The sequence below is a fragment of the Kogia breviceps genome, chromosome 3 (genome assembly GCF_026419965.1).
Source record: "Kogia breviceps isolate mKogBre1 chromosome 3, mKogBre1 haplotype 1, whole genome shotgun sequence".
Taxonomy (NCBI): Eukaryota; Metazoa; Chordata; class Mammalia; order Artiodactyla; family Physeteridae; genus Kogia; species Kogia breviceps.
This window is the reverse complement of record NC_081312.1, coordinates 111,962,707-112,106,885: the sequence shown is the minus strand read 5'-3', so window position 1 is coordinate 112,106,885 and position 144,179 is coordinate 111,962,707. Positions and strand designations below refer to the sequence as shown.

Genomic DNA, 144,179 nt, shown 5'->3' with positions numbered 1-144,179 from the left:
CATCTTCAATAAGTGGTGCTGGAAAAACTGGAGAGCTACATGTAAAAGAATGAAATTAGAACACTCCCTAGCACCATACACATAAATAAACTCAAAATGGGTTAAAGACCTAAATGTAAGGCCAAACACTATAAAACTCTTAGAGGAAAACATAGGTAGAACAAGCTATGACATAAATTGCAGCAAGATCCTTTTTGACCCACCTCCTAGAGAAATGGAAATAAAAACAAAAATAAACGAATGGGACCTAATGAAACTTAAAAGCTTTTGCACAGCAAAGGAAACCATAAACAAGACAACCCTCAGAATGGGAGAAAATATTTGCAAATGAAGCAACTGACAAACGGTTTATCTCCAAAATATACAAGCAGCTCATGCAGCTCAATATCAAAAAACAAACAACCCAATCCAAAAATGGACAGAAAACCTAAATAGACATTTCTCCAAAGAAACATACAGATTGCCAATAAACACATGAAAAGTTGCTCAACATCACTAATCATTTGAGAAATGCAAATCAAAACTACAATGAGGCATCACCTCACACCAGTCAAAATGGCCATCATCAAAAAAATCTACAAACAATAAATGCTGGAGAGGGTGTGGAGAAAAGGGAACTCTCTTGCAGTGCTGGTGGGAATGTAAGTTGATACAGCCACTATGGAGAACAGTATGGAGGTTCCTTTAAAAACTACAAATAGAACTACCATATGACCCAGCAATCCCACTACTGGGCATATACCCTGAGAAAACCATAATTCAAAATAGTCATGTACCACAACGTTCATTGCAGCACTATCTACAATAACCAGGACATGGAAGTAACCTAAGTGTCCATTGACAGAGGAATGGATAAAGAAGATGTGGCACATATATACAATGGAATATTACTCAGCCATAAAAAGAAATGAAATTGAGTTATTTGTAGTGAGGTGAATGGACCTAGAGTCTGTCATACAGTGTGAAGTAAGTCAGAAAGAGAAAAACAAATACCATATGCTAACACAGATATATGGAATCTAAAACAAAACAAAACAAAATGGTCTTTCTGAACCTAGCGACAGGACAGGAATAAAGACACAGATGTAGAGAATGGGCTTGAGGACACAGGGAGGGGGAAGTGTAAGCTGGGACGAAGTGAGAGAGTATCATTGACATATATACACTACCAAATGTAAAATAGATAGCTAATGGGAAGCAGCTGCAACGCACAGGGAGATAGCTCGGGGCTTTGTGACCACCTAGAGGGGTAGGGTAAGGAGGGTGGTAGGGAGTCTCAACAGGGAGGGTACATGGGGATATATGTATACATATAGCTGATTCATGTTGTTGTACAGCAGAAATTAACACAACATTGTAAAGCAATTATACTCCAGTAAAGATGTTTAAAAAAAAAACAAAAAAATCATGTGGGTCATGACACTTGGTGGGAAGAGCACAGGGCTGCAGGACACAGGGGTGTCTAGAAGCAACTGACGTTGACTGGGTGGTCAGCAGACTGGAGGAAGTGGAATAAACCCAGCATGTTTACTGGAAAATTTGGGATTTTACTTGGAGCAGACGCCCCAGATCCAAGGAGGACTATCCAAGGAGGCCAAGACTTAGCCAGGCCAGACTCCCTACTTTCAGGGTGTCCAAGTGTGGGCCTGCTCTCCTGGGTAGGTCAAGGCTGCCCAAGGAAGGCCCAGGAGACACATAGAAAAAGCTATAGAAAGTTTTAGGGGAGACAGCAGATGAAGGCAACAGAGCCCTGCAGGAAGGGAGTGGGTGAGGCCTTGGGGTCAAATAGGCCTGAGTTGTAATCCTGGCTCACTCAGCACAAGTTAACTCAACCTCTGTGACCCTCAGTTTTTTATCTGTAAAATGAATGGGTGGAGACTTGGTCCAGACTTGTCTCCAGGATTGAATGAGATAACGTAGGTAAAATGCCTGGCATAGTGCCTGCTCCCTGCAATGAAGTGTGAAATGTGTTTCACACCTTATCACACAGTAAAGACAGCCCAGGATTGGAGCCAGCAGACACTGGCATGACCTGCAGCCCAACTCCTAACCCCTCCTGGTTTTGGGAACCTCGGTTTCCCTGTCTGTAAAATAAGGAGATACATGATCTAACCTCTGTGGTGGATCAGAGCATCCCCCAGACAGGGCCTGCCTCCCACAGTGTGCTGAGTCTGGGGCTGGATAGGGCCCCACAGTTGCAGAGAAAACCTGCAACCCCACTGATGGTCTTTTTGTTGACAAGAAAGCCATTATTGCAGAAATAGCACTTTCCTGCCCAACGGTGTGAGAGCAGAGGCCACCCCAAGACATGGTTTTAGCAGAGTGCCTCTAGCCTGAATTTCTCAAGGGTCCTGATGTCTCAACTCCCAGAACCAATGTTTATCAGTGAACTCAACAGCCAGCAGCAGCAGTGATGGTTAGGTGACCGAGGGAAGCAGTCTGGCAACCGCAGGAAGTAACATTTCTGAAAAGCCCTCAGCCCTGGGGGGCGTCCATGTCAGCCTCCATGGGGGCTTGGCTTCTGCTATGCCTGCAACACTTCGAGATCAGTGCTCTAGAGAGACCTGGAATCCTGGAGTCAGGTGGGGAGGACCTCCGATAGACTCACCCTCTCCTTCTAGTTTGCACAAAGCTCACACAGGGGCCCTCTCCTCTCCATATGCTCTCTCTACTCCCAGAGCATCTCACATGAAAAGCCTCATCTCTTTGGAGGGCCGGAGGGAGAGTGGCAGGTTGTGCTCTTGCAAAGCCCCTCCCACTCCCACACTCAGTGACCTGCCCTGCCCTGCCCCAGCAGGGCCCTAGAGCTGCACAAACACATCATAGGCTTACCAAATGAGGTTCTGGCTCCTTGCAAAGGGGAGGAGAGGTGTCCCTCAGTCTCACTCCAACCCAGGATGGAGAAGAGCCCCATTGTGGGAATAGGTGGCTGGGACACACCTCTTCCCCTACCCAACCCCCAAATGCCTGTTATCTCATTGCTAGAATGAAAGCTGGAAGGTTGGGGCCCTGGGGTCTGGTGGCCAGGAATGCGGGGCTCCACTGGGGAAGGAAAAAGAGGACAGACACCAGGGAGTGGGTCTGGGGGAACAGCCAAGGCCAACGGCCATAGGCTTGAGGACTGCCAACCAGGCACGAATCCTGAAACAGCTTTGTGGCCAAGGAAGCTGGGCCAAGGGCCTCTGCCGGCCTGCTGTGTACTGGGCCCCCAACAAGGCTGGTAACCAAGGTTCCTGTGGGTTGCCCCCCATGGAGGCCATCATGGCAAAGGGAGGCCCCACTGAGCTGAGGTTCTGGAGGTGCTGCCTGCTCAATATTTCCTTCAGGATGCTAAGAATGGGTCCCCCATTGCAGGGTTCCCTAGGGTAAGAGCCAGAGTCACAGACCTGGGCCAAAGGTGCTGAACCCCTACAAGTCCTGCTGTCAGTGAGGGTCATGGGCCATGCCACAGGGGTGGGGGCACTGCACACAAACTCTCTGACCCATTCAAGGCCAGGTAGTCTTCCCGTGGGGCAGTCAGAGACTCTGCACCTCTGAACACGTGGTCCCCCAGCCCTCTGCTCAGAATCTCAGACAGCTGTCTTCTACTTTCCAGAGGGACATAAGAAGCCCACAAAAGCTAGCCACCCTGGTAGCTGCACAGGATCCCAGGCTCTGAGCTTCCACCATCTCCTGAGTCCCAGGCCTTCAAGTTCATCCAGGTCAGCCTTTTACAAACTTTCACTGAAAACACTTTTTCCTTAAACAAAATCTGACCTGCACATTGAATCAATCAAACATTCAGAAAGGCAAGAGTAGACTTGGTGCCCCAAGCCCTGCCCATCCTGTTCTGAGACCTTCACCCTCAGCAGAGTCCCAGAGGTCTGAGGAAGGGAAGGAAATCCTCTGATTTAGTTTTAGTCCAGAGTACAGGTGCCTGGCCGTACAAGTGAGGAAACTGAGTTCACGGAGGCAGAGTATGTAGTGAGGCTGCTCAGCAGAGAGGCAGACGTGGGCTGTCCCCCCACTGTCTACCCCCACTCTCCGGCTCACCCACTTCTGCAGCCTGCAGACTGCACTCTCCCTGGCTCCTACTGGAACCTTGATGCATCCCATGTTTCTGGTCTGACAGCCAGTAAAACTCAGCCTTCCTTCTTGTAATCGCCAATTCATTTCCCGTTGGAGGAGCTGACTTTGAACTTGCAGAGAACAAAGACCCCTTTGTGAGTTGCTTTTGGGAAGGGAGATGGGGGAGAATTGCATAAATAATATGAGAAGCAGCAATCCCAATTATACTTTGTAACCTCTCTGGTGAATATGAAATAAAAACCACTTTATTTGGAAAGCTACAGTGGAGCCAACTTTCTCCAGCCTGGACATGGAGGCCCAGGGCCCAGAGCTGGCCAGCGGGGCAGTCGCTATACTATCGAGGGCAGCCAGGCCAGCTTGTCCCTGCTCAGCCCAGGCATCATACAACATGGCATTAATATATATTTTTTCCAGCTGCAGGAAGTCCAGCTTGTGCAGGAGGAAAGTCATTTCTTTACCATTTGGAGCTGGAAAGAAAATGGCTTTATCCCCTCCTTTCCCCGCTGCTCTCAACCATGCGTGTCTTCCCAAGTTTCCCTGCAGTCTCTTCCTGCCAACACTCCAGGCAGGGACAGAGTGAGAAGGTCTAGCCCTGGGGCCCCTGCAGGGGCCTGGGTCGGGGCTGCATCTGTCTCCCAGCCACTCCCGCCCTCCCCCTGCACAGGGAAGGCCGGGCTGCCAGCTCCTTGCCTGCAGTTTCTTCACACACTCCATATTCTGTCAGCCGCTTGACCTGTGCCCACATGCTCTCTTCTCTCTCAAACAAACCCCTGTCCTTCCCTCAAGTTCAAGGCACATGCCACCTCCTCTGGGAAGCCCTCTCTGAGTTAGTTGCTCCCCTAATCAAACTTCTCCTAATACTCAGCACAGGGCAGCATGGATTTGTCTCAAGTCTGCCCCCTAAGTTGGCTGAGGCCCTAACGGAGGAAGTAATTTATCCTGGTGCCCCCAGCACCAGTCCCAGGGCCTGACACAGCCGTAGCCTGTGAATGGATGGATGAGCATGTCCATGTGCCTCTTAATCCATAATGGTACTTAGAGTGGTTAAGATGCTTTCAGCTGGAAACCACCTTATGTAAGAAAAATGAGGGGGTGGTGCTAGTGGGAAGTGAGGTTCATGTAACTGAGATGTCTGGGTGGATGGCTTCAGGCAGAGCTTGATTCAGGGTCTTTGTCTTCATCTCTCCATCTCTGCCTTATCACAGGCAGGTCTTCCCATTATGAGAGGAGATAGAAATATACATCCCAACTTAGCAACCTCCTAGAAGGACAGACCCTTTGTCCTCATGGCTTGGCAAAATAAATGCTCTGTTCCCATCAAGCACAGGGGATCTGAAGACAGCCTCTTTCCTCAGAAAGTAAAAGCTCTGGCAACTCCTGTAAAGCAGAGATTTGAAGGTTCAGGTTCAGGAGACATGGGATACTGTACCCCACAGCTCACTGTGTTGCCCAGGATGACGCTGGGCATTTAAAGACTAGTAGAATATTTTACATCTCTTTTATTAATAATTGACACACCATTTACTTCCAAAAGAGACCTGAGACCACAGTGTAACTTTGGCCTTACTTTGGCCTTCCAAACGGCTTTCGTGTAGCCATAGTTTCCACTGAGACCAGGAGAAGTGGAGTGACTGGTTGAGGGCCACCAACAAGTGGGACCTCCTGACTGAGCTGCACCATCCCCTGATCAGGAGACACCTCCTAAAGTCCAAGAGCAGCTTTGCTTTCAGTGCTCCCGGATGAAACCAGAGCACGTGGAATGAAAGCACGGCTGTGCTCTGCCAGGCTTTCTGCCCATGACTGTGCTCTCCAGCGCACTCCCTACTGGGGTCACAGACTCCGGTCTTCTGGTGAGGCAAGTCCTAGTGCCCCAGGCACGTGGAGAGAAGCTCGTGGTTATTACTGTTGCTGTTGTTTTCAGCTTGCTCATAAAATTATATCTATATCCATACACACATGTATATATGCATATACATATATATGAGAGATCCATGAAAGTGGGCTAGAATCTAATGCAGAGGATCCATTTCATCTTGTGGAATCCATACATGGATGCATTTCACAAATTAGGAAATCGTTCCCAGAGAGGTTAATTGACAAACCCAAAGACAATCAGCTAGTAAATGGAGAGGCTGTGAATAGAAGGCCCGAGAGGAAAGGGTCTCACACTTCCTAGCAGCCCCTTTCAGTCTGAGAAGAGGCTGGACATGGCAACCAAGAACAGAGACCAAGGAAGTTCCATCCCTTGGTGTGGGGCTCATCCCTGAAAGTCAGCATCCTAACCTGTCAGTCATTCTTGGGTTAGGGCTGGGAAGTCCTTCTCTGTCTGTCAGTCCTTTCTTAGAGCCTGGAACCCTGCTGTCCCGACCTTCATTCTCAGAGGCCCAGGGGCTGGTCAGGGGCACTGAGGACCTAGCAGGACCTCCAAGGCTGGTAGCAGCCAGTGGCACCGCTCACCCACTCCTAGGGGTCCAGGCCAGGCAATGCCCATGGGGGACCTGCAGAGCAGGCTTGGGTGCTGCTCTTCCCTGGGACAAAAGACAGGGGTGTCATTCTGACTTCACCCACTCACATGTGGCTTCAGGTTAGAGGTCACAAGATTTTCCTGTCTCCTTCATTCTGGGCAAAGGATTTCCTGGCCTCTCTTCTGCTCCAAGCCCAGGACTCCCCATTCAACTTGGGCACCGATCCCTGCTCCAGTGCTGCCCCCACACCTCCCTGACCAGCACCCTATGCCTTTGGGGCTCTGCTTAGCAACCAGGACACAGGCCCTGACTTCACCCCAGTGTTCCATCCTGTGGATTGGGTCAGGTTGGGTGAATACTTTCATGTCCTCAGTATGTGGGGTCCCAAATGACACCACCGTGTGACATGCACCAAACAGGCCTCATAGGTCAAGTAAAGACAGTGGGTAGACCCTGCAACCCCAGTGGGCTCTGAAGCAGTCACACTCTTAGAGCAAGGGGGATTCACATCAGCAAAACTGTATCACCTTCCTCACAAGGTTAAGGCTGTTCATTGGAATCTCTTTCTTCTTGTTTTATTTGTAATTTGTGAATGGTCTTGCTGGTATGGTTCTGTAACAGCTATAAACATAGGGGGTTATGCCTACTTTCGTGTTTATGTACTTAAGTAACATTATAATGAAAATAAATTGTCAATACTACGGTATCAAGACAATTTTTCCCTCCAAAATGGGTATTTAAGAAACACTGTGATAAAATAATCAATCCTCTCTGAGGTGGTAAATAGCCAATAAATGACTTAAGGAAGAGGTATCCCAGAAGAGGGTAAAAAACTCAGAGACAGTCTGGATTTGACCCCACATTCCTTTATGAGCTCAGACATGGGGAAAGGGTCTTAGAGTCTCTGAGCCAGTTTTCACATCTGAAAGGCAGAAGCCCAGTAATGGTTAGTAGGTCTCTCTCCTCTGGGCATCATCCTTCCCAAGATGGGCCTCCTGTACTCAGACTCCCATGCAGAAGAACCTTCAGCCAAGAAAATCCCTTTTCCAGTGGGAATGCCAGGCCACTGACATGCAGGATAGGAAAGGGTTTGGCTGAGACCTGAGGGGCAGTGGCCTCTAAGACCTAGCAGGGCAGCTGCCCTCCACTGTGGGGCAAGGATCCCACTACCCGGCTTTCTCAAATCCAAACCAAAAGGTAAACTCAGCCTCGCCCACTCCCTCCAACACTAGCAGGAAAAGGAGCTGCGGCCCCTCACCCCTGGGGCTAGCTTGGAACAAGCAGGAAGGCTCAGCAGGTGTGTCTCCTAGAGCAGCCGGGACTTCCTGACCTGAGCTGAGGACAGGGAGGTCAGCAATGCCCACCTGAGACACAGGCCTCCAGTCTTGGCCAACAGCCTGCCAGCCTCTGAAGGGCCCAGCTTGAGGCAGGTGAGCTGGGCCGGGTCCCGGAGGCCAGGGTAGATGGGCTTCAGTCTTCTCAGTGAGGACCTGTGGTCACCCACCAGCCTGGCTCCCTTCAGGGCCCCTCAGTTCACTGGCCTCGCTGCTCACCCTGGACATTTGGAACCCTGTGTCCAGGGTCCATGCTGCAGGGGCTGGTAAGCTTGACTGACAAGGCCAGGATCTGATTATTTTTACTTTTCATAGTTGCCCCCACCAAAATGAAGCCCTCTGTTTAACCAGTGTCCACTAAAAATAAATATTTAAACACCACCTTTGTGCAACTGAGCCAGGTCATGCCTCAGAGACACACCATCTCCCTCAGTTGCCCAGGCCCAATGACACCCTCATGCCTCCAGTACTGGCCCAATAGGAAGACAAACTCTGTGATGTCCATACACATCCATATTCCCCAGTGTCTGGGAGAGCAGTAACTGGTTAAAGAAGGTCAGAAGGAGACCAATAAAGGGAGCCCCTCTCCAGAGCATTCTCCCCACACTGGGATGTGAGCAGCCCCCAAGAAACACCCTGACCTTCCACAGTGTCCTGTGGAAGTGTCCTTGTTTCAGGCATGCAGGTCCCACCCAGACACCAGATACTACCACCCTGGCTGCAGCTCAAGGCCAGAAACCACACATGGCAGGTGGTCCTGGGGCAGGGACTGCTGGGCCCTCCAGGTGGGAGAGAACAAGCCTGGAGAGAAGAAAGTCCCCACCCCGCCAGTGACCTTCTGATTTTTCCCAGCCCTGAGGTGTTCCAATGCAGCTTTACTGATAGGAGGTCAGGCAGTAGGGGTGGGAAGGTCCCATTTTAGCATCTGGAGTAATAGAGAGAGAGAATCAGGAGAGAAACAGAGAGACAGAAGGGAGATGAAGAAAAACACAGAGAGGAGAAAGAGAGACAGAGGTAGAAAGAGATGAGAGAGAGGAGAACTCTCTGATTTCTCTCAAATGGGATGAGGGTAGCCGGGGAGCAGAGCAAGGTAACCCACTGGGCCCCGGAGCTGCCCTCCTGCAGGATGGGCTCCCGCCGCCCCCTGGCCCATGAGGGAACAGAGCTACCAAAGCCCCACTTCCCTTGGTTGACCGTGCTCAGTAGGGCTTGCTGGGGGACCTTCTCTCCAAATGAAGTTGGACCTAGATGGTGGGATGGAAAGAAGCTTCTGCTTGCCAGGTACCTGTAACCTTGGGTTACACCATGAAATAGGTTTTCAGTAGGTCCGTGTTGTAAATAGCACAAATTATTTCCACTGTATTCTTGTGGATTAAATCACTATCACTTTGTGAATACATTGAAAATACATCTCAATACTTGCAATCATGTTCTGTCTGTCTCCTATTTCTTTTCTTTTCTTTTTCTCATATATTTAAACGCTCAAAAAATAAAGTGGCCAGGAATTGCCCACCTGAGGTCACCTCGTGGGTTAGTATAGCTCTGTAAGTGCTCAGGCTCAGAGCATGACAGGGTTCCTGTGGACCCTGGTACAGGCCTCAGGACCAAGAGCAGCCTCGGGGGCAAGTCCTGCACCCCTCAATGCTCAGACCCTCACATCCTCTTGCCCCTTAGGAGTCACTGCAACTAAGACCCTGAAAACCTGGGTGACCTGGGGGAACCAGCTGGCTATGGCACTTGGGAGGGCCACCTACCTGGGGCTGAGCAGCCAGGAAGAAATGGGCTCAGCCCACCTGTGAGGACTGGCCCAGGTTCCCGAGGCAGCAACAACTTTAGGCAGCAGGTGTTTGTAGTGGTGAGACTTAGTGGGGATGTGGAATCCCTAAGGCTTGTCCCTGTCCCTGACTTAGCTGGGTGTTATTACTGAAGGGGTTTCTTTTTTTGTCTTCTCCCACCCTCTAGAAACACCTTGAAAGAATCACAGTGATGAAAAATAATAGTTCACCTTGTTTTCATCCCATAATATAACATATTGACATATTTTATCCCACCTGACGTTCACAACAGCCCCACCTTCTCTCCCATCACACTTTTCTCTGTGCTGTTCTTCAAACACACCAAACACTTTTCTGCCCCAGGCCTTTTCACATGCTCTTCTTCCTGCTTTGAATATTCTTCCCCATGCTGCATCCCTTCACTTCATTCAGGTCTCTATCAAATCTTCCCTCCTCTATAAAGACTTACTTCACAATCTTGTGTAATCCATGTGTAATCCACGAGAAGTTTCTTTTTCTTAAGAGACACACACTGGTGGGTTTAGAGATTGTTGTGAATTTTAAATGGCAGATTTTTAAAGATTCTGTGCAGTTCTTCCATCAAAAGTTATAATCTATTTCCTCACCCTTCTGCTCTGGGCCAACTTGTGACTTGCTTTGACCAACACAGTGTGGTACAGTGATGCCATCTGACTCAAAGCTAGAACTCAAGAGACCTTGCAGCTTCCGCTCTCATTCCTTTGGAACACAGGTGCCTGAGAGGAAACCCAAGCCAGTCTGCTAGAGAGACATATGGAGGAGAACCAAGGTGCCAGACCAACAGCCCCACCAGAGGTAGTGAGACCACCTGGTGGCTTGTTAGGAATATATAACTAAAACAAGAGGGAAGAGTCAAGTTTTGCAACTTAAATTTTTTGAAATAAGAAATTATTTTTAAATTTTTCAACATAAGAAAGGAAGGACAAACAGAAATAAAATATCAGATAGCTACATCTCTGGTCAATTGATTTTCACCAAGGGTGCCAAGAGAAGTCGATAGGGGAAAGGATAGTCTTTTCAAAAAAATGATGTTGGAACAACTGAATATGCACCAACAGAAGAATGAAATTGGACCCTTAACTCCCACCATATAAAAAAATTAACTCAAAATGGATCAAAGACCCAAATGTGAAAGATATAACTGAAATATTCTTAGAAGCAACATAGGCATAAATCTTCTTGATCTTGCATTAGGCAGTGATTTCTTAGATATGATACCATCAGCAATAAAATAAAAAATAATTGGTCATCATAAAAATTAAACACCTTAGTGTTTCAAAAGAAAGCAAAAAGACAGCACAAAGAATGGGAAAAATATTTGCAGATCATATGTCTGATAAGAGATTCACTTCTAGAATATATAAAGAATTCTAAAAACTCAGTAATAATGCAAATAACTTGATTTTTAAATGGGCAAAGTATTTAATAGACATTTCTCCAAAGAAGATAACCTATGAGCATTTGTATGAAAAGATGTACAAAAAGATGCTAAACATGATTAGTCATTAGGGAAATGCAAATCAAAACCACAATGAGGGGCTTCCCTGGTTGCGCAGTGGTTAAGAGTCCGCCTGCTGGTGCACGAACGCAGGGTTCGTGCCCTGGGTCCAGGAAGATCCCACATGCTGCGGAGCGGCTGGGCCCGTGAGCCATGGCCGCTGAGCCTGTGCGTCCGGAGCCTGTGCTCCACAACGGGAGAGGCCACAACAGTGAGAGGCCCGCGTATCACAAAAAAAAAAAACCACAATGAGATTCCACTTCATAAACAGTAGAATTATTATAATAATTTTTTTAAAGGCAGACAATAAGTATTGACAATGATGTGAAGAAATGGGAACACTTACACATTGCTGGTGGGAATGTAAAAATATTCAACCACTTTGGAATACTGTTTGGTGGTTCCTCGGTAAGTTAAACATAAAGTTACCATATGATCCAGAAATCCCACTCCTAAGTATATATCCAAGAATTAAAAACATATGTTCATACAAAATCTTGTGCATGAATCTTTATAGCAGCATTATTCATAATAGCCATAATAGCCAAAAGGTAGAAACAACCCAAATATCCACCAATTAATGAATGGATAAACAAAGTGTGGTATATCCATAGGTGGAAAATTATTCAGCCATAAAAAGGAGGAAAGTACTGTTAAATGCTACAACATGGATCGATCTTGAATATATTTTGGTAAGTGAAAGAAGTCAGACACAAAAAGTCACATATTATATGATTCTATTTATATAAAATGCCCCAAATAGGCAAAACCATAGACACAGAGATTAATGGTTTTCAGGGACTTGGGAGAGTGAGGAAATGAGAAGTGACTGTTAATGATATGCAGTTTATTTTTCCAGTAATAAAAATGTTCTAGAATTAGATAACGGTGATGGTTATACAAACTTGTCAATATACTATCACTGAATTTTATACTGCAAAATGCTGACCTTGGGCTTCCCTGGTGGTGCAGTGGTTAAGAATCTGCCTGCCAATGCAGGGTACACGGCTTTGAGCCCTGGCCTGGGAAGATCCCACATCCTGCGGAGCAACTAAGCCCATGTGCCACAATTACTGAACCTGTGCTCTAGAGCCCGTGAGCCACAACTACTGAAGCCCACGCACTTAGAGCCCATGCTCTGCAATAAGAGAAGCCACCACAATGAGAAGCCTGTGCACCACAATGAAGAGTAGCCCCCACTCACAGCAAATAGAGAAAGCCTGTGTGCAGCAACAAAGACACAATGCAGCCAAAAATAAATAAATAAATAAATTTATTTTTTTTAAATGGTGAACTTTATGGTATGTGAATAAAAAACCCCAAATGTCTGAACAAGATAAAACTTAGGCAACTACTAAAATTTCTGTAATATTTAATTTTCTTAATTTGTTCTTTGGTTTTATTTCTTCCTTCCCAAACTGTATACATTTTATTTCCTTTTCTTGTCTTATTGCATTAGCTAGAACTTCCAATATGATGTTGAAAAAGTGTGGTGAACACACCTACAGTCAATTAATCTTCGACAAAGGATGCAAGAATATACAATGGGAAAAAGACAGTCTCTTCAGCAAAGGGTGTTGGGAATGTTGGACAGCCACATGTAAATCAATGAAGTTAGAACACACCCTTGCACCATACACAAAAATAAACTCAAAATGGATTAAAGACTTAAATGTAAGACATGACACCATAAAACTCCTAGAAGAGAACATAGGCAAAACATTCTCTGACATAAATTGTACCAATGTTTTCTTAGGTCAGTCTCCCAAGGCAATAGAAACAAAAGCAAAAATAAACAAAACTGAGGTCTAATCAAGTTACAAGTTTTTGCAACAGCAAAGGAAACCATAAACAAAACTAAAAGTCAACCTACAGACTGGGAGAAAGTGTTTGCAAATGATGTGACCAACAAGCGCTTAACTTCCAAAGTATACAAACAGCTCTTGCAACTCAACGACAAAAAAAACAACCTGATTAAAAAATGGGCAGAAGAACTAAATAGACATTCTCCAAAGAAGACATACAGATGGGCAACAGGCACATGAAAAGATACTCAACATCACTAATTATTAGAGAAATGCAAATCAAAACTACAATGAGATATCACCTCACACCAGTCAGAATGGCCATCATTAAGAAGTCTACAAATAACAAATGCTGGAGAGGATGTGAAGAAAAGAAAATCCTCCTATGCTATTGGTGGGAATGTAAGTTGGTGCAGTCTCTGTGGGAGAAAAGCATGGAGATTCCTCAAAAAGCTAAAAATAGAGTTGCCGTATGATCTAGCAATCCCACTCCTGGGCATATACCTGGACAAAAATATGATTTAAAAAGATACATGCACCCCAATGTTCATAGCAGTAGTATTCACAATAGCCAAGGCATGGAAGCAACCTAAATGTCCACAGACAGATGAATAGATAAAGAAGATGTGTTACATATATACAATGGAATACTACTCAACCATAAAAAAGAAAAAAATAATGCCATTTGTGGCAACATGGATGGACCTAGAGATTATCATACTAAGTGAAATAAGTCAGAAAGAGAAAGACGAATACCATATGATGTAACTTATATGTGAAATCTAAAATATGACACAAATGAACTTTTATGAAACAGAAACAGACTCACAGACAGAGAACAGACTTGTGGTTGCCAAGTGGGACCGGGTTGTGAGAGGGATGTAGTGCAAATTTGGGGTTAGCAGATGCAAACTATTATATATTGATAAAATGGATAAACAACAAGGTCCTGCTATATAGCATAGGGAACTATATTCAATATTCTGTGATAAACCATAATGGAAAAGAATATTAAAAAATGAAGAATGTGTGTGTGTATATATATATATACATCTGAATCACTGTACAGCAGAAATAACACAACATTGTAAATCAACTATATTTCAATAACATTTTTTTTCAAAAAGGAAAAGTGTGGTGAGAGGGGACTTCCTTGCCTCATTCCTGATCTTGGTGGGAAAGATTCTAGTTTCTCACCATTAAGTATAATGTTACTGTGGAGGTTTTGTAGATTTGTTTTTATCAAGTTGAGGAAGTTCCCTTCTATTCATGTTTACTGAGAGTTTTTATCATGAATGGAAATTTTATCAAATGCTTTTTCTGCACTTACTGATATGATCAAGTAATTTTCCTTTTTAACCTGTTAACATGATTACGTTAATTGATTTTTTTTTATATTGAACCAGCCTTGCATACTTGGGATAAATCCCACTTGGTCATGCTGTATAATTCTTTTTATACATTGTTGGGTTTAACTTGCTAATATTTTGTTGAAGATTTTTGTATCTCTATTCATGAGACATATTGGTCTGTAGTTTTCTTTCTTGTGTTTGATGGGCTTGGTTTTAGGGTAATGCTGGCCTCATAGAATGAACTAGGAAGTATTCCCTCTGCTTCCATCCTCTGAAAGAGATTATAGAGAATTGATGTAATTTCTTCCTTACATGTTTGGTTGACTTCACCAGTGAACTCAGGTCAATTGCTTTCTGTTTTAGAAGATTATTAATTATTGATTCATTTTCTCTAATAGGTATGCCTATGCCTATTCAGCTTATCTATTTCTTGTGTGAGTTTTGGCAAATTATGTCTTTCAAGAAATTGGTCCATTTCATCTAAGTTATCAAATTTACAGGCATAGAGTTGTTCAAAGTATTCCTTTATTACCCTTTTAATGCCCATAGGACTTGTAGTGATGTCCACTCCTTCATTTATTAGTAGTCCCCTCTCTTTTTTTCTTAATTAACCTGGCTAGACACATCAATTTTATTGATCTTTTCGAAGACCCAGATTTTGATTCCATTTAATTTTTCCATTAATTTCCTGTTTTCAATTTCATTGATTTCTGCTCTAGTTCTTATTATCTCTTTTCTTCTGATTAGATTTAGTTTACTCTTCCTAGTTTCTTAAGATGAAAACTTAGACTATTGATTTTAGATCTTTCTTCTTTTCTTGTATAAGAATTCAATGCTATAAATTTCCCTCTGAGCACTGCTTTTGCTGTATCCTGCAAATTTTGATAAGTTCTGTTTTCATTTTCATTTAGTTCAAAATAATTTTTAAATTTCTCTTGAGATTTCTTCTCTGACCCATGTGATATTTAGGAGTATATCATTTAATCTTCAAATATTTTAGGAGTTTCCAGTTATTTTTCAGTTATTGATTTCTAGCTTAATTCAATTGTAGTCTAAGGGCAGACATTGCCTGATTTCTACTCTCAAATGTGTTAAGATGTGTTTTATTGCCCAGAATGTGGTCTGTCTTGGTGAATGTTCCATGTGAACTTGAGAAGAATGTGTATTCTGTTATTGTTTAACAAAGTGAGCATACAGACATTGATTATATTCAGTTGATTGATGGTTGATTATATTCAGTTGGTTTCTGAGTTCAACTATGTCCTTCCTGATTTTCTGCCTGCTGGATCTGTCCATATCTGATAGAGGGATGTTCCAACTACCATAGTGGAATCATCTATTTCTCCTTGCAGTGCTATAGTTTTTGTCTCACATGGTTTGATGCTCTGTGGTTAGGAGCATACACATTAAGAATTGTTTTCTTGGAGAACTGATCCCTTTATTATTATGTAATGCCCTTCTTTCTTCCTAATAATTTTCCTTCATTTGAAGTTTACTCTGTCTCTAATTAATATAACTACTCCTGCTATCTTTTTATAAAAAACATCTTTATTTGAGTATAACTGTTTTACAATAGTGTGTTAGTTTATCCTTTACAACAAAGTGAATCAGTTATACATATACATATGTTCCCATAACTCTTCCCTCTTGCGTCACCCTCCCTCCCACCCTCCCTATCCCACCCCTCTAGGTGGTCACAAAGCACAGAGGTGAACTCCCTGTGCTATGCGGCAGCTTCCCACTAGCTATCTCATTTACTTTTGGTAGTGTGTATATGTCCCTGCCACTCTCTCACATCGTCACAGCTTACCCTTCCCCCTCCCCATATCCTCAAGTCCATGGTCTAGTAGGTCTGTGTTTGATTAGTGTTAACATGGTGTATTTTTTCCATTCATTTACTTTTAACCTATAAGAGTTTTTAATTTAAAGTGGGCTTCTTTAGACAACATAAAGTTGGGTCTTATTTTTTGATCCACTCTTACAATCTCTGTCTTTTAATTGGTACATTTAGACCATTGACATTCAAGGTGATTATTGATAAAGTTGGATAAATATCTACTATATTTGTTACATTTTCTGTTTGTAGTCCTTATTCTTTGATTGTATTTTTGTCTGCCTTTTGTGGTTTTAACTCTTTATCTGCTTTTTGTGGTTTTAACTGAATATTTTATATGATTTTATTTTATTTATCAGCTATACTTGTTTTCTTCTTTTTTTTGCTTTTTAAAGTGGTTACCCTAAATTTGCAATATACATTTACAGCTATTCCAAGTCCATTTTAAAATAACACTATACCACTTCACAGGTAGTCAGTACCTCCTAATAACAATCTTTGTTCCTTTTTCCTGCCCTTTGTATCATTGTTAATGTTCATTGAACTTATGTATAAGCTTACATAAATAAATAAATATATTTTTATAATTTAAATGTTTTAATTTAAAAATTTATAATTTTTATATTTATAATAAAATATATAACATACCCAAGTATACATAATCGAACACATTGTTGGTATTATTATCTTGAACAAACTGTTATCTGTTAAATCAATTAAAAATAAGAAAAATAAAATTTTTTATTTTACCTTCACTTACTCCTTCTTCAATATTCTTCCCTGCTTTATGTAGCTCTGAGTTTCTAATTTATATAAGTTTTCTTCTCTTAAAGAAATTCTTAGACATTTCTTACAAGGTTGGTCTACTGGCAACAAATTCTCTCAAATTTTGTTTATCTAAGAAAGTCAAACATTCTCCTTCACTCCTTATTTGTCCTTCAGTTTTGAAGGATCATTATGCAGAGTACAGAATTCTAGGCTGTAGAATATTTTCCCCTTAATACTTTAAATATTTCACTCACTCTCTTCTTACTTACATGGTTTCTGAGGAGAAGTTGGATATAATTCTTATCTTTGTTCCTCTATAAGTATTATGGGGTTTTTTTTTTCCCTCTGACTTCTTTTAGAATTTTATTCTTTATCTTTGATTTTCTGTAGTTTGAAAATGATATGCCATAGGTGTAGTTTTTTTGTTTGGTTAGTTGGGTTTTTTGGCATTTATCCTGCTTGGTGTTCTCTGAACTTCCTGGATCTGTAGTTTGATGTCTAACATTCATTTGGGGAAATTCTCAATCATTATTATTTCAAATATTTCTTCCTTTCCTTTCTCTCTGGCTTCTCCTTCTGGTATTCTCATCACATGTCTGGTACATCTTATGTAGCTGTCCCACAGTGTTTGGATATCCTGTTTTCATTTTTTTTAAGTCTTTGTTCTCTTTGCTTTTCAGGTTTCAAGGTTTCTATTGATATATTCTCGAGTTCAGAGATTCTTCTCTCAGTCATGCAGTCTACTGGTAAGCCCATCAAAGGCAGTCTGCTATAGTGTTTTTTATCTCCAGCACTTCCTTTTGGTCTTTCCTTAGTATTTCCATCCCTCTGCTTACATTGCTCATTTATTTTTGCCTACTGTCTATGTTATCCATTAGAGCTCTTAGCATATTATTCATAGTTGTTTTAAATTCCTTGTCTGATTATTCCAACACCTCTGTCATGTCTGGTTCTGATGTTTGCTCTGTCTCTCCAAATTGTATTTTTTGTCTTTTAGTATGCCTTGTAATTTTCCTTGATAGCTGGGCATGATGTATTGGGTAAAAGGAACTGCTGTAAACAAGCCTTAGTAACGTGGTGGTGAGGTGTGGGGGGAGGGGAAGTGTTCTAAGTCCTATGATCAGGTCTTGGCTTTTTAGTGAGCCTGTGCCTCTGGACTGTGAACTTCACAAGTGTTTCTCAGTTTTTTTCCCCCCTTTTGGTGGGACAGGATAGCTGAAGTGGCCTGGAGTTGGGTATTTCCCTTTCCCTGGGTCAGTTAGGCTCTGATAATACCCCCAGCAGGCTAGGCTCTGGTTAACTAGTTTCCCCTGAGGGCGGGTTTTGTTAAGAAGAACACAATACTCTGGGCATATTTCAAAATGGTTCCTTTCCCCCTCCCCCTGTCAGAAGTATGAGGGTTTTTTTTTCCTCTGATACTTACTGTGGGAACCTGGTCAACTCCTGGAGGGTCAATCTCAGTACCATGGGGGCCCCTCTATGATGGGTCTGCTGGAGTTATTAATTCTCAGACTTGTCCACACTGGGCCTCCAGCAGTTCATCAGTTACAGATCAGATTTTCTACCCTGGCACTGGACATGGTGTTTTCTGGCCGTGAGTCTCTGCCCTGGAAAGCTGTGGCTCCATGTGTTCTCCTCTGTCTCTCCAATCTTGGGGGCAGCAGTTGGCCTTATGTCTTCCCCTCTCTTACAAACCCAAGAAAAGTTGTTGACTTTTCAGTTTGCTCAGCTTTTTACTTGTTAGGACAGAGTGACAACTTTCAAACTCCTGACTTGTGGAACCCTATTAGTTTTCAATTAATAATTTTAAAAGACTATGTTCCAATATTAAAGATATTATTTGAACTTAGTAAAATATTTTGTATATGAACTAAAAATTGCACTCACCTTGCAGTTTGTGCTGTTATACTACTTTAAATTAAAAAGAGAAAAAAACTTCACTGGTCACATAGAATGGCAGAATTGAAGTAAATCAAATTCTGGATCTTCATCTTTCCAATCACTGTACTATTCTCATTTTGTTAAATCTTCAGTTTAAATGAAGGAATTCACAGTACCCCAGGGTTAGAGACATGAGTCATGCCCCAAATGGCTTCTGATCTCTGACAACTTACTTTGGACAGCACATTTCTGGGCCAACTATATACACGGGAACCCTCCAAATTAACTTTCATGTGGAATACAAAGTTTATTAAAGGATAAGAAATAAAATGCTAATAAAATCCTAATCTGTAACATATATATAGTATATATATATATACTCACAGTAACCCTAGCAACTGTTTAGAATTTAGACCAACAAAATATTTTCCCAAGAAGAGTAGACTATTTTATCACACAAAGTGATTAAAAAAAATTACAAAACAACAGTCTGACTTGGCATATTTCACTATTGTTCATTTCTCTACAGACTGCACCCTTTTATTGCCCAAACCCAGGAAGACGGCTCCCAACACCCTGTCCTTGGTTCACCACCTATACTTTCTGTTCCCCTAATTCTTTGTAGTTTTAATCTTAGTCAGTTCTCAGGAGAATCTTATGAGGTTAGAGATTATAATGCTTATTTTACAAATGAGGAAAGTGGCCCAGAGAGGTGAGTGGCTTGTCCAAGGTCTAGTCGGAGGGGACAGAACTTAAAAGCCAGGTCTGCTAGACCCTAGTTCTCAGCTACTTTGGTTCAGGGCCCAGCTCCCCACCCATGGGACCCCATCCAAACTAGCCTCTCTTAATAGCGCCATGGGTCGACCCCCTACCACCTTCCTGTTGACAGGTTCACCCCAGCCATGCTCCCAGGAAACTGTCTTCAGCCCAGTGTCTACTGTCAACCTAGAAAAAACCTGGAAATTCATTCACACTAAGGTGCCCAGAGCTGATACTAGTCCCTTTCTCAGGAGGTATTTGTATCACGTCTCCTCACTAGACTGCCAGGATCAACTGTACATACCTCCCTCTTTCTCCACATCACCTCAGGAGTAGTTTGCTCCCCAAAGACGAATCCTGCCTGAGGATGAATCAAGAGAGAGACCCCAAAGTCAAGTCAGCTTCAAAGTGCATTTAGAGTAACAATTAAATTACTCATTCTTTGACTTGTGTCTGGTTATAAGAAGCTAAAAAAAATCTAGCTTGTCCCCAAGTGGTACTGCATCCAACAGCTTAGCCTCTGTCTCAGGAGTGCAAACAGCCTCAGCAGGGCTTGGGAGAAGATGCTGTGAGAGGGCAGAATCTCACAAACTCTAGAAGTGGGTCTTGTCCTTCTCAGTGTATTCAGATGCTTCCCTCCAGAGTTACTGGATTTACCAAGCTTAATAAGGGTCAGTGTAATCATTTTTGTCCTCCAGGACCTCACAGCTCATTAAAATCCTTCTGCACAGACAGATTAGGGAACAGCCCTGAGAAAAATGTATATCTGCTTTAAGAAAAAAATGGTTCAGATTCCAATTTATATCAGCCAGGATTTAGTTACAGGAAACAGAAACCACTGTGACAATTTTAAGCAAAAAGGGGTTTAGACAGGAAATTAGGAGCTTTCGATTTTACTGAGAGGACTAGAGGAGAAGACGTGGACAAGGCCTATTGGATTGACGCCCAGGACAATGTCTGGTGACCAGCTGCCTCAGCCCCACCAGCCAGGTGGAGGTCAGGGGATCACTGCTGCTGCTGCTACACCTGCCTCTCAACTACACAAATAAACTGAATGGATGCTGGAATGCCACTGCAGGAGAAAAAATTACCACAACTTTGCTTGCCTGCAGGAACAGCCAAATGCAGCAGGAGGATGCTCTTGACCTCAAATCATAGTGACATGCAACTAACTGGCAGAACTGGGCATGTGCTGGAGCCAGCTCACCCCAGCTCCACATTCAGTGACATCATGTAAATAGCCTGAAATTGACCATGGTGTGAGTACTTATACCAGGGAAATCAGTAGACACTACAAGCCAGGGTTCACTGCTTTTTTCAGTTGGAGACCTGGTTGTTAAATATTTACCAGCACACCACTGGGCAGAACCTAGTTCACGTCTAGAACTCTAGCTGCAAGGGAAGCAGGAAATTTATTTGTTCACCTTCCAGCCTTTGAAGGAACACTAAAAGGAAAGTGAAAAGGGTGCTAGATGCCAAACCACCAAATATTACACATACTTCTGGGAATGTATCCTACAGTAAATTTACATTTGTGTGAAGTGATGTATGACTGATGATGTTGCAGGGTTATTAGTAATTGTGTTGAAGCAAAATTTCTTAACACAAATTTCTCTTGAGCTTATGTTGAAGTTTATTAACTCTCCAGCAAGGGAACTGGCAAGGTGACAAAATAGTATATTGGTTCAAAGACGGTTTGGAAGTTATTGATGTGTATCTACAGCAGGGAAAGAATGCTTGCATAAGCAGCTCATTTAAAAAAGAGGTCAGTAATAAGGTCAAGATTACAGTTTCATTTACCATGATCATTAAAACATCATTTCTGTTTCTGTCGCAACAAATGAATTTTTAGGCACAAAAATCTCTTGGAGACAATTTCTGGAGAGGCCAACTGTTCAGCAGAAATAACAAGAAACACATCCAAGACACGCTATATCTGTGGCTATTAATTAGACATACAAAGTTACACTGTTTGATGTCCCAGCAGAGCTAGACAAAGGCCAGTGAGCCCCAAAGCAGCAAGTGTGTCAAGTGAAGGTCAGACCAGAGAGCCAAGCAACCAGGTCCTGCTTTGTCTCCATGGCCAGAATGAGACTCTGGTTGAACAGTGCTAAATCCTTGATCTCCAAATCCTTGGCTTTGTTTTTTATTTAACAATAGACAAAAATGGAAATGAGGTGTTAAATACTGAATTGTGTTCCCCCCAAAATTCGTATGTTAAAATTATAACCCCCATGGTGACTGTATGAGGAGTTGGGGCCTTTAAGGAAGTAACAGTTAAATGAGGTCATAAGGGTGAGACCCTTATCATAGGACTAGCGTCCTTTTAAGAAGAGAAAGACAAACTCATTCTATGAGGCCACCATCACCCTGATACCAAAACCAGACAAAGATGTCATAAAGAAAGAAATTTACAGGCCAATATCACTGATGAACATAGATGCAAAAATCCTCAACAAAATACTAGCAAACAGAATCCAACAGCACATTAAAAGGATCATACATTATGATCAAGTGAGGTTTATCCCAGGAATGCAAGGATTCTTCAATATATGCAAAAGAATCAACGTGATACACCATATTAACAAACTGAAGGAGAAAAACCATATGATCATCTCAATAGATGCAGAGAAAGCTTTCGAAAAAATTCAACACCAATTTATGATAAAAACCCTGCAGAAAGTAGGCATAGAGGGAACTTTCCTCAACATAATAAAGGCCATATATTACAAACCCACAGCCAACATCGTTCTCAATGGTGAAAAACTGAAACCATTTCCACAAAGATCAGGAACAAGACAAGGTTGCCCACTCTCAGAACTATTATTCAACATAATTTTGGAAGTCCTAGCCATGGCAATCAGAGAAGAAAAAGAAATAAAAGGAATCCAAATTGGAAAAGAAGAAGTAAAGGTGTCACTGTTTGCAGATGACATGATACCAGACATAGAGAATCCTAAAGATGCTACCAGAAAACTACTAGAGTTAATCAATGAATGTGGTAAAGTAGCAGGATACAAAATTAATGCACAGAAATCTCTTGCATTCCTATACACTAATGATGAAATACCTGAAAGTGAAATTAAGAAAACACTCCCATTTACCATTGCAACAAAAAGAATAAAATATCTAGGAATAAACCTACCTAAGGAGACAAAAGACCTGTATGCAGAAAATTATAAGACATTGATGAAAGAAATTAAAGATGATACAAATAGATGGAGAGATATACCATTTTCTTGGATTGGAAGAATCAACATTGTGAAAATGACTATACAACCCAAAGCAATCTACAGATTCAATGCAATCCCTATCAAACTACCTCTGGCATTTTTCACAGAACTAGAACAAAAAATTTCACAATTTGTATGGAAACACAAAAGACCCCAAATAGCCAAAGCAATCTTGAGAAAGAAAAATGGAGCTGGAGGAATCAGGCTCTCTGACTTCAGACTATACTACAAAGCTACAGTAATCAAGACAGTATGGTACTGGCACAAAAACAGAAATATAGATCAATGGAACAGGATAGAAAGCCCAGAGATAAACCCACACACATATAGTCACCTTACCTTTGATAAAGGAGGCAAGAATATACAGTGGAGAAAAGACAACCTCTTCAATAAGTGGTGCTGAAAAAACTGGACAGCTACATGTAAAAGAATGAAATTAGAACACTCCCTAACACCATACACAAAAATAAACTCAAAGTGGATTAAATACCTAAATGTAAGGCCACACACCATCAAACTCTTAGAGGAAAACATAGGCAGAACACTCTATGACATAAATCACAGCAAGATCCTTTTTCACCCACCTCCTAGAGAAATAGCAATAAAAACAAAAATAAACAAATGGGACCTAATGGAACTTAAAAGCTTTTGCACAGCAAAGGAAACCATAAACAAGATGAAAAGACAACCCTCAGAATGGGAGAAAATATTTGCAAATGAAGCAACTGACAAAGGATTAATGTCCAAAATTTACACGTAACTCATGCAGCTCAATATCAAAAAAACAAGCAACCCAATCCAAAAATGGGCAGAAGAACTAAATAGACATTTATCCAAAGAAGATATACAGATTGCCAACAAACACATGAAAAAATGCTCAACATCATTAATCATTAGAGAATTGCAAATCAAAACTACAATGAGATATCCTCTCACACCGGTCAGAATGGCCATCATCAAAAAATCTAGAAACAATTAATGCTGGAGAGGGTGTGGAGAAAAGGGAACCCTCTTGCAGTGTTGGTGGAATGTAAATTGATACAGCCACTATGGAGAACAGTATGGACGTTCCTTAAAAACTAAAAATAGAACTACCATACAACCCAGCAACTCACTACTGGGCATATACCCTGAGAAAACCATAATTCAAAATAGTCATGTACCACAATGTTCATTGTCGCTCTATTTACAATAACCAGGACATGGAAGCAACCTAAGTGTCCATCAACAGATGAATGGATAAAGGAGATGTGGTACATATATACAATGGAATATTACTCAGCCATAAAAAGGAATGAAACTGAGTTATTTGTAGTGAGGTGGATGGACCTAGAGACTGTCATGCAGAGTGAAGTAAGTCAGAAAGAGAAAAACAAATACCATATGCTAACACAGATATATGGAATCTTTTAAAAAAAAGAAAGAAAGAAAGAAAATGGTCAGAAGAACCTAGGGGCAAGACAGGAATAAAGATACAGACCTACTAGAGCATGGACTTGAGGATACAGGGAGGGGGAAGGGTAAGCTGGGACAAAGTGAGAGAGTGGCATGGACATATATACACTACCAAAAGTAAAATAGATAGCTAGTGGGAAGGAGCCACATAGCACAGGGAGATCAGCTCGGTTCTTTGTGACCACCTAGAGGGGTGGGATAGGGAGGGTGGGAGGGAGGGAGATGCAAGAGGGAAGAGATATGGGGACATATGTATATGTATAATTGATTCACTTTGTTATAAAGCAGAAACTGACACACCATTGTAAAGCAATTATACTCTAATAAAGATGTTTAAAAAAGAGAGAGAAAGAGATGTAGAGCTTGCTTACTCTCTCTGCCATGTGAAGAAGACCCAGCAAGAAGGCAGCTGTCTGTAAGCCAGGAAGAGAGCTCTCATAAGAAACCAACCCTGAGGGCACCTTGATCTCAGGCTTTTAGCCTCCAGAACTGTGAGAAAATAAGTGTCTGCTGTTTAAGCCGCCCAGTCTGTGGCATTTTGTTATGACAGCCTGAGCTGACTGCACAAGCTACATGTCCCTTAATAGTGTTAACTGGTTAAATAAATTATAGTATAACTATTCAGGGCCACATCAAATACCACATGAGAGGTACCCCGGAGTTATTTAAACAGCAATGCAGACTCCTACAACGAAATGCAGTGCAAATCATTAAAACGAAAGAGGTAGCTCAAATAAGCACAAAGTATAATACACCTCCATTGTATGTTAAATGAAAAAAAAAGGAAGGTACAGTTCTCTATATATAGTATGCTGCTCTTCAGGCTAAAAATTATCAAGGGAATCTTTATAGATGTATTTGCTCAACTAAATAAAGCTATCTCTAGAAAGATACCCAAGAAAATGGTAGTCTCCAGAGAAGAGTAGCTGGAAGCAGGGGTGGGGAAGATTTTTACCATATGCCTTTTTGCACATTCTGAATTTTGTACCAGTGTGTGACTAGTGGCAATTCAAAAATGTTTAATTGGACTTCCCTGGTGGTGCAGTGGTTGAGAGCCTGCCTGCCGATGCAGGGGACACGGGTTCGTGCCCCGGTCTGGGAGGATCCCACATGCTGCGGAGCAGCTGGGCCCGTAAGCCATGGCCGCTGAGCCTGAGCGTCCAGAGCCTGTGCTCCGCAACAGGAGAGGCCACAGCAGTGAGAGGCCCGTGTAGTGCAAAAAAAAAAAAAAAAAGTTTAATTTAAAAAAAAATGTTTGCAGGAATAATACTACACTGTTCATGGGAATGTGGTGCTTGGCCCTGGAAGAGCAAGGATTGGGCTGGAGGAATCAGAACACCGCCTTAAGTGCCTGCTTTCCTGCAGGAGCTAATCCTGGACTTCAGGGCACACAGAGGGTTGGGGCCCTGGTCTGACCTTGGGCAAGTCACTCACCCCTGTGACCTCAGTGTCTTCATAAAAGACCGCCCTTCCTGGGAGACAGACATCACCTATGCTTGTCTACATAAACCAGGTGTGAGGTGAGTTCTTTTCCTATGTGGGGCAGGGGTTCATTCAGGGATTCATTGCTATGTAGCCCAGATCAGACCCCAAATCAGATACATCTGTTAAACCCTGACCCCAGGCATCCACAAGAAGGCCACTTCCATGCTCAATGTGGAGGAGGACAATCGGGCCAGTGGTACCAGTGGTCAATAAGAATGGTGGCAAATGTGGGCTCTGGAACCCCTGCCTGGCCTGCATCCTGGCCCATCTCTCATTACCCTGCCCATGTCTAACCTTGACCTGAGAGACAGGCCTGGTCCACTCTGAGTGGTGCTGTGGTGTGGGGAAATGGCCTGTGGTGTGAGTGGCATGGGCTACACAGAGAGACTTTTAAATGCTGCCCAGGGCTATTTCCTCAGGTCGAGCCCTGGCCGGGAGAGGCAATCACAGCTGCTTCCTGTGATTAAAACAGGGAAAACTAAAGACTTGTTCAAAGGAATAGATGGCTTAACAACGATGGGTAGGCAGGTTCTCTTTGAAGTGTGTATGTAGATGCCCTTGGCTGGCCCTCTTGGGCCCAGTTATGGAAGCAGGCCAGGCCAGCCTGCCCCTGCATGTCCCTCCCCAGCACCAGGGCAAGCCGTGGTTGGCCAGCAGCAATTCTTCATTTATTCGTGAAACGGTCTCCATTTGCTCTTGAAAAAGTCTCTATGCTCATTGACATTTGTCTCCCTGACCTCTGACCCTCCTTTCCCCAGCCCCATTTTTGCATTAGGGTTCAGAGCTTGGCAGGACCCCAGCATCCCAGGGCCTGGGTCTGACCCGGCCACAGCTGCTGGCCACCTCTGACAGCCCCCCTTTCTGCCAGGGCCCCTCAGCTGTGTGTTTCTAATTCCCTGATGCTCAGGCTGAGAGGTGGATGGGGGCAGCTCATGCTGGGCAAACTGTAGGATCCCAGGCAGCCTTGCTGGGCATGGGGAGGGGCTGCCCACTCAGGCCTGGCCTGCCCTGGGACCTCCAGATGCCAAGGTGTCAGAGACGCACAAAGAGCAGGGAGTTGCCAGGCTGAAAGAGGACGCTCTAGCCTGGATGTTTCTGGGCTCTGGCCTTGAAGGTCCCAACAGAATTTTTCCTCAGAGATGGACTTTATTGGGGTTCCTTTAAGCAAATCAAGATGACAAGGTAATTTCCCAGGAGGCTGGGAGGTAGAACCAGGCCCAGGGGCTCAGCATTTAACCTGGGCTCCTTTGTGAGTGTAATTCTTTCTTTCCTTGCTCTCACCTGTGGCCTCCTCGATCTGCTGTATCTGTACAAAAGATGGTTATTGACTGGCACAGCCTGACAGGTGATCAAATGGCAAGCTGTGCCCTTCAGGTTGAATTATTTCTTAATCGATTTATTGAGGTAAAGTCACCTGTTCACCTCTTCCAGGAAGAGCTCACTCTCACTCTCATTCCTCTGAACCCCTAGGGCCAACATCTCCTGAACAGTGACTGTGGGCAATGATTGTGGGGGCAGAGACCAAGGCCTGGGCATCTGGGGAGTAGGGAGCAACTGTCTTGGCTGGCAGCAGGCAGAGCGAATAGGAATGCTCTCAGGAGAGAGGACATGGAGCGGGAAGGGCTACACTGCCTGGATGACCTGAGTTCATTCTGGGCCATTGGAGAGACGTTGAAGGTCAAGAGCAAGAGGTGATGTGATCAGGGATCTGGGCAGCAATGCAAGGGCTGGGCGAAGGGATCAAGGTGTGGAAGGAATGTGAGTTCAGGAGAAGCTGCTCTTGGCCATTGTACCTTAGACCAGTCCCCAGGGCTCTCTGAGCCTCATTTTTCTCCTCTGTGAGATGAGCTGATAATAACAAGCCTGCCTGCCACTGAGGAGAGCTGGGGGTCAAGTGGCCCAGGGGTATGATGTGCTGTGTAAACCAGGTCATCACAATTGCACTAGTGGGTGTGGAAGGGGACACAGCAGCACCGAGGCAGTTCCATGGCTTCCTGAATGGGAATGTGATGGGGCCTGATCAGGACAGACATCTGACATCCTGGTGTCTTCATATGCCTCCCCCCACCTGCCACGCCAGACGGCCAGACCTCCCTTTTTATGTTTCTAATTTGACAAGTAACATAGGAGCACAGACCAAAACAGGCAAGCACACACACACACAACCACCACCACCACCACTACCACACCACCAGCCCCTGCTCCTTCCCCACCAGCAGTAGCTGAGTAGGCTTCATCCTTCCTGTTCTTCTGTGCTTAGCATACAAATGCTTAGCACCCAGAGTGGGGTGTGTATTTGTACGTGTGTGTGAATGGTTTCTTAGCACATGTGCTTATCCAACTTGTTTTTGTCACTTAGCACCAGGACTTGGGGGGACCTCACTAGCACCGGCCATCAGAAAGTCTTCCGTGGGCAGTGCTGAATGTCACAGAACCACCAGCTGCTAAGCGGTGTTTGGGTTATCTTGGACCTCATTCAAGACAAAGAAATGCTGGGGAACAATAGAGACAGATTCCTGAAGTGTGTTTATTTCATAAGCTCTCCAGAATTGACAGGGATGTTGTTCCAGGTGAGGAGACCAAGAGGCCCAGAGGCCGCCCCAAGGCCAGCCCCACACCAGACCCCGAGGACAGAGTCAGACTGCCAGGGACCTCGGTGCCCTCGAGAGAAGTGTCTCTGCTCAGAGGAAGGTGTCGGATCTGGTCCCAATGACCTGGATTTCTCCTGCCTCGCCCCCCACCCCCGGCCACATGAGTGACCAGACACACTGCCCTCCACTCCTGAGACCAAGAGAGGGGCCTGGAAGGCTGGGGCAGAAAGAGTGCTAGATCTCTCCCAAAAGGGCTTTTTTAACTCTTGCAATTGCCAAGTTATCCGAAGGGTGATGTTTCATGTCCTGTGAATATCCCAGTCCCCAGGAACCTGGGGTTTTATCCTCCATGATGGTCCTGGCCTGAATCAGTCCCTCACTGAGGGCTGCAGATCAGTGGCTTCTGATTCTCTCCTTCTTTCCACATTGACATTCTTCTGTGAAGAAGAACTTCCCTCACCCCCTGGGAAGAACAAGTACTTCTAATAAGGTGTCATGCTTACCTACAATGGTGGGAAATGGGCTTCTCTCTCTCCTTCTCTTTCTTTCTTCCTTTCTTTCCTTTTTTTTCATTCTTTGTCTTTTTCTTTTCTTTTTTTGATGATCACAATGAGCCATGGATTTGTATGTATTGTTCTTTGTGCTCAATTAAAGTCATTATGCTCTTTAATGCCCCAGTTGTCCCAGAAATCTTTGAGCACTTCTTTCTTTCTGGCACAAGATGTCCCAAGCCCACCTTATTCTGTTCCTGCCCCAGATCTAGGACCAGTCATTCTCACAGAAAGCCGTGGGTCCTTGGCATGGGAATGGGATGTAGAACCCAGGATCTGACTCTCAGGGTGTTTTCTGCCACAGAGGTGAGCCACTACATTGTGCAGAAGAAAGATCTGACACCGGAGAGTGGCTAGGGATCAGCCAGGTCCCCTAGGCACCTGTGGCAGAATGGAGACTGAACTCCAAGACTCCCAGCTCTTTTCTCAGGCTCTTTGGAGTGGGGGAGGTTTCCACGTAGGTGATTTCTAGGTGTATGTCCTGAGGCCCATGGTTTGCCCAAAGGGAGGCCTTGTCAGTGTCCTTCGCTGCCCACTCACTAGTGATGTCTAAAATTCCACCATTCATTCCTATATGTCAAGATTTAGATCTCTTAGATAGTTAAGAACTAGTTTCCTGAGGAGTTCACTTTAAGGGTTCAGATGTTCCCAAGACAGATTCCACTAACAGACATAGCCTTGAAGTGCCTGGACCCTGAGGTTGGAGGGAGGGTCCACCCTGAATGGGGAAGGACCTACACAGACTTTGGGGACTGTCTAGGTCTGGGCATTACCTCACAAATGTGTGTCACAATCTGGCAGCCCCAGCCCCCTGCATACCCACTGCTCTAGGGAAAAAACACATCACTCCCTGCACCCTCCCAGACCTCCAGGGGGCTTCTGCAGCTACATACAGAACCCCAGCTTTTACGGCCACAACACATTGAACTCATGATGGTCAATGAAGAAATCCATGTGTTCCCCTTTCTCTTGTAACCCTCATAGCCTCCAGGGCCTAACAAGGGACAAACGGAAATGTTATTCTTTGATAGAGTTGAAAGGGAGCGAGTGAAAACATCAAGCCAACCAAGAATGGCAGTAGGTGGAGTGTGCACGGGGGTGGGGGGGGGCCTGGCTCAGGCTGGCTTCTGTTTTGAGGGGTAGAAGCCCTAAAAGACATCGAAGGGACTCCTGCCTTTGAGCCAGGCTCACCCCACTGCTCCCTCTGCCCTTCCCACCTGTCCCCCATGGGATCCAAATATCTTTTGGCCAAGAAGTTTCTACCTCATTAACAAAAGAAGGAAAAGGGTTGTTTTCAATACACAGGGAGCTATTTCTGTTTGTGGCAGAATAGTACTTCAACATATTGAGGTATTTCTGTTTGGATTTTTTTGTACTTTTTGCAATCCCATCACTTAGTCCATTCAGACAGGGGGTTATTTTAGAATGGCTGACCTCAGGGTGGGGTCACCCAGCAGGGAACAGAACACACATGTGCAGGATTTTGACTTCCAATGCAGGCTGCTGAGACTCGGGAAAGAGAAGGATGGTAGGAGCCAAGGCTTCACATTGCAAGAGCCAGGTTCTTCAAAAGAGAAAGTTTTGGTTTTGTGTTTTGGTTTTGGTCCTCAAAGGCCCAGAGGACAATAGACAGCAGGCTAAAAAAAAAGGATGTGTGCAGAACCAGTGCTCCACTCGAGGGAATGGAGGGTGTCCAGGATGGTGAGCGGTGGGGAGAGGGGGTGGGCGTGGCCTCAGCCCTGGCCAAGACCATGTAAGCATGGAAGAACACCAGAGCCTGATGGAGTCCAGGAGAGGACAGAGAGTTATGTAAGCCTCTTTCACTAGGGTTTCTCACCATGGCAGGTGAGATAGTTATGCTTAAACGTGGTGCCCAGGCCACCTCCAGCTTTCCCCTCCTCTGTCCCTGGGGTGTTCTTGGTTCTCAGGACTAAAGATGAAGCTTTAGCTATCATATCCATGCTTCATTCAGCAGGATGGAGGAAGAGGGAAGGAGGGCAAAGGCCATCCCGCAGACCTGTCTTCAGAACAAATAACAGCTGGCCCAGCCTGCCAGAGCAGTGCTGCTCCAAACTGTCATCCAATGCTCCTCTGTGGCTGTTGAAATATAAATTTAAATTAATAAAATTATTATTTGGTGCTTAACATCACTAATCATCAGGAAAATGCAAGTCAAAACCCCAAAGAGATATCATCTCACACCTATTAGAATGGCTATCATCAAAAAAGAAAAAGATAACAAGTGATGATGAAGATGTGGAGAAAAGGGGCCCCTGTAAACTGTTGGTGGGAATGTGAATTGGTGCAACCACTGTGGAGAACAGTATGGAGGTTCCTCAAAAAGTTAAAAATAGAGCTACCATATGTTCCAACAATTCCACTTCTGAGTATGTATCTTAGTGTGTGTATATGTGTGTGTGTGTGTGTGTGTGTGTGTATGTATACTGACTTGAAAAGTTATCTGCACACCCCGCCATGTTCACTTCAGCATTATTTACAATGGCCAAGACATGGAAACAACGTGTGTTCACTGATGAATGAATATATTTTTTTCAAATGTGGTATATATATACAACAGATATTATGGAAATCTTGTCATTTGCAACAATATTGATGGAACATAAGGGCATTATGCTAAGTGAAATACATCAGAGAAAGACAAATATCATATGATCTTATATGTGGAATCTAAAAAACAAAACAAAACAAAATATTAAACTCATAGGACAGACCAGATTGGTACTTGCCAGAGGAGAGTGGATTGGGTGTGGGCAAAAAGGATGAAGGTGGGCAAAAATGATGAAGGCAGTCAAAAGGTACAAACCCCCAGCTATAAAATTAATAAGTCCTGGGGCTGTAAGGTACAGAGTGGTGACTATAGTTCATAATACTGTGCTGTATATATTTGAAAGTCGCTAAGAGAATAGATCTTAGAAGTTCTCATCTCAAGAAAACAAAATTTGTAACTATGTGTGGTAAAGGATGTTAACTACACTTATTGTGGTGATCGTTTCACAATATATACAAATATAGAATCATTACTCTGTACACCCAAAGTTAACAGTTATGTGTCAATTATATCTCAATAAAAATAAATAACAAAAAATAAATAAAAGCCAGCTCCTCTGTCACACTAGCATTTTAACATTTTAAGTGTTTGATAGCCATATTGGAGCTAGTGCCTACCATACTGGACAGCACAGACATAGAACAGTCATGGAAGAAAGTTCTCTTGGCAACACTGCCCAGAGGGGTGAAGGACTAGAGTTTACAAACTTCCACTTGTGGGTACCTTTCAGTGCTCCTGCTTCTTCTTCCCTCACCACAATCCCTACCTCTGGTGACCAGTGCCACATACTGGCCCCATCACACCGACCAGTGCCTGGTGCCAGGGCCCAAAGGCCAGCCAAGTCAAGTGGTCTCAGTATGGGAGGGGAGACCAAAAGGGACAAGAAGGAAGATGAGGAACTTAGGGCAAGGAGGACTGGGGTGCTGTCAGCCTATGTGGCAGCTGACTGGGAAAATGGAGGCAAAACTCCTCCCTCAACTTTCTCATCCATCCATTCACCATCCATCCACCCACCCACGCACTCATCCACCTATCCATCCATCCATCCATCTACCCATCTATCCATCTATTCTGCACTCCTGCTTTCCAGGAATTGTGGGTACAAAACAAATGAGCCACAATCTCCCACCTCAATAGGAAAACAACTAACATAGTAATAACAATAATATCAGCAACAGCAGCAGCAATACCAATCAGCATAGCGGTGTGATAGATGCGCTGACAAATGTGGAGGGATGCCTGCTAGAGACACTGTTAACGGTAAATACTGACTAAATACTGAGGAGCTGTCCAAGGCTCCTCCCCCTCTAAGGAGCCCGTGCTTCCCAAAGTGGGCTAAGGCTGTCATTCCACATGCCGGGACCTACCCAAACTCCTTGAGGGAGGATTATGGGGTGTTGAGCGACAGCCCCCCCGGGACCTGTTATGGCCAGGCAACTCAGCCAAGGTGGGGTCCAGGCCAGTTCCCCACCTGCCAGCCCTGTGGCCCCACATTCCTAGGCTGCCAAGTCTCTGCTCCTACAAGATGAACAAACCCAGGAACCCCCAAAATGTGACCTTGCCTGCAGAGGATCTTGGCTGAAGCTGCCTTTGCGACTTTGGCTTCCTTTCAGAGGAGTTGGAAAATGTGCTCTCAGAGCCTGGCCATGGTCCCAGCTCTTCTGCCCTGGAGCTGTGTGGCTGCTCAGAGCTTTGGAGGCCCTGTCTGTAACACACAGACCCATTCATCTTGCAGAGTTGTATGAGGATTGGAGACAATGTGAATAAAGGCCTAGCTGGGGGCTGGCATACAGCTGGTGCTTAATAAATGTTACACATGGTTACAAGGTGAGGAGGGTTCCCTTCCCACTCTCACAAACTCTAATGCTCTAAACTAGAGATTTCAGGCACACAGCATTATTCCTATAAGTTCACAAGCCTGAACAAAACCATCCTGTGCATGGGCTCTGGTTTGTACTCAAAGGGAAAAGGCAACAGGCCATAAATCAAAACACCTTTATCTGTCTGGGGAATCTGCTCCCCCGTACACTTCACCTGAGTCTTTGGAGAATTTTCACCACATATGTCAAAATACTGGCCAGCCAGGAGGTCTGAGGCCTCCAGGGAACTACCTTTTACAAGCATTCACAGGGCCACAGAGCCTGGATTCATGGCAGGTGGTCAACAGGGCGTTGCATACCTGAGGGGGAGCTGGTTGGCTGCATTTCACTGCTGGTTATGAAAAAGTTCAAGATCAGATCAATTAGTTGTAAATGCAGCTTTAGAGCTGAGTGGGCCATGGATTTACAAAACTATTTCTCCCCCACAGGAACATATCCTACAGGCAATATTTACCTGAGTGTTCAAGAGAGATGAAGCAACAAAGATTTCTGGAACACGAGGTATTGGGGTGTTTGAGAGAGAGACAGATAAGTCAGTCAAACAACATTTATTTATTTAGTGCCTACTCTTCAGGTACTCTGCTAGTCAGTGAATAAGACAAAGTGGTCCCTGCCTTCATGGGCCTGGTATTCAGGTTGAGGAGCAGATAAGGAAATAGTCAAACAAAATGATTACAAGTGTTCAAGTGCTGTGAAGAAAATAAAGGACTGAGATAATAATAACAATGGATGATCAGAGGCCTCCTTGATAGCATGACATTTAAACTGAGATCATAAGGATGGAGAATGAGCCAGTCATGGGGAGAGTGCAAGGAAAAACATTACAGACAGTTAGTAGTATGCGCAAATGCCCTGGGGCAGGAAAGAGGTTGCCATGCTCAACCCCCTGAAAGACTGAAGCAAAGTCAGAGAGATAGGAACAGAATGACACGGACCACATAAGCCATAATAGAGAGTATGAATTTTATTTTTTTAGTTAAATGAAGAGCTATTGGAAATTGCCCCAGAGGAGCTATGTGCTTAAGAAATACCACTCTTCTGTTGCTGCATGGAGAACAGACTAGAAGAAACTAAAAGTGGAGGCAGAGAGATCTATTAGCAGGCCTTGTAGCAATCCAGGTGAAAACTGATGATTACTTGAATGAGAGTAATGGTAGTAGGATAGGGAAAAGTGGGGAGAATTCAAAATATATTTTGGATATAGAACCCGCTGCAACTTGCTGCTAGGTTGGATTTCAGGTTGGAAGGAAAGAAGGAGAATCAAGGGTATCTCATGTATTCCTGGCTTTAAATTGCTGGTACCAGATGCTGAGATTAGTACACTGATTGAGGGGGGGTAGATATATTAAAAAGGGAAATCAGGAGTTCTGTGTTGGACCTATGATGTTTGAGATGCCTGTGGAACAACCAAATACAAGTGATCTAAGGGCATTAGGAACTCAGAGGAGATCTGACGTAGAGATAGAAATGTGAGGCCATCAATTCACAGATGAAATCACCTAGGTGGAACAGGACCCCTCAGACTTAGAAGCTTGGAGGAGGAGGAAGAGTAAGCTGAGAAGACACAGAAGGGGCACAGGAGGAGGAGGAGGAAACCTAGGAGAAAGTGAGGCTGTGGAAAGCAAGAGAGAAGTGTTTTAAGAAGGAGGTCAACATGTCATCTGCTGAAAAGTTAGATGAGCACCAAGACCTGCCTGGGGATGGCTGGGGAGGCCACTGGGGACTGACCAGAGCAGATGCATTGTAGCTGTAGGATAGGAGGCAGTGGGTGTGGAATGAAAAATGAAGGAGAGATGAGAAAGTGGAAATAGCAGGTGGGGTTACACCTGTCATGTTTGCTGGCTTCCCCACAGCTTGAGAACTCTCTGGCTCTATTTAGGGGCCCTTCCCACCTTGAGAGTCCCGTGTCCCTGAATAGAATGGAGAAAACTCTCTTCCTGGTCTCCTTTGCACCCAGGGCTCAGGCATGTGACCTGAGATACTCCAATCAGATTCAACCTCATGATACATCAAAATCCCTTCCCAGCTTCCTTTGCAGCCAAGGCACAGGCATGTGATCTGGCTCCACCAATCAGATTCAATCTCATGAGATGTCAACCTCTTTTTTTTTTTCCCCAGCTTCTTTTGCAGCCAGGGCTTAGGTATGTGACCTGACACCACCAATCAGATTTGCCTCATAAGGCATCTATCCAGGGGGAAGCTTCAGAGGGTAGGAGTGGTCGAGCTCCAAGCACTAGAGGGACACTGGTGGTGGCAGCAGTGCAATGGCAGTGAGGTCAAGCTCCAGGCAACAGATCCACTGTAACATCTGGTGCTCCACAGGGCAATGGCAGTGGTTTCCTCTCTGGCTAGTCCTGTGATGTTATAGTGTGGGAAGTTGATCCTTGGGACTTAGTTTCCAGTTTGCTACTTCAGCCTTCCCCAAAATTCCTTTTAATAAACTCGTCTTTTGTTTAAACTTCTTGACACAACTTCTGTTGCACAAATGAAGAATTGTGCCTGATTTAGTACGATAGAAAAAACAGAAAGAGCAGAACAGGAAACAAGGAAGAGCCGGAGTGCCCTGAAATCCCTGGATGCTGGACCAGCCCAGGACTACCTCAGACTTCCAGTTGTATGAGACCAATAAATCCCTCCCCATTATTCAGATTTTCTTGCAGCCAAGTGCACTCCTAACTGAGCCAAAATCTGGTGGCTGGCAGTGGAGCACTGCAGGAATGGGCTGAGGGAGGAGGAAGGGGCAGATAATGAGAACCCCAACTTTGCAGAATAGCCATGCAGTGGCAAAACATTTGGCCAAATGGTCCCCTGCTGCATGGTGGGACACAGATCATACACCAACTGAGGCTGTAGAGTTAGGGAAATGTTAGGAAAACTCCAGAGCAGAGCTGTTATTGGCTACTTTGGGCAATGTTCTACAAGAGAGGAATGGATTGAGACCACAGACAGCCAGAGGTCAGGCAGTGATAGGAGGGAATGTGACGGTTCTGAGAGAAGCTCCCTCTCTCAGTGGCCTGCAAGCTGAATGGAGTGAAATTTCCAGAAAGTTCCAGAAAAGTCTTGCAGGATTTTGCACACACACACACACACACACACACACACACACACACACACACACACAGAGTTTCTTTATCCCAGACTGAAATTCTTGCTTTCAAATGACAGCCATAGTAGGAGATAAAATTGGGACACAAGGTCTTTCTCCAGAATCTTCTCTTGAGAATTCCATCTAACAGAGAGGCCCCCAGGAAAGAGTGTATGAAGGGGCATCTCCCATGAGGCCATTGTTTTGAATGCAGTAACAAATCAGTTAGGATGAGGGCAAGTAGGTAAATCATTGGAATTGTGTAAGACAGGCTAGGGGAGATCTCTGGCTATGGTTCCTCTCAAACAGTACGACCCCCACCCCCACACACACACACAAAAGACCAAAAGCCTACCAAGTTTCTGAGTAAAATTATTACCTGGAATAATTCAGTGGGTAACTGCCAATCCCCAACCCTTAGGACCCCAAATTGACTCCAACCGGAAGCTGTGTGGCCCCAGGGATGGCATGCCCCCTACAGCCTGCTTCATGTGTGGCCATGGAGAGTAATGGACAGGGAGGACCCCTGAGGAGGGCAGAACCAAGTCCACAGGGGGAAATGGCTACAGCAGATGCTCCCAGGAACAGAGCAGAGAGCCAGATGGCCACCCAATGAACAGGGTGTCCTCATAGGGCAGAACCTTTGCTGCATATACCAGTGACTGCTGCCTATGTTGGAGCAGATAACTTGTCTTATAGTTTAAAGGTCATAGGACCACAAGGAAAGTTATGGAGAAGACTGGCCTGGGTGTAGAGATATGAGACTTCCGCTGTCTGCTGTGGGAGACAGTGACATTTCCTGCATGTGGGGGAAGGGTGGGATGAGTGCTGGACAGCAGAGAGGCAGACTGTGCACAGTTACTGACTGCTGCCTGTTCAGTATCCACCCCTCCTTTCTTCTTTACTAACAGAGGCCTGGTTTGGGAGGGGGTATATAAGTGCCCTCCTAAAGTGTTCATCTTCTCAGTCACGTGGGAACAGTGCCATCAGTGATATTCATTCTCCCAATCTATTTAAGTGGAGTCAAAAAATAAAACTGAAATCTAAATCAGCATTAAGTTTTTATGGTATTAAAAAATATTTCAGTCTTGCTTTGGCCAGTTGGCTGACTTTCCAATAGAATAGGGAGGTCAGGAAGAGTATGTTCTCACATGGGCCTTTTTGGGATTCAGAGGTGAATATGGAAGGAGAATCTGATGACTGAATGGGGGCATGTGCCCCAGGCTTACAGACTGGCTAGTCCCCAAGGGCCATCCAATGGAAGGATGGAACCGAGAGCAGGACATCAGGCAGCTAAACCACAGGTCCTTCTGGTTGTCAGGAAAGTGTTGGGAAAGCCTGATTTTCTCCCATAGTTTCACAACTTCTTAGAGGCCATCCACAGAGTGTGGCCTTGTGTGGTGAAGCCTTACATTGCATACATTTGTCTCTTCCTAGAGCTCTGTGTGGCAGGAAGCATAGACTCATCACTGAGTGTAGATGCTGGCCCTGCACCCAGGACAGTTAGGGGACCTTTGGAGACCATATAAAATGGAGCCAGGAGCCCACATTTCCTAGGTATCTACCAAGGCTATGGTGCTGTACACATACAGAGATGTGATCTCATTTTAATCCTCACAGCCCCCCCTGTGAGGTAGGGATTATACCCCCATTTTACAGATAAAGTAACTGAGGATAAGAGAAATTGGGTAATTAGCCAAAGTTGCCTAGTTGGAAGCCACAGTGCTGGAATACAGCCCAGGTCAGTGCTTAGAGTTGTAGCTCTGCCCCCAGATCCAGTTGCTGGCAGTTTCTTTAGGTGTGTGAGCATTTGTTATCCTGCAACACTGAAGAGCCATACAGAGCAGTGAGTAAACTCACAGGCTCCACAGCCAGACAGCCTTGGTTTGGTTCCCAATTCCCCTACTCACTGGCTGTGTGACCCGGGGCAAGTTTCCTAAACTCTCTGTGCTTCAGTTTCTGCATCTGTAAAATGGGAATAATGAGAGCAGCATCTACCACATAGTTAGACCGTGTAAAACCCTTAGAATAGTAGCTGGCACATGAGAAGCCCCGAGTAAGTATCAGCTATCATTATTTTATTGTTGTTGTTAATGATTACACTGGCATGGGTGAAGGAGCTTGTGAAACTGCATGGCTGAGATAGTAATGGGAGAAGGAGCCCTGAATTCCACCGATGCTGAAAGCCCCAAAAGTCCACTTCAGCAGTGGCAGGTGTGGAGGATGGGCTCCAACTCCCTGGCACTGCCCCCACCAAGAAGTGGTTTTGGTTTGGTCTGAGTGTTCAGACTCAGGTCTCCTTGGATTTCTCTTCCCACAGAGCTTCCCACCCTACTATCCAAGTAAACATGCCCATGGTCATGTCCTGGGCAGGCCCCTTCCAAGGCCTTGGCCTCCCTCAGGGGTGGTCAGAAGAGTGGGCTTGCATTCCCAACAGGCACCTGTGGAAAGGTCAGACACTTCTGCTGGAGGATGCATGCAAGTCTGTGGCCCAGCCAGTGTGGGGACACTTGCCTATCATTTCTGAGCCATGCGTCCATGTCTGTCCCTGGGAAGGCCCAGTGACCAGAGGGAAAAGCTTTGGCTGGAGGCCAGGGGCATCCCTGCACCACTTATCTGCTCTCTGGGCATTAATGCTGCCTGGACCCTTCTACTGGTTCCCAGGGGGCCCTACTTTGCCTGAACTGAGCCCAGCACCGCTCTAACCCTCAAGGCCCAGCCACCCTACCTGGGGCCGCTGGGCTGAGGGCCCAGACCCTCTCAGGGTACTCTGGGCCTGGCCAAAATCACCCAGGCCTTTACCTTCTTAAGAGGGCAAAGCAAGAGCACTGGGTAAGCAAGTCTGCCTGACTCTGTTTGACAATCCGCTCAGATGTGTCACTCCCCACCTAAAGTGCAAGCTTTGAAAAGGTGAGAATGGAGTCTCTACAAACAAAGCCTGTCACCCCTCACCAGGTTCCCCAGACTGGAACCCTACACACCAGGCACTTAAACTGGCAGCAAACAGTCCCCAAATACCCTTATCAGTCCAGATAGCCATAAAGCTTCCTGAATGCTGCAACGTGATCACACAAAAATAGAGCTGCTGATTAGAACCTTACAGAAACAGAGAGTCCTCCAAAGTACTGGAGGAACATTCTGGTGAGCTTTTCCTGCCCCATTTTACCTTTGAAAAATTGCAAGAAATTTATTTTGGGTTTTACAATAACATCTTTGAAAAGAAATCTACCACTATCTTTAAAAAGCAATAAAAATATCCATCCTCTTTTACCCAGAAATCTCATTTCTGAGAATGTAGCTTAGGGAAATAATTGAAAGGAAGAAAAAAGAAATAATGATCAAAGCTTCCCACTACAGGTTTGACTAAAACACCTAAGCTGACTCTGGAAATGGCCTCATGTCTGTCCAACACCAGAAGGATGGCTATGTTCGTGCACATCTATCAACTCAATGGTGTCCTGTACAGCTGTTTAAAATTATGTCTGTTTCACAAGAACAAACATATAAGTGACAAAGGAATAGTAACTGCACCAACTGACATGTGCCTGCATGTGACACAGAAGAAGGTGTGTGGGGGGCGTTGAGACTGTGGATGACCCTTCCTTCCTCCTTCCTTCCTTCCTTTCTTTTCTTTCACCCTCTCTTCCTTCCTTTAACTGAGGCTATGGGGTTTACTCTTCAAGATACAAGGATGAGAGCCCCCAGGAGAGAGGACGAAGTGCCCTCAGACTGCTTCCCAGCTTTCCTTGATGAATCCAAATCTTTGTTCTTCCTCTCAGGCCCTGTGGAATCCAAATAGCAACAAAATAGCATCATTATCACCATTATCATTGTCATCAAACGGAGAGTCACGCTAAACACCCTCCCTGATGAATCCACATTTTCCCTGAAGTCCCTGCCTTGACACTCCAGCTCCAGAGAGATCTGCTCTGGAAGGCGCCAGGTGGCAGTCCCTTCATAGATGCGTCCTGGAGCCCTAATGTCCTGAGGACAAGTCATACGCAAGCATTCCAGCCAGTCCTGCTATGGGGAAGCACGTTAGGTGGAATAATAAAGTTCCAGGCCTGAAGGAGGAGCTGATGACAGTGTGTGAGGGTGGTTAGCAGGCTGGACCTGAGGGATCCCGGGCAGCATCAGAGCCCAGGTGTCTTTGGGCTCACTCTGGCCTTGGGAGGCCAAACTTGTGTGGACAAATCCTTAAGAGGAGCAGACTGGGCTAGAACCTGGGCACCAGGTTACCAAAGCATCTGTCTGCTGTCGTGTAGAGCAGGGATGGAGACCTCAGCCTAAGAAGGCTTCTCAAGCAAGAAACAAAAAAGTACCAACCATATGGGAAAAATTGATTCATTAGACCATTATGTTGCATTATGAATCATTTTCAAAAGACATAATACGGAAAGTAAATACAAGTCACACAGGGACAGTATTTGCAACATTTGTAACCAACAAAGAGTTAGTATTCAAAGTATGAAAGAACGCCTCCAATCTGACATGGAAAAGATAAGCAGTCCAATGGAAAAAATGAGCGAGAGACACACAGAGGCATTTGTAAACAAGAAATCTCAAATTACAAAGAAAGGAAATGTTGCTTAACCTCAAATGCACAAGAAAGCCAAGGTAAAAATGTGTAGCCATGGGAAACCTTTGCTTATGCGAGTGTGATTCGGTACAACCGCTCTGGGGGCATCTAATGAGGGATCTGGCAGCACCTAATGAGGGGATATGTACCTGCCCTATAACAGAGCAAATCCACTGTTTGTTAGGTGTAAGTCAGAGAGGAAACTCGTGCACAGGCAGTCTAGGGGCCAGGCAATAGTCACACCCCATCCTCCAAAACACAGAACCCTGGCAACAGTGCAAATAACCCTCAAACATAGACTACTTACTATTTAAATATGGTCTATTCATTTATAAACCACATAAATCTCAAAATCATTGTTTTGAGCAAAAATTGGGAGAGTCACAGAATTTAAAAAGAATATCTTTGATCTTATTTCTAGAAAGTACAAAAATAAGGAAAACCATCAAATACATTAATTTGAGATGCACACATATGAAAGTGCTAATGTTACCGAACCAAGCTCAGGTCTGCTCACCTGTGTGCAGTAAAGATAATCTACTGACACCTGGTTGTAGCAAAGGAAAAGCACAGTGTTTATTGCAGGCACCAAGCAATGAGTCCAGGCAGCTAGTGCTCAAATGGCCTGAACCCTCCAAAGGCTTTCAGGGAAAGGTTTCTAAAGACAGGCTGAGGGAGGGGGGTTGTGGGGTATGTGATCAGCTCGTGGACATTCTCCTGATTGGTTGGTGGTGAGGGAATTGGGAGTCAACATCATCAACCTTCTGGTTCCAACCACTCTGGGGTCTAACGTGCTATGGGCAGCATACAGTTAACTTCTTCCACCAGGTGGGGGTTCCAGTATCTGCAAAACAGCTAAAAGGACCTGGCTCAGAATATTCTCTATAGCCCTTGAGGAGGAACTAAAGTTCCTTGACTTTGTTTAATGGCTAAACTATCAAATATTATTATCTTGTCTTGCTTGACTGTTTTCATTTCTTCTGTATTTTCTCACTACTCTGATTAAATTTATTCTTTGACTAAAGTTTTTCTACAGACAAAAGTCAGGTGGAAGACACTGTTGGGGGGGTTCTGTTCTGGGAAGGCCCCATAGGGTCCTGCTCAGTTACACTAAGAGCTTAAGACTTTAATTTTACTACTGCTATTTAAGATGTACTTAAAATGACATTTGTACAATATGATTCATTGCACTGTTGTTTGTAACAGCAAAAGATTGAAAAAACTCGTGTCCATCAGTAGGGACTGGTTCAATAGATTAAGGTTCACCAAGTGTCACTGTGCAAAAAAACACCTAAAGCAGACTGTCTGTATAACCAGATCACTGTGATATATTGCTAAGTGGAAGAAATAAAGCCAAGGTGTAGGACAGGCTGTGGGCATGCCTTCCTTTTGTGTAGAAAATGAAAAAAAAAAATAAGAAAACATTTTTGTTTGTTTGTCTTTTCCTGCTCTTGCTCACAAAAACCAGGTGACCATCTGTCCCTGTCCTAGTTTGTGCCTGCTGTCCTGGCATAATTTAATCACACCTTTCCCTGTTGGTAAGGCCCTGGTTGGACCAAGAAGTTACCTGTGTCACCCTAATCCAAATTCGTTTCTTCTTTTTCCTGAAAACAAAGCTAGACTACATTTCTCAGTCTCTCCCACCATTAGCTATGGCCGTGAGAGTGAGTTCCAGGAAGTGGAAGTTGTCATGACTTTCAGGCCTGGCCTGTAAAACTGCCATGTGAGATCCTTTCCCTTCCAGCTAGCTAGGTGTCAATGTCAAAGGCAACCTCAGAAACCCTGAGCTGATGCTAGAGCAGCCCCTGGCAGCCTGGATCCCTGAGTGACCATGTGGAGAACAGCTGCCCCCCCCTCCTCTCCCTGCCTCTTTTTCCCTGCTTTGGTGAGTAGAAAGAAACTTCCATGGGTTTTAGTCATTAGGCATTTGAGGGTTTATTTGTTACAGCAGTCATCCTAACTAAGGCAATTAATTTCTTATTAAAAAGTAAAATAAGTGTACAAATATACATTACATGCTTCTTTATTTGGAGGATATATTTTACAGGGAAAAGTATTTAAAATAGAGATCTTTAACCTACAGGATTACTATGAAGATTAAAAAAATAATGTATATAAAGACTTCCTCAGTGACTAAACCAGAGTTGGTGCTCTAAAATGTGTAGCATCCATTAATTATCTATTTACCAATTGTTAAATTGAGGCCATTGTCAGGGCTGAACACCAAGGCTGTTCCCTCTCTCTTTTCTGGATGAAGAGGCCCCACCCTCCTTGTGGCACCTCCAGCAGGTATCCGAGCTTACTTAGCTCTGCAGGAAGCATTGGCAAACCTCTCCTGGTCAGGACTGGAAGGTCAGTGAGGGCCTTCTCTGTTCCTAGGAGCACAACTGCCCCTCACGTCCATCCATCCAGGCCCTGGGTGGGAAGAGGAAGACTCTGGGCAATTAACTCCATACTCCTTCACTTTTTATCTTCTTTTAATTGGGAATTGGGAAAACATATTAAGGCTCAAGGAAGCACATTAAGATGTCCCACTCACCAGAAATAATCTGGGGGCTTCCTGGTGAGGTGAAGCACTGAGGAGCAGAGCCAAGCTCAAAGTGTGTGTGTGTGTGTGTGTGTGTGTGTGTGTGTGTGTGTGTGTGTGTATGAAACTATACATAAACAAAATTTATCATCATTTTCAAGTGCACAGTTCAGTGGAATAAGTACATTCACATTATTGTACAACCATTACCACCCTTCATCTCCAGAACTTTTTCATCTTCCTAAAGTGAAACTCTATACCTATTCTATTAAACAGTAACTCCCCATTCTCCCCTCTCCCCAGGCCCTGGCAACCACCATTCTAATTTCTGTCTGTATAAATTTGACTTCACTCATGTAAGTGGGATCATACAAGATTTGTCCTTTTCGTGACTGGCTTATTTCACTCAGTATAATGTCCTCAATGTTCACCCCTGTTGTACCATGTGTCAGAATATCCTTCCTTTTTAAGGCTGAATAATATTACATTGTATGGATAGACCACATTTGTTTATCCATTTGCCCAAATGCCGAGGTCTCATCTGAGTGTTCTGTGAACTCTCCTCCCCTCTAATACTTACTGGGACCTGGAGGGCCATTTTCCCCTCTCAGTTCACAACAAAGTCTCAAAGAAGGTGCAAGAGCAGATTCAGATTATGGGCCTGTGGGGCCAGGAAGGCAGAGACTCTGATACCAGGAGAAGGGAGAGGCGAAGGTCAGCTAGAATTATTGGGGGACAGGATGGAGGTGGACAGGGCATTCTTCTGTGACCTGGGCCTGCTGCCCAACAGTCCTGGACACTTAGGGGCCCGGGGCTAAGAAAAAGACCCTGTCCCTAACAAGGGTACAGGAGCTGAACCAGGGAATGTCTCAGGAATCTTCCTAAGAAAGACAGTGGTGGACACGTGACCTCTCTTCAATTTGCACAGATCTACGGCCGAAACCATCCTACCAGCTGTGGGTTGGTTAATTGAAAAAGACAGTTAATGTGGGCAGTCATGAAGTAAAACCACTCACAATTTAAAGCCTCTAACCAAAAACATAATAACTACACTTTTTTAAACATATAAATTTATTTATTTATTTATTTATGGCTGCATTGGGTTTTCGTTGCTGCTCACAGGCTTTCTCCCGCAGCAAGCGGGAGTTACTCTGTTGCGGTGTGTGGGTTTCTCACTGCGGTGGCTTTTCTTGTTGGGGAGCACGGGCTCTAGGCTCGTGGGCTTCAGTAGTTGCAGCAACAGGCTTAGTAGTTGTGGCTCATAGGTTTAGTTGCTTGGCAGCATGTGGGATCTTCCCAGACCATTGCTCAAACCCATGTTCCCTGCCCTGGCAGGTGGATTCTTAACCACTGTGCCACCAGGGAAGTCCGGCTTCGCCACTTTTGAGTATTTCTCACCAGCTGTGAGCAACTCACACAGCAGAAGCAGGACTCTAAGAGTACAACTGGGGAAATGAACTTGGTGTGAGCATAAAACAAGCCTTCCAAACAGCACTAGCAAAAATAATGCAAGGCACACGTGATCTATGGACATAATAATGTATAGCACAGAACTTGCTCCACAATACCTGGGTTCAAGAAACATTTCTTTATTTTTCAAATAAAAATTTCTAAACAACAACAACAAAAGTTGTCTTTGAGCAAGTCGCCCCAGAACACATTCCAGAGGTGCAAGCCCAGCACCAGACACCAGCCTCTACCCCAGTCCCTCCGAGGTCCAGCTCTGGGCCCCAGGACTGAACCATAAGACCAGAGGCTCCCTGTGGGGACGGCCCAGCCATTTCCAACACCTGGGGGCAGTTTCTCCTTCCTGGTCTGGTGGGTGGGAAACCCTCTAGGGAGAACACAGCTGCAAAAAGAAAAAGCCACATGCTCAAAACCCACAACAAGGAGACACATGGTCATGTTTTCAGCAATTACTCACCTTTCACACCCTCCCTCCTTAAGTCCCTGCAGACTCTGTGTTCCTCTGTTCCTAGGCTGGGGCTGAACTTCTGCCCAAGGCTGCTCCAAGGTGTGGGTAGGGGAGGTGGGGATGCTGGATGTTTCCCTCGCAAGCTCACACCAGCCACCACAAGGATTATTTTTCTCATAAGACTCACCCTGTTACACAAGGTACAGACAGTGATTGTATAATGAGAAGGTCAAGGCACAGGGCTGGCAGAGGGTTGGAAATCAGAACACTTGGAAAGCTGTCTCCCCACTCACTGACTACCAGAAATCCCTAGAGGAAACAGCCCTTCCGGCCAGGCATAAAAGAGGCAGAGGAGTGGGTAGATGGATGCATGGAGGGACAGATAAAAGAACTGGGAAGTGGGGGTGGGGTTACATTAGTCAGAACTTCTTCTGTTACCAGTGACAGAAACTGAATTCAGGCCAGCTTAGGCAAAAGCAAATCTATTGGCTTATGTACCTGAAAAATCCACTGGGGGATCTACTTTTAGATATGGATGGATCCAGGGACTCAAACAATAATATCATTCCCTCTTCACTTTCCTTGTCTTGACTCATTTTACATTTGTGTGTTGACTTTTTCTTTCTCCCTGCAGATGGGCTATGCTGTCAAGGAAGAAGCCAGTAGCCCAGGCTTTTATCATCCCAGCTTGGCAAGCCAACCAGAAAGAGACATTCTCTAATAGCCACATAGATTGGCTTGGATAGCATGTCCGCCCCTGAGCCAATCCCTGATACCATGGTGATGGGAGCACTAGGATTGGGCAGGCCTGGGTCATGTGCAGTCAATGTGTCCAGGACAAGGTGGGGACACTATGACCCATAGTCCCACCAGAACTATTTTGATAGAAGATAGAGGAGGGTGGTCCTTGCGTAGTTAAGAAAAAGCCTTTCTGCTACAGCTGTGTACATTGTTGGAAGGGTATAAATAAAGGCCAGAACATGGGAACATAGAGCTAGAAAAAATCATTGTGGGAGAAGCAGAAAATGAGATGGAAGGTGGGTCAGGACCCCCTCACAGAGGGCCCTTGAAACCCCATGAAGGGCTCATCTTCTCAATCCATTTTGCCATCTATCAAAACCACCTGCGGATACAACTCAACAAAAAAACAACCTAATTTAAAAATGAGCAAAGGACTTGAACAGACATTCGAAGAAGTTATGTGAATGGCCAATAAGCACATGAAAAGTTGCTCAGCATCACTCATTAGAGAAATACAAATCAAAACCACAATTACCTCACACCCATTAGGATGGCTACTACTGGAAAAAAAAATGAAAATAACAATTGTTGGTGAGGATATGGAGAAACTGGAACCCTTGTGCACTGTTGGTAGGAATGTAAAATGGCACAGTCACTGTGGAAAACAATATGGCAGCTCCTAAAAAAATTAAAAATAGAATTACCAAATGATCCAGCAATTCCATTTCTGGGTATATACCCAAAAGAACTGCAGGCAAGGTCTCAAAGAGATCTCTGTAAGTTCATAGTAGCATGATTCACAATAGCCAAAATGTGGAAGCAACCCAAGTGTCCACTGACAGATGAACAGATAAACAAAATGTGGCCTATATATATATACAATGGAATATTATTCCATTGAAAAGGAAGGAGATTCTGACACATGCTACAACACGGATGAATCTTGAAGACATTATGTTGAGTGAAGTAAGCCAGACACAAAAGGACAAATAGTATATGATTGCCCTTATATGACATACCTAGAATAGTCAAGTTCAGAGAGACAGAGAGTAGAATGGCGGTTTCCAGGGGCTGGGGAAGGGGGGATAGGGAGTTAGTGTTTAATGGATGCAGAGTTTGAGTTTGAGAAGATGAAGAGCTCTGTGGATGGATGGTGGTGATGGCTGCAAAACAATGTGAGTGTACCTGTCTTAGTTGGCTCGGGCTGCTATAAGAATACCACAGGCTTGGTGGCTTAAACAACAAACATTTATTTTCTCACAGTTCTGGAGGCTGGAAGCCCAAGATCATGATGTCAGCCTGGTCAGGTTCTAATGAGAGCCCTCTTCCTTGCTGCACACTCATATATCCTTTACTCAGAGGGTGCTCATGGAGAGAGAGAGGGATTTCTCTTCCTGTTCTTATAAGGGCACAAATTCCATCATGAGATCTCCACCCTTATGACCTTATCTAAACCTGATCACCTCTCAAAGACCCACCTCTATATATCATCAAACTACAGATTGGGGCTTCAACATATGGACTTGGGTAGGGGAACACAAAAATTCAGTCCATAATAGTACTTAGTGCCACTGTACTGTATACTTAAAAATGGTTAAAATGGTAAATTTTATGTTATATGTATTTTACTATAATATATTTTTTTAAATTATACAAGTAAAAAAAAATCTTGTGTAGTGAGTTAAAGACTCTGGTCCTTGGGCACCACCACGGATGATCTGATTGCTGGAGCTGTGATGGGACCCAGGAAGCACTGATCTTTTATGAGCGACAGGCACATCTGAGGCATACCACAGTTTGAGGAGAACCAATCTAGGTGATAGGGAGCCATGAAAGATTTCAGAGCAGGGTTGTGCAGAATGCAAGTGGAAGGTTAGGTCACAGTGTGCAGAAAGAAGTTCCAGAGCCATCCTGCACTTATAGCTAAGGGGGGAAGTGGGAAGGGAGGGAGAGGAGCAAAGCCGTGAGGAGACAAGATGAATAATCTCCAGAACAGGGTGAATGATCTCCAAAGTACTAAACATACTGAACAGAAAACACTGACCACATGGCCATTTCCAGCCTGGCCAGTAGCCCCTCTCAAAGGAAGGGTAACTTCCACTCCCTGCAGCTCCCTCTCCCAGAGCTGCCTGACCGAGGTGGCTTGCAATGGGACTGTTGGCAGACACAGAAAGAGCAGCTTCTTCCACTGAAAGAAACCAGCCAGCATCTCTGGCTGGTTTCTGTCCCTGTCTCTCGCCAGGGACAGAATCCAAGCTCCGGAGTGACCAGCAGGGACAAAGGCATCTGTGCTGTCCTGGCCAACACCTGCCAGGAGAGAAATGTGAAACCCTCGCTGGGAGCCCAGAGGCTCAGCTTCGACTTGACGCTTTGGCCACAGATGACCGCTTATCGTTCAAGGAGACAATCCCGGCGTGGAGACAGTCTTGAGGCCAACCTCACACTGACCATTTCCATTGCCACTGGAGCAGAGAGACCCTTCTTGTTTGGAGACACTGCAGCAGTTGGAGGAGGATGGCTGAGATGGGGTCTTTGCCAGGCAAGATCAGAAATGCACTGCTTACAGTGAATCTTTCTGCTCTCCCAGGGCTTCTCAAGGCTCAAACCCAGCTCTACCCAGAATAACAGAGAGGTGTGGGAACCCCAAGCCCCAGGCATTGGTACCTTCCTTCCCCTCCAAGGGAAGTCCAGCCAAGTGGCCATGGGATTTCACCAGAGAAAGGTCAAGCGGGAGGGGGACAAGGTGGGGGTCTTCCTCTGTCTCACAAAAGAAGACCCCTTGGTAGTGCAAGGGGCAAATGGGTTTTTTATTTTAGTCCTTAGATCCTGCTGCTAACAAAGTGATCGCTTGGAAGAATATTTTCAGAAGATCACCATCCCTGCACCTGGTGCTGATTTTTGGCCTCAGACGTGCTCCCCTGGGTCACAGCCTCCAGAAGGCCTTTCCCAGCACAGCACATTGTCAAAGTCGCTATGATTTATCCGCACAGAACCTCAGATTTCCTTCCACCCCATACCACCCCCCCCACCAATTATATATGTTTTTTGTGTGTGAAAACTTGAACAATAATGTATGGGTTGAATGATATCCCCTCCCCTAAAATTCATTTGATGGGAGTCCTAACCCCCAGTACCTCAGAAAGTGACCATATTTGGAAATGGGTCACTGCAAGTTTAAGTTAGGATGAGCTCATACTGGAGTAGGGTGGCCGCTAATCCAGTATGACTAATGTCCTTATAAAAGGGGAAATTTGGACACAGAGATACATACACAGAGGGAAGACCACATGAAGACACAGGGAGAAAGCTACCTACAAACCAAGAAGAGAGGCCTGGAACAGATCTTTCCCGCCTAGCCCTCAGAAGTAACTGACCCTTCTGATGCCTTGATCTTGCCTCCAGAGTTGTGAAACAATATATTTCTGTTGTTTAAACCACCCAGCCTATAGTATTTTGCTACGGCAGCCCTAGCATTAAATACAGAAGGGTGTAAAGTATAAAAGGGAAAGCTGACTCTCACAGGCACCTCCCTTCCAATCCCCCTCCAGAGTAACCCCCATGGGTGGTGTGCTGGGACCACAACATTTTTAACTCCATTCACCAGATTTTGTACACCTGGGTTCTACACATTAATTAGTTTCACCAGTGAGAGACATTCATGTGTAATTTGGAAAGTGGGATTGAGGGAGAAGCCAGCCTGTGGCTGTCTGTGGCCCACATCAACATATCACAGTATCTCAAGATGTTTCACAGGTGTGAGAGGTGTGTATGGCAGTGGCAGCTGGGGCAACAATGACCTCTGAATCAAAGCCACATGGTGTGCCCTCCCACAAATCAGCATCTGGCTCCCCTAGCCTTCCAACAGCACAGCAGGCACCTACTGCCCTCTTTTAAATGTCTTTCCTGGAAATGCCTTGAGAGGCTCCCATTTCCCACAATGGATCCTGATAGATAGAAATGATTTGATAAGTCTTATTCCAGACTTTTCTGCAGAGAATTTTATAACATTTATTGATGTCCTAATTAAAACTAGAAAATTAACATCTATTCGTTAAAACTTTGGAACTACTTAAGAGTATAAAAGAGAAAAGAATCACTTTTAACATTTTTGAAGTTTTTCCATTCAATCTTTTCCCTGTGAATATGTCCGTTCCCCTCTAACCTGGACATATAATGTGCATACAGTTTTGTAACTTGCTTTTTCTTTTTTTTTTTTTAATTTTAGCTATTGCATAAAAATGCTTTTAATACAGAAGACATTAACTCATTAGATGAGGCCAAAAAATGAAGCATGGATAAAGTTGAATATCATACAATTCACATAATATCTTACGTTTTAATTTAAAAAAACAAAACCGAAAAAACCTGGTCTCTAAACAGCCAGTGAGGGCCATATCCTCCAGGAAGCTGATTAAGTGAACTATAATTGTTTATTCTCCATGCAATGAACAAAACAATAAAAACAATTTTTAAAACTGAGTCCAATAAAACTCTTAAATACCACAGAATAGGGAGGGTGGAGGAGGACTTCTTATCTCTAATTTCACACTACTAGAGAGGGGGCACCTTAAGGTTTTCAGGACCATACCTGGCATAGAGAAGAAATGAACTAAAAGTCACAAAGATAATAATCTCAGATTTTTATCAGATCGAAGGACCTAGTGAATATCATGGGGCCTTCCTCTTTTCACATTCTTCTATCTCCTAAGTCATCTGAAAGTGAACATGCCTTCTCAGAGTCAGAGGGAATAATAATTTTAAACACCAGATTTTATCACTGTATTCCTCCTTCCTCAGTGATGTAACTTACTTTTTATTCTTATTAATATGTGGACAATTTCCCATGTTTCACAGTTGTCATCAGAAAGATGAGTTTTAATGGAAATATAGGGCCATTTTTTTTAACTCACTTCTCTTGTGAGATAACTACTAAATATAAAAGAGGCCATTAACATATACAGTTTAAATAATAATTATAACATGAACACTCAGGTAAGGAAACAGAACATTTACTATACACCAGAAACCCTTCCCCTACCACTATCCTGACTTTATGATAATTTTTTCCCTGCTTTCTTAGTAGTAGTTTTACTGTTTTTGGATTCATCTCTAGACAACATTATTTAGTTTGGTTATTTTTTAATGGAAACTTACAATGTCTTCTGCTGGCTTCTTTGTTTGTCTGTAGATTCATCTATTGTTGCATGTAACAATAATTTGTTATTTTTCATTGCTATATAGTATTTCTTGTATAAATATATGTTTACCTTTATTTATTCATCCACTTATGTTGTTTGTGGACCTTTGGGTTGTTTCCAATGTTTTAGTATGAACAATGTTATTATGAACATACTTTTGTATGAATTCTAGTGCTCATGCCATGCATTTCTGCTGGGTAAACACTTATGAGTGGAATTGCTCCTAAGACAAACTATATGTGACATCAACCTGATTAGGTAATGATGAACTTGTTTCCAACGTGTCTACACCAGTACACACTTCCGTCAACAGTGGATGAGTTCTCATTTCTCTACAACCTCAGCAACACTAGGGACCATCAGACTTTAACATTTTTACTAGTCAAATGTTATGTGAGCGTATTTCATTGTGGTTTTAATTTTCATGCTCCTGATGACTAATAAAATTGAGTATCCTTTCATGTCGATTGGCCATTTTGATTTCCATCATTGTGGAATTCTTGTTGAGATCTTTTGCCTTTTGCCAAGACAGACAGTCCTTCCCTATGGGCCATCTCTCTCTAGTTCTTATTGGCTTATAGCAATACTTTATATACTCTAAATATAAGTCCTTTGTCAGATGTATGTACTGCAAATATTTTCTCCTGATCTATGGCTTGTCTTTTTGTTCCCTTTATACATTTGATGTGCATGAATTTATTACTCTTTGCCTTTATAGTTAGTACACTTTTGGGGTTTAATTTAAGAAACCCTTCCTGGACTGGTGATGCAATGGTTAAGAATCTGCCTGCCGATGCAGGGGACACAGGTTCGGTCCCTGGTCAGGGAAGATCCCACATGCTGCAGAACAACTAAGCCCGTGTGCCACGACTACTGAGCCTGTGCTCTAGAGCCCATGCACCACAACTACTGAAGCCCATGTGCTGCAACTACTGAAGTCCAGGCACCTAGAGCCCATTCTCTGCAACAAAGAGAAGCCACCACAATGAGAAGCCAGTGCACCACAATGAAGTGTAGCCCCCTCTTGCCACAACTAGAGAGAGCCCACGCACAGCAACAAAGACCCAATGCAGCCAAAAGTTAAAGTTAAAAAAATAATAATAAATTTAAAAGAAAGGTAATATAATTCTATTTTAAAAAAAAGAAACCCTTCCTAACCCCAAGATCAAGAAGGTATTCTATTATGTTCCTTTCTAAAAGTTGTATTGTCTTGTCTTTAATCCACCTGTTTATTTATTTATTTATTGGTATAAGATAGTGATCTAATTCTCCCCACTTGTCCCAGCACCATTATTGAAAAGTCAATCCTCTCCCACAGATCTGTAACATTTGGTATCCACGTATGCACAGACCTGTTTTTGAACTCTCTAGTCTGTCCCATCGGTCTGTTTCTCTGCCTGCCCCAGTCTTTATTTAAAAGTCCCTTATTACAGAACTGTGTGGCAGAATCACCTTTTGAAAACAAATGTTTCTTCAACACCACAACTTCCATGTTGTCCCCTCATTCACCCAGCTTGCCTATTTCTTATTTCCATTTCCTCAAGGATAATTGTTGTAGCAGAACACAGTTAATAAATAGGCAAGTTCTTGACTTTTGAATTTCAAAAAGATACAGATAAGTCAGAGCTTGTATTTTACATAAAATGAGATAAAGATCCCTTGGATGAAGAGGAGGTGCAGAGAGGGCTTGGGGCAGGTTTTCTGTCTCTGGGCCATCTCTCTTGATGCCTCGGGTTATTGGAAATCTAAAAGCAGAAGGAACAGGTGCTCCCAACCTGAGTAGGATTGGGGATATTAACAAAACCCCAGATTTACCTTTGTGCCTGGCAGTGTTGGAGCAGCAAAGCAGAAGAGATCCAGAAGGTGACAAATGTTTCCTGAATGTCAAGGGGCACTACTGAAACTGAGAAAGGGTGCCCCTGTAGAGAGGCTTTGTGATGGAGTAGGAGGAGATGAACGTAACCTGTGGGGCCCGTGGACAGAGTCTTACAGCCAGGACATCTCAGCAGACACCTCCTTCTACATACCAATGCTGAATGAAACAGTGAATCCTTGTTTCCAAGGATGGGGTAAATTGTTCAATACTTCATCATTAAGCATAATGCCAGCACTCAGGTTATTCTGTAAATGGCCTTTATCAGACTGAAGAAGTTCCCTCTATTCCTAGTTTGCTGAGTTGATATCATGGATGAGTGTTGTATTTTATCAAGTACTTTTTCTGCATATATGAGATGATTATATGATTTTCTACTTTATTCTATAATATGATAAATTCTAGTGACTGATCTTTGAACGCTGTAACAGCCCTACATTCCCTACACAACCACCACACTTTGCTAGACTCAGTTTGCTAATAAATATTTTGTAAAGGATCTTTGTGTTGATAAGAGATATTGGTCTTTTCCTGTGATATCTTTGTCAGGTTTTGTACTGGGGTTATGCTGGCCTTAAAAATGAAATTGAGATGTGTTCCCTCCTCCTCCATTTCATAACAGAGTTTCTATGAAATTGATATCATTTCTTCATTAAATATTGATATAATTAACCAGTAAAGCCATCTGGGCCTGGAGTTTTTTTCTCTGGCCAGGTTTTTCTTTACAAATTTAATTTTTTATTATATATAGGGCTATCAGATTATCTGTTTCTCCTTGCATCAATTTTGTTAAGTCGTGTTTTAAAATGTGCCCATTTCATCTTTGTTATTGAAGTCATTGACATAAAGTTATCTTATTACTCTTTTAATAGCTTCAAGATCTGTAGTGATATCCTCTTTTAAAATTCTGATATTCATAATTTGTGTTTTGTCTTTTATTCCCCTTGATCAATCTTTGCAGGGTTTTGCTAATTTCTTTCATATTTAAGAAAATAAAAAGACTTTTTGAACTTTTCAATATGCCATTAAGTCCATCTAGTGAATTCTTCATTTCAGATATTGTTTTCTCAGAATACAAATGAAGTCCTTTTTATTATTTTCAATTCATCCTAAAGATTCCCCATATAGTCACTTCTTGGCTATTTTATAATAGTTATTTCAAATACCTTGCCTGAAAATTTGAACTCCTGACTCATCTCAAGATCTGTTTCTATTGCTTGAATTTTCTCTTGACTATAGGTCAATTTCCCTGTATCTTCACATGTCTACTAATCAAAAATTACTAGTCTGGTGTGGCAGCTAATCATAGATCTTGACAAGAAGCCCCCATGAAAGCGCTAGAATTTAACAGGGCATAGTGCAAAGGGGGTTCAGGATCAGAATGGGGAGCCAGGAGTAAAACTCTGCTCAAAGCACTAAGAAAGGCTTGGCTGAGGAGGAAATTCTGGATATCTGTTTTACAAACTCTGGATTCTGTTATCTTCCTCGGAAAGGTGTTGATTTTTGTGAAATTCCTGACTGTTAAATTCCTGGCTGATCATCTCGATTTTGTGGAGACTTGTTTTTCACACTTATTAGGGGAAGTCTGTTTGGATTTTGCCATTGGTTTTAGGATAAATCTGAGACATAGTCTTTTCTCCTAATATGTAGCCCATTTGGAGTTTCAATGGACATCCCAAGGTGTTTGGGAAGCTCTTCTAACCTAGTAGTATTCTAAACTCCAAGCTCTGACTTCCCTGCAATGGGAAGCAGCTGAAATTTTGGACTAGCTTTTTCAGTTATTTCTTTATTTCTTTCAGTTATTTCTTTCTCCCCCATGCAACCACAGTTCAGGAGTAACTGAAGTAGGAAGGGAATTGATATATAGATTTTGAAGTTCCCCACTCTGTGTCTCCCTGCTTCCTAGGATTTCCCTTTTTCGTTTCCAGTTCAGCTCTAAACTCCAACCTCAGATGCCTCAAGCCAATAATAATGGAACTTTCTTAGTCCTAATCCCCCAGTGCTCTGTGGCCTGGAGAGTGGCCCCCAGGAAAGAGCTAGGTAACTAATATGCATGATTATAATAATATGCAGTTCTCTTTTTCAAGGGTCAAATCTCCCCCAGCATCTGCCTGATTTTGGTCACTCTCCAGTGTTTCAAATAATTTTTTTCTTTCTTTTTTTTTTTTTTTTTTCTACTTTGTCCATTAAAGTTTATTGTCGCTATTTGTGGGAGGGTTAGTCTGATACAAGATACTCCACTGTTACAGGAATTAAACTCTTCTCAATACTGTGTGTTTTTAAAAAAGGGTTTTACTACATCTATATTGAATTGTATGTTTTGGAATCTTAAAAAAATATTCTGCCTTTTAAAAAGGCAGAAAAATTTTAAATGATAAAGTATTTATGAGTTCTGCCATTCTCCTATGGTTATGAAAACATTCTGTTCAGTGGGCTCCCATTTCCTGGTAATCTGCGAGCACTTTAAAATTGAGCACTTAAATCTCCCTGACAAGTAGATGTACCGTTCCCCCACCAACCCCGCCCCAACATGAGTTTTGGAAAAAGGCTGATCTGGTGTGAATTTTGGATTTGCCATTTATTAGCTCTGTGACCTTAGCCATGTCACCTAAGCTCTCTGAGCTTCCATTCCTCCCCTGTAAACTGAGGTCAAGCATACTGATCCCACAGGGATTAAGTAAATGAAGTAACTTATATAAAGTGCCTGGCACTTAGTAACTATTCCATAAATGTTAGTTTCATGATTCTAGAGAGAAAGCATTTCATGTCTCTGAAGTAAGATTCTTGTTCTTACACAGAAAACTATTTGATTGTTTTCAACTAAAAACTGGATGTCCCAGGCTGTCTGTATAGAAATATTTTATCTTAGTTGTTATTTTCCCTTGGCAAATAACCCACCAAGAACCTAGAATAGAAGTAAAAAGAAACTAACATTGGCTGCACACCATGACCTGCCAGGCCTCTGGTGGGTGACAAAGGTGAGTGAGCCTTAGTCAGGGCCAGTCTGGTGTAGTGGCCAGGGACCCAGCAAATGAAGGCAAGAAACCCCCAGTGAGGAGCTGAAACTTACAAGGGCGAGTGGAAAGGTGCCTGGTTGGGGTGAGGAGGCTTGACAAAACTCCATCTAAGTGCCCAGGAAGGCCGGAGTGAAGGAGTAATATGCCATATAATCTGCATATTTGCTCAGGGAGAGAGGAGGTGGGCATTCCAGAGCCAGGATGCTATGTGGACCAAAGCTTGGAGTTTTAAGAGAGATTTCCCATCTCTTAGTGGGGAGGTGTGGTGATGGGGGCAGGGGTTAGAGCTCAGAGTCTGGAAAAGGCAGGTGGAAGTGGGGCCAAGCATAGCCTTTGGGCAGTCAGACCACGACTTCTGGGCTTGAATAGTGTCCTGTCCAAGCATAAGAGTCCAGATAAGGTTTGCTTCTTTAGGAAGAAGAGTGTGAAGACCCAGAAGAGGCTGACCTGGAGGAGCAGGAAATGGGCAGGATATGTCCTGTACTTCAGCTTTGTGGGGAGATGCTGGGGTGGGAGGAGGGGCTGTCCTGGTGACTGTATCCAGGAGGGGTTTGAGAGATTTGATGACTCACTGGATATGAGTCTGGAAGGAGTCTTGAGTAACTGAGATGTCTAGGTGGGGAGGTGGTGTGGGGGTGACACATTAACTGAAACAGTGACAGGAGGCACACCAGGTCCTATGAATTCTCTCATCAGTCTTGGGAGGTAATCATAACTGTGCCCACTTCAGGAGAGGAAGTCGAGCTCTGCTGCAGGTAACTCATCTGAGGTCACACAGCTGGACTGGCACAGGGCCTGTCCCATCGTCTGTGGAGTTGATCCAAACCAGTGCAAACAAGTGCTGTGCTGGTAAATCCAATCCCCCGCCACCCCCCAAAAAAGCCTGATTTGAAGCATTTGCCATTTCCTGTGGTGTAAATATTCCTCCCACCTCGGCCAATTTCAGGCCACCAGCGTGATGTCACTGAACATGGAGTTTGGAAGGGCTGTGCACAAGCCATCATGAGTGGGTACTAGACAGTACTAACCGGTACTAGCCAGCTCACCACTGACACAACCCAGGTCTGCCTGGTACTTGAGGCCCCTTCTCCCTCAACAGTGACAAACCAAACACCTCACAGCTAACTCAGATCTTTGTATTTTCAGTCACTGTTCTTCACCCCGACCTCTCCTGGGTTTATCTCCTCACAGGTTGCAGTTTCAGGATGTCCAGTGTAGTGAATTCTCCTGGAGTTTTATTCCAGCGGCAAATCTCACAGAGGGTCTTTCTGCTGAGTGCGCACAGGAAGCATTCCAACTGGCACACAGCTTGTGTCTAGAGGACATGGAGGAACCAGGCAGCACTCCTGGACCAGCAGGATAGGATATCTGATCACCATTCAGAACTCAACAGAGCGGTTTCCTGTCCCAGGTAGGAATGGTGTTTCTGGTGTCACAATCTGAAAGTGGATTCAATTTGCACAGCAACTGTCTTCAGAGTTGACAACGCTACATCCTCAGGGACAATTCACTTTAAAAGAATCTGCAGCATTTTAGTACCAAACCTATGAAGATCCTCTTGTGTCACATTTTCTCTCCAATCTTGTGGTTTGTGGATATTTTCCTTCTAATTTGGGACTGACTGCTATGCAGGCCAAAGAAAGGAAAACACGCCAAGCAAGGAATTAGGGCAAGTGGAACCCCACTGACTGTGCACCTCTGTGGGTGAAGAAGGGATGGGGATTTAGGTGAAACAACGTGATTCTGCGACGGACTCATATCCCAAAGCAAGTTGGGGGCAGCAAGCTGTTGCAGTAGCCACTCTGAGGGAAAGGGCAGTGTCAAGCCCTCAGCCGGGAGGCACAGGTAATAGCACTGCAAGTCCTGAGCTAACGGGAGGTCCCCAGGGGGTGAAGTGGAGTCACGTGTCCTCCCAGCTTGGGGAGGCAGCCAAGCCCCAGGCCCTGGGCAGGCACAGTGGCCAGGCCGCCCCCTGACTCCCTGCAGAGCCACGGGCCCCTGGCTGGGGCTGGACAGGACTTTCTATCCCTCTGAGCTGGCCAGCACAAGCATCACATCCTCCCGGGTACACGGCTCATGGGGGACTGCGCTGACAATCCGCCTCAGAGAGACTGGGTCTGGTGAGCTTTTGCTGGAAGACACGTCCTTTTGGAAGAAGGAAAGGCCCATGCCCAAATCTAATTTTAAAGGCCTGTGAATCATAACCCAAACTGCTCATTACCCAGGGACTGCGTGGTGACTGACTTGGACCTTCAGCTCCAGCACAGAAGTCGGGAAGGCACGCGTTAACCATGATTCTCCTGACCCCAAGACTCTCTCAGAGACCTCCAGCTCATCGAGGTCTAACATGGGTCTCTAGATGCCCTTTTCTAGCACAAGACGCCCTGTATCTTCCCGTCACAGCTGCTCCTATTGAAAAAGGATCATTCCCAGAGGCCCTAAAGCCCCAGGCTCCAAATACTGCCTTGAAATCTAGTCATGGGCTTTAGCTCCCAGGTAGTGCAGAAGCCAAGTTAACAGTAAATTGTAATTAATATATATTTTATATGATATTATCTAAGATATATAATGAAACCTCAAAACCTGCCTACAACATAGGTAAGGGGTTTCAACTTTGAAGACTGAAACTAATTCCCATTTGTGTTCAAATGTACACTTTTCTCTCTGGAAAATGCACTCGCTTCTGGTTGCATGGAGCCGGGTGTCTCTGGGCATGTCCACACCCTCCCAGACATCCACCGCCTCTCAAAGTCTGGGAAGCGCCCCTCTTATCTTGAGCTGCCACTTCCGTACCTCGCCCTGTGCTTTGATCTCCTGGGACAAATATCTGTGACTTGGGAGTGGAGAAATGTACCTCGTTCCCAAACAGGTCATCTGTCTGCAACTTGCCTCTCCTCAACCCTTGAGTCATCAGTAAATCTTTCTGTCTTTTTTCTCATTTTGCAGTGACTCAAGTTTTGCAGCAACAGAGTTGGGTTTGTGGTTTCCATTTCCACAGGATGATCTAACCAAGACACTGGGTGCAATATTCCCATAGTATTTCTTGAAGGTCATTTAGTTGTTCAGGTTTATTTTTAAAAGGTTTTCTTAGAGTGGCTAGTAGGTACAAAATGCCAATGTTGACCGAGTAAAATACCAAATGACTTAACGTTAGGTCAGAAACGGCCAAACACTAAGGTCCCGAGAAGTGAATGAACAACTTCTGGAAATCTATCCAATGATCCAAAGTATGAAGAGGGCTTTGTGCAAAAGACTTCATCTGTGGGCTTCCCTGGTGGCGCAGTGGTTGAGAGCCCGCCTGCAGATGCAGGGGACACGGGTTCGTGCCCCGGTCTGGGAAGATCCCACGTGCCGCGGAGCGGCTGGGCCCGTGAGCCATGGCCGCTGAGCCTGCGTGTCCGGAGCCTGTGCTTCGCAATGGGAGAGGCCACAACAGTGAGAGGCCCGCATATCACAAAAAAAAAAAAAAAAAAAAAAAGACTTCATCTGTGCTGTTATCCAAGATGGAACAGGACACTCAAGGTGGCCAACAGCAGGGATATTCTCAACTCTAAGAGACACAAGGGCCTTTAAAGACAATTTTAGAGAATTAATGTATTTTAAGTAGGGGAGGGGGAGCAAGATGCCAAATTGTATGTTACACGTACATCAAACTATAAAGACGTTACAAAAACCCCACAGGAAGTTACCAAAGTGGGAACAGGGTGGTGCAAGAGGAAGGTACTGTAGGTCATTCCTTTTCCTTCTCTACTTCCCAATAAATCTGTTTGCATTGTGATGACAATGTTATTTACAATGGAAGAGACAGGCTTCATCTAAAAATCCAAAGTGTTTCCTTCACAATACGAATGTGATCACTTGAATGTGCAGTTTTAGAAACAGTACATTTCTAGTTTGCAGAGGGCATTTTGAGCACATGAATGAGACCTCTCCTTTAGTTATGTAACCGGAAGTGTTTGCCCAAAGAAAGACCTAAACTTAATTCAGAATTAATAAATTTGAAGGTCATTCTGAGGTTAGACTAGAAGTGCTTTCTTTTCTGCAGTGGGAATGTGTACTGAGCTAGGCATGCGGGGGGCTGGGGCCTGACATGGGGTAATGGGCTGAGGCAAATGAGTAAAAGGAAAGAGGAGGTGGCAGCCCAGAGGCATCACTGACTTAACTGTGGTAGACTGTTTAATGGAGAGAAATTCAATACAGATGCATCAGCTTGTTTAAGCAGATTCCAGATATGGCCTAATTTGTACTATTAAAAGATTTAATCAATTTATTATATTTTTTCATTAGAAATCAGCCAGGCATAACGGATAACTCTTACCATTTTAAAGGAAATGTAGTTAGAATATTCATAAAGGAAAAAATTTTGGTTTTGTCTACAATAGTAAAAAAAGAAGACCCTCATAATTGGAATATAATGAATAGTAAATTGAATGCATTAAAAAAATATCTGACAACAGGGCCTTAAGTGGTTTAACTGCACTGATGACAAGCCAGCCCCAAATCTGGTTGGTCCTATGGTTTCCTGTGAACATCTTACACCCATCCCCTCTTCCACACATACATCCCTGTAGAAAAAACAAACAAAACCCTGAAGCATAGCAACACTAACATGTTTTTGTTTTTTTCTACTGAAAGTCACACAAAATGAGTTGCTGTTATTTGATCCATTGCGTTGTAACATTTACAATTTCATTGTGTTTATAACAAGTAAGACTAAGCAGATTTGGTGTGAGCTGCCTTTTCCTTCAAGAAGAACAGGGACATCCTTCAAGGGCTGGGAAAGCACAGTGGGACCCATCGAGGCAGGTACAGCCATGTACAGCCACTTCAACAGACAGATCCCTCACTGGCCCCCAGTCACTGTGGCGATAAGCTCCTTTGCAGCTGAGATTACATGCAGTAATGCAGCCTACCCCCACCCAGGGAGGGCTGGCACCTGCTTCCTTCCATGACAAGGAAGCACAAGGGGAGACCTTGGAAGTCTGGCGCCAGGGCGTAGCCCCTCAGCCACTGGCAAGCCTTCCAGTGGGTAGGCAGCCCCAAAGGTGTGTCATCTTCCTGGAGAACAGGAAGTTTCTGTAAGGCAAGAAAAGCTTCTGTAAATCCACTGTTCTCTTAACCTGACCACTATCCTTGGGAGGTGGTGTGGAGACTGTGGCTCAACTGGCACCCCACAGCACATATCCTACCCCATGGACACACTGAGTAGGGAACGGAGATGACTGCAGATAACACCTGAACCTCCAGGTGACCCTTCAAAGCCCAAGAATTGAGGCAAAACGTGACTGTCATTTAGCCTGGTCACACATCATGATAAATGGTGTGAGCATTAGGGAGTGAAGGTGTGTGTTAGCCACGCCCCTGAGTCCGCTGTCTGCACAGCAAGTTCCTCTTTGCTCCAGCTGTATCAAGCTAAGGCTGGGCTTTGTGAAATAGGTGTGGTCAGAGAGCTGGGCAGGAAGGAGGCAAGGACAGACTCGCCTGTGGAGATCAAGAATTTGACTGGCTGAACTGATGGTGTTTGGAGCAGCGGGACACAGACCAGCTGGGAGGGTCAGAGCTCCTTCTGTGTCTGGGCTCGGGAAGGGCCCCACCAAGAGTTCACCAGCACCACCTAGCCCTTCTGCTCTCAAGACTCTGAAATGGATGGCACTGCCCTCACACCAAGAGGACCATCACATGACCTACATTGAGTGATACGTGGCTTGTCTCCAACCATCAAAGTCCCACACGCTCGGGTCTGTGTCTTCTCACGCTGGCCCAGAGTGTTAGGAAAGCGATGCCACCTTCCAGAAGTGAGGTGCCTGCGCTGTCTGCTCTGCGAGACAAGGCTCTCCAGCCTCCACTTGGGCAGGGCTCCCACACATGCAACCACAATGCCTAGGAAGCCCACCTGGCCTGCTCTCAGAACCCAAGTCCATAAGTCTTTCCTATGGCAACAAAGGCTGGCACAGATCCATGTACCCAAGCAAGCATGTACCCCCTCATCTGTGTAAACGAATTTTTAAAATACTACTGATGCTAGCCTATATACAATTCATCCCACCTTCCACACCAGAACCCCACAAACCTGGTGGTTCTTTGCAGGAAGGGCCTGAGGCCTGGATGGTTGGAGGAAGGAGAGGCCATTCACACCTTTGTGCATTGTGATTCCCACCCCCCATCACCACCTTCACAAATTATCCTTAATTTTTAATTTTTTTTTTTTTTTTTTTGCGGTAGGCGAGCCTCTCACTGCTGTGGCCTCTCCCGTTGTGGAGCACAGGCTCCGGGCGCGCAGGCTCAGCAGCCATGGCTCACGGGCCCAGCGGCTCCGCGGCATGTGGGATATTCCCAGACCGGGGCATGAACCCATGTCCCCTGCATCGGCAGGCGGACTCTCAACCACTGCGCCACCAGGGAAGTTCCTTAATTTTAAATTATTAACAGGAGTTATCTGGCTTGGGGGTTATGGGCCATTTCGTTTTAATACTTTTCTGTAAAGTAATGAAACCTAAGAGAAAGTCTAAAGTAACAAACGAAGCAAAGAGGTCTAACCAGAAAGTGTTCCAAGTTTAAGGGAAGAAGGAATCATCTTAAGTCAGGAGTGTGAGGGCCACAGGGTCACAGGCCATGCAGTTCCAGGTGGGAGCAGTGGGTAGGCAGGACGGAGGGCATTCTGCTGGGAGGAACGCATGGCGGGGAACGGAGCACTGATGGAGGGGCTGGGGTAGCATGGGGCACTGCTGGCCGTTCCAGACATGAAGGCCCAGCATGCTGGATCACCACCTAGAAAAGAGACCCAGGCCTGCAGTCCAATGAGACTGTCCACTGTGTCACATCCACACTGGAAGGGTCTGAAATGACACCAGGGTGGACCATGGGGGAGTTTCAACGGGCTCCTGGAAGATGAGTCCAGGTGGCCAGTGGAGTGAGGTGGTGAGAGAGCTCCAAACAGAGGTAACGCACAGGCAGGAGACAGACTGACGTCCTCATAAATGAAGAGCCCAGTTCGGCTGGCAGCAGTACCCTGAAGGGTGTCCTACAGAATCCACTCTCTGGGCAGCAGGAGGGCACCAGAGCTGCTGATTTGGAGGGGTGTTTTAGGAAGAGGGAGTGGCCAGGTGGAGAATGAGCCCACAGGCCAGTGGGCACAGAATCCAGGCACGGCACTACGAGAGGAAAGGAAGAGAGTGAAGGGGTCCAATGGCATTTCTGGAGATGGAGTCTTGATGAAGGGAGGTCGGCACCTCCATCAACATTAACAGTGATGTCAGGGAAAAGGAACAGACGTGGGCAAGAGTGGATTAGGGAAGGAAATAGCCAGTGTTAACAAAGTGTCACCAAGACATCTGATGGACATTGAAGCTCAATAAAGTAATTGCTCACACCCTGTCCTACAGTTCCTTATTATGGTAAAGAGAGACAATTTAACTGTCTTTGTCATAAGATGTATATTATGTTCTTCCTTACTGAGGAATAAAAATGTCTTTGCTTTTTTCCAAGGAAAAACTAAACACTCCCACAAAGCAAATGGCAATTAGAATGAATGACAGCAATTCGTACTGTGAGCACAGTGTCATTACTGGATCTTCATTGTCATTACATGGTAAATACCTGTCCTGGGAGTGTAATTTACATCCACAAAGCTTGCTACCTTGGCATCAAAGATCTTACTTTTTTGATTCTTGGATTATATGCCAACTGTAGGCAATTTATCCTGTAGCTAGAGCCATCCTAAAACCCTGAGCACATTCGTGCACACAGGATCACGTGGGCACTTGTTGAAATGCAGATTTTAACTGGCCTGGCAGGTGTACTAAGGGGGCCTGGAAGGTACATTTGTACCAAGAAGCCAGATGGGGCTTGGACCTGGTTTGAAGAACTTTGTTCTATAAAACACAAGATTCAGCAAGTTCTTTAAGAAGAACAAACAAAAGATGACAAGTACATTCTAAGGAAAAAATAGAGGAAGAGGCACTTGAAAGTTTCATTTCATTCCTGAACTGCAGTGCATACAAATATTCCCCTCAAATAACTTGAAAAACCTTATGAATCAGTGTTTAAGTTTTTTACTCTCCAAATGTAATACAATTCTTCAGCTAAAACAAGAGTAATGAGACAAAATGGTTCTGAAAAGTACAATAGAAAAATATTGTTCACTGGTTTATTTTTCCAAATGAGCAATAGGCTATTTACAAATAAGCAGATCTCCAATGATGTATAGTAAAATGGCAAATCTATTACTGTTTGAAATCTAAATGAAAAAAAAATTTAAGGCACATTTGTTCTGTGAATTTAAAAGAAACTTTCTGGTTTAATGACAGACTCGTTTCACTTTTGTCCAAAACACGTGAGCACCAAGATTATCAAAGAACACTTAATATTTAGTAAAACAGTCAGGAATGTAAAAATTAAGGAGGAGGAAAAGAGTTTTCAAAAGGAAATCTTTGGAGATCAGTTTACTGCAAATAAAATATACTAAACATTCCTAATACACATAAATACTAATAACTAACAGGTACTTGGGAAATGGCAGAGTTCTAAACAATGGATATTAAATAAATTAAAGGTATTTCAGATACAAAGGATAAAACAAAACAGTAATTAAAGAATGAGACACCCATCTCCATCAACATAACACGGACAGGATGAAGTGAACAAAATCAGATACATTTCCCCCAATGCTTTCATTAGGGTTGTTTTTTTTTTTTTGTCTTTGTTTTAGCTTGCATACATTAGATTTATGACAATAATTCTTATTTGCCGTTCTAAATATTAATATTTTACCCTTTAAAAAAAAGGGTCTGGAGAAGAGAAAATGCCAGACCCTTCTTGAAATGTAATGCCAGGTCCATTAGGCCACACTAATTACAACAAGAACAGCCATCTATCTTTTACTGTGCTTTCCCTGCTCCCCTTGCTTTGAAAAACCTTCAAAAATGAGACAAGACTGGGGGAAACAATCACCTTTGGAAAGCTCTCTTGAAGATGATGATACAGCTACTATCACATTTCCTTATTTGACAACTGCAACATAAAATGGCTTAAAAAAATTGCTGTAAAAAAAGACAAAAGGTAGAATCTGTGCAAAGTTAACAGTTACAACAAAACATTTACCAGAGTTACAGTGTTTTGTTACAATAATACTTTGTAGGAACGTTCATCTTTTCTGCCGTAGGACTATAGCAAACAGTTCTGAAAAAGAAATATTTTTAAAAAAAAAGTTTTGTTCATCAGGTACATTTCAAGTCATAATTAAGCAGGTCTGCTACATAATGTTCAGCAAGAAAATGTGTTCAAAAGGCAAACATGATCACATTTTTGTTCAAAAAACTCAATCTTCAAGGAGTCTTCTGTAAGAAAATCATGTGTAAAATATATCCTTGTATGGACTTCAAAAACTGATCATACAAAAAAATTTTGAAAAATAAATTAGGTAATTAAAAATGTCTTTTCCAGCAAAGCTGGACATTAGGCTGTCCTCACTGAGCCATTATTATTGCTGCTTTTACTGTAATTTGGGTCATTTTTTTCTAGCCACATTTCAGCCAGCTGCTGTGTGGACCCATATGTTGATGCTTTCGACCCCAAGCACATTTTGTACTGTTTGGGATCAAGGTTGGGATCACAAAAGACAGGATGGTGGACGTGGACTACTCCTACTTCTTGGCTCCTAAAAGTCTTCAAACCTGCCTGGACAACCTTGTTGAAAAGGTCGACATCCTCGAGCCCCCAGCCTTGGATAGAAACATCAAAGCCACCTACTTGGACGAGATCTCCCTTATAAATACAAGTAATGCCAAACCCATAGTTTCTCCAGAAGCCAGTTTTTTGAGTAAAGGCAAAATGGTTGTCACTGGGAACCTTCCCACTATAAACAATCTTAGGATCGTACTGGCTAAAGATGATTGGAAAATATATTTGTTGGCCCAGAACTGTATTTGCTCGACATCGCTGAAGAAATTCTGTAGTAAATACAAGGTCAACGTCACAGAAGAAGAGCAAAGATTCATTATTAAATTGGGAAGATCCCACTTCCAGGGCCAGAGCTCTTGAAAATTCTCCAGACACGGGCAAAATCTGCATGTCGGCTTTCGGGTACTTAATGCGGTAATCTCTCATGAGTTCAACTTGCTTGGCCTTGTCGGGGTTGGAGTCAGAATTGAAGAGCAGAACAACGAGCCTGACATTCTGATTCGGAATGAGACATGTCTTCTCAAAGTTCCCCATGAATCTCACAAACATGTCAAAACGTCCAGACAAAGGAATCAATATATTGATCTTTTTCTCTTTGGGTTCTTTGTGCTCATCCTTGGACCCAGGGAGCTGAAAGGGAACAAGCTTCTTCAGGGAATTCGAGAGAAAGGACAAGGATCCGGATTCTTGATTGATTTTTTTGGCCAGTTCCTTTGCATCCAGCTCCTCGTGTTCCACAAACTGTATCTTGCTGAAGGTCTGCTGTAAATACGCATGCCTCCGCACAGGCACCGTCATTTTCTTTCCTTTGTGTTTTTTGTACAGAAGCAGCAAGTCCAGAATGTACTCGGCCCCATACATGGGATTCACTCGGCGATAGCCATACTGTATCTCCTTAAAATCAATAATGCGCCCTCTGGTTTTGGCATTGGCATTGATCATCTCCATGACCTGCATGACAATGTCATCCAAGGCCTCCCTCTGCGCGGAGTCCATCCCTCTTCGAGGGGGTTGGCTGTCAGCAGCCGAATACAAATATTTTCCAGTCAGAAACTCCCACTCCAGAATCTCCTCTCGCTGGCGGGGCTGAAACCTCATGAAGGAAGGAGGAATTCCCAGCTGGAGGTCTTCTTTATGAATCTCCGTGTTGCTATATTTGCTCATCAGGACAATCTCTCGGTGCAGCTGGATGGTGCGGTGTCGAAGCTCAGCAATCTTGCGGCTGAGCATGTAGCTGTGGAGCCTGTACTGGTAGGGTGGGTTTTTGTTAGGGTGCAGTGTGATGGCTCGGTGAATTTTACTGTTATGGAGATCTCTAATGTACCCCTTCTTGTTCTGTTCATAATTCTCATAAAAAAGCTGCTGCATCTGTTAAGAAACAAATAAAAGATTGCTATTAGTATTACATGACTGAGTGTACCTCTATTCTTATATTTCCTTATAGACCTGCATACTCTAAAAAAATATATATATAAATATTAGAAATCTTTCCAAATGAGTCAGAGCATATCTAAGGTCCTAGTAAAGCCCGATCTACAGCAGTCCAATGAGAGCAGAAGAATTATAAACCACTTAAAGAAACAAGACTTCATCAATAACCAGAGTTAGTCAATACAATTCTGTAGGCAAACAGAATTATGAAAAGGTTTTCCCATGAAGTAAAAGTGTAATCCTGAGCTCAAAGCACACCAACTCAGCATACCTGGAAGAGAATGCCACTGCTGGTCCCCACCAAGCCGGTGAAGGGGACCTAAGAGCCGAGGTCCCCCCCCCGAAGATTGGCACCCATAAGGAGCTGCCATCTGAACAGGAATAAACTGCATCAGTGGAGTGAAAAGGAGAACTCCAGGAGGATGACCTGAGCACAGGATTAATGTTGCTTCCAGGGAGCTGAGCAGAAGGAAGGCCATCCAGCCACATGCAGGAAGAGGTCTGCCACTGGGAAGGGCATGCTGTAGGGTCTGCGAGGTTACTGGGAGCACATTTGGAGAATCCTTTAAACATCTCTGTGTTCCTGTGCAGGCAGGAAAGGGCCTGCTTGCTAAGCACCACGTCTCGAGCACCAGCAGAGCCAGCGCATGGGGGCTCAGAGTGTGGAGCTGAAGGGCAGGAAAGGTAAGGGGACTCTTTATCCCACCCCACTCTCCCTCTGTTCTAGGACACTGACTGGGAGAAACAAAAGTTTGAGACCCATCAGCCAAAACTGGGTCTGTTCCCTCAAGTTAGATAGGGAATATACTTAATTCTCCAGTACATTCAAGCAACAGGATGATGAGCTCTACAAAGCCTTCTAGAGTAAAGAATAAAAATTTGCAAAAAAAAAAGTTTAGTAAAAATAACACTTGTGGGACTTCCCTGGCGGTCCAGAGGTTGGGACTTTGCCTTCCAATGCAGGGGGTGTAGGTTTGATCCCTGGTAGGGGAGCTGGGATCCCACATGCCTAGCTGCCAAAAACCCAAAACATAAAACAGAAGCAATATTGTAACAAATTCAATAGACTTTAAAAATGGTCCATGTCGGGCTTCCCTGGTGGCGCAGTGGTTGAGAATCCGCCTGCCAATTCAGGGGACACGGGTTCGTGCCCCGGTCCGGGAAGATCCCACGTGCCACGGAGCGGCTGGGCCCGTGAGCCATGGCCGCTGAGCCGGTGCGTCCAGAGCCTGTGCTCCGCAATGGGAGAGGCCACAACAGTGAGAGGCCCGCATACCACAAAAAAAAAAAAAAAAAAAAAAAAAAAAAAAAAAAAAAAAAAGGTCCATGTCAAAAAAAATCTCAAAAAAAAAAAAAAAAACCAACTTTTGCAGTCGGCATCTGATAAACTAGTCCTATTTTATTTGTGGCTCAACTTTGTTTTTTTGTTCATATTATTAAATACTAACTCTTGATAAGGGCGCATGGATTTGGATCAAGTAGGCCTTTGGACAGTCGTATTTTTGACTTTATTTCCTTAAGCCACTGAAGTTATAATAATAGAAAAATACAGATTAGCATTTTTACACCCCATTTTCTTTTTCTATACAATTACTACAAGCTACCAATAAATGAAGCCAATAAGAGCAAAAAGAAGGGAAATGCTTCTGAAGAGTGGCTTAAAAGAAAAAAAAACACACAAGTAACGCTGCCAGTGCTGAGCAGGGGCTACATGCGCACCCACTCACTCACTCAATTCCCTAGAGCTGTGAGTCTGCTGAACGCTGACCACCTGTGTTTTGTCCTCAGAGGTGCAACTAGCCTGGAACTGCAACACCTCCTCGCAAGTGCCCTCACCATTTCCAACTTTGCTTTCCACATCATCTATAATCAACAAACGAGCTATGTGCATACACGGAATTATCCGCTGAAATGATTTCCAAATGTTACAATTACTTAGATAAGACAGTCAAGTGAAAAAAAAGAAAAGGAAAGAAAAGGAAGCAGAGTGTCTCTAACCTCGGAGAGAACACCACCTTTCTCAAGTGTGCAGCGGGCACCCCCACACACGTGCCAGTGTCTGCTCACTGTTTCTCTCAGCACAAGCGGCACTTAGTTACTCAAATTCTTGACTTAATACATGGACCAAAGAAAAAGCAGTTTGGGATTTTCTGAGCGAGGGCTTGAAGCAACTGATGCCCGAACTCCTCCAACCCTGGATAGACAGGCCACAGAATGATGACCAAGAAAAATGACAAGGTAATCAAATCATAAGGACCATAAGAATTTATCTTTCTTTTAATTTCACTCCTCAGATGGGTCACAAGAAAGAGGTTTAATGAAAATCCTGTTGAAAGTGTTTTCACTGTTCATTTTCTAGCTGGGCTGATTCCTGGGTACAAACTGCATGGCTGCAAGGTGACAAGTGTCATCTGAGGATTCAAAACCATGAAGAAACACTGAGGAAAATTCTTTAGCATTTGCTAAAACAAATGCTGTTGTTTCCTTCCTCTGACCCTCACCCCTGTATGCCCCAACAACTTGAGGCCATTTTTCCAGTTTTAACAAAGTTAGCCTTTACAACATGCATCAAATAGCTGGGCAAGCCACCTGACTCCATGACTCCACCTGAGGACACCACTGTGTGAGGAGAGCCACTCAAAGGTTGGCAACATGCCCACCACAGAGAAGAACTCAGCAACAACCCAATGCTCCATGGTCGGAGACTACTAGAGTCACTACCGTAAGCTATATGATGGAAGGCTTCCTAACAATTTTGGCAGAGATTTTAAATATTTGTTATAATTACATATTACTTCCATTTTGTCTGCTTATAATTTCAAAATTTTTAACAATGAGCATGAAGAACCATGACTTTTTCTGAAAGGTCCCTTTATGTTTCCAAGAATGCAGGCACACTGAGCCATCAGTCTGGCCTTATAAGCTGCTTTCCAAATCTAAGAATACTCTGAAGCAGGTGGTGCTCCTTCCTCTCCCCGTGCTGCCAATCCCATCTCCCCAGTATTTCAGACACCGCTCTGCTCCTGTCCTGCTGGGTGATGTCTCAGTCTCCCAATGGGTCTCCTTGCAGAACTGTTCCTTCCTCAATTCTGCATAGCAGCAAAACCAGTCTTCTTAAGAATATGAGTGGTAGAACCCACATGATTCTCTCTTCCCAAATACTCTTAAAAGAGAATAAAGAATGCAAAAGGAATAAACCCGTAAGGACCAAGAGAATGGGGGAGGAGACACAGACACAGTAGAGAAGAGATGTCCCAAAATTCTAAGAAAATGGAGAGTGAAAGAAGATGAAACCCAACAGACTGCTCTGAAGAGTAAGCCAATTTATTTAATCCTGAGAACCCTGCGGAAAGATACCAGTGTTGCAAGGCGGGTGGAGGCTGGGGCTGAACACAGGGAGATTGGAGGAACTGGAAATATGGAGCAGTTGAGAGCCCCAGAGTTCCTCCCCACATACCACCATGGTGGGTGGTGGGGAGAGGAGAAGGAGGGTGGTGGGAGATGCCCAGCAACTTCAAAAACACGCTCCCAGTTATTCCGGCATTTAGATGATGGGTCTGTTGCCAGAATTCATGTAGGGTTGCCTATCAATTGTTGCAACTAAACCAGGACTGGTGAGTAGTAAATATTGGCGGTTTCTTGACACATTCATCTTTTTTAAAAAAATAATTAATTTGGGACTGTGTTGAGTCTTCACTGCTGCGTGCGGGCCCTCTCTAGCTGCGGCGAGCAGGGACCGATGCTGCTCCCTGCTGCGGTGCGCAGGCTTCCCATTGCGGTGGCTTCTCCCATTGCAAAGCACAGGCTCTAGGCACACGGGCCGCATTCAGCAGTCGCAGCATGCGGGCTCAGTAGTTGTGGCTCACAGGCTCCAGAGCACAGGCTCAGTAGTTGTGGCACGTGGGCTCACTTGCTCTGCAGCACGAGGGATCTTCCCGGACCAGGGCTCAAACCCGTGTCTCCTGCATTGGCAGGCAGATTCTTAACTGCTGTGCCACCAGGGAAGCCCCAACACATTCATCATTTACAGTAGTTATTCCTGAATGTCACTGTCTATAGGTTATTTTCCCTTACTCCTCTGGGTTTACTTCACTGATAAGCACATAAGCCTGAAGTTCAATCTGTCTGCAAATGAAATCTGAACACCTAGAGAGGGATGCGTTCAAGGCTGACAGTAGAGGGGAAATGAAAGTCTAAACAGTAGGACCCCCAGTCCTCTTCTCCCAAATGGCTCTCAGAACACTGGTCCCCCACTTCTCATTCCAAGTAGGAGGCTGGAAGCATCTTTTCTGTATCAACTAAATAGCCCCATAGATATCTAGAGTCCTCCAACAAAAAACATCACCCAAAAGTTGATCACTACAGCAAGGATACTAGTTTAAAAAAATCTTGCCTATAGAGCTTCCAGTTAGTTTTTCAATGTTTCAGCCTTAAATGACAATTGACAGCCAAGGACCATCAGGCAGTTGAACGAGGGTTCCAATGGGAAAGATGGAGACAAAACAAAGAAACAGAAAGCTTGGTGGAAATAGAAACAATGCAGTGACTAGAAGAAAAACTCAACAACAAAAAAACAAGGGCTTCCCTGGTGGCGCAGTGGTTGAGAGTCCACCTGCTGATGCAGGGGACACGGGTTCGTGCCCCAGTCTGGGAAGATCCCACATGCCGCCGAGCGGCTGGGCCCGTGAGCCACGGCCGCTGAGCCTGCGCGTCCGGAGCCTGTGCTCCGCAACGGGAGAGGCCACAACAGTGAGAGGCCCGCATACCGAAAAAAAAAAAAAAATTATAAGGTATTCAAAGAGAAGCTACTGTATCTGTACAACAAAAATGTAATACTATAAAAAAGATAATCAGAAAACAAAAAAAGCTCTTGAAATTAAACATAAAATAGCAAAACAAAAAGAGTAGAGATAGAAGATAAAGTTGAAGAATATTCCAGAAAATAGAAAAACAACAAAAATACACAACAGGAGAGAAGAGTATTCATTCTAGAAAAAGAAAGCACATGGGGAAGAAAATACAAAAAATGGGTCCAAAATTACTCAGGTGCCTGGATTGAACCCTAAGTGCCCAGAATAAAGACTACAAATTGGGAACACTACAGATAAAACTATTAAAAACTTGCATAGAGGAGAAAAAAGGCCATATACAAATAATTCAGAAGCCGAAGTGGCACTAAACACAGACAAAACTAAAGAACAATACCTTTCAAAAGTGGGAGGAGTGAAAATTATTCTCCACATAGAATTCTCTTCCCAACCAAACTATCCATCAAGTAAAAGGGAAGAACAAACAGCTTCAGATATTCAAGGACTCAAATTTTACCTTGCATTCATTCTTTCCCAGGAAGCTATTAGAGGATGTGCCCACCTAGAATGAGGGGTTAAATCTGGAAAGATGACATAGGATCCCAGAAACAAGGGGTACAAAACAGAAGGAAGAAAAGAGAGCCCAGAATGACAGTGCAAGGAAATCCTACAAGAACAGTACTATGGACTGCATGTTTCTGTCTCCCCAAATTCGTGTGTTGAAACTCTAATCCCCAATGTGGCAGTATTAGGAGGTGGGGCCTTTGGGAGGTGACTGAGTTTAGATGAGGCCATGAGTGTGGGCCCCCATGATGAGATCGGGGCCCTTATAACGGGATGAAACACCAGAGCACTGTCTCCCCACCATGAGAGGACACAGCAGGAAAGCAACCATCTGTAAACCAGGCAGAGAGTCCTACCTGAACCCAACCATGCTGACTGACACTTTGATCTTGGACTTCCAGCCTCCTGAGTGTTTAAGCCACTCAATCTACAGTATTTTTGTTCTAGCAGCTATAACAGACTACGACAAAGAGCTTTGCAGCAGGGAACCAGTGCACACGGTAACAGGCACAGATGTTCACTGCTTGCATCTCCAGAATCCAGATCTGTGCCTGACACACTGCAAGATACTCAACAGAGAGCTGATGAATTAATGATTAACAGCAGTCTTAATGCATACCAAGTATCAAGAAACTGGAAGATCTCAGTGCAGAAGAACACGGCTGATGTGGATAGGCATAATACAACATACTTGCATTCCTGTGACCAGGATACATGTCAAAATGTAAAAATCAGCAGCACATTTTGAAAAAGAATGCATACCCTTCCACCAAAGGATACAGCTGTCATTTGTTTTTCACTCCCCAGAACACCAGTATATAAGTGTACGTTTTATTCTTAGCTATCAAAACCCTGCATAAGGGAAGCGAGGTCCATCGGGAGTCTCTATGAGAGCAGGTCTTCCATGCATGACTGATTATTTCTTACAGAGTCGATAGGACAACATGTCCCCAAACATTTTCAGGAATACATTTCTCAAAACATTTTAGAAGCTGTCTGTGGTCATTACTTTCATAGTGACTGAAGTCTAGGTAAGCTTTATCTGAAACACAGAGTGTGTGTGCTAAAGGCATAAATACAGAGAAGAGAAAAATATTGACTGGCAGGCTTCTGAAAGGCTTAAAATCCCCTGGAACCACTGTAGACTGAGAATTTTAAGCTACAGTAAAGTTGTTGTAGGCACCTTCTGGCTAAAGTCTGGCTGAAAGGAATGTTGTGTTACATTCTTTTTCTCTTTTTATGAAGAAGAAATCTGTTGCAAGACAAAAGTGTGTGTGTGTGTGTGTGTGTGTGTGTGTGTGTGTGTGTGCATGTGTGTGTGTGTGTGTTTGGGGGAGGCAGCATTTATTTTATTAAAAATAAGGCCAACTCTATGCCCAGATTAGCTGGTACCCCCCCATGTCACCCCCAAAAGATTTAGTCTACTAATATTGCTATAAAATAAATGTTTTCGACAAAGAAGCCACTCACTGGGCAGACTAGATGGAGTACATACCTGCAATGATCTTTAGAAAAATCTAAATAAATGCCAGTGAAATAGCTCCCTTTCTAAAAGGGCAAATGAGGGTGTAAGTACTTCACAGATGATTAGACAGAATGTAACAGGTGAGGACATGCACTTCCACATAAGGATATTAATGGTAATACTCAGACCCTGCCCGAATCGGCTTCCAGTGGCACCTTTTGGTCCTTTAGCACATTTAGCAATCTCCCTCAACTTCCATACAAAGTCTTATTATAAATGACTTCGGTGTAGAGATAAAGAACCATTTTCTTTTCACCCTCAATGTGGTGCAATAGGAGAGGAAGAGGGGAAATTCAGATTTCAGGGAAACTTTTTTGGAGAAGAGAAATACATGTTACAAATCAACTTCAAAATTAAGAACAGGAATATAAAGTATAACTCAAAGTAAAAATTTCAATGAGATATTAAGGCCAGGTTAGGGAAGAACGATCCAGAAATCATCTGTGATCCTGAAAAGGAGCTGGGCGGCTGGAGGGAAGTACTGGAGAAGCAACCCAGTGCTTAAACTCTGCGCTCTCCCAACTCCACCTGCCCAGACCTCCACGGCCAGCCCCCAGCTGAGTGCACAGCGCCCCACCCACTGTCATCTACCCCCTTAGCACTTTTATCCCAGGTCACACTGTCTACCCGTTCACATGAAGCCATCTTAGTACTCTCGGGTCTCATTTTTGCCTTTGTAGTATTTCTGGCATTTGCATTTGATTTTGGAATCCCTGGCAAAGTTCTCAAGTTATCTTTGTTTTCACCTTGACTAGTTTCTCTGCTGTTATTTGGGTTTTTCCTACCTTTTGTTTTTCTTTGAAGGTATCAGTTGCATTTAAGAAGGCATGCTGTGGGTGGGATGAAATTGAACCATTCTGCTCTTAGGCACTTGAATGAGAAATAGTTGGATCGTTAAGCTGAACATCTATATCTTCTATCCATTGTCCCTCTTTCCCTCATGTTATAGCTAATTCCACTGCTTACTACAATGTTCCCCATTAAGCAGTCTCTAAGAGGAATAATCATATGACTAAGGGAAGTGTTTAGCAATTTTCTAGTAACAGAAATGAAACTACTATTTATCAGGAAGAAAGTTTAGAATATAACAATTTAAAGAATAAAGGTTAAGAAATAAGGCTACATAGAGACATTTGCTGCTTTTATGCTACCAATAAGTTATAAGACTTGGACAAGTCATTTGAATTTGTTGGGTCTGAAGTTTTCTCATTTATAAAATGATGGTATAGAGGTTCCTTCAAGGTGAAGAATTCTAAGATCTTATGTGCTAATTTTAGAACCAGTCTCATATAATTCTAAAGTCATGCCCTGATGTTCTTCAACCCATCCATCCTGATATGGTTGAAGGTGTAACATCAGAATGTTACAGGATTCTACCTTCACCGAATCAAACTGTATTAAAGGGTGACAACACATCCCAATGAACTGTTTCCATCCCATAAAAACAAACCTCCAATTCTGCTACAAATGAAAATAGTTAAGAATATGAGATTCATAACAGTTCATTTTAGTAATTCTAGGGGTAACAAATATGTAATTTTTTGGTAATAAAGAACATGTATTTTGAATAGTACCAAATTTAGAACAAGGACTTTGTTATTAAAAAGTATTTCAATAATCTATTACTTGGCACAGTCTTTGGAAGAATATTATAAAATGCAAAGTTAAAAAGTACTGCAGAAGAAAACACAAATCAATGCACATAGGTTATTTAATAATCACAAGGAATACCTTGTTTAAAACACACTAAAGAAGCCTTTTTAAGATGCATGGAATACCACTGATGGTTTAAAGTTAATTTCCAGTGTCCACAAAACAGTCCTTAATCTGTGTTCTAAAAAGTACCCCCATAATCTTGGATTCCAGCAAAGCCATCCCCCTTACTGTGAGGTGTTTCAGGACTCTTGAGTCAGTCTACAGTAAATCTGAAAGGGGCTAATAAATATCAAGGTCATGCGATTCCCAGGAACTTCTAGCCAGCTGGGAATAACCATTAACTACCCGTGCCTAATCTTCAGTTAACAAATACCTCTAGGGTCTTCATTAGCAAATGTCCTTCTTCTCCTCTGCAATGAAGGCCAACATCCTCATTAAGTTAAGGCTCTTCCCATTAACTGTTTACATTAATGTCACCATAAAGTACATATTTCAGCCATATCAACAGACTATCACTGCTCCAGATGAACAGCTATTTCTAATTCTGATTTATACAGTGTTTTAATTCACAATTAATTTGTGAATTTGTTTTCTTACCCTTTTGTTCTGAGAATTGATTCAAAGAAAATATGGGTTGTCTAAATGTCAGGAGACCATAACTGGTGGTAGTTTCAAAATAACCATATTCACAAGTTTTAAATATTTAAATTAACAATGTCATACACATGCAGGTAGGGTTTCCAGATAATTTACTGTCTGAATCAGAATCTTCTGAGATGAAAGAGGAAATCTGTTAATAATTAGGCCAGATCACTGGTATAAACTGGGCCTGTCCCCAGCTCTCCATACATATGGTTACCCTACATGCCCCTATTAGGTCTCCTCTAATTAGTTTTGTGCAGGCTTTGCCAATTTTCATCCAATTAAGTTCAAGTATTAGGTGCTTAGTATTTTAAAGACTCTATTCAAGAAAGTAAGTTTTTCATGGGAATTAAGCTGGGTCTCTAATGGTAAAAACCAAGAACTCTGTGTGTGTGTGTGTGTGTGTGTGTGTGTGTGTGTCTTGAATAGTTACTGTCAAATTCTGAAATCTAAATACCTTTTAAAGAAGCCTGACACATTTCAAAATAGTTGAGAATTAAGCTTGGCAAAGTAAACAAAAACTGTTGGTAGTAATTTAAGACTTCTACTGATACATAAGACAATATAAGTGATCAAGAGCTGAAATCAATAGAGTTTGCAAGTGAACATTCCATGGTCTGAATAGTCAGCAGGGACAGTGGGACAGCGGAGAGAGTCCTTATCTGCAGTCATTACACTGTATCTAAACTTCCAGCTCAGGTCTTTACTCATGTCTGACCTTGTGGGAGTCACTTAAAGCTTTTCAAGCATCACCTTTTTGTTCCCATAAAGCAGCAAACTTGGCAGGATTATTCAGAATGAATGTATGCAGAACCATCTTTAAATGACCAAAGTTTTATGCAAATGCAGCAGCACCAAATACTTAACTAAACATTCACATTAAAGGCATTGTACCAGGCAAGGAAAACTTCATAAGGCCACATACAAAGAAAGGATAAGTGTGCACGTACACACACACATACACACATGTGTGCGCACACGTTTGCGAGACAGAGTATGGCACTGGGCAGACTGACACAGGACATCAACGAAAGGCTCTCTCTAAAACTGACTCACAGCTGGTACTTGGGTCCAGTCCCCACTGGCCTCCGCTGACACATCACTCACAAGGCTGTTCACTAACTCCAGTCAACATGTGACACACCAGCTCTCTCACTTGACCAAAAGTCTGTATGATAAACTGAGTTAACTAAGCTGTGGTCTAGGGGATCACCAAAAAACAAACCAAAACAAAAATAAAACAGGGGCAACGTGAGAGAAGTGCACCAGGATGGGGAGTCAGGAGAGCAGGACATACAGCCCAGTGAGGTCCGATTTTTAAAGAGAAGCTAGAAATCTGGCTATTTTGTGTACAGCCTCCTAACTTTTAAAAGTCAGCAACCTGAGCTCTACACACCACCAGTCCCTCCCTTCAAGCCTCTTAGATAGCCTCATCCACCAGAGGGCAGACAGCAGAAGCAAGAAGAACTACAATCCTGCAGCCTGTGGAACAAAAACCATATTCACAAAAAGATAGACAAGATGAAAAGGCAGAGGGTTATATACCAGATGAAGGAACAAGATAAAACCCCAGAAAAGCAACTAAATGGAGATAGACAACCTTCCAGAAAAAGAATTCAGAATAATGAGAGTGAAGATGATCCAGGACCTTGGAAAAAGAATGGAGGCAAAGATTGATAAGATGCAAGAAATGTTTAACAAAGACCTAGAAGAATTAAAGAACAAACAGAGATGAACAATACAATAACTGAAATGTAAACTACACTAGAAGGAATCAATAGCAGAATAACTGAGGCAGAAGAATGGATAAGTCACCTGGAAGACAGAATGGTGGAATTCACTGCTGCAGAACAGAATAAAGAATAAAGAATGAAAAGAAATGAAGACAGCCTAAGACACCTCTGGGACAACATTAAACGCAACAACATTTGCATTATAGGGATCCCAGAAGGAGAAGAGAGAGAGAAAGGACCAGAGAAAATATTTGAAGAGATTATAGTCGAAAATTTCCCTAACATGGGAAAGGAAATAGCCACCCAAGTCCAGGAAGTGCAGAGAGTCCCATACAGGATAAACCCAAGGAGAAACAAGCCGAGACACACAATAATCAAATTGGCAAAAATTAAAGACAAAGAAAAATTATTAAAAGCAGCAAGGGAAAAATGACAAATAACATACAAGGGAACTCCCATAAGGTTAACAGCTGATTTCTCAGCAGAAATTCTACAAGCCAGAAGGGAGTGGCTTTAAAGTGATGAAAGGGAAGAACCTACAACCAAGATTACTCTACCCAACAAGGATCTCATTCAGATTTGATGGAGAAATCAAAAGCTTTACAGACAAGCAAAAGCTAAGAGAATTCAGCACCACCACACCAACTCTACAACAAATACTAAAGAAACTTCTCTAAGTGGGAAACACAAAAGGACCTACAAAACCAAACCCTAAACAATTAAGAAAATGGTCACAGGACACAGGACATATCGATAATTACCTTAAACGTGAATGGATTAAATGCTCCAAACAAAAGACACAAGCTTGCTGAATGGATACAAAAACAAGACCCATATATATGCTGTCTACAAGAGACCCACTTCAGACCTAGGGACAAATACAGACTGAAAGTGTGGGGATGGAAAAATATATTCCATGCAAATGGAAATCAAAAGAAAGCTGGAGTAGCTATACTCATATCAGATAAAATAGACTTTAAAATAAAGAATGTTACAAGAGACAAGGATACTACATAATGATCAAGGGATCAATCCAAAAAAAAGATATAACCATTATAATTATATATGCACCCAACATAGGAGCACCTCAATACATAAGGCAACTGCTAACAGCTATAAAAGAGGAAATCGACAGTAACACAATAATAGTGGGGGACTTCCACACCTCACTTACACCAATGGACAGATCATCCAAAATGAAAATAAATAAGGAAACAGAAACTTTACATGACACAGTAGACCAGATAGATTTAATTGATATTTATAGGACATTCCATCCAAAAACAGCAGATCACACTTCTCAAGTGTGCACAGAACATTCTCCAGGATAGATCACATCTTCAGTCACAAATCAAGCCTCAGTAAATTTAAGAAAATTGAAATCATATCAAGCATCTTTTCTGACCAAAATGCTATGAGATTAGAAATGAATTACAGGGAAAAAACCATAAAAAACACAAACACGTGGAGCCTAAACAATACATCACTAAATAACCAAGAGATCACTGAAGAAATCAAAGAGGAAATAAAAAAATACCTATAGACAAATGACAATGAAAGCACGACAATCCAAAAGTTATGGGATGCAGCAAAAGCAGTTTTAAGAGGGATGCTTATAGCTGTACAAGCCTACCTCAAGAAACAAGAAAAATCTCAAATAAACAATCTAAACTTACACCTAAAGGAACTAGAGAAAGAAGAACAAACAAAAAGTAAAGTTAGCAGAAGGAAAGAAATCATAAAGATCAAAACAAAAAAAAATGAAATAGAAACAAGGAAAACAATAGCAAAGATCAATAAAACTAAAAGCTGGTTCTTTGAGAAGATAAACAAGATTGATAAAACATTAGCCAGACTCATCAAGAAAAAGAAGGACAGGACTCAAATCAATAAAATTAGAAACGAAAAAGGAGAAGTTACAACAGACACCGCAGAAATACAAAGCATCCTAAGAGACTACTACAGGCAACTCTATGCCAATAAAATGGACAACCTGGAAGAAATGGACAAATTCTTAGAAAGGTATAACCTTCCAAGATTGAACCAGGAAGAAACAGAAAATATGAACAGACCAATCACAAGTAATGAAATTGAAACTGTGATTAAAAATCTTCCAACAAACAAAAGTGCAGGACCAGATGGCTTCACAGGTGAATTCTAACAAACATTTAGACAAGAGCTAACATCCATCCTTCTCAAACTCTTCCAAAAAATTGCAGAGGAAGGAACACTCCCAAACTCATTCTATGAGGCCACCATCACCCTGATACCAAAACCAGACAAAGACACTACAAAAAAAGAAAATTAGAGACCAATATCACTGATGAATATAGATGCAAAAATCCTCAACAAAATACTAGCAAACAAAATCCAACAACACATTAAAAGGACCATACACCACAATCAAGTGGGATTTATCCCAGGGATGCAAGGATTCTTCAATATACGCAAATCAATCATTGTGATACACCATATTAACAAATTGAAGAACAAAAACCATATGATCATCTCAATAGATGCAGAGAAAGCTTTTGACAAAATTCAACACCCATTTATGATAAAAACTCTCCCAAAAGTGGGCATAGAGGGAACCTACCTCAACATAATAAAGGCCATATATGACAAATCCACAGCAAACATCATTATCAATGGTGAGAAACTGAAAGCATTTCCTCTAAGATCAGGAATGAGACAAGGATGTCCTCTCTCACCACTATTATTCAACATAGTTTTGGAAGTCCTAGCCATGGCAATCAGAGAAGAAAAAGAAATAAAAGGAATACAAATTGGAAAAGAAGAAGTAAAACTGTCACTGTTTGCAGATGACATGATACTCTATATAGATTATCCTAAAGATGCCACCAGAAAACTACTAGAGCTAATCAATGAATTTGGTAAAGTTGCAGGATACAAAATTAATGCACAGAAATCTCTTGCATTTCTATACACTAATGATGAAAAATCTGAAAGAGAAACTATGGAAACACTCCCATTTACCACTGCAACACAAAGAATAAAATACCTAGGAATAAACCTACCTAGGGAAACAAAAGACCTATATGCAGAAAACTATAAGACACTGATGAAAGAAATTAAAGATGATAGCAACAGATGAAGAGATATACCGTGTTCTTGTATTGGAAGAATCAATATTGTGAAAATGACTATACTACCCAAAGCAATCTACAGATTCAATGCAATCCCTATCAAATTACCAATGGCATTTTTTTACAAAACTAGAACAAATCATCTTAAAATTTGTATGGAGACACAAAAGACCCCAAATAGCCAAAGCACTCTTGAGGGAAAAAAACAGAGCTGGGGGAATCACACTTCCTGACTTCAGATTATACTACAAAGATACAGTAATCAAGACAATATGGTACTGGCACAGAAACAGAAACACAGATCAGTGGAACAAGATTGAAAGCCCAGAGATAAACCCACACACATATGGTTAACTAATCTATGACAAAGGAGGCAAAGATATACAGTGGAGAAAAGATATACAGTGGAGAAAAGACAGTCTCTTCAATAAGTGGTGCTGGGAAAACTGGACAGCTACATGTAAAAGAATGAAATTAGAACACTCCCTAACACCATACACAAAAATAAACTCAAAATGGATTTGAGACCTAAATGTAAGACCAGACACTATAAAACTCTTAGAGGAAAACATAGTAAGAACACTCTGACATAAATCACAGCAAGATCTTTTTTGATCCACCTCCTAGAGTAATGGGAATAAAAACAAAAATAAACAAATGGGACCTAATGAAACTTCAAAGCTTTTGCACAGCAAAGGAAACCATAAACAAGATGGAAAGACAAGCCTCAGAATGGGAGAAACTATTTGCAAACAAGTCAACAGACAAAGAATTTATCTACAAAATATATAAACAGCTCATGCAGCTCAATATTAAAGAAACAAACAACCCAATCCAAAAATGGGCAGAAGACCTAAATAGACATTTCTCCAAAGAAGACATACAGATGGCCACGAGGCACATGAAAATCTGCTCAACATCAGTAGTTATTAGAGAAATACAAATCAAAACTACAATGAGGTATCACCTCACACCAGTTAGAATGGGCATCATCAGAAAATCTACAAACAACACATGCTGGAGAGGGTGTGGAGAAAAGGGAACCCTCTTGCACTGTTGGTGGGAATGTAAATTGATACAGCCACTCTGGAGAACAGTATGTAGGTTCCTTGAAAAACTAAAAATAGAACTACCATATAACCCAGCAATCCCACTACTGGGCATATACCCAGAGAAAACCATAATTCAAAAAGACACATGCACCCCAATGTTCCCTGAAGCACTATTTACAATAGCCAGGTCATGGAAGCAACCTAAATGCCCATCGACAGACAAATGGATAAAGAAGTTGTGGTACATATATACAATGGAATATTACTCAGCCATAAAAAGGAACGAAATTGAGTCATTTGTAAAGACATGGATGGATCTACAGACTGTCATACAGAGTGAAGTAAGTCAGAAAGAGAAAAACAAATATCGTATATTAATGCATGTATGTGGAACCTAGAAAAATGGTACAGATGAACTGGTTTGCAAGGCAGAAGTTGAGACACAGATGTAGAGAACAAACATATGGACACCAAGGGGGGAAAGCCGCAGTGGGGTGGGGATGGTGGTGTGCTGAATTGGGCGATTCGGATTGACATGTATACACTGATCTGTATAAAACTGATGACTAATACAAACTTGCAGTATATTTTTTTTAAAAAGTCAGCAACCAGTTTAAACTAGAAAAAGACAGAGAGAGAAACAAAATAAGTCTGTGTGTCAAATATGGCCTACAAGTTCATTTCCTTCTAGGATTTTAAAAAAATCTCTTCCTGATTTGTTATGGAATCTCACTCTATCTAAAGACATTTTGTACCATTTTAACTTACCATATTTATCAAGTAATATCTTACCAAAACCCCCCTAAAGATTCAAGCAGCCTTTAAATGATGAAAGCCTAATCAGTGATGGGAATTGCTGTCACAAGACAAGGTCACCAGGAGAAGGAAGCAAGCAAATTGGGGGATGGGGAGAAGAGCACAACTCAGCTACCCTGCACTCAAGTCTTGTAAAGCACAGCTACCACTTTAGAGCCCAATGGTGTGTATCACAGCTTTGTTTCACACATTAAAGTCAGAATTTCAGCCAGGTACACAGCGCTGAGGAATCTACAGTGGGGGTAGGGGATAAACAGCAGGTTTGGGATGTCCAGTCTTAATGAACTCTGTGGGGTGAAGGCAACCTGTGTAAATCTGAGAAGGGATTCTCACTACACAACTATCACACAAAGCCTTGAGTTCTTGAAGTCTTCTTTCACATAAGATCATAAGAAAACTGCTGGAGAGAAGAATGAGAAGGAAAGGGAGTGTTTCTGTGGGAGAGAGAAACACTATTAAAGCTTTAAATTCCACAGTGTCAAATTTCTAGAGAAGTGATACAAATAAACATTTTCAAAACACAGGCAACCAACAAAGGAGCAAAAAGGCAATACAATGGAGCAAAGATAAGTCTTTTCAAAACATGGTGCTGGAATAGCTGGACAGCCACATGCAAAAAAAAAAAAAAAAAAAAAAAAAAAATCAACCTGGACACAGACTTTAAAACTCTTCATAAAAATTAACTCCAAGTAGATCACAGACCTAAATGTAAAACACAAAACTATAAAACTTCTGGAAAATAATAAGAGAAAACCCAGACGATCTTGGGTATGGAGACAACTTTTTAGGTATAACACCAAAGGCACAATCCATGAAAGAAATAACTGATAAGCTGAACTTCATTAAAATTAAAAACTTCTACTTTATGAAAGACAATGTCAAGAAAATGAGAAGATAAACCACAGAGAGGGAGAAAATATCTCTAAAAGACACATTTAATAAAGGTCTATTAAAATTCAACTATAAGAAAATGAACAACCTGATTTTAAAAAGGGCAAAGACCTTATATACCTCATCAAAGAAGAAATACAGGTGGCAAATAAGCACATGAAAAGATATCCAACATCATATGCCATTAGAGAAATGCAAATTAAAACAATGAGATACCACTACACACATATTAAAATGTCCAAAATACTGGAAACACCAATCATTGGTGAGGATGTAGAGTAATGGCAACTCTCATTTGTTGCTGGTAGGAATGCAAAATGGTACAGCCACTTTGGAAGACATTCTGGCAATTTCTTACAAAATTAAATACATTCTTACTGTAAGATCTAACAACTGCACTTCTTGGTATTTACCAAACTGAACTGAAAACTTGTGTCTACACAAAAACCTGCACATGAATGATTATAACAGTTTTATTCATAATTGCCAAAACTTGGAATCAGTAGGTGAATGGATACTGTGGTACATTCAGAAAATGGAATATTATTCAGATCTAAAAAGAAATGAGAGGGACTTCCCTGGTGGTCCAGTGGTTAAGAATCCACCTTCCAATGAAGGGGATGTGGGTTTGATCCCTGGTGGGGAAACTAAGATCCCACATGCCACAGGGCAACTAAGCCCGTGTGCCACAACTACTGAGCCTGTGCGCTACACCTAGAGACCCGATGTGCCAGAGCCTGCACACCACAACTAGAGTGAAGCCCTCATGATGCACTAAGACCCGACACAGCCATACATACATAAATATTTTTTGAAAAAAAAGAAATGAGCTATCAAGCCACGAAAAAAACATGGAGGAACTTTAAATGTATATTATTAAGTGAAAGAAGCCAACCTGAAAAAGCTACATACTATATAATCCCAACTATATCACATTCTGGAAAAGGCAAAACTATGGAGACAATAAAAAGATCAGTGGTTGCTAGCGGTGGAGAGAAGGATGAACAGGCAAAGCACAGAGGATTTTAGAGCAGTGAAACTACGCTGAATGATACTACAATGGTAGATACATGACATTATGCACTTGTCAAAACCCAGGGAATGTTGCCAATAGGGAACCCTAATGTGAACTATGGACTTTGGGTAATTATGATGTGTCAATGTAGGTTCATAGATTGTAATAAGTGTACTAACCACTTTTTGAGGGACGTTGACAGTGGGGGTCATTTTGTGTGGCAGGTGGCGGGGGGAGGGCTGCGGTATATGGGAACTCTGCACATTTTGCTTTGAACCTGAAACTACCAAAAACCAGAGTGTATTAATTTTTTAAAAAACACACAGGCCACCCATTAGAAAAAAAAATCCTCGAAATATTTATGTTAATTAGATTCTAGGAAAACAGTAAATCTTTTTCTCTGGCTTGTTATTTATAATCAAGTCTTTCATTCTTTCCTTCATTCATCCATCCACTCACTGCTCTAGGCAAAACAAAACCTTTAGATAAATATATAAAATACTCTAAACTTCAGATCCTTTGTGGAAAGAGGTAGGTGAAAATACAATGCAAGTGATTAACTATATACAATGAGTACAATCTTTTGTTCTTGAAGACAGTAATTTAAACTAAAAAGACTTTACAGAAGGAGAACCATTTTCTGAGGGAGAAGCCAAGCTTTTCTCCCTCTGATTCTCTCCACAAACGCATACGTTCTTCACAACGCACAACCCCTTGAGGGAAAAACCTATTTTTATTCATAAGTCATTGCCTAATACTTGCTGAATAAATGAACAGGATTATTTCTCCCATTTTACAAATGAGGACAGAAAGATTGATCACTGAACAATAAGTGACTCCAGACAATATTTAAACATAACAAGGAAAGAGCAGGACCAGGCTCTTCAACAGAGGGGCTAACCCTTAGAAAAGAAAACATGCATTCAGACCACCACATCTGCCTGCCTCACCTCCCCTTACAGACCCAAGACAGCCTGTGGGGGTCTGGTAGGCAGACCAGTCAAAGGCAAGACATTGGCACCCTGTCGACCTCCATTCCCTCCCCAACTCCCAACAGATATGGCAACAAGAGCTGAGAGGACAGGACTTTAAAATATGGATAATCTGTATCACCAGCAAAATGCCAGAGGAAAAGAAAAGCATCCTTAAAAGAGGATCAGTTAGAATTCTCACAAATTACACTAACTATCCCTATTTGTTCCACTAGACTAAAGTCCCTTGAAGGTAGGCCTTAACTGTTATTTCTGTGCCCCAGCATGTCGCTGAGCCTGGCACATAACAGAGTCCCTTAAGAAACATTTACCCAAAGGATAAAATGCTAATAACTGAGAGTTTCAGTGCACTAAGCAGAGCATGATCTGTTCAATGTCCCTAATTATCAGAGAAATGCAAATCAAAACTACAATGAGGTATCACCTCACACCAGTCAGATAAATGCTGGAGAGGATGTGGAGAAAAGGGAACCCTCCTACACTGTTGGTGGGAATGAAAATTGGTGCAGCCGCTATGTAGAATAGTATGGAGGTTCCTTAAAAAACTAAAAATAGAGTTACCATATGATCCAGCAATCCCATTCCTGAGCATATACCTGGAGAATACTCTAATTTGAAAAGATACATGCAACCTAATGTTCACAGCAGCACTATTTACAATAGCCAGGACATGGAAGCAACCTAAGTGTCCATCAACAGAGGAGCGGATAAAGAAGATGTGGTGTGTACACACACACACACACACACACACACACACACACACACACACACACAGAGTGGAGTATTACTCAGCCACCAAAAATAAAATAATGCCATTTGGGGCAACATGGATGGACCTACATACTAAGTGAAGCCCAAGAAAGACAAATATCATATAATATCACTTATATATGCAATCTAAAGTATGATACAAATGAACTTATTTACAAAACAGAAACAGACTCACAGACAGAAAACAAACTTATGGTTACCAAAGGGGAATGTGGGGGGGGGTGGATAAATTAGGAGTTTGGGATTAACAGATACAAACTATTATATATAAAATAAACAACAAGGACCTACTGTGTAAGTACAGGAAACTACATTTAATATCTTGTAATAACCTATAATAGAAAAAAGAGATGAAAAAGAATATATATACACATATATAAATAAGTGAATCTCTTTGCTGTACACCAAAAACTAACACAACATTGTAAATCAACTATACTTCAATGACAACAAAAAAAAACAGCATCATCCTACACTTCCAGAACAACCTACCTCCCTCATACAACCATCCAACAGAATCCTGTTAGTTACATGTGAGAACACAGGACTTTTCCTTTGAAAAGTTCTTCAGAGGCACTGGACTTTATAGCAAAGGCTTATTTACCCGCAGTCCGTAATGGAAGGTAAGCATTAATAAGCGGCATCTCTGGGAGGCTCTGCGGAGTACTCAGCATGGGCTCACTCATGGAAGGCTATGACAGGTCCTGCTGCTCTGCGCATCTCACACACCAGGGGCTGGAGCTGATGATCGGCAGCTGCCCTGGGCTCCCAGGGCGGGGCGGCCCCTGCTCTCCGGGAGCTCACCCTCCAGGGCCAGGACAGGCAGTTTACAAAGACCAGGTGAAACAGGAGACAGAGAAACAAAGCAGGGAGATGGGAGAGGGGAGATTCACAGACTCAGGAAGGGAAGGGGGAAATCTGAGCCAAGAACTGACAGAAGCAATTGGGGAGGGAAGTGTTCCGGAGGGCACCACAGGCCAGACTAGAGAAGATGCTATACTCCCAAGAACTGTCTGTCATCTCTTCTGCGAATCCACTCACCTACTCTGTGCCAGGAGCAGGCCTGAGGTTGGGCCCCCTGAGCACCATGGCCAAAGCGGCCATCCTCCTTCCAGCCCACACATCCTACTACAGTCCCTCCAGGCCAGCTCATGGAGAGGCTCGTTCACGTGTGCAGTGGGGCCAGTGATGAGCTGGGGTTAGATAATGGAGTGTGTGTGTGTTTCTGTGTAGGGAGAGAGAGAATTTTAACAGCATAATCAATAAGAAAGGTTTAAAAACTAGAAATGACTTCCCCAAACTTTCTGAATAAGTGTATATATGTATAAACCGTGGGACCAAATTTTCGTCAGACACAGCATAAGAAGTGGAGAAGCCCCTTTTTAATGTGTGAACAACACAAACATTCCTGGCACCAAGGAAGAAGATGTGGGGCCAGCACCAATCTCCCACACTGTGGGAATCAGAACCATCACGCTCTCGGCAATGGGGAGCACAGTGGGATCATTCTCACTGGTAAGCAGGTGGGGGCACTGAGTCTCAACAATGGGGTGGGGATGCTGGGAGAGGAAGGGCCACTCTAGGGACAGTGCCACTTGCACCCAGCACAGATCCTCACACCTCCCTCTCCACCCACTTCTTTCTTCCTCACAACTGCTTACAGGCAGCCACAATCGCCAGCTCTGTCCCAACACCAGAACCAAGTGGGATCCAAGGGCCAGCCCAGTTGTCTTTTAAAGTAGAAGTGACTCAAAAGTATTGAGCAACTTTCCCTCAGTGACCTCTGGATGGAGTGACTGAGTCTTGGGCAGAAAGCCATTACTAGTAATAGTAGTTAAGTAACCTTTAAATTAGAAATGTGAAAAGAAAACTGATCCTAAAAATAAGAATGGGTAACTTCTATTTTATCACTAACATTTATTTACACATGGGCCCCGAGAACTCTAAACAGAAAGGAAACAGAATGAAAAAGTTCATTCCTGGTAAAGTTTTCTCCACTAGTTAAAAGGGCCTACCCTCCTGTTTCTTAGCCTGTTCATACACCAACACATTTTACATGGGGGCCTCAGCTGAGAAACAGCTAAGCAGGCTAGGTAACACTTTAAAGTATTTCAAAATGATATGTTTTAATGACTACATTTTAAATGATAACTTCTAAATTAATTTTCCTCTGAATTCTGCAGCCAATGCAACTCTCTAGCCATCAATTTTGCCCTCATGTCCCTTTTTCCTAATTAATATTCTGCACCTTTAAATATAACTAATAATCAAGCACTAGAAAAAGAATGGGAGAACTGCTTCTAAACACCAAATGCAGTAGTATTTAATCACACCCAGAACTTTCTGCTCCTACAATAGAACCACTGCACATACATGGTCTCCAAGTCCCTGCACACCCCACTTTCTAATCTTGCCTCTATTTCTAAATTACATCACAACCTCCGACAGCGTGTGTGCATGTGTTTGGTTGAGGGAAAGGGGAGACAGTGAGAGCCATGAAGCGAGGGCTGGGAGGATAACCACTGGGATCTTTAAAAAGTCAAAATTCAATTTCAAGAGTATACTTCTGAAAAGAGGCCAAAAAAATACATCATCTACTTCTTTGCCCGAAGTTTTGAACAGATTCCACAATGTGTATCTTATTAAAGACCGACTACAATGAAATAAAGGGGGATTTCATGAATGAAGTGTAGTCTTACCCAGCATTTCAAAAACCTGCACTGTAAGCCAGGTGATTCTTTTTTAAAATTATTTTTTATTTATTTATTTTTTTCGGTATGCGGGCCTCACTGCTGTGGCCTCTCCCGTTGCGGAGCACAGGCTCCGGACGCACAGTCTCAGCGTCCATGGCTCACGGGCCCAGTCGCTCCGCGGCACGTGGGATCCTCCCGGACCAGGGCACGAACCCACGTCCCCTGCATCGGCAGACAGACTCTCAACCACTGCGCCACCAGGGAAGCCCCAGGTGATTCTTAAAATGCCATCTTGTAGAAATACTTAACTCACTTATGATTACTATTTTTAAGCCTTTTAAAAATTATTATAAAGTAATATACATCCATTACAAAATACAAAATCCTACTCCTCTGACATTTGAAATATATTCGTTCTAATACACACATATGAATACCTTTATTCATGTATAAGATAATGATACCAAGCAGCAGGGGATCCTGGGCACCAAAGCCTTTCTGTGCCCCCCATTTCTTTGATTACAGGAAATAGGCTTCACTCAGCCTTCATGACCTGCCCTGAGTTCCAACAGGCAGATTCAAGCAGTTGTTAATTAGGGAAGGGAGGGGATGTAAGACAAGGGAGAAACAAACAGTCAAGAAAAGCAATAGTGCAACCTTGGGGCAAGGTCCTGGTTCCCCATCAAGGGATACACACAACAATATCTTGAGCTGTTTTGCAGACGCTGAAACCCCCACCAGATGGGAGAAGTTAATGGTTAACCATGGTATGCTCCCCACAAGCATGCAGACCTCAGACGGTGGGAATCAGGTCAATGACGCTGACTCCCACTTACCTCACCACCAGCCAATCAGAAGAATGTCCCTGAACTGATCACGCCCTCTTTGAACCATTACTATAAAACTTCTCACTACCCCCTCCAAGGCAGGGGTGGGGTGCGGGTGTGAGGAGGGGAGACACACAGTTTTGAGGGAATAAATAAGCCTGCTATGGCCCCCTTTGCCTGGCAAAGCAATAAAGCTATTCTTTCCTACTTCACCCAAATCTCTGTCTCCGAGATTTAATTTGGTGTCGGGTACAGAGGCTGAATTTGGCTTCAGTAACAAAACCAAATTATACTTGGTAAACTATACAGTGTGTATATAAAGTACACCATACCTGTGTAAAAATTCTACTTTTGACCATCTTATTTTCCTGAAATAGTTAACAACACTGACTGCTAAATAAAATCAAGCTACCAGGACTTTAACTAAAGAAGGAGATACTAAAATTATAAGCTACAAGAAGAGCAAAAATTTCATAGAAGTGAGAAAGCTTAAAGGCTAAAAGAAAAGGAATAAGTCATATGTCAACCAAAGGCTAGAAGTACAAATTTCTTTCATAAAAAATACTTCGAGGCGGTGGGGGAGTAGGGGGGAGTACCAAGAGAGAGAATTTCATATAGATTTAGAATCAAATTCAAGTTACATATTATCTTGACCCAAGTTAGTCAACACAAATTATATATAAATATACAAAGTAGATGTATATGTAAAATAAGCATACTCTAATTAAACAATGTAATACCCATAAAACTCATAAATATGAGTTTTACTAGAAGAAATGAAAACCTCTTTCCCAGCCTCTTGGCCAGGCATTTTCTTGAGTCCCATTCTGATGTTAAGTCCAAGTGTCAGATGGTACTGTGTCATTGCAAAAAAAAAAGGAGAGAGGAGAGGTTTATTATACAAAACCCATGTTCACTGGCAGAAACCAAGAAAACTCAGAGAGGTAAAAAGAAACATGAGCTGTATTCTTACTACCCAGCAATAACCAATGTTACTATCTTAGAGTCCAGCTAATATCAAAATAACTGAGAAAAGCCACAATACCAAAATGTTACCAAGTAGTATTACATGCTGAGATCCATGACTATGACTGTAAACTATAGAACAATTAGCCAATGTGAGCAGTAAAAGCCGTAATTTAAATGTGAATACTCTGGTTTCTTTTCAAATGCATTAGTCTAAAGTGCTAAAATGTTACACTGAGTGTATGTGAGCCTAGCAATTCACAATGAACTACAAGCATATTCCTAGAATACAAAGGAGCAATGCATATTTAGTTTTAATTACTTTAGTCTTTGTTTTACCTTACTCACAAGTACAATATATCTACACAAATACTTAAGAATCACAGACTTTGCTTTATTTCTCCCCAAAGGTGGTGTTAATTCAATTTATTTTCCCTCAAATTATTGATAAATTTGACTGCAAGCCCATTAATTATATTCTTTCTTTAAACATCAGATTAAGCTTTGGTAATAATAATAAAGCATTTCCATGCTCCCCAAATGCAAGTTTAATCACAAATGCATTCATTCCCAGTCTCACTGCTATGGTAGGGGTAAAGTTAAAAGCCACATAATATAAATTTAAAAGGAGACACCCTAAGGGAAACTTTCTCATCTGGACTGATTTGCTAGTTTCATACTATGTTTTGAGAATATTCCTAAGTCTTTATATTATATCCTACTATTACAGCCAGAATGTTTTTCCATGACAGAAAAATTTGGGTGAAGTATCTAAGGACACCCTAAATTATGGCACTTACATAGAGCTAAATTTTAAGTAGATCATACAATACAGCAAACATAAAACCAAAACTACAAATGAAACTAAGTCCCCCTAGAACCTAGTTCCCCTACCAAGTTTATGATTAACCTTTCTATCCGAAACTGTTTTCCCTTTCCTGTCCCTCCCCTGTTCCCCTCAGGACTGAGGAGTATCAAAGAAAAGGGGGTACTGAAACCAAGCAGGACCCTGCCAAGCCCTCCCTGGTACAGAAGTCCCCTGTTTCTTGTTTGTAGAAAAAAGTCTTTAGTCTCCTAAGGCCTTCCCTGAGTTACAGAGAGCAGACTCAAAACTAGTTAGGAAAGCGAGAGACTAAAGAAAACAAAGGAAAAGCAGTCAAGCAAGAAAAGTAATGGTAGCTTAAACGATATTTAGTGATAACACAGAGTCCTCAAGGGATATACAGAACAATCTGATGCAAATCTTTGAGTTGTTCTGCAGAAAATAAGACGCCCCCCACCCAGGTGGACAATGGTGACTACACCTTACCACAAAAGCACGTAGACCCCAGACTGGTTGGAACCAGAAGGTTCATGATTAAGATTCCCGAAACACCACCATGTTACCTCACCACCAACCCATCAGAAGAAATTCATGCCCCCTGCACCTCCCACTCCAAATGCTGCCTTTAAAATCCCTTCCCTGAAAGCCATCAGGGAGTTCGGGTCTTTTGAGTATGAGCTGCCTGTTCTCCTTGCTTGGCACCCTGCAAATAAATGCTGTACTTTTCTTCATCACAACCTGGTGTCAGTAGATTGGGTTTGGCACTCATGGACCCAAGTTTGGTTCAGTAACAGAACTACAATATACTGATGATCAGTTCCTAACAGGCAATGATTCTTGCCAATGCAAAATGCTTGATAGAAACCTATTTCCTATTTGGATTTCATATTAGGAGCTTTTTAACCTTTTAAAGTAAATTAAATGGCATTGTGCTATTATACTCCTTAAATATCTGACCTTGGTACACTGCCATGATTTCCAAAAGTGATACCCTTGCCTTACACTTGCAACTGAGAAACAAAAATCCAATCCCCCAAAGAGAGGAAACGCTGCTCTGGATTCACTACAGTATATAACGATTTCTTTGGGTCATGTGGCACAGACCTGAGGTCCATGAATCTGTCCTCCCTTCCTCCGTGGTGAAACTGGGCCTGGCTCCGGCTGCCTGCCCCCCACTCAGTTAGCTGTGACCACACACACCAAGTTCTCCCCAGTGAGCTGGGAGTGGAAGTGATGTGCTCCCCTGCCGGCCAGTGTCTCCTCAAGGCCTGGCTCTGTCTCCCCAGGCTCTGATCACCTCCTATGGCTGTAGCCAGAGCACCATAACCACGCGGCTGAGGACTAGGCCACAGGCAACGCAGAGAAACAAAACTACATTTAGTCTAACTACATTTAGAAATTAACATCCATCTCCACGGCATTCCTCAGGTGGCTGGTATGGTGTTTAGCCCTCTTCTAAGTCACATATGTTATATATTTGCCTACTATACTAAACATGTGAGGCAATGAATAAATTACAATTTAAATGCAACTTTGAGGATGACACCTCACAAAAATTACAGTAGCAACTATTTTCTGAGCAGCATTTTACATATTTCATATAATCTCATGCCAGCCCTAGGGACTATTCCCTTTTAATAGAAGAGGACAAAAAGAGCTTCGAGAAACTGGCTAAGTTGACAAGGAAACAGTGAGTAATGGCAGAGTCAAGATCTAAACCACTCATGTCTTTAACTAGAGCAGACGCCAGCAAACTGGCCCACGGGCTGAAATCCGAAATCGGCCTGCTATTTGTGAAAAGTTCTGCTGGAACACAGCCATGCTCGTTTGTTTAGCTGTTGTCTATGGCTGCTTTTCTTGGGACACAGACGTTATGGCCCACAAAGCCTAAAATATTTACTGTCTGGCCCTTGACAGAAAAAGCCCACTGATCCCTGATCTAGAGCCACACACCATCACAGTGCTTCTGTTCACCAGACGCAAGCGAGGCACATACAGACTATGCCCAATGTGGTGTTCTCCCCACATGGCTCACCTTCCCATCTACAGCCCACGTCTTCTTGCTCTCTGTTCCTGCCCCTGAACCCACCAATCTTGACCAGTGCCAGGTTGCGTCTTCCTCACACAAGACACCCTGTTACATCCACAGAAGTCACACCTCTGGCTTCCTACCTTCTCAATGCTACATAGCTCCTTCAAAACGGATTCAAGCTAAATTAAAAACCTGAAAGCAATAACACCAGAAGCAGAAAACACAATGCATCAAATTCTGCATACCTTATACTTTGTGGTATACATTTATTCTACTTTGGTTTTGTACATAAAAGGCAGTTTCAAGACACAAAAAACTAACATAACACTCCTCGAAATAGAACCCTCAAAGACCACGAACAGCCAAGTTATGTTCATTTTATCCCTGTTTCTAACCAGCATTAGAGCTGCATGAGCAACTGGATATGAATGAGTCACAAAAGCTCTCAGAAGAATCATTCTGAATAAGGTACAAGAAAAATGGCCTTCCTTTACACAATTCATTTCACAACAAATGAAAATATTTGTTTTCCACAACAAGTATTTTCTGAATACCCAATATATGCCAGGCACAGCTGTACAGGCACCCAATACTCTACAGCATGAAGTAAATATTTTTAAATTCCAAGTACTCATCATCTAGGTGACAATCTAGATTGAATAAGACAACATCCAATCACCATCTGTAGTCATTTCATGAGACAGTTTACTTCTAGAATTTTATTTTCATTTTAATGAGTTTCAAGGTAATAAATAAGAGTTTTTACCCCACCCCACCCCACCCCAAATTACCAGCTATGAACAAAATTATTAGAGTTTGCTGTGCTGTAAATGACTGGTACATATGCTGCAAAGAGGATGCTGAGATGCTACAGCCTGTTTTGCTTCTCATAGGCTATGTGTCCTCAAACAAGTCTCAGTTTAATTGTGAAATAAGGGGGCTAAACATGAAAGTCCCCAATTCAGGGTAAATTAATATAGTATGAACAAGATTAGGGGGATCATTTGAAGACTATTCTCCAGCACAATAAAAACAGGCACTGACAAGGATGCCTGCCTGGCTGCCCCCTGCCTCCCTCCTAAATTGGTCAGTCATCAAACTGGGCAATACAGTTCAAGTCTTTCCAACATGTCCCCTCTTCTGCATGCAGTCCACCAGCAAGAGTCCCAGTTAGCTCTGTCCCTCGTCATTTGTCACCTGGCTGCAGCAGAAACCTTCTGTCTTCCCTGCCCTCAGCCTTACCTTCCTCTAAACCTGTCAGGGTGATCTTTCAAATATGTAACTGGTCACGCTGCTGGCTTGCTGGGAATACTCAAATCTGCCCAAAAGAACTACTCCACATAATCCCTAGGTCCCCTCACATTCTAGCCACCTCCAGGCCCAATTCTGAGGCAGCTCTGTGTCTGGGCTGGCAGCCTCCCCCTCTCCATATGTGCCAATCTCCTGGCTTGGTGGGACTCCTGGGTAAACCCTGTCCACTTGGGACTCAGTCCTTTCCTGAGCCAAAATCTGTGGGTCCAGTGGACCTGGGCAATTTCTGTCACAGGACATCTCACTGCCTGTTTCTCAGCTCTCCCTTACAGGATCTCCCAGGGTGTGCCCACAGGTTGTGAGTGTGTGTATGTGGGGGCAGAGGGGTGGTTTGAGGAAAGACAGAAGGTAAATCTCCTTTAATTTTCTTACAGAGCAGTGATTCTCCATAAGAAGCACATGGCAGAATCATCTGAGATTCTGATGCATGTCTTTGGCAAAACTCACTCTGTAAAGAATATAACAAGGGGCTTCCCTGGTGGAGCAATGGTTGAGAGCCCGCCTGCCGATGCAGGGGACACGGGTTCGTGCCCCGATCCGGGAGGATCCCACATGCCACAGAGTGGCTGGGCCCGTGAGCCATGGCCGCTGAGCCTGTGCTCCGCAACGGGAGAGGCCACAGCAGTGAGAGGCCCGCGTACCGAAAAAAAGAGAAAAAAAAAGAATATAACAAGGCTGGTGTTTAGAGAAAGGAACCCCAGAAAGGGTTGCCTATTACCCCACATGAATATCAACATGAAGGTACTCTGGCAGGAAGGATCATCTCTCAAATCCTATAGAACAATTTGAGGGACAAATGAGTAAGCTAGAAAATATTTCATAAGAAAGATGCCAAAAGCCGGGTAGGACGTTGGTTAGCAATCCCCATCTCCTCTGTGTCTTTATGGGGCTAATCTGCTGCATTTAATGGGTGGAGTTGTGGGCTCTTCTTCCAGCAGGATGCTGGGAGGGCAGGCAGGCAGAAGGCACCAAGTCAAAGGAGCTATATCTTAAATGAGGAGTGCAGCTGTGAGTCACTGAATGGAGAGGTGACAAGAAGTTAGAAGTGGCAGGGAAGAAATGCAGACAGGCGTTCCCTGGCAGCTCTGGTGGCCCTAGGCTGGTAGGGGCTGCCCTCCTATTTTTCTTCCAGGGATGTGTTCTCAGGGAGACCAGGCTAACCAGAAGGAAGGAAAGATTGTCACCTTCCACCTTTCCTAAATTAAGCCCAAGAGAGCACTGGAGGCTGCCTTCATACCCTCCCAGCAGTGACAGGATGGGTTAGAAGTGATCTCCAGTCAGCAGCACATAAGCCAGGGCCATCACCATAACTGGAGACAACCCTCAGCCCTCTGCACCATAGCTTTCAATCTGAGCTAATGTGATGGGTCAGACTGCATTCCATGAGCTATAGCAACTTCAGAGGCTGCTGTGACAAGCTGTCATCCTACCCAGACTGCCAGGGAGGGGGGGAGGCAGGAGGGGGCAGGCCTGGAAGGGGATCTGAGGCTTAGGAACAAAGTACAGTGGAAGACCAGGGCATTTGTAACAGATGGCAGCACTCACTGGTAGGACAAGTGACCCCAATTTAGGGTGTTGGATTTTTTCTTTTTCTTTACTTTAAAAAGGCTGACTGGGCTTCCCTGGTGGCGCAGTGGTTGGGAGTCCGCCTGCCGATGCAGGGGACACGGGTTCGTGCCCTGGTCCGGGGGGATCCCACATGCCGCGGAGCGGCTGGGCCCGTGAGCCATGGCCGCTGGGCCTGCGCGTCCGGAGCCTGTGCTCCGCAGCGGGAGAGGCCACAGCGGTGGGAGGCCCGCGTACCGCAAAAAAAAAAAAAAAAAAAAAAAAAAAAAAAAAAGGCTGACTTATAAATAGTAGTTTGCAAGTTTAGAAATCTTGGAAAGGTGGTTAAGACTGAAGGATAAAGATCATAAAATGAGAACCAATCATTAAAAGAGATCTATTTAATGGAAAATACACAAGGAAAAAAAAGCCCCAAATATTGGTGAGATAAATTGTTTTTATGTTTTAGATGGCTTTTTCCCTACTAGCCTGAACCAGCTATAATCTGGGGGGAAATGCCACGATCTTTGGGCTTCTATCATATCTAGACCCAGATTCCTTTTTTTTTTTTCCAAATCAATTTTGCTCTGCTATAGAAAGGTCACTTGTTTCTAGAAGAAAACATTAATAGCATCAGTTAACATATAATTTTTTTAAATGCGATAACAGGATTCAGTAACAGCTATCTCCAATTAAATGAAACAAGACCACCACAGAGGGCTTCCCTGGTGGCGAAGTGGTTGAGAGTCCGCCTGCCGATGCAGGGGACACGGGTTCATGCCCCGGTCTGGGAAGATCCCACATGCTGCGGAGCGACTAGGCCCGTGAGCCATGGCCACTGAGCCTGCGCGTCCGGAGCCTGTGCTCCGCAACGGGAGAGGCCACAACAGTGAGAGGCCCGCGTACCGGACAAAAAAAAAAAAAAAAAAAAAAAGGACCACCACAGATCATTTTTATTAAGAATTGTTTACACCTAAAACCAAGCTTGCTGGGTTCCAGAAGCCACAATCCTCTGAAAGGTGAAGTGAAGGGATGTAGAATACATAAGACAGAGCAGGCCCCCAGAAAAGCACTCAGTAGGTCCTGTCCACAATCTTCACAGGCCACACCCTTTCTCCCTTTGGGCCACCCACTGCACAAGTCAAGGCTAACATCCAAGAGTACAAGATGACAGAGGACACTATTTAATTTCAACACAAAGACTTCCCATATTTAGTCACTCAAACTACTTCTAAGAAAGTAAACAACTACCAAAAAGCCCTGTTATAAAGTTGCCAGGCATAAAAATCAGCATCTGGTAGAGTTAAGAATATCATCATTTGACAAACAGAGTAATTAATTAATTCAGATAAGAATCATGAACGGATGCTAAAATTAGTAAATGGCAGTAGAGGAGGAATAGGGTAGATCACGGTCTCAAAACATCTCCGTATAAAATAAGTTTGTATTACAAAGGGAAAAACAGTAATTTTACAGTGGAGACTTGGCAACCAATCAGAATTAATCCTGCCCGTTGGGAGTCACACTGACATCATGTGCCCCCATTATGTCCTTGTTCTTAGAAAATACATTTAGGGGCCAAAAAGAATATTATGTCTGCAACTTACTCTCAAATGGTTCAGGAAAAAATATATACATATAGAGAATGATAAAGGTGATGTGGTAAACATTAACCACCAGGAAATCTGGATGAAGGCGATACGGGAGCTCCTTTGCACTATTCTTGAAATTATTCTAAGTCTAAAATTACTTCAAAATTTTAAAAATTTACCAAAAAGAAAGGTTAAAAATGACAGTGATTATTTTTTAATCCTCCATTCACCAACAAAGAAATAATGAATGATAGGTAAGATCTTTCTAAAAGGTTCTTCAGCTGTTCTAAGAGCTTTTCAGAAGTATAAAGCAAGATGGTTTTGATCTGTAATTGGTTTTATTAAACTTACGCTTTCAATATTTTATCTTTTGGATTTTTTCCCTTTTTCTTTTCTTTTTTCTTTTTTTTTTAAGTAATCAACATGGCAATACCTCCTTATATTCTTTGTGGTTTCCTGGACAAAAACCTGTTACTATTTCTGTCTCTAATTCATCCTTTTTGCCTGCTGTGCTGTGGGCATGACATCAATTTATTATAACCAATAATTTACAGTGCCTCCTAGTCAACTAAATCACCACCATACACACTGATGATTCAGAGAACCAGCATACTCATCAGTTAAGAAAAAGCTTGGTCTTTATATTCCCTTAACATAAACAAAGTAGCCATCAATCTGTATAGATTCTACAGAACTTGCTGATAACTAGAGAAGATATGCAGCTCTACCAGATTTTGACAGCAACTTGCTGAAAGATACATACTCAAACCTAAATGGTATTATAACAAAACTATAATGAATCCAACATTTCTTAGTACTAGCCATTCTGATTTAGACACACAAACCCACACACACTTATACTGCTCAAAGTGGAAAACATTAATTTTGAAGATGGTTTAATAATTTGCTCTACCTCCCAGGCTCCTGGTATGGTATGGTTTTCTATTTCAAGTGTCTAGAGTTTGTGAAACATTCCATCCTTAAAATAATAGGATTTAAGGGGATTTGAGTTTTGATGAATGTTACATAGTGTTTGTATGACTAAATGAGAAGTTTCATTTCAAACCCAAACCCAAGCCTGCACTCCTTTTTCTTCCTGCCAGAGCAGTCTGAGCAAAGATGTAGGATCTAGGAAACAGACTGAGGCTACATGGGCACGATCAGACTCTTGAGCTAGGTGTGAGGTTACACAAAGCAGCAGGAGAACTAATTCCCAAGTGTTCGTTTTTAAAGAGTCATATGATCCATTAAAGAAAGCAACTAAGCCTCTGAGACAGGGTTGGGGACAGGGAGTAGCAGCTCATCAGCTGGTTTATGAATTCAAGGGGCTCTGAAGATGGCAGTATGCTATGGGTCACAATCAAGATTTGTTTCTTGTGAAAGTGGTTTGGAACAGAAGCATTTATGTGGGCTAACTTCATACAAGTTAACACTTGAGAAAATAAATGAACAGATATCAAATTATTCATTGAAAGAATACGGTGATCTATAGAAAGTTAGTAAACTGGGGAAGCTAGAAAAGAGAGCGCTGTTAGACAACAATTAATTGGTTACAGAAAAGAAGAAAGGGGTAAAGAGACTATATAACCTATGAGAAAACAAACTTTTTTTTTCATTTTTTTTGCATACAGAAGTATCTTAATGGCAGAGAAGAATGGATGAGTATTCTTGCATTTGGGGGGGCATAGCCTAAAGCAGTCCTCCAATAAATATTAAATTCCTTTTCTCACTTTCAACCTTAAACATTCACAAAAATTTGCTTTATACTCTATGATATCCATTTTTGTATCATTGTAAAAATGTCTCTCCCTCTCCCAAACCTGATATAAAATTAACGTTCTGGGAACTTAAGCCATGGTTATCCTCTGGCTACTCACTACCCCCCCTAACATATCAGCACATACCTGGAAACCCTTTTGGAGAAACCCGGTTCTAAAACTAAAATTTTATTTAAGAGAAACAAGACCAGACAAAAGAAAACAAAACCAACAGCAAAGAAATAAAACTTAAAGGGGGAAAATCCTAGTGGGATATCTGAAACATATCTTGTTTAGTCAGAAATGGTCTGCTCATGACAAATGTTTTTTATATTAACATAGCATTTACAGTCAAAAAAAGAAGAAAAAAAAGAAAAAGAAACCACTCAGTACCTAAAATGGGAATAAAAAGGCTTTCCTTCTATACCTCATTTTTGGAAACAAAAAATCTTTGGCTAAGAGGAAAGAGTTACACCCATATAAAACTTCAGCATGGGAAGAATTAGTATCACCAAGTGCTTTTCAACTTTGCCAACTAACAAACGTATTTTAAAAATTATTCATTCCAATTTTCAGAGTACAACTCATGATGCTGGCTGGCTGTCAACAGCTGTATACTCTAGTACTTTATATAATATTTTATTTCAATGTTAACAGACCATTTTTCTTAAATCTCAAGGTACCTTTATCATATTCCCTCTATATGCTAATTTATCAAACACATAAAGTGCCTCATATGTTAGCCTCTAAGAGGAATACGTAAATGGTTAGGACAATGCCCAATTTACCAGGAAAAAAAACAGTCAGAAACTTGATGCAGTCACACCCAGAGCAAGTAGATCAAAAGAACATGCTATCAAAACAAATACTGTTTTGCTGAATTTACCAATAGGATCTTAAGAGGAGGGCTATGCTGCTATGTGACGTGGTCAGGTATTACCTAGAATCAAGTAACTAAAATTACAAAAGCCTATTTCAAGATGGATTTAGGCTTCCTGTTCACCCCACACCTTTTTCCTGAAGTAAAGCCACCAATGAGGTCAAGCAAGGTAAGGTCCCTAACAGGAGACAGACAGCACCCAGGGTGGGGTGTCAGAGCCTGAACAGAGTAAGAAAGGTATCTATACAATGGTGTTGCAGCAATAAGAGATTAATTACATACAATGGAAATTTACCCAGTAAATAAGTATATGTGAGGATAATGGGAGCTAGATTCCTCAACTGTCAGAGAAAGGAGATACAAATATGGAAAGGGAAAAAATGAGAATGAATCCTTTAGTGTTGAAATGGGATTCTGGGTACCAATGTAAACTCATGGATACAAACACACATACACACACACAAACAGTGGTTCAGTTCACTGAACGGGCTTGAGAGTAGCAATACCCCAATAGCAATGAGCACATCTAGAGCCTTGATCTTGGCTTCTAAATATTTCCCATTAAAATGAACCAGTATCTCTTTGAGATATGGCAGATTGCAGAGCTGCAGCAGGGAAAAAAATAAGAGCCTGGAACATCTCGTGCCAGAAAGCAAGAAACTACTTAAAGAATGACAGACAGAAGTCAAAAAGACACAGAAGCCAGCCAGAAAGGGCTGCCACTGGACAAATCTGGGATGATTTAAACACAGAAAAATATAATAGTAAAAGATTAGGGACTTGCCTGGTGGCGCAGTGGATAATTCGCCTGCCAATGCAGGGGACAGTTAAAGCCCTGGTCCGGGAAGATCCCACATGCCGCAAAATAACTAAGCCCGTATGCCACAACTACTGAGCCTCCACTCTAGAGCCATAAGCCACAACTACTGAGCCTGCATGCCACAACTGTTGAAGCCCGCACACCTAGAGCCTGTGCTCCGCAACAAGAGAAGCCACCGCAATGAGAAGCCCACACACCACAATGAAGAGCAGTCCCCGCTCACCACAACTGGAGCGAGTCCATGCACAGCAACAAACACCCAATGCAGCCAAAAATAAATAAAAATAAAATAAAGATTATCACCCACTGAATAAAACAGGAATAGAAGAGTCCATCCTCATACAATCGCATACATGAATAAATAGATGGGAAAAACAAGCTTTACCCTACTTTTAACTAATCAAGGTAGAACGAGTGATTGGAATTAGAAAAATACCATTTGGCAATCATCTGTAATAATTTATTCAGCAAAAAAATATCGATAGCTGCTAAAACTAGTGGATATGAGTTTCATAAGGAACAGGATATTTACAGAGCCCGAAACTACCTCTCCACAATGACACTTATTAATTATAAAGAGTCATGCACCCCAATGTTCATAGTGGCACTATTTACAGTAACCAAGACATGGATGCAACCTATGTATCCATTGACAGATGAATGGATAAAGATGTGGTGTATATATAAATATTTATATATACACACAATGGAATATTACTCAGCCATAAAAAAAGAAATAATGCCATTTGCAGCAACAAGGATAGACCTAGAGATTATGATACCGAGTGAAGTCAGACAGAGAAAGACAAATATATGATATCACTTATATGTGGAATCTAAAAAATAATACAAATGAACTTATTTACAAAACAGAAACAGACTTACAGGCATAGAAAACAAACTTATGGTTACCAAAGGGGAAAGGCATTGGTGGGGGGATAAATTAGGAGTATGGGATTAACAGATACACACTACTATATATAAAATAAACAACAAGGATTTACTATGTAGCACAGGAAATTATATTCAATATCTTGTAATAACCTATAATGGAAAAGAATCTGAAAAAGAATGTCTATGTATCTATATATAACTGAATCACTTTGCTATGCACCTGAAACTAACACAATATTGTAAAGCAACTATGTAAAAAAAATTTTTTTTAATTAAAAAAAGAGTAACTTTACAGTGGAGAACAACACCTTGATCAAGTGTCAATGTTAATACCTCCAATAACAGAACAAATCAAAACCATGCACTATTAGAATACAACACAGCATCGATTCTGCCCCAAATGATTAACTTTAATCTAATCAGGAGGAAACAGTTAGCAAGTCCAAACTGATGAACATTTCACCAGCCTATAATCTCCAAAAGCATCAAGGTCTAAAAATCAAGGAAAGACTGAGGACCTATTTCAGACTGAAGGGACACAACACTCAGAGCATTTAAAATGCTACCCATTTTAGGACTTGAGGACACAGGGAGGGGGAAGGGTAAGCTGGGACGAAGTGAGAGAATGGCATGGACATATATAAACTACTGAACATAAAACAGATAGCTAGTGGGAAGCAGCCGCATAGCACAGGGAGATCAGCTCGGTGCTTTGTGACCACCTAGAGGGGTGGGATAGGGAGGATGGGAGGGAGACACAAGAGGGAGGCGATATGGGGATATATGTATACGTATAGCTGATTCACTTTGTTATAAAGCAGAAACTAACACACCATTGTAAAGCAATTACACTCCAATAAAAATGTTAAAATGCTACCCATTTTAATAAAATTTCAATTTATACAGATTTACAGAAAAATGACAGAGATGTATACCTGTATGCCATGAACTTTTTCTGTTTTAAGGAAAAAGGGTTAAGTAAATACCTTTATCACTGATACTTAAGAGTGGAAACTGTTATACAAATTCAAAGTTCCATAGGAAAAAAAACCTGCTAAACAAAAATCACAAAGTCAGTTGCTATGCAGCAATAATGAGGTATGTTTGCATGAAGTCAACAAAGCAGGAGAAAAGGCAGTAAAAATGAATCTTTCTGTATTTTCTATGTTAAATTTACAGGATAGGATACACAAACAGTCAAGTCAGAAACTGCTGCCATAGAGGTATTCGCTTAGGCATGCTTCAGTTTATTGGGAGGGAGTGGCTATAACAGTATGATAAAGACAAGTCTACTGGCATGTGATTGACCTATATTAAAAGATAATTTAAATAGCAAGTTCAATATAGAAAGTATAAAAACTGCCTCCAACTTTGTAATTTAGACCCTTTAAGATCATTACAGAGTACTGTTAAAATACTGATCAAATTTCTCAAAGTCCTTGTCTTGGACTTTCAGGTCAGTATCTCTCTTACCACCTACTCACTAACCCTGGTAAAACTTTCCAAATGCTTGAAGTAAAAAGCATGGAAAGGAAAAAAATAAAGCTCAAAAGATCTCTTTTTAACCTTGGTACAAGATTTGATAGTAATTTACTCATTACACAGTTTGAGATTAGACAGTACCTTAAAATTGGTCAGGTTTTTTACACACTCCGCCACAGGAAGTCAAGGTTAAGAGGTAGAGTTTATGGTCCTCCTGTCTTGGAGCAGAGTAGCTCAGTAAACATCTTCAATAAGACAACATAGCTTTTCAACTACACTAAAACACATTTTATTCTGCACTGACTTCACCCACATAGTTTTGTAACTGCAGGATCATAAGGAAAATTTAGAGTCCTTCCTTCTGTCACACCGTGGGATGATATGATTTGCACAAGTTCCCTTGGATGAATCAGGCAATGTAAACTCTGGCATGTACAGCTCCTTTTGAATAAATAAACTGTGGAAATCTTTAATCTCTTCATTGTAATTACTTTATGTGTTACACAAATCTCAGCTTTTCCATACAAAGGTCTGTTAGCTTACTTGTTAGCTAATCAGGTAAAAGATTTTTTTTGTTGAAATATCAAGGCAGTCCGCAAAGAACAGGCTGCATGTTGGATACCCTTATCCCCTAAAATAAAATCTAACCACTTTAGCTCATCCATCTTTCCTGTCTCATTTCCTACCATTCCAATCATACTAAGCCACATGTAGTTTTCACAGCAGGTCAGACTATCCCATATCCCTGTGACTTCATACGTACTGCTCCCTTTGACAGGATGTCCCACCCTTGTTGACTGGGTAGCAGTTCTGTCCATGTGAACTTCTCCCTGCCACCCAACTCCTCTACCCCGAACAGTCAGTCTCTGGTTTCCTAGAACACCCCGTTCCTAGCTCTGACAGCACTCCCCACTGAGATGTGTGATTATATGATCTCTCCCCTGCAGGACCACAGGCTCCTTGAAAGCAGGGTTCTGTCTTACTCATCTTTAAACCTCCGCCTGGCTAAAATGAATGATGTTCCTTATATCAGTCTGTACTGTTTCTATCAGACAGCAAAAATATCATCAAAAAAATCCAGTCTCTACAAGATGTGCATTCAGTTATATCACTGGCACTTTATTTGCCTTTGAGGGGAAGGGAATGGGATGTGAAGCATAAAAACCATTTCCGTTGGGGGAAAACATCAAAAAGAGAGTTGATTCATGTACATTCCCTGGCTCTATCATGTGACTACCCTCAACCTGGCCACCTTCCAATTGGTTACACGGCTCACCTCACCCCCTCCCCACCTGAATCTGGGGAACTTGTACTCACCCTTTAGACACCTCTCCCAGAGCCCCATCAGGTATGCCTGCCCCACATGCACACATCTCTTTCTCTGTACTGTCTGCATAGGGGCACCATCATTGAAGTTAATCAAATAGTGCCCTCGCAAAGATACATACTCCAGAGGACAGGGCCTCCAGGAAATCACACAGGTAACTGTGCCTCACTGAGTGTCAGGAACACATCAAACACACAAATATTTTAAAGTGTCAATTTTGCTGAGTATTGAATGAATCACAGAAGTTTATATATCATCTGTCTCTACCATCAGAAAAATTCCACAACAACAAGGATGGGTAAATATTTACTTCCCTCAGAACACCCCTGCCAGTCATACAGCACCACTATCTCTTGGTTGGCATTTAATAATTACTGTTGAATGAACAAATAATGAACAACTCCTGTATGTTCTCTTCAAAATCGCTCTCACCTTATTAACAGTTACCCAGGTATGAAACATGGAATGTGATTATCTCCTGTAAGTTGCTCAGACTTGTTCTAAAAATTTTTGCCCATTACCATTAAGGTTAAGTGCTCTGTATTAATATTCTAAATGCCTAAGGCACAGGAACAAACAGTGAAAAAAGGCGAGGGAGATCAAACCCAACCTCAGAGATCAATTCAACAATTTTCCATATCCTCATTATAGTCATGCATAAACCTGTCCAACCTTAATATTATAAAAGTACAAAAATGGAAAGAGCTACTTGCCCAAATTACAAACAGAAATACAGTACCAAACAAAGGCACATCAGCCTGGACTAATCCATAAATAGGGTACTAAAAATTTCTTCTGAAACAATCGTGAGACATTGTGACACACCTAAAATCCAAATCATTGACAATACCAACTGCTGGAGAGGAAGAGAGCAACAGGAACTCTCCTTCATTGTTGGTGAGAATGAAAAATGGGCCAGCCACTTTGGAAGACAGTTTGGCAGTTTCTTACAAAGCTAAACATATTCTTACCATAGAATCCAGCAATCACACTTCCAGATATTTACCCAACTGATTTAAGAACTTATGTCTACACAAAGTCATGCACACAAAAGTTTTACAGCCACTTTGTTCATAATCACCCAAAGTAAAAGCAATCAAAATGTCCTACAACAGATGGCTAGATTAACTGTGGTACATCCAGACAATGAAATATTACTCAGCAATAAAAAGAAATGAAAAAATAAAAAATAAAAAAATAAAAAGAAATGAGCTATCAAGCCACAAAAAGACATGGATGAATCTTAAATACATTTTCCTAAGTGAAGAAGCCAGTGTGAAAAAGCTACACGAAAGTATATGATTCCAATTATATGACATTCAGGAAAAAGTAAAACTATACAGTTGGTAAAAAGATCAGTGGTTGCCAAGGGCTTAGAGGGTGCAGGGAGGGAAGGAGGAGCATTGGACAGGTGAAGCACAGGGATTTTTGAGGGCAGGGAAACTACTCTATATGATAATATGATACTGTTGGATACATGACACTATGTATCTGTCAACACCCATGGAACTTTACAGCATTTAAAGTCATTTAAGAGGTCAGGGGAGGGAACTGAGCAATTAAGCAAAGGGATGGTGGATGGTGAGAGCCAGGTTTCTCACTGCTGTAGTGGGAAGGTTACAGTTAAGCAGAGGGAGGAGGCTAGAGTGATTCATGTGGTACTGATTCCAGCTGGAGACATCAGTATCAACTCATGCTTAGTTTAATGTAGATACAGGTGGTTACATACAGAAATTTTTTTTTTTTTTTTTGCGGTACACGGGCCTCTCACTGTTGTGGCCTCTCCCGTTGCAGAGCACAGGCTCCAGACGCGCAGACTCAGCGGCCATGGCTCACGAGCCCATCCGCTCCGCAGCATGTGGGATCTTCCCGGACCGGGGCACGAACCCGTGTCCCCTGCATCGGCAGGCGGGCTCTCAACCACTGCGCCACCAGGGAAGCCCCATACAGAAATATTTATAGACATGTATATGTACATGTGGGTCAGTATATACACATAGATGTCCTTGCTCTATCAGTATGAAGGGAGGGCCTAGGAGCAAATGATACCCCAACAGCAACAAGCACACCCAGCATCCAGATCTTGGTTTCTAACACCATTCCCCAATAGAAGAAGCCTAGGCTCCCTGAAGAAATGGCTGATTCTAAGGCTGGGATAGAAAATTTACAAGATGAGCCTGCAGCATCTTCTAGCGCCAGAAAGTAAGAAAGTACTTGGGAGATAGGCAGGGAATCAAATTTAAAGAACTCCCAATGGCCAAACTTGGAACAATTTTAGCAACCAAATCAAGTAGTATATAACCCAAAATATAAATATCCATGAGTCCTTAGGGGATTAAAAAAATAACTGTATAAATAAATGAGAGAGAAGAGACAAATCTGTGCAGAATTCTAAATAATATATGTAAATACTCCAAGCTCAAGGCAGGGGGAGCATAACCCCTCACTCCTTAAGAGTGGAGCTGTGCTTACTGACTTCCTTCCAAAGAGCACAGTGTGGAAATGGTAGAAAAGAATTTTTACAGTGGAAAAACCTAACACTCTGTCAGCCAGGTGATCAAGGTTCAACATCAACCATGATAAATCATGTGATGATATGTGGTGAGAATGGCACTTTACCTCCGTGGTCTTCCTTTAAAAAACTCTTAACTCCAGGACTTCCCTGGTGGCGCAGTGGTTAAGAATCCGATTGCCAATGCAGGGGATACACATTCAAGCCCTGGTCTTTGAAGGTCCCACATGCTACAAAACAACTAAGCCCGTGCACCACAACTACTGAGCCTCCTCTATAGAGCCCACAAAACCACAACTACTGAGCCCGTGTGCCACAACTACTGAAGTCCGTGCGCCTAGAGCCCGTGCTCTGCAAAAAGAGAAGCCACTGCAATGAGAAGCCCACACACCACAACAAAGAGTAGCCCCCACTCACCACAACTAGAGAAACCCCGCACACAGCAACAAAGACCCAATGCAGCCAAAAATAAAATATAAAATAAATTAATTTAAAAAGAAAACCAAAAAAGCAAAACTCTAACTTCAGCCTAATCATGAGGAAAACATCAGATATATTCTAATAGAGGGGCATTTTCAAAATACCTGACTCAAAACTCTCAAGATCAAAAAGGAAGGCTTGAGACACTGCCACAGAGCAGAGGAGCATAAGGAGAGATGACGATAGAAAAAAGACAATAAGTAAAAAACTAGGACATCTGAATAAAGTATGGCATTTTCTTTGTAATTTTCCTGTAAAACCAAAACTGTCCTAAAGTCAAAAACTTATTTTAAAACAAAATGAAACAAACCAACAGAAATCTTTCTATTCACCACCAAACCTTCAACAGTGGTTGTCAAAGTGTGGTCCCTGGACCAGCAGCATCAGAATCACCTGGAAACTTGTTAGAAATGTGAATTCTCCTGCTAGGCCTAGCTAGGCCTGCTGATTCTGGTCAGGGGATAGGGTTCAGCAATTTAAAATAGTCCCTCACTCTTGCACTGCTGGTGGGAATGTAAATTGATACAGCCACGATGGAAAACAGTAGGGAGGTTCCTTTAAAAACTAAAAATAGAACTACCATACGATCCAGCAATCCCACTACTGGGCATATACCCTAAGAAAACCACAATTCAAAAGAGTCATGTACCAAAATGTTCACTGCACCTCTATTCACAATAGCCAGGAGATGGAAGCAACCTAAGTGTCCATCATCGGATGAATGGATAAAGAAGATGTGGCACATGTATACAATGGAATATTACTCAGCACAAAAAGAAACGAAATTGAGTAATTTGTAGTGAGGTGGATGGACTTAGAGTCTGTCATACAGAGTGAAGTAAGCCAGAAAGAGAAAAACAAATACCGTATGCTAACACATATATATGGAATCTAAGGAAAAAAAAAAAAAGGTCATGAAGAACCTAGAGGTAAGACGGGAATAAAGACACAGACCTACTAGAGTATTGACTTGAGGATATGGGGAGGGGGAAGGATAAGCTGTGACAAGGAGAGTGGCATGGACATACATACACTACCAAACGTAAAACAGATAGCTAGTAGGAAGAAGCCACATGGCGCAGGGAGATCAGCTCGGTGCTTTGTGACCACCTAGAGGGGTGGGATAGGAAGGGTGGGAGGGAAGGAGACGCAAGAGGGAAGAGATATGGGTATATATGTATATGTATAACTGATTCACTTTGTTATAAAGCAGAAACTAACACACCATTATAAAGCCAATTATACTCCAATAAAGATGTTAAAAAATAAATATAAATAAATAAAACAGCCCTTCAGGTGACTCTGATACACAGTAGTTTGCACGGTGGCTCTGATTTCTGATACAGGAAGTGGATGGGACTTGAGAACCAGGTGATGCTCAGGCTGCTGGTCTGGGGACCACATTTTTTAAAATCTCTGCTTTACAAAAGCCAAACAATACGAGTGGCCATTATTGTGTGCAAGTACTTACCACAACACACCTATGAGAAAGGTTTCATCACACCCACATTAGAGAAAGAGAGTGCTTCTCCTTGGCCACACAGTCACATGATGGGACTGTGAAGCCTTTGTCCTGCCCTCTCCAGGGGCAGCATTTCTGGGCAACACACTGCATTGGTCTCCTAGGCTGCTGTAACAAATGACCACAAACTGGGTAGCTTAACACAACAAGAACAGTTCTGGAGGCTAGAAGTCCAAAATTTAGCAGGGCTGTGCACCCTCTGGGGAAGACTCTGCCCTTACCTCTTCTGGCTTCTGGTGGCTGCTGGAATTCGGGGCTCCTGGCCACACGGTTCCAATCTCTGCCTGTCTTCTCTATGTGTCTGTGTTATTTCTCTTTGCTTCTTTCCTATAATAACACTTGTGATGGCATTTAGGACCCACCTGGATAATCCAGGGTAATCTCCTTATCTCAAAATCCTTAGCTTAAATACATCTGTAAAGACCCTTTTTCCAAATAAGGTAATACTTACCAATTTGAGGGATTGGGACCTGATGCCTTCGGGTGGCCTACTACACATATTGTAAATAAGGATGCTAACCTAATGGATTCTCCTACAAAATTATAGCAGAGAATGAAGATTTCTTACCAAGGATCTGTCAGCTTTTTTCTTTCTATAGGATGACCACAGAATACCATACAAATTCAACTGCAAATGTGAAATACTGCCACCTTTTAAACTTTCTAAAATTCAACTTACAGTTAATAAACACCTTCATCAAGTCCACAGAATTCAGAGGACTTGTTTTGGAAGATCCTGACCAGCATCTTTAAAGAGACTTTTGAGAAATTTTAGGACTAGCTTAAATATTTCTCAAGGAACTGATCCAGTAATGTTTGCTCTGCTGCTTTTACATTGAAAATTTCCTAAGAATAAATCTAGGGATTGGAAATCAAACTCCTCTTTAGTTTGTTCTTAGGTTGAGGTCCGCCACTTTAAAACCATTACACCACTGCTTTAAACCATTTACACTGGCTTGGCAAGAGTCTCAAAGAAAAGTAACAGAGTACTCTGAGGTCTAACTGCTATCCATTAAACATTGTTTTAGTATCACATGAGTATACTAAAAATATCCTACCAAATCAAGAAATGTAAGAACCACAAAAATTTTCCCCTTCTCTAAGATACCTGACAACTGAACTTTATTGGTTCTTTTCAAATGAATACTGGCAATACTTACAATAAAAAGGTAGAGTGCAGTGCATTATACAGAAAAAGAAAATGTAATTCCATCAGAGTTAGAAATGCAGGATCTGGAGTTAGATTGCCTCGATTCAAATTCTGAATCGAGCACTTTACCATCTGTATGACCCTGGATAAGTTAACTAACCCTGTTTCACAAATGAGGAAACAGTCTTGGAGACCAGAGTTTAAAGCATAAAATATCCTTTAAACCTCACTCCCCTCCAAAAACAAATTATTTATTACAGTGGCTTAACTGAATCAATGTTCAATTAAAACTCTCTCCTGAAATTAATAGTGATTTCTGCCTTCTAAGTTAAGTGCCCACTAAGAAACATTACTGATCTAACATAACTATTACAACTTAGATCACTTGGTGACCAGCCAGCTATCCACTGATTAGGAAGTTTTATTAGCCAAAAATTATAACAGAAAGGCTGAGCCCCTAATTGATTTCTCTATCAATTAGCAAAGGTTGTGCAGCGATTCCCTGATGATGCATGCAATACTATGGAGTGGATTATCTTTTTTAAAATAAGCAAAACCATGCAGTTTTAAATCAATGTAAGTGAATGTCAAATTTCATGATAAATAAAACCTCTGTAACATAGGGACACAAGCCCCAGAGCTTATTACTCCAAGCAAACAATGCTCTGGCTTCTGTCCAGTTGTTGACCACCAGCCAGCCATCTGTGATCCACTGGTTCTCAGGCTGCCCCTGAGGTTTATTAGTTTCAAGTAGTATTCCCGCACATCAGTCACCAGCTGATAAAAAAGTTCCTCATCGTTATGCCAGCACACCTCCCATATCAGGAAATTCTCTTTTTAAAGAAGACAATGTTCACTTTTGATAAAAACCTCCCATATCACTACCTTTCAAGCCAACTATAACAAGTACCTAAATGGTGGGTGTTCAAACATTGCAGGTTCAAACTAAGCAAACATCAATCAAAGGTAAGATTTTCCTCTTATTTCACTGGCCTCCCCGCTCAGTCTCCTTTGCTGGATCCTCTCCATCTCTGACTGCTAACCCCTGGCAACCCCAGGGCTCAGCCCTAGGGCCCTTCTTCTATCTCCACTAACTCCCTAGGAGATGTCATTTGTCCTCTGGCTTTAAATAATGTCTAGATGCAAATGACTCACATTTGTATTTCTGGCTTGAACTTCTCCAGTCTTTCCCATCACCTTAACTCTAACCCTCCACCTGCTCAGGCAACTTTTCTCTCTCCCCACGTCTCATCCCTCAACAAGTCCTATCAGCACTACCTTCAAAAATTCATCCACAATCTAACCACTTCTCCCCACTCCTACTGCTACCACTCTGGGCCAAGCTATCCTTCCCTCTTCTCTGGGTTGCCAGACATGCCTGCTCACCAATCTCCCTGCTCCCACTCTTGCTGCCCACAAACCAGGAGTTCTTTCGAAACATTAACTCCCTGCACTCCTCTGCCCCCACTACTCAGTGCCTTCCCAGATCACTCTGAGAAGTATGGAACCCAGAGCCCTAAACACGGACAGGCCTTACAGGATCTGGCCCCTCTCACTCGTGCGCTCCAGCCACCTGGCCCCCTTGTCCTAATCATGCACACATTCTCTGCCCCAGGGCTTTGCATGACCCATTCCTTTGCACGCCCCATTCCTTCTACTGAAGATGACCCTCCCTGGATATAACAAGGTTCGCTTCTTACATTCTCAGCTGGACTAGCATTCTCGTGCCCCTCCATCACTCTATCCCCTTATTGTGCTTGTATTTCTTCAGAGGGCTTAGCACGACCTGACAGTATCTATGTCTCCTTATTCTCTGATTTCCCCATAGAGAAGTAAATGTGTCACGAGAGCATGCTTTGCTGTACTCTTGCTGCATCCCCAGCATCTAGAACAGGGCCTGCCACATAGAAGGCATGTAGATACGTTTTTCAATGAATTAACCATTAAGAAAAATTTAAGTATGCTTGCATCATCTGGGATCTCATACCCACCTGACCCTAATAAAACAACCAGAATTCTAAATTATTACAGAATCAATTTATAAAAACCTAAAAAGCAAACAAGTGTTCCTTCCGTGGTAAAAAAGAATTAAGAATGGACTCATCTTTCTGCCTTAAATAAACCACATCATTGTAAATAAAAATAGCCTCATGTCTTTAAATGAGTGTTCCTGTTGAAGAGAAATGCACAGATGTTAACATATACGAAAGGAAAAGTAGTACCTACAGTATTTTTCAAAAGAAAAATTCTTTGAAAATAAATGCCAGACTCAAAGAAAATAACTCTGTACTGATTTATCCCTGCAAGGGTTCACAAAGAGAAAACACAGAAACAGAACACTACAGGGTTAACCATGATGATGGTAGCAAGGGTGCTAGCATTAAATTGCTGAGTGAATGCTGAAAGATTCTTTTTAGCCAGGGAAAATTTTTGCTGTAATGGTACCATTACAAATTTCTTACAGTAATAACACGGTACATTATAAGCTTGCTCAAATGATAGCTCTTTATGAGGGTTAAAAGTCTGCAGCCCTCTCAAACAAAGGCCTTTCTGTCTTGGATTTCCTAGAAGTCAATAAGCTAAAAATCACATCCTGCACGATATCCACTTAGACTCACAGAAGATCTAGTCTTCTATGGCTTCACCCTGTTCCCCAGGGCACTGAGCAGTCAATGTGATACAGTGGCAGAGACAGCAACCTCACTTCTGTGTCCAATTAGATCATCTCTGGGTTCAAACTGCTTTTGATTTTGAAATAATTTCAGAATTACAGCAGAGTTGTAAAGGCAGTAGAGAGAGTTCCCATCTCTTCACCCTGCTTCCTCTAATGTTAGCATCCTATGTAACAATGCAACACATATCAAAATGAAGAAAGTAACATTAATACAACCCTATTAACTAAACTACAGGCCTTATTCAGAGTTCATTCATTTCTCCACCAATGTGGAAGAGAAAAGGTCTTCCAAGACCTTCCTTCCTTTCTCTTCCAACCCAGGACCCCACATTGCATTCAGTCATCATGTCTGCTTGGTCCCTTCCATTTCGGGACAGTTCTTCAGTCTTTCCTTGCTTTTCACGATCATGGCACTTTTGAAGATATTTTTACAGGTATTTTACAGTATGTCCCTCAACTTGGTCTGTCTGATGTTTTCTCCTGACTAGACTGGAGGTATGGCTTTAGGGGAGGACTAAGGTAGAGGTGAAGAGCCTTTTCATCCCATCCCATTCCTGGTGTCTGCTAGGTTTTTCTACTATAAAGTTACTATTTTTCCCATTCCCCTACTCCATTCATTTGAAAATGAGTCACCAAGTCCAGCCCACATTCAAGGGGAGGGAAATTAAGATCCACCGCCAGGAGGGAAGATTATCATATAATTTGTGACTGTTAAAACCACCACAGTGATTAATAAATACTTTGCAACTACTTTTTTCAAACTGAAATTTGTCTGATAAACAAATCTCAAGTTATGGTTCATGACAACTAACAAAAGTTGTGGCTTAAAATAGAAAAAAAAAAAAAAAAAAAGAAGAAGAAAAAAGAAAGCTGAGGCTTGAGAAAGATTTATAACCAGAACACATAAACAGACATTTCTGAAATCATAAATTGAAGAGACATAAAATGATATTTTAAAATATCATTTACTTTTAGCTTTAAGTGTTTGTCAGTTTAATCTCTGGCCAAAAGTTCTTTGTTTTCATCATTGCATCTAATAGAGCTTCCTTCCGTTTCATTACTCAGGATTTACTGCTGACCAGCACACATCATCATTGACTTTTATCTGGCTACACAAATTGCAATTAACATGGCTTAGAGAGGGGAAGAAGGGAAAAATATACATAAAGCATTAGCCTGCCAAACATAAATGATGAGGGGATACTATGTGCCAAGTTTGGCTTCCCTACCAACTGGACTCTGGTCTAAACTCCTTTCCTGTGTTCTCCACTACCCAGGATGAAGCTCTGCACAGGACAGGGTCAAAATGTGATGATGCCGATTAACTAAAACAACTGTGGTCTCTACTTAGTTCCAAAACATGGATCATGAGAAATGTTTTAAGGGTAAATAAATGGTACTGATGGTTCTTAAACATGAGCAAGGAGAAGAATCACCAGAGAAGCCTGTAAACAGTGCAGATCATCAGGCCACACTAGCAAGAGGCTGTTTCTGGGTTTGGGCCTGGAAATGTGTTTTGTAACAAACACCTCAAGTGATTCTCTTGTAGATGGCTTCTCTTTAAGAAAGAGCAACCTGATAAAAGAACTACACTCAATGCTACTGCTTGAAGCACACACACAGACACACACATAACACACATGCATGCACACACACACATTCACAGACTCACATGTGTGCGTGCACACACACACACAGACACACATATGAACATAAACATGCACAGATCCAGAATTTTCCCACTGATAAAAGGTCCCACATCACCCAAGTTTTCGAAAGACTGATTTACAATGTAGTCCTAAACCTTAGCAGCTTCACCTCTGACATCAGGCTCATTCTTGCCTTTGTTCCTCACTTGTCACTTTTTGGAGACCAGAAAGTCTCATCAGTTCAAAAAGATAATGCTGGAATTAAAAACTGTAAAAAGCTTTGCTGTTGCCATCCTGAGACCTCATACAAATGTGACAGGATACCATCCTGATTGTTCCTAACAGTCTAGAAACCCAGCAACCTTTTAGAGAAGGGGATGACCCAGACAACACAAGCCTCCTCCACACTGATGCCCAATTCATCCTGCCCCGCTCTAACTGTTCCACAGGCCCTCCACACTTTCCTGTATAGCTTATGTTATTTTGCCCTGGTTTATTGTTGGCTTACTATTATTAGGTAGTGAGGTATTTTTCATATAGATTAGTCCATTTTCACATAGTGATAGTAAGTTTTAGAGCTCATTTTATTCCTGTTATCTCAAAATGGCTTGTACAGCACTTTGAATACTTAGATACGACTTAGAAGGTAGATTGTTAGTTTATTACAGAATTGGGGTAATGACATCTGTGATCTCAATCTTCTCAACTATACAGGAAATGTTCTTCTGCTATATTTTAAGATAAAGAAAAGGATATATGGATCCCATCTCCTGATAATGTGGCTAAGAGCCCTTTTCTGTCAACTAAACATAAGTTAAATATGTCTCATTATGAGCTTCCAGTAAGAAAGGTGGTTAATATATAAAGCCTAGAGTATCTTTAAGATATTCCTACCAAACTTGAACATAATGAAGACGTATCTATTTGCCTTTAGATCCACAACCACAAGACTCTGATATATTAAACAGGGAAACAGTTTCAGAGGTGTTTATGTACCTATGGAAGGTATTATCTTGCCACTAAAATAATTACAGGTCCAAAGCAACTGATTTCTCCATTTCAGGTACTTTGATTTGTTCTGTCAGAAGAGTCTTCTCAGAACTGTAAAAGCAAACAGAGATTCCAAGACCACACTGTTACTACAAATCATATTCAAGTATTTGTTGATATAGGTCAAAATCTATGCAAAGTGCTCAGGGAATGAGTTCTGAAAGGCTTAGTTTTTCAGACACTTGAGGATATCCCCCAATAGCATTTCCTGAGCCTTCCCTCTGTGCCAAAGCACTGCCTTTGATAATGCATCATCTCAATTAATCCTTGAAACTATCTTGTGCCCTAAAGAATGTCCTCAACACTCACTACCTTGTTTCCCCCAGTACTTGTGCCACTTGGCCTCATCCTTCACCTCTTTCCTCTTGCTTACGCCATTCGGGCAACAGCGGTCCCCTCGCTGTGTCTTAAACACACCATACACACACTGGCCCTCACCGTCTCTCTCTCTACACGTGGCACAGCCCACTAGAACGGAAGAGAGCAGGGCCTTCGCCTTCTGCACTGCTGCCTCCATCAAGAACAGTCTCTTGGTCATAGCAGACGTTCAAACTTAATCTGAAAAATGAATGTGTGTGAATACTGTAACTGATGAGGTGGAAGTCTTTCTAATTTTTAGGATACAATTTCCTGACTTCTTCAGTGAGGGTAAGAGGATACTCAGTGATTTATCTGATTGTGAACAAGCAAAATTTAAGCTGTGAGGCTAAGGCCCCATAATGAATGGTCTTAGGTGACATCAAAAGTGGTGGAGTAAAGAACTCCAAAACTTCTCTCCTTTCCAAAAGCAAAGACATCATGGGCAAAAATTGTTTCAGGCAACCTTTTCAGGACTCTGGATACTAGTCAAAGGTAATCCAGGAAGCATTTATGCAAGAATAACAGCGAAATTTTGGTAAGAACAGTGAGTTTTGTGACATTTTAACTTGCCCTATTTCCATTCCCAGATCCCTAGCAATGTGGTAAGTTTGAAAATCAACAGTCCACAGTCATGGTGGAAACCAGCAATCCGGCAGCCATGGAAGGGAGCAGAATGGAGCTGGTGATCTTTCAAAACCCCACTCCCAGAGAACTATCATTATCTGACCTGTCTAGTGGTTCCCTAGAAGACCTCACTTGCAAGGCTGTCTTTATTTGACCTGACCCAGAGTTCCCCCATTGCAAACAGCTTCTTGGTGGGGAAGGGGGGAGATATTTGTTAAAAACAATCACAGGTAATTGTTGAACATCATGCTGCCTGAGGAAGTGGCTAACAGGACAAAACAGGCTGACCAAAAAGCTTAAAGAGAAAAGCTGGGGTATGAGATGTCCATAAGGGGCTTTGAAAAGCCTTAACGTATTCCTGGGAATCCAGAAGGCCATGCACATGCATGGGGCTCTGTGCATGCCCAGGGAAGACCTGAGAAGGCCCTAAGCACTCATCTCTGGTTGACCTTGAGGTTCTGCACAAGCAGGAAGCAGCTAAGGAAGAGCTGAAAACTGTCAGGTGAGTGTTGAAGGCAAACATGAACAGATACACAGAACCCCTGAGCAAAGACTGGAAAACTTATTCGTTCCAGAGACTAAGGAAATCTCCATGCAATCAGTAGCTGACCACTAAGCAAACCAAGCAGAGATTTTAGTGGCCACAAACACAAAAAGAATACAGACCTTACAGAATAAGTTCTAAAAAGTCACTAAACAAACAACAGCAACATCATCAAACCATGCAGAGAGGGAAGAATCTTATTTCCAAAGTGGTTTATATTATTTAAAAGGTCCAATTTCCAACTAGAAATTATGAGACATGCAAAGAAACAAGTAAGTATTGCTCATAAAAAGGGGGAAAAGGCAGCCAATAAAGAGAGAGAAATCATAAAAAAGAGTCAAACAGAAATTCTGTAGTTGGAAAGTATAATAACTGGAATGAAAAATTCACAACAGATTTGAACAGGTAAAAGAAGGAATCAGCAAACTTGAAGGTAAATCAACTGAGATTATCCAATCTGAGGAGTAGAAAGAAAAAAGAATAAAGAAAAATAAACAGAGCCTGAGCATATGCATAATGGCAGTCCCAGAGAAGAACAGGAAAGAGAAAGGGGCAGAAAGATTACTGGAAGAAATAATGGCTGAAAACTTCCCAAATTTGATGAAAAACAATCCACACACTCAAGAAACTCAATAAACTCCAAGTATGGTAAACTCAGAAAGAGCCACACCCAGACAAATAATCAAACTCCTGAAAGCCAGAGGGAATCTCAAAGAGACTTATGACATAGGAAGGATCCTCAATAAGATTAACAACTGATTTCTCAACAGAAACCATGGATACCAGAAAGCCTCCATTCAAAATGTTGAGAAAGACTGTCAACCAAGAATTCTATATCAACAGAAGCATCCGTCAAAAGTGAAGGAGAAATTAGGACATTCCCAGACAAATAAAAACGGAGAGAATTTGTCACTAGCAAACCTGCCACATGAGAAATATTGAAGTCTTTCCAACTAAAATGAGAAAACACTAGGCAGTAACTCAAATACACAGGAATAAAAAGTCCAATAAGGGTAATTACATAGGTAAATACAAAAGACAATGTAAATGTATTTTTAAAATTTGTATTGATAAGTCTTTTTTTCTCTAATCTGGTTTAAAAGACAACTTCATAAAGCACTAATTATAAATCTACATTGATGGGCATACAATGTAGAAAGATATAATCTGTATGACAATAACAGCATTAAGGACTGAGGGGAGAATTAGCTATATAGGAGCAAAGGTTTCGTATACTATTGTTATTAAGTTGGTATTAATTTTAACTAGGTTGTTATCAGTTAATGTTAATTGTAATACTCAGGGTGACCTCTAAGAAAATAACAAAAAATAAAGTAAAAGAAATGACAAGAGAGTGAAAATGTATAGAAAATATGTACTTAACACAAAAGAAAGCAGCATGGAGGAACAAAAAAGACATGACATAGAAAACACATAGCAAAATGAGAGACATAAATCCTACCCTATCAGTAATGATATTAAATGTAAATAGATTAAACATTCCAATTAAAAGGCATAACTGGCAGAATGGATTAAAAAATGATCCAACTATATGCTTTCTACAAGAGACACACTTTAGATTCAAAGATACAAATAGGCTGAAAGTGAAAGGATGGAAAAAGATATGCCATGCAAACAGTAACCAAAAGAGAACTGGAGTGGTTGTACTAATATCAGACAAAATTGACTTTAAGACAAAAATTGTTACTAAAGATGAAAGAAGAAATTTAATAATGATAAAAGGAGTCATCCATCAGGAAGATCTAACAGTTATAAGCATATATGCACCTAACAACAGAGCCCCAAAATATATGAAGCAAAAGCAGGCATAATAAAAGGGAGAAATAGACAATTCAACAATAATACTGGAGATTTCAATATCCAACTTTTAATAATGGACAGAACAACTAGCCAGACAAACAAGGAAAGAGAAGACTTGATCAACATAAAAATCAACTAGACTTAGACAGCAGTCCACACAACAAGAGCACAATACACACTCTTCTCCAGTACATATGGAACATTCTCCAGGGTACACTATATGTGATGCCATAAAAAAGACTCAATAAATTTTTAAAAATTGGAAATAATACAAAGTATGTTCTCTAACCATATGGAACAAAATTAGATAGAAATCAGTAACACAGTGACTGGTCTTAGACTGCTGTGCTGTTCACAGCCACCTTACTTTCTCTTATTTTTTACTTCCCTTCATGCCTTTCCCACTCACTGCTGACACAGCCCTTACATAGTAGCCCCTTTTGGGGGTGCTAATTTGCCCTTCTAACCTATCAGGGGCTTGGAAATTGAATCACCAACCTGCCAGAACAAAAGAATAAGGCTCAGTATAAGACCATGAAGGGCTCTGCCTCGAAGAAACAGGCTGCATTAGTGCTCAGTATTTGAGCATCTATTCTAGCCATTTAGAGGCCTGCCTGGTTCTTGGTCAGGTAAGGTTAATGGGCAGCCTAAAGGAATGAGGAAGGCACCCCTATAACACAAACCAGCTCTAAGACAACTAGCAGTTAAGAAACATTATTTCTTCTATGATTAAATTAAAAAAATCTCAGGCTTCTGATATAAGGATGTTCAATACTCCTTTAAAAGCCAGTCAGACTAATAAGAAAGAACTTCTCTTTTCACATATTTTGCTCTAAACTCCAATTCCCCTTGGTGATATGCCTTCCTATAAAAAGAACATCACAGGGACATCCCTGGTGGTGCAGTGGTTAAGAATCCACCTGCCAATGCAGGGGACATGGGTTCCAGCCCTGGTCCAGGAAGATCCCACATGCCGCAGAGCAACTAAGCCTCTGCACCACAACTACTGAGCCTGTTCTCTAGAGCCTGTGAGCCACAACTACTGAGCCCATGCGCCACAATTACTGAAGCCTGCGCATCTTAGAGCCCATGCTCCACAACAAGAGAAATCACTGCAATGAGAAGCCCGCGGACAGCAACAGAGTAGCCCCCACAACTAGAGAAAGCCCATGCGCACAACAAAGACCCAATGCAGCTAAAAAATAAATTTTTAAAAAAAAAGAACAAAAAAGAACATCATAAATCTTACCCTTCCATTTTATATTTAAAATCAGCATCATAAGGCTTTACAATTTTAAGTTTCTTTTCAACTATTTCATGAACATATATGTTTTTGTCTCCTCAACTAAAGTCTTTGAGGGAGAAAAAGGCCATTCATTTTTCATTCTTCTTTTGTAATTTCCTACCAGTTTGGAGGGCAGTACTGGGGCCATTAATGATCCCTTAATAAATACTAACTGGTTAACTCAGACATCACAACTGGTGTGTCTCGGTGTACTGGTGTATTCCAAACAGTTCTAGATGTGCCAAATAACAATCCCTTTGTGTCTGCAGAGGGTGGGTAGAGTGGTTAGGGGATGGGGTAGCAGAAGCCCTCTCGAGGCAGTTGCCTCAACATGTGTGCCATGATGTAAAAAAGACTGGGAAACATTAGGATAAATGACCGGTTAGAAACACTGCTGAATAGAACTGGAAATAGCCTGAATATCCATTAAAAAAGATGAAGCTCTTTATGTACCAAAAGGAAAATCTTCCAAGACACGTAAGTGAAAACCAGCAAGATGTGCATAGTATGTAAAACATGCTAACATTCATATAAAAGGGGGAAGATATACAAACTTAATTGCTTATATACACATAGGTTGTATCTGTAAAGGTGCACTATGGTGGCTGACTCATGAGGGGAACCCAGTGGTTGGAGATAGAGGTGGGAGAACTTATCCTGGTAAACCCTTTGCACTTTTGAATTCTGAACCATGTGACAGCATTAGCTATTAAAAAGATAAACTTTTTTTTTAAGTTGCCAAATCTATCTATGCTTGTTGCTTTCATTAGTAATGATTATTTTCTACCTAGCCAAACACTGAGTTAAAATAATAAAAGCAAGATCTGGATGCTGGTTACATAGCTGTGTCCAGTTTGTGAAAATCCATTGAGCTCTATACTTATTTATGATCTGTGTACTTTTCCAAAGGTATGATATATATATATATATATATATATATATATATATATATATATATATATATATATACTTCAGTAAGAAATGAAAAATAAAATGAATAGATTACTTAGGTCAACTTTCTTTTTGTCCCCTCCTATTAAAAGAGTAGTATAATATTTCCTAGATTTGCCTAAATAAAATACTGTTTCAAATTGTTCAATAATGTTTCTCAAAAAAAGAAAAAAACTGGTATAACTTGAATTAGTGATGCTGACCCCATGTGACAAGGGGGAGTCAGGCCTGCCAGCTCCTCCTACCTCTTTTCCACCAGTATTAGTAGTCTCAAGGCCCACACTCTCTCTGCTGCTGGGTCCTCACAGTGTGAGATTTTAATAAGCCTTGAAAAGCATTACTAAAAAACACCTAATGGGTTACCAAATTCCAGTCACATCTTTTCATTATAAAAATGAAATTTTTAAAGTCACTTATCAAAAATGCCAAGGTCGTAAAAGACAAAGAAAGAGGCTTTGCAAACATCCTAGATTAAAGAGACATGACAATCAAATGCAAGACCCGAGGCTGAAGCCTGTAATGGAGAAGGAAGAGCTGTTACCAGGACTTTACTGAGTCTACAGACAACATTATGTTAAATTTATTTAAGCTGTACTGTAAATTGGTATATGAGAATTTCTCTATTTGTACTCAAAATACATTGACATTATTTAAAGTAAAGGGCCACAAAGAAAGCTACCCATAAATGGCGGTTGGGTAAGTCTATGTCTCTGTACTGGAAGAGGGTGGAGGGGGCAGTCAAGCAAATGATAGCACAAATGGAGTAAAACGATAACAGGTTACTCTGGGTATAGGTATATGGATGTTCCTTGTACTTTTTTTTTTTTCTGTAATGTTCCTGTGAAATTTAAATGACTTCCAAATAAAGTTTTTAAGGTCATGTATTAATAATTAGCCACCAATAATAGTTAAAACAGGGACTTCCCTGGTGTTCCAGTGGTTCAGACTGTGCATCAAATGCAGGGGGCATAGGTTTAATCCTTGGTCGGGGAACTAGGATCCCACATGATGTGTGGTGCGGCCAAAAAAAAAAAAGAAAATAGTCAAAACAAGCTTAAAAATGAATCTGGATTTTGATTATGACAGTTGTTCCTGAGGAGTCACTTTAATTATGTTAAGTGTAATCCCAAGACATTATCTGGGACTTGCAAAAAAATATATATATACCTTCTGGCTAGGTTTATAATAGAGCTAAATAAGTACCTTCCAAGACCCAAAGCTTAACATAATTGTCTTTAACATAAGATTCCACCTCAATAATTTCTCATAATGTGAGCCTTAATGGAGAAACTAGATTTACAGAAAGTTTAATAACAGTTCCTCATCCACATGAGGGTATTAATCTTGCCTGAGTGGTGAACACAATGATAAATCCTAATGACGACTTAGGTTAGAACCTCTTAAGTCTTTTTTGTTAGAACAAAAAAGGAAACAGAAAAGAAATCAGAGGTCTAATAAAATGGTAAATGTCCCAATAGAATTCTTAAAAATGATAAGGATGAACTCCATGTGAAAGGCAAAACTAAATTTACAGAAAAATGTATAGAAAGTTCCTGTGACCCAAGGATGGGAAGAATTTCTTAAGACATGAAAAGCACAAACCACACAGGAAAAGAATGATAAATTAGACTACACTTAAACTCACAATTTGCATATAATAAAAATACCACATTTGCAAGCCACACTCTGGGAAAAGATATTCTCCCACAAAAGGAGAGTCATCTGGTATAAGCCCTGTGGAGACCAAGCCAGCAGTATCTAGAAAAAACTGTGTCATCAGGCATTTAGAGGAATGCAAAGCAGTAGCGACAGCATCTGAAGCTGACTCAGGAGATCCTGGGCAAGGACAGGGAGTGACCCAGGGAAGGAGCTTCCTCCCCCACCAGATCCTTTTAGCTAATAAGGTCATTTACCAGATGCGTCAAGTCTAACCGGCAGTTCCAAGTATATAGACAGGATGATTCCCAGCACCCTCACTTCAGGCCTTAGAAAACTTTGGCAATTACATCATAATAAAGGGAAATAGCCCCCAAACTGTCTCCCAACCCCTACACCCCCAGGACAATACTTTCTCACTCTATCTTGGCACTAATGTTAGGTCAGAGTTCTTGATAAACTCAAGGTACTGACTCTGTTGGTGTCTATCTATCAGCATGTAAGATCTAACAGCATGACAACACTAAGACATTTTTTAAAATTCTCTCTCAAAAGTAGGCCTATCCTCTGCAATTCTAGCAGGAAGGCTAGCTTCTCAGAGATCAGGGGCAGCATAAAGCACTCCAAAATACACAAGGCATTACACATTTTAAGAATAATGAAACTTGTTAAGGTTATAACTACTTAATTAAGGATCGGGAAAATGCAGGAATACTGCCAGCCCTATTGTGCTTAAAACTGCACGAAATCTCCAAACGGCTTTCCTAGCAGCAAAATCCATGAAAACAGAATCCCCCCTAGATCCAGTGAGCAATGGCCCGTGCATGGGGAGGCAGGGGAGGTACACAAAGAGATTAGATGTTCACTCAGATCACATTTGGGATTTAAAATGTTTCTTTTATAACTGGAAACTATACGAAGACTACTTCCTGTATATTCGAAAATGTCCACTTCCCTAAACAAACTAAAGAAACAGTGTGATTAGGAGACATTTAAAAAGAAGTCTAGGAGAAAGGCAAGTACAGGCAAGAATACCATTTCTTCACAGAAGCACTTTAGAAAATTAGCTCAGAAGACAAGCTAACAGTTTACATCTGAAAATGCATTTCTTTTTCTTGGGCAAAGGTCTAGCAATTCCCTTTGCTCCTCACAACTATCAGTAGTGTATCAATCTAAACACAACACAACCTAAATCATTTTTTCCATTCTGACTAATATCACATCCTGCAACTGTAGGCAAGAGGTGCACATCTGCCAATAAAAACAAAGAAAAGTCAAAAGCTAACTCATATTCTCCAGAACTATTAAAGAGAAAACATCCCCAAGTAGGTTTCCTTCAAAAAATTGCACCGATGTATCAATATAAGTTGGAAACTGCCTATTCTGAAAGGAACAACTATATTGCAAACTTACAGATCATAACAACTGTAAAAAAGTCAAGGTTTAATATAAATGAAAAGCCAAATACTATTGGCTGTTTTACATCATTACTCATTTTATGAATTCAAACATTTACGTTTCTAAACTGTGTCAGTCAACGGGACCAGATGAGAGAAGTTAGACCTCTGGGAGAAAAGGGACACTCTTATAATCATATCTGCAAAATCAGAAGTCAGATTAGATAAATCTTCTGGAAAATCATGAAAGTATCACTGTGACCTGTATTAACCCTTTTCTTTGGGTCCCAAATGCCATTATTAACTAAGACTTTAGGACAAAAGTACATAAGGTATGTTCTAAAAACCAAAAGAAAAAGTAGTAAGAGAGAATTCAAAGAACTAAGGTAAAAATGTATAACTTAATATGAATTTTTAAGCCTTAAAGAGGACATTATCACTAATAGTTTCCTATGACTGGTCCAGACCTAGTAACAAAATCAACAGATTTTCTTCTGTTCTTACCTCATAAGACCAGACGCATTGCACCCCTGCAAACCTCCGGACACACCTTCCCACCTCAACATCCTCGTGGGTTGTGTACATTTCCCGGAGGCACTTGCCGATGTGTGGTACCATTCTCCGGAGAACTTCTCGGCTCATGATCACACCAGGGCCCCCCATGCAGAAGTTCTCACCAGGTTCCAGAGCAAGTTTCCCCATTTCTTCCGTGGTGCCCAGTCCTGTCTGCCCAAGAAAGAGGGGTTCACTACTATTCAAACTCCTCAGAAAATTTTCCAGACGGTCTCCTTTGATGTAAACATCATCGTCTGCTCTCATAAACCATTCATACTTGTCCAAGTAGTGGTCATGCATGTACTTGAGCATCATAAAAGACTTCTTCTGGGGTGGGTACGAGTCGTCCACTCCCCGTAGTGGCACTATTGGAATTGGGATCGATGTGTCTGAACCCTCACTAGAGAAGAATTCGACTTTCCCAGGAATTGTCTTGGACCATGTTCTGGAATTAAAATAAACATCAGTGAGGGAACAGTTTATTCCAAGCTTCCCATTTCCATAAATTCCCATATCTTGATTCATGTTGAATCACTTTGAATGTACATTCAAAAGGATGATAAAAAGCTTCCCCTTAACGGAAGCCCACACTACTGGGTATTGCAAAGTCCTAACTCATTTTCAAAAGAATCCCAATGAAAAAGAATGATGAAGTATTAAAATATTTCCCGGATAACTATGTTTTAGCTATGGCTGAAAACCAAACTGCCAAGGCACCAAGTCTAGATATTCAGGTTAATTCTCTGGTACTACCAACTCCCTACCTACAAACTCCTCCACTCTCTAAAACAAAAAATTTTTTTTAAATTTGTTCATTCAACACATTTTCTTGGAACGCTCATCAAGTGCCAAGTATGCATTAGGCGACGGGGATGCAGCGGTGAGCAAAACACAGACCCTGGAGCTGATGTGGAGTCGACATGAGGCCAAACATACATTTATCCAAGAAAGGTGAGCAAACAAAGGACACCAACCAGACACGGAGCGGGGAATGCTTCCCTGAGGCGGGTGAACATCAAGGATATGGAGCAGACCCAGATTGTGTGTGGGGGTGGGGGGCTGTCTTAATGGGGGAAAACTGCAAGGCCTAACAGCCCTCCAGAGATGGCGGCCTTTATGCTTTAAAGCTGCAGGAAGCCACTGAAGGAGCAAGTCTATCGACACCATTTTTCCAACAGCATTTGCTCACTTCATGTCTCTGTCGCAATTTTAACTCTCACAATATTTCAAACTTTTCATTACTACTATGTTGGTTATGGTGATCTTTGATGTTACTACCGCAAAAAGAGGCTGATGGTAGGCTCTGTAGGCTCAGATGATGGTTAGCATTTTTAGAAATAAAGTTTTGTTGTTTTTTTTTTTTTGGTGGCTCGCTTCTCCCTGTTCTCTGGATACTAACCGAGCCGGAGCCCCCCCAACACCCCAACCCGCCAGGATCAGGCGACCACGAGGATCTCAGCTTCTCTTAGGGAGGGGGAGCAACGTTCTCCATAACCAGCTGGGAGCGCCTCACCGCCTTCCCATTGGCCCAGCCGATCCTAGCGCCTTCTGCCATTGGTTGCCGGTTCCTTGATCCCCATTGGCCAGTGCTCACTGTGACCTCACGGACCCATCTGGGAGCGCCACAGGCGGATTGGCTGGTGCACCCAGCCAACCACCACGGAGAAAGGAACTTCCAGAGTAGCTGGGGCGGTGAGGCTGATTTAAGGTGGTCTGAGCAACCCCGGGTCCCAGGGCTGCTTCTCAGCTTTTTCCTGGTTTCAGGACTTAATGAAGCTCAGGTTCTTGACGTCTCATCGCACAAAGAATTCAGTGAGAGACAAAGTGATAGGTAAGAAGTGGATTTATTTAGAGAGAAACACACTCCACAGAGTGTGGGCCATCTCAGAAGGCAAGAGCGGCCTTAGGAGAAACACACTCCACAGACAGAATGTGGGCCATCTCAGAAGGTGAGAAAGGCCTAGAAATAAAGTATTTTAAAATTAACATATGTACATTGCTTTTTAAACATAATGCTATTGCACCTTAACAGACCACAGTCTGTTAAACATAAACATAATTTTAATATACACTAGGAAGCCAAAAAAAAAATTGTGACTTGCTTTATTGGGATATTTGCTTTATTGCAGCAGTCTGGAACTTCCACAGTATCTCCAAGGTATGCCTGTATAGCCAATCATAATCACATGATGAGAGCAACGGTAAAATGCATCCTCACTTCAGAGATGTTAAAATGTGAAGAAAAAAAAAAGTACATCTTAGAATGGATGTAATACAGTAGTTGTAATGTTTTTCCCTTAATGCCTATGGATTTAAAATGGACCTACAGGTCTTATGCCATTTAAAGAACCCTTAACAAAGAATTCGGCATAAATGAAACCTGATGGGACTACAGATGCTATACTAAGTACTGTACTTCATTTTTACAAAGGGTTTGCTCCTGAAAAAAAGGATGTAAACATAGTAGGAACGAGGCAATTAATTTAAAGAGAAATCAACCTCTCCTGCAAAGAGAAAAGTCCATTTTAAAATGGGAATGAACACCAACCTACATAAAATATAACTTAAATGCACTCTTCTGACATAGCACCATCATCAGGAGGGAGACAATTTCCCAGTCTGGGGAAGTCAGTGATAACGAAGTTATACCAAGAAGATGCCCCATCCAAGTCAAGAAGCCCCTTATTTCTCCCTTCATGTAGAAATGATTTTGTTTGGCAGAACAATTCTTCAAAAACATAAATAATTTCAGTCCTTGGCATGTAATAGAGTTCAATAAATACTGCTCACTCGTGTGAAATAAGGGACTTAAAGATGCCATGCATATGTATGAGCGTGCGCACGCAAAAGGGCAAGAAACCAGTTGTCTCTTATCTTTGAGAAATTTCCAGGTGAGGCACACTAACATTCGTACATGCAGAAAGAAAGCAACTTAATCAAAATACAACCAGAATATAATTATTAAGAGGTAAAATCCACAGACATGCTGGAGTTGAAATATACTACCGTTCATGGCACTTCTGAAATAATTTTAAACAAAACAGTCTGTAGTATCTTACAACTGATTTTAAAAGGGTAGTAAATAAAATCAACTTAGCTTTAGCTTCTACCCAACTGCTTCTGTGATTAATAATACAGACCACATTCAAAGTAGTACTAAAGTAAGTCAACTCCAGAAGCCATTAAAATGCTAAAGCATCATGGGGTTATTTGGAATATGGGGTCGGTAAGACAATGCTTACATTCAGAGGAAAAACCTGCTCTTGAGACACAATACAGTGTGTGATGGTTAAGAGCATGGACTCTGGAATCAGGCTATTGGGGTGAAAATCCTGGCTTCACTTTGGGCAAGTTACTCTCTGACTCACTTTCCTTATCTGTAAACTGGGGATAATAATAGTACCTGCCTTATAGGGTTGTGGTGAGGGTTAAATGGATTATTACATCTAAAAGTGCTTAGAAGTCAGCCTGGCATGAGGTAAGCATTACCTAAGTGTGACTTATTAGGTAAGACAAGAGTTTGCAAATAAAATAAGGTACTGAAAGAAAAATGAGGGAGACAGGAAAGTGTGGGCTGAACTTGGAATAGTCAGTCTCAAGATTACACACCAGAGTGAAGGCATTGTGAAAAATGCTGCTTCTCTTATTTCTGGCTAAAAACCTGACACTCAAGCTATATAACAGAGTTCTATCATACTATCAATCTCAAGACAATGTCAGGGTAGAAGTCTAAAAAGACTTTAAACTTTAAGTGTTCTCACTTAAAACACCAGAATTTCATATTAGACTGAGGATCAAAATTCATTTTGTCTGGCTCTGCTGCTTCCTATGTGCCACCCCAGATAAAATATAGTGATGGAAGCACTAGCAGTACAACCATCAGTGATGTGATTAATACTTGAACTATAATCTGAAATGGTGTAATTTGTCCAGGAAGAGCAACCAATTAATTTTAAAAACAGACAATCTAACCTCAAAACATCTTTAAAAGCCTCTCTGCAGTTTTAAGGTAACTCCACTGATTATTATCTTTTCCTTTTCAGGTAACCCAAGGAAAAACCTCATGTTGTCCTTTTCTGTTCTTAAATGACTGGTGATTTGAGGGAAATCTCTTAATATGGAGCTTTTGTAAATCCTTCAATCTTGACAAATTATGATCTTTTTACTTAGGTTACCTTTAGCTTAAATAGCTCCATAAAGGGTTCTGGAACATAAATCATGATTCACCACCCTGGTGAAGTCAGGGGGAGGGCATCAATAATTTCAAAGAAATGAAGGAACTGGTACCGGAAGAAGCAAACTGGCCCCCCTTCCGAGACAGAAACAGGTCAGCTTCCTTAATTTTCGTAAGCAAATGTCAACTTTGCCATCAACACGTTTGTAACCGGGAGCAAAGAGCTCTCACTTAACTGAAACCACAGAACATTTGCAAGGTCCCCTGCCAGAAAGCTCACTTTTCAATGGACTGATAACCAACTCTTGCTAAAGCACAGATAAAACAACTGAAATCTGAGTGCCAAGCTAATGAGCTTCCTTTCCTCCAGGCTTCTAAACACTGACCCTATACCAAGTTAAATCACAGTTAAGTCATGCAGCTGGACTTTAGCTTCGCTGAGGAATGCCTTTGCTGAGTTAGGATTTAATAACAGTCTCCATTTCTATTCATGTCATTTTAAGAAAAACTACATAAAATACATTTCTATACGAAACCACATCTACAGCATGACTGTTGTCCTGGGTACACATTCGTAATATACAGGTAAATTTTAAAAGCAGACAATAGAATACTTGTGATATGGATTAATAAGGGAACAAAAGTACACATACAAAATAAAATAAAGTACAACTCTACACCAAAGTGTTTATTATGGTTATTTTTGGATAGAGGATCAGAAGGGATTTACTTTTCTTCGTGTTTTCTACAACAAATAGAGTTAGGGAAAAAGAATTTTTTTTTAATCCAGGAGAAAGCTTTAAACTAAAAAGCATCCAAAGAAATAAAAATATTTAACAGATAATTTTACTTGTGTAATAAAAATTTTTTTTACTCTAATCAATGGAAAACACTAAAAGAAAAATGGAGTAAGATTGAGTACTTTCTTTCACATTTTCTAAACTTTAATAGTTACAATAAGTTTTATAAAGAAGGGGAGATTTTCTGTGAGTGCCCCCAAATCACTATTACATATGTGGTCTGATGGTTACAGTGGTAAGTTTGAAAAGACTCATATGATCTAATCACCTCAGAATTTGGAGTCAAGGAAGGAAGGGAGAATATAGTTTTCCCCTGCGGAACTGATAGATAACAGAAATTACATGTATACATTTATATTCTTCCCTGTTACAGAAAGGATTTAAGACAACTTAACCAAAATGCACACAGGATGAAAAGAGTAAGCGAGAAAATTAAGTGAAAGAAAAACAAAAGAAGGAAAGTTGGAGCAAAGCATGAAGGTGGTGCCTGTAGCAAGAAGGGCAAAATCAGGGTAGGGGCTGCCCACCCACCTCTACACCCACGGCCAAGCAGAGCCAGTGAGCTGGGGGGCGAGGGGAAAACCCATCTGTTGTCACATGGCCTCTATGTTAACACGGGGCCAAATTCAGTTATAAGCCAGCAGACAACCAAGAGAAGTCACAAGACTGTATCTCACTGTTCAGGGTTAAGTGACATAATGATTCCAGATACTAAGACCTCAGGGAAGTTTCTCCCCTGCATCTATGGTAGAGAAACGGAGCAAATGTACTGAGTACCCTTACAGGAGGCAACATGTGATGGAGCAGCAGTCTTAGCTCATCGTCCCAAAAAAGTACATGGAGGACAGTTCTATACTGCCAGTCAGAGCAGCCACGGGCCGGGGGGGAACTGAGGTCTTCCCAGACAGTCTACCCAGTGAGGACTCAAGGCCTTTCCTGGAACTGAAGGAATGCCCCGGCAGGATATACAAACCTTATTCAGCCCATTAGTTCCAGGAGCACTGCAGTCAAGGTACTTAGCTACAGGTTCCCCCTTCCGTGTATGTGGTTTCCGGATATGTGGCTTCCTCTTTTAAAATTTTTAACTGTCTTACTGGATATGACCTTATGATATGAGCAATCTCAAATTCTTTTTAGAAGTAGGTGGGGAAATCTATAATGGGGATTATAAATGTTGGGAAAATTTTTTAAAGGAAAAATCAAATTAGACTCCTTACCATTAATCCTGAAAACAAAGCAAGCATTAAAGAGCCTTCCTGCCCTCTTCCCCCAGTAAAGATGTTGGAGGGTGGATTACAGCTTCCCACCTCAACAACGGCCTGAGCACTAGCCCAGGAGGCAGTTCCAAGGTATTAACAGCTAAGAGCAACCTGCCCTTTGAGCCCAGGTTCACAGCAAACAATAGAAATACTCAGCAACAAAGAGACCACAAATACGCTCTCTCTGAAACACAAGAAATAAAATTTGGAATGTTAATGGCAGAAGGCAAATTCTGATCTTGTGGTCCATTTCCAAAGCTTCAAGTCTTGAGAGCTACTCTGTATACATTGATAGTTTATATTTTGCTGCTGTAGACTTAAAAGCGTAAATACACAACTAATTCTTTTTTTTTAAACATCTTTATTGGAGTATAATTGCTTTACAATGGTGTGTTAGTTTCTGCTTTACAACAAAGTGAATCAGTTATACATATACATATGTTCCTATATCTCTTCCGTCTTGCTTCTACCTCCCTCCCACCCTCCCTATCCCACCCCTCTAGGTGGTCAGAAACCACCGAGCTGATCTCTCTGTGCCATGCGGCTCTTCCCACTAGCTATCTACCCTATGTTTGGTAGTGTATGTATGTCCATGCCACTCTCTCACTTCGTCACAGCTTACCCTTCCCCCTCCCCATATCCTCAAGTCCATGCTCTAGTAGGTCTGTGTTTTATTCCCGTCCTACCCCTAGTCTCTTCATGACATTTTTTTTCTTAGATTCCATATATATGTGTTAGCATACAGTATTTTTCTCTTTCTGACTTACTTCACTCTGTATGACAGACTCCAGGTCCATCCACCTCACTACAAATAACTCAGTTTCATTTCTTACACAACTAATTCTTAATCATGTATAAACAAAATTAGTTTTCAAATAGAACTCTAAGAAAAAAAAAAAGTGTTGTTTAATGTAAACAATAAAAACACCCTGAACCACAGCCAACTCCTGTGCAAGCCAGTCTTCTTCCTCTGTTGAGGTGTTCCCTGGCATCAAGGCCGCTTTCCCAATCACCAACACCCAAAAGGAGTCATGGCGTGCAGGGCAGTGGGGTGAGGGCATCACTCTCAACCTTATGACAACTCCACCAGGTATGAGAGGCACCAATACCCATGTTTTACAGATGAAAAGACTGAGGCTCAGAGCCAGGTAAGTAATTTGCCCGAGATCGCCAAGCTAACAGATGTGGAAACCAGGACACAAGTGGGGTGACTCCAACACCTCCACTGGCCAGCCTACTGGCTTGTTCATCCCCAAACCTGTCTGCCCACACTTGTTCTGCAGTCCCACCTCTACTGCTAAGGCTGAGAAAACAGTCGTCAGAGATAATGAGAGAAGGCTTACACCCACTTCAGCCACCTCCTCCCACTCTGTCTGCCTGGCTGAGACCTGCCTGTCAAGGACACCTTCAGAGTTTGGGCTGGTTTCGAAGGCCAGAAGACTTCATTCAAACGTTACTTTCTGAAACACCCACTCCGTGTTTGGGTCCCTCTGCAACTCTAAATCCTGCCCAATTATTTTCTGGTATTAGGTTGGAAACACACAGAACAAAGTTTAACAGAAAATCAGCTCCTAGGTTCAGTTTACAAGACAATCATTTTAATGGCATTAGTATCTACATTCTCAATAATTCTCGGGTTTTGCAAGCCCAGAGTTCACATCAAATCAGAGCAGTCTACACATTATTTTTAATCATTCACAGAAAAATGTACTCAACTACAGAAAAAATAGAGCAGCCCTGAACGCTTCAGGAAATGACACTGAATTAAGGTGAGACGAACAGTTTCACTACTTTTACACTGAAACTTAGTTTCTTGTTCCTCCAATTCTATCCAGAACCAGAAGCCAAAAGACACTGACAATAACAGATGAAGGCACTGAATACTTATATGAATATACAAAAATCCTCACATTAAAAACGCTGTCACCTTGTTCTCCCAAGTATCACCTGGAAGGGTGAAGTTACAGTAACTGAGGAAATACAGTTACAATAACCAAATACATGTGTTAACCCTACATTTTGGGGCAGGAGTAACTGTCATTTACTGAAACAAGAATGACCCTGACTTGAAACCCTAGGGAACCCAGGGCCAACATGCCATCTGTGCTCAGCCGTCTTGCAGGTACTTACAATTTAACACGCTCAAAACTTCACTCACATTTCCTCCCAAGAGCTGTCACCTCCTTTTTCTTTTGTAACTGTAGTTATGTAGCTTTATTACAACGTGTTCACTGTAGAAAAACTCAAAAATACAAGAAAGTGCCAATATGAAAAAACATTCAGCATCGTGGTATGTATATTCTTTTACATTTTCTTTTCTATGTCACACAAACACAAACATTTCATTTGATTTTTAAAATGGTCTCATACTGGGCATACAATTTTAAAACCTACTCTCACTTAGATATATTATGAACCTCACTTCATTCCAATAAACACATTTCAGCCACATCTTTTTTTTTTCTCTCTTTTTTTTTTATTTTGGAGTATAGTTGCTTTACAGTGCTATATGGCCACATCATTTTTTAAGGTTAGAGAAGTAGATCACAGTATGGACAAATTAGTGAAATCAATTATGGTCCATAGCTCCTAATACAGGACACCAAAGATACTTGCAATTTCCACTTCATAACATACATCCTTGAACACATCTTTAAATTCCTTTGGAAAAATTTCTAATGGAATTACTAGCTCTCAGATCCCAGCCCTTTCTCATCATCCCTTCACTACTTCCTGCTATTCCACATTTCGAGGAACCTGTTGTCATCTCTGCCTCAAAAACTCCTGCTCATCTTTCAAGACTATGCAAGGGAAGAGGGGTGAGAATATGAGTGAGACCCACCTCAATCCCCTTCATAAGTCAATGAAGGCCTCTTCTGTACCCACACAGTAATTAGTCCAGGCACCCTGTGAGCCCTATCACTCAATAGTATTGTTTGTTTCCTTCCCTAGATGATGAACTCTGCAGGAGGGGAATTATTAATCTATTTTTTAAAACTGCAGCTTAATTAATGGATGGGGAAAAGTGAAATTGCCAATGCAACAAAAACACAATCATATATACTCTTCTATTGACAACTACAGCTATCCTTGGAATATTCTGTTTGAGAGCATCAAGATCTAGAACCATGACATATAATACTAAAGTGATTTTCAGGACCACAATTTTCACCAGTTTTCTTATACAGGTAATTTATAACGTGAAACGGGTTGTGCCCCAAAAGTTCACTTACAGGTTGATTATTTGGATTATAGAAGCCTTTCAGTAATTTTTTTGCCATACTGAATTCTATCTGAGAAAGCAAGCCTTGCTCTAAACTGTTTCAAGATAAACATGGTTTACTGAGTTCAAGAAAGAAGGAACTCTGAGATCTGCTCATTAAGGTTGGTAAAAGGAACAGTCTGCCTTCATTTAAAGCATTAGGAAGAGGCCATTAACTGATAAAACAACATTTTGCAGTAAGATTCCTATATCTAAAGCTAGTGTTTCTCAAACTTTCTTCCCACAATTCCCTATAGACTGATGCTAATCTTTAATAGTGCCCTTTATCTCTCCTGGGGCAAAGAAGGGGAACCATCACCTCTTTCTTCTGAGAAAGAACAAAACAGTTCCCCATCTTCAGTGCAAGGGAAGCAAGAATCAAGATAAATAAAAGGTGTTGGATTAGCTTAGTATTCTGGGCACAAAAATGGTCTAAAGAGCTAAATATGAATGCTTTTTCTTTTTAATCAAAACATAAATTAAAAAAAAAAATCTAGCACCAAAACTCTCCCAGCAAGAACAGGTAAGTATAGCCAAGAAATGTTTGAAACAGAAGAGTAACGAAGGAGAACTTGTGTACCGGATATTAAAATATTATTCAACCTCCAATAACTTCAACAGGTAGTACTGGCACAAGAAAAGACAGAAAGATCAATGAAACAAAAGAGCAGGTCCAAAAACATACCCAGGAATTTTGAGTATGATGAAGATGGCATTTCAAATTGGTAGGGAAATGGGAGCTTATTCAACAGATGGTGCTGAGACAATGTATCATTTGGGGTAAAAATGAGGTTGAGGTTATTTGTACCCCTTCTAGAATCAGAAACATGTTACTTAAAAAAAAAAAAAAAAATCCTCTCTAGGGCAATAAACTTCCTGAGCTTATAGGGAGAACAACCCTAAAACCAGAAAGGAAAAGACTGAACTACATGGACATCTAACTTCTGTATATCAAATGATGTAACTAAGAAAAAAGAAAAAGTATGGAAAAAATACAAATTGCAGCTAATAACAAAAGACACAAGGAACCCAGCCAGGGATTCTGAGGAACTGTCATTAACCAGCATAATAACTTTGGAGGAATCACTGTACCATTTTAAAGTGAAATTACCTAGAAGACAAATACTTTTGCGGATGAGTTAAAAAAAAAAAAAATCTTATATGTTGATTTGTAGAACACCACCCTACCCAGAACCCTAAGGGAATTTTAGTTTAAGACAATCTCAGAGCTCCCACACTGTAATCACTTCAGATATAAATCTTTTCTCAATTCTTTTTAAAATTAATTACATTTATAAAGCTAAGGATACATCCACCTGTTCCTGTGCAAAAACAGATCTCTGCTGACTTACCTCCTTCCCCCTAAATCTATTCCTCCTCTAGTTTTTCCCATCTCAATAAATGACACCACCACCCACCCTTTCTTTCAAGGCAAAATCCTAGAAGTCATCCTTGATTCCTCTCTCCCTCACCCCTCACAAGCATTCTGTCAACACATCTTCAACTCTGGCTCCAGCTTATATCCTGGACATCATCTTCTCTCCATCCCCATTAATACCACTCGAGTCCCAACCATGCTCATCTCCACCTAAACCATCTCCTAACTCCCCTACAATCTATTCTCCACATAATAGCAAGAATTAACTTTTCAGAATATAATGCAAGCCCTCCCTTTCCCATCTAAACCCTCCAAAGCGTTTCTAATTCACTTAGAGTAAAATTTCATAAGACCAGACACTATCCGCCTCATCCTCTTTCTTTTATTGACCTTCTTCAAGTTCCTTTCCAAACTGGTTCCTGCCTTGTAATTTACCAACTCTTCCCTCTGCCTAGCATGGCTCATCAATGACATTCCCACAAAGAGGCTCCTCATTATCAGATCTTGGCCCAAACACCAGACTCTCAGAGGCCTTCCCCAACAACCTAACAGAGAGAGACACCACCCCACCCTGTCCCTACCCTGCTCTATTTTCTTCACAGCACCCATCACTAGGTGAAATCCTCTTTTTGGTGTCTTTCCCTCCCACTAGAACAGAAGCTCCGTGAGAACAAGCATCTTCACTCTTGTGTTCCCCAACACTCAGAGTCCAGACCCAAGGGGCCATGCATGTATTTGCTGAACAAAGGGACAAACCCTAACTAAGTGTATGGGCACATTCTGATGAACCAGGATCACTCCTGTCAACTTAACAGCAATGGTATCTGCTCAGTGCCTATGAGGGAGTTACCCTTGGCCTGTCTCTGATGGGCTACACTTTGAGTTTTGTTTTGCCTGCCTGTTAAAATCTGTTTCTTGCCTGCTTTCAGCTGTCACTGCACTGCTAACATCTCTTGGTGATCCCTCTCCCCCACTGTAAGCATATGGCAGGTCTGAAAAGTAAAAGTCAGTAATGATGGGGCCCTTCCATCATTAAAGTGCACCAACTTTAGTGCAGACAAGTGTATCTCCTTGAATTTTTCAAATGCTTTAGCTCCTTTCTGGGTCTCAGACAGTTTCTAGTCCCTAGATCTGAATTCTGACATTTTCAATATCCTAGCATAAAGTACATCATAGTACCATCTTACTAAAAACACTGCCATCCCTTTCAACCCACAAGCCAAACAATCATTTTATTTTAATAAAGAAAAACAAAAAACACTGAGGTTTTTTCCTAAGCTAAAGAATGCATCTGCCTTTCAGGGGACATGTAAAACTCAGTGCCAAACTAGAGTTCTACCTTGGGCTAGAAGATTCAAGCCAACTTGTATACTGCATGAAATTTCCAATTTAAGAGCTGAATGTGGACTTTTTCACCCAGGCTGCAAAGCACAGTGAAGCCATAATCATAAGTTACATCCTATAACCTCCATCCCAATTCTGGCCTTCCCAAAAGTTCCTTAAGTCTAAAATCGTCTTGTGCCATCTCCTGCAGCCAGTCTAAACACAGGGTTGACAGGCTGAGAAGCAGAGGACCTTAACCAGCAAAGCAGGTCCACCCCCAGGCTCCAACTAATATGACTCCTTAAGATCAGAGAGATACAAGAAAAGGTATGCAGGGAAGCTGACAGAATTACTAAATAGTATACACCATTTCCTGGTAAGGGTTTTATCAAAAAGGCAGAGTTGCCACAAAGAAGGGTCAGAGGGCAAATTCTGTTTCTACTTTTCCCTAACTGCCTTAAAGAAAATAAACAATGAGATAAAATCCTACATCCAAAAAAGATGAGGTAGGAGATTTGGAAAGGAGGCCAAGAGTAGAGCCTCAAGCATGGGCTTTGGGAAAAGATCATCTCCAAGGGTTAAATAGTAGGTCCAGTTTGCCATACATTTTCTGAGTATTGCTGGTGTACCAGGACCCCTACTAGTCTGTATATATTGATTTGGTATCTATGAAAATGTATTTGTTTGGGGGGGCAGGGAATCACACCGTTTACTATTTGAACAAACTACTTTGGTAACTGTCCCAAAGCTGTGATTTCAAAGGACTTGTCACCAAACTGGAGTCATGTAGATTTACTTTCAAAATCATGCTGTAAACAGCTCATCCTCATTTTCTGATGCAGACACTTCTTTTTTCAAAAAGCACATGTACACCTGAAACATTGTAAAACAATTATACTGCAATGCAAAAACAACAGAAAGCACAATTCGTATAAAATTCCAGATAATTCATGATAGATCTGGAAGAAAACCTTGATCCGCGGGTTCCCAAATCACGATCTTAATCAAATTTACGCTATCTTTTCCAACCTTTTCAGGCACTCAGGACCCTTGCTGGCACAACCTGGGCTCTGGACTTAAACAAGATCCCAATGGAAACACAAAGGAATGAGGAATCAATGCACTGAAAGGGCAGACATTCTCTACTGCTCTTTCATCTTCCTTTTCATTCCTTTACTTCCCCCCTTAAAGGAAGGGAGATCCATATATGCTTTTCCCCTCACATCTAATGACTGAAAATTTAGACCAGAACTAGAGTTAAAAGCTGAAATTATAAAGATATTGGTTATAAATTAAGAACCAACAGCAACCAGTTTGGCCCTGCTCAGCAATGACTGCTCTACGAGTCCATTCCCAGATGACCTCCCGCGCATTGGTTTGCTCTGTGGCTGAATCCCAAATCTTATCTGTAGAGTAAGCATTTCTGTACTTCACACATATAAAGTTTCCATTAAATCCCTTTATTGACTCTACACCCCTCTTCTACCTCAAATTCATTCCAATACAAATCTGCCATTCCAAAATCATCTCTCTTTCTCGCTTCTAAAGATTACTTTGGCTAATCCCTTTGTTAATCCTGAACATGATTCCAGCCACTTTTCTAACTCATATGGCCAACCAGGGCCCAGATACCAGATAACACACACATCACTCAATTGGGCTAGGTAACACCAAATCTACCATGGACCAGGACCTGCTTTTCCCAAAGGTTCTGTTTCCAATTATTCAACAGTGTACAGTGGGTACCCGCTTCCATTTACCGAAATGATTCCAACAGTGAAACCCTCAAGTGGAAGGACTCTAACTAGATTAACTTACATCGGCTCTAGCTCTACAAAGCTAAAGGTGAAGATTTCAGAGACTCAAATAGTTATCCTCACTGCCATCACTATCACAAGTATTGTTCTAAGTTTTCCCAACAACCTTACGAGGGAAATGTTCATTCGGGCTCATTTAACAAAGGCGAGGACTCGGACAAGGAAAGATGAAGTCCCTTACAGAAAGTCAAGGTGAGGACCACACCCAGAGGGGCCACCCTGGTCCGTCTGACCCCAAAGCCCTTCCTTCTGAGCGTTGCGCTCACCATCCCGCCTCTGACTTCTGCTACCAATGCCCGACATCGCCCGCGAGGCACCCTGATCCCACGGGCCACGGGTGGACCCGCTGGGCAGTCCGCTGGGATGCTGGATGCAGGAGGCGGTGCCCGGAGACCAGGGGCTCACCTGTAGGCAGCCACCGCGCGGGTCTGCAGGTATTTCTGGGCGGTCATGACTCCCACGAAGAGAAAGTTGCTGTCATGCGGGCCACCATCCTGGGCCCTGCCGTGCGGCCAGAGCTGCTCCCCGCGCGCATCGCCGCGCGCCCCGCCGGCATGGGAAGCCGCGGCCGCCTGCCCAGGCCGGCAGCCCTCGGGACTGGCGCGGAGCCGTGGGCCCGCTCGCTTCAACTCGGAGGCGCGGGGCAGGACGAGCCGCGAGGCCAGCACGAAACCCAGAACGAGCCCGAGCAGCACGCTGAGCCAGGCGCGCCGGCCGCGCACTGCCATGCCCGCGCCGCTCCGCCCGCCGGGCCGCCGCCGCCGCCGCAGGCTCCGCGCGCCCTCAGCCCGCCGCCCCCGCCCGCGGAGGCCAGCCCGCCCTAGCGCCTCGAGGCCCGGCCCGGGCAGCGCCGAGGCCGCCGCGGGCCCGCCGTGCCCATCGCAGCCCTCGAGCCGCCCGCAGGCCCCGCGCCGGCGCTTTGTTCCGCACGCCCACCACCACAGCCGCGGCCTGTGCCTTTAAGAAGGGACCATGCCCGGCGCGCGCCGGCGGCGGCTCGGGCGCGAGGCGGCGGCTGCTCCTCCCGCTCGTGCTCGGGGGCAAGTGGCCAGCGCGACAGCGACGGCAGTGGCAGCCGAGTCCGGGCCCCCGTCCTGCCCAGCCCGCGTCCCCCAGCTGGCTCAGCTCCGCTGGCGCTGCGCCCGCCCCGGTCCTCTTCGTGGCCGGCGCCTCCGCAGCACATCCTCCGGCTTAGCTCGCCATTGCAACAGGAGTGCCTCACGTCACGCACGGCGCGTTATGAAGCGGCCCTGGCGGCGGCGGAGCCTGGCCCCTCTCGGGATCCGTCCGCGTCGCCCGATTGGCGCAAAAGTGAATGGGGGGCGGTTCACGTGGCCAAAGTTTGACCAAAAAAAAAAAAAAAAGTATCAACCCTTCGGGCGGGTGCGGAGCACATCCCTCCCCGCCCCGCCCGGCTGCGCCCGCGCGGTCTGCGGGCAGACCGCCCGGGCGGAGGGGTCGTGGGGCCGGGTTCGGTGCCGGCGGGGGTTTGGACCGGGGCGCCCGGCAGCCCGTTAGCCTCTCGGCGACCACACAGCCGCCGGCCAGCGCTCGGACTCCCAGCAGCGGCGCCCAGCACCGGCCCGAGGGTATCCCCTCGGAGGAGCCGTGCCTGCCGGCAGTCCCATTCTACAAGATGCATCGGTAGCGTGAATCTTAGGAGGGATTTTTAAGAAGGAACTTCTTGGTCCGCAAACTCCACGAACCACTCGTTCCTCCTGCATAGACTGTCTTCAGATAAACCCCACTCCCCATGCCCAGCCCCTCAGCCAGGCGGACCTCACCGGCTACCTTGCCTGCGTCTGCCCAATTCACACTGTATCTTTGTTCGCGCCGCTGTGTGGGTAGGAGCGAGCACGTATAGAATAAACAGTTCAGGAGCCGTTTGAGACGTGCACGCTTGGAGAATGAACCGTGAATTCAGTTACCTTGTTCCCTGCCACTAGTTTCTAAGCTAAAAAAAAAAAAAGCTATATTTAATGTCCAAGCTCCTAACACTACACGCATTTAATGGATGGTGAAGGAATGGTAGGTAATGTTAATGCTCTTGTATTTACAGTCTATGTGGACAGTCAGTATCTCTAATCTGAATCTTTGTCAATGTTTTAACATAGTCCGTCCATAAAAGTTCTGTGGATTTCTAAAGACAGGTTTTGAGAACCGGATTCTCTATGATGGATTTAAAATTTTACACATATCCTCTTATTTTTTAAAATAAATTTATTAATTTTATTTATTTATTTTTGGCTGCGTTGGGGCTTCTTTGCTGCCGGGCAGGTTTTCTCTACTTGCGACGAGTGGGAGCTACTCTTCCATGCGGTGTGTGGGCACTACTCTTCTTTGTGGTGTGAGGGCTTCTCAGTGCGATGGCTTCTCTTGTTGTGGAGCTCGGGCTCTAGGCGCTTGGGCTTCAGTAGTTGTGGCCCACCGGCTCAGTAGTTGTGGCTCGCGGGCTCTAGAGCACAGGTTCAGTAGTTGTGGTGCATGGGCTTAGTTGCTCCCTGGCATGTGGGATGTTCCCAGGGCTTGAATCTGTGTCCCCTGCACTGGCAGGCGCATTCTTAACCACTGCGGCACCACGGAAGTTCCGCATTTCCTCTTTAAAAAACAAAAACAAACAAAACGCAGATGAGGTAACAAAAGCTGATGAAGAGTCCATACAACAAATGTTTGTGTAAATATTAGTGTTATTTCTTTGTTACCAGTGTATTGGGGTTTTTAAAAGAAACTCCCAGAGAGCAAAGTATTTTCCTGGTCCTGACAGCTTCCCTTCATTTAATCAAATGAACCCATGAATTAGGGACAGAAAATAAGCATGCTTGGGGTAAACTTTGGATCTTTCTTCATTGCTAAAATGACCAAAAGACTGAAATATTACACAATTTAAAGTGCCACCTTATAAAGATCAGATCAGAAATAAATGAAAAAGAAATGAAGGAAACAATAGCAAAGATCAATAAAACTAAAAGCTGGTTCTTTGACAAGATAAATAAAATTGATAAATCATTAGCCAGACTCATCAAGAAAAAAAGGGAGAAGACTCAAATCAATAGAATTAGAAATGAAAAAGGAGATGTAACAACTGACACTGCAGAAATACAAAAGATTATGAGAGATTACTACAAGCAACTGTATGCCAATAAAATGGACAACCTGGAAAAAATGGACAAATTCTTAGAAATGCACAAACTGCCGAGACTGAACCAGGAAGAAATAGAAAATATGAACAGACCAATCACAAGCACTGAAATTGAAACTGCGATTCAAAATCTTTCAACAAACTAAAGCCCAGGACCAGATGGCTTCACAGGCGAATTCTATCAAACATTTAGAGAAGAGGTAACACCTATCCTTCTCAAACTCTTCCAAAAGATAGCAGAGGGAGGAACACTCCCAAACTCTTTCTATGAGGCCACCATCACCCTGATACCAAAACCAGACAAAGACATCACAAAGAAAGAAAACTACAGGCCAATATCACTGATGAACATAGATGCAAAAATCCTCAACAAAATACTAGCAAACAGAATCCAACAGCACATTAAAAGGATCATACACCATGATCAAGTGGGGTTTATTCCAGGAATGCAAGGATTCTTCAATATACGCAAATCAATCAACATGATACACCATATCAACAAACTGAAGGAGAAAAACCATATGATCATCTCAATAGATGCAGAGAAAGCTTTTGACAAAATTCAACACCCATTTATGATAAAAACCCTCAGAAAGTAGGCATAGAGGGAACTTTCCTCAACATAATAAAGGCCATATATGACACACCCACAGCCAGCATTGTTCTCAATGGTGAAAAACTGAAACCATTTCACTAAGATCAGGAACAAGACAAGGTTGCCCACTCTTACCACTCTTATTCAACCTAGTTTTGGAAGTTCTAGCCACAGCAATCAGAGAAAAAAAAGGAATCCAAATAGGAAAAGAAGAAGTAAAGCTGTCAGTGTTTGCAGATGACATGATACTATACATAGAGAATCCTAAGTATGCTACCAGAAAACTACTAGAGAT

At 42.3% G+C, this 144,179-nt stretch overlaps 1 protein-coding gene across 1 annotated transcript; it reads right to left on the bottom strand.

Moving 5' to 3' along the window:
* Window positions 1–64,313: 64,313 nt before the first annotated feature.
* On the bottom strand, window positions 64,314–140,879 carry CHSY1 (chondroitin sulfate synthase 1). Its single transcript, XM_059059587.2, has 3 exons — window positions 140,556–140,879; window positions 126,087–126,582; window positions 64,314–67,323 (listed from the first exon to the last, which is right to left on the bottom strand). Exons 1-3 carry the CDS (start codon window positions 140,876–140,878, stop codon window positions 65,731–65,733), a joined length of 2,412 nt encoding a protein of 803 aa, XP_058915570.1. The 5' UTR covers window position 140,879; the 3' UTR covers window positions 64,314–65,730.
* Window positions 140,880–144,179: the final 3,300 nt, after the last annotated feature.

Excerpts from the sequence above, each read along its gene's own strand:
- CHSY1 (XM_059059587.2), bottom strand. The coding sequence starts at position 140,878 with ATGGCAGTGCGCGGCCGGCGCGCCTGGCTCAGCGTGCTGCTCGGGCTC. Across the intron at positions 126,583-140,555 it reads CGCGCGGTGGCTGCCTACAG|AACATGGTCCAAGACAATTC; the intron begins GTGAGCCCCTGG and ends TTTTAATTCCAG. Across the intron at positions 67,324-126,086 it reads AATGCGTCTGGTCTTATGAG|ATGCAGCAGCTTTTTTATGA; the intron begins GTAAGAACAGAA and ends GTTTCTTAACAG.